This window comes from Salvia splendens, chromosome 7 (genome assembly GCF_004379255.2).
Source record: "Salvia splendens isolate huo1 chromosome 7, SspV2, whole genome shotgun sequence".
NCBI lineage: Eukaryota > Viridiplantae > Streptophyta > Magnoliopsida > Lamiales > Lamiaceae > Salvia > Salvia splendens.
The window spans coordinates 11,850,714-11,994,130 of NC_056038.1; the positions used below are offsets into that span (position 1 = coordinate 11,850,714).

The 143,417-nt window shown below is 37.9% G+C and overlaps 12 protein-coding genes and 4 pseudogenes across 24 annotated transcripts in view; 8 read left to right on the plus strand and 8 right to left on the minus strand.

Moving 5' to 3' along the window:
• Positions 1-10,598: 10,598 nt before the first annotated feature.
• Positions 10,599-15,414, plus strand: LOC121741192 (respiratory burst oxidase homolog protein C-like). The gene is made up of 12 exons (XM_042133888.1): positions 10,599-11,430; positions 11,497-11,665; positions 11,755-11,803; positions 11,912-12,025; positions 12,121-12,546; positions 12,626-13,009; positions 13,106-13,201; positions 13,284-13,399; positions 13,489-13,591; positions 14,120-14,193; positions 14,301-14,857; positions 14,993-15,414. The coding sequence occupies exons 1-12, from the start codon at positions 10,830-10,832 to the stop codon at positions 15,100-15,102; spliced, it is 2,799 nt and encodes a 932-aa protein (XP_041989822.1). The 5' UTR covers positions 10,599-10,829; the 3' UTR covers positions 15,103-15,414.
• Positions 15,415-18,931: 3,517 nt separating this feature from the next.
• On the minus strand, positions 18,932-22,793 carry LOC121741193 (inositol polyphosphate multikinase alpha-like). Of its 3 annotated transcripts, XM_042133891.1 has the most exons (4): positions 22,240-22,793; positions 22,038-22,163; positions 20,402-21,644; positions 18,932-19,917 (listed from the first exon to the last, which is right to left on the minus strand). In XM_042133891.1, the coding sequence occupies exons 3-4, from the start codon at positions 20,402-20,404 to the stop codon at positions 19,006-19,008; spliced, it is 915 nt and encodes a 304-aa protein (XP_041989825.1). In that variant the 5' UTR covers positions 20,405-21,644; positions 22,038-22,163; positions 22,240-22,793; the 3' UTR covers positions 18,932-19,005. The 3 variants fall into 3 exon arrangements, with proteins under 3 accessions (XP_041989825.1, XP_041989823.1, XP_041989824.1); XM_042133889.1 differs by lacking the exons at positions 20,402-21,644; positions 22,038-22,163; positions 22,240-22,793 and adding an exon at positions 20,205-20,395; XM_042133890.1 differs by lacking the exons at positions 20,402-21,644; positions 22,038-22,163; positions 22,240-22,793 and having other exon boundaries at positions 18,932-20,395.
• A 4,854-nt stretch (positions 22,794-27,647) lies between these two features.
• On the minus strand, positions 27,648-30,403 carry LOC121741083 (pentatricopeptide repeat-containing protein At5g61800-like). The gene has a single exon (XM_042133778.1). The coding sequence runs from the start codon at positions 29,693-29,695 to the stop codon at positions 28,094-28,096; it is 1,602 nt and encodes a 533-aa protein (XP_041989712.1). The 5' UTR covers positions 29,696-30,403; the 3' UTR covers positions 27,648-28,093.
• Positions 30,404-36,836: 6,433 nt separating this feature from the next.
• On the plus strand, positions 36,837-42,460 carry LOC121740804 ((+)-neomenthol dehydrogenase-like). The gene is made up of 5 exons (XM_042133432.1): positions 36,837-37,111; positions 40,288-40,556; positions 40,737-40,995; positions 41,139-41,333; positions 41,587-42,460. The coding sequence occupies exons 2-5, from the start codon at positions 40,465-40,467 to the stop codon at positions 41,980-41,982; spliced, it is 942 nt and encodes a 313-aa protein (XP_041989366.1). The 5' UTR covers positions 36,837-37,111; positions 40,288-40,464; the 3' UTR covers positions 41,983-42,460.
• A 2,689-nt stretch (positions 42,461-45,149) lies between these two features.
• Positions 45,150-55,558, plus strand: LOC121742627 (succinate dehydrogenase assembly factor 2, mitochondrial-like). The gene is made up of 5 exons (XM_042135824.1): positions 45,150-45,409; positions 45,507-45,608; positions 45,723-45,849; positions 54,972-55,040; positions 55,142-55,558. Exons 1-5 carry the CDS (start codon positions 45,321-45,323, stop codon positions 55,286-55,288), a joined length of 534 nt encoding a protein of 177 aa, XP_041991758.1. The 5' UTR covers positions 45,150-45,320; the 3' UTR covers positions 55,289-55,558.
• Positions 55,559-60,169: 4,611 nt separating this feature from the next.
• LOC121742568 (chromophore lyase CRL, chloroplastic-like) lies at positions 60,170-64,642 on the plus strand. Its single transcript, XM_042135744.1, has 9 exons — positions 60,170-60,460; positions 60,540-60,589; positions 60,900-60,960; positions 61,049-61,084; positions 61,290-61,340; positions 61,443-61,535; positions 63,974-64,078; positions 64,185-64,281; positions 64,367-64,642. The coding sequence occupies exons 1-9, from the start codon at positions 60,230-60,232 to the stop codon at positions 64,501-64,503; spliced, it is 861 nt and encodes a 286-aa protein (XP_041991678.1). The 5' UTR covers positions 60,170-60,229; the 3' UTR covers positions 64,504-64,642.
• A 195-nt stretch (positions 64,643-64,837) lies between these two features.
• Positions 64,838-65,693, minus strand: LOC121742567 (annotated as a pseudogene).
• Positions 65,694-66,099: 406 nt separating this feature from the next.
• LOC121742611 lies at positions 66,100-68,175 on the minus strand (annotated as a pseudogene).
• Positions 68,176-69,336: 1,161 nt separating this feature from the next.
• On the plus strand, positions 69,337-73,802 carry LOC121741328 (annotated as a pseudogene).
• LOC121741327 lies at positions 71,356-74,958 on the minus strand. Of its 3 annotated transcripts, none has more exons than XM_042134045.1 (4): positions 74,609-74,958; positions 74,461-74,519; positions 74,222-74,339; positions 71,356-71,616 (listed from the first exon to the last, which is right to left on the minus strand). In XM_042134045.1, the coding sequence occupies exons 1-4, from the start codon at positions 74,815-74,817 to the stop codon at positions 71,574-71,576; spliced, it is 429 nt and encodes a 142-aa protein (XP_041989979.1). In that variant the 5' UTR covers positions 74,818-74,958; the 3' UTR covers positions 71,356-71,573. The 3 variants fall into 3 exon arrangements, with proteins under 3 accessions (XP_041989979.1, XP_041989978.1, XP_041989977.1); XM_042134044.1 differs by lacking the exon at positions 71,356-71,616 and adding an exon at positions 73,977-74,162; XM_042134043.1 differs by lacking the exon at positions 71,356-71,616 and having other exon boundaries at positions 73,977-74,339; positions 74,609-74,955.
• A 295-nt stretch (positions 74,959-75,253) lies between these two features.
• LOC121741326 (probable beta-1,4-xylosyltransferase IRX10L) lies at positions 75,254-79,047 on the minus strand. The gene is made up of 4 exons (XM_042134042.1): positions 78,757-79,047; positions 76,790-77,178; positions 76,402-76,643; positions 75,254-76,042 (listed from the first exon to the last, which is right to left on the minus strand). Exons 1-4 carry the CDS (start codon positions 78,860-78,862, stop codon positions 75,529-75,531), a joined length of 1,251 nt encoding a protein of 416 aa, XP_041989976.1. The 5' UTR covers positions 78,863-79,047; the 3' UTR covers positions 75,254-75,528.
• Positions 79,048-81,207: 2,160 nt separating this feature from the next.
• On the plus strand, positions 81,208-84,358 carry LOC121810405 (annotated as a pseudogene).
• Positions 83,158-87,904, minus strand: LOC121811463 (pentatricopeptide repeat-containing protein At5g50990-like). Of its 8 annotated transcripts, XM_042212330.1 has the most exons (5): positions 87,710-87,904; positions 84,594-86,909; positions 84,428-84,455; positions 84,159-84,345; positions 83,158-83,925 (listed from the first exon to the last, which is right to left on the minus strand). In XM_042212330.1, the coding sequence occupies exons 1-2, from the start codon at positions 87,828-87,830 to the stop codon at positions 85,393-85,395; spliced, it is 1,638 nt and encodes a 545-aa protein (XP_042068264.1). In that variant the 5' UTR covers positions 87,831-87,904; the 3' UTR covers positions 83,158-83,925; positions 84,159-84,345; positions 84,428-84,455; positions 84,594-85,392. The 8 variants fall into 8 exon arrangements, with proteins under 8 accessions (XP_042068264.1, XP_042068258.1, XP_042068261.1 ...); XM_042212324.1 differs by having other exon boundaries at positions 84,159-84,455; XM_042212327.1 differs by having other exon boundaries at positions 84,428-86,909.
• A 4,510-nt stretch (positions 87,905-92,414) lies between these two features.
• LOC121740868 (floricaula protein-like) lies at positions 92,415-94,479 on the plus strand. Its single transcript, XM_042133512.1, has 3 exons — positions 92,415-92,843; positions 93,087-93,382; positions 93,985-94,479. Exons 1-3 carry the CDS (start codon positions 92,501-92,503, stop codon positions 94,348-94,350), a joined length of 1,005 nt encoding a protein of 334 aa, XP_041989446.1. The 5' UTR covers positions 92,415-92,500; the 3' UTR covers positions 94,351-94,479.
• A 40,481-nt stretch (positions 94,480-134,960) lies between these two features.
• LOC121741828 lies at positions 134,961-141,208 on the plus strand. 2 transcript variants are annotated; one of them, XM_042134752.1, is made up of 7 exons: positions 134,961-135,094; positions 136,130-137,508; positions 137,742-137,831; positions 138,452-138,628; positions 139,740-139,805; positions 139,893-140,129; positions 140,569-141,208. In XM_042134752.1, the coding sequence occupies exons 2-7, from the start codon at positions 136,134-136,136 to the stop codon at positions 140,787-140,789; spliced, it is 2,166 nt and encodes a 721-aa protein (XP_041990686.1). In that variant the 5' UTR covers positions 134,961-135,094; positions 136,130-136,133; the 3' UTR covers positions 140,790-141,208. The 2 variants fall into 2 exon arrangements, with proteins under 2 accessions (XP_041990686.1, XP_041990687.1); XM_042134753.1 differs by lacking the exon at positions 137,742-137,831.
• Positions 141,209-141,338: 130 nt separating this feature from the next.
• The window catches only part of LOC121741827 (putative leucine-rich repeat receptor-like serine/threonine-protein kinase At2g24130), a 3,319-nt gene continuing 1,240 nt past the window's right edge, over positions 141,339-143,417 (minus strand). The window contains exons 1-2 of the mRNA XM_042134751.1: positions 141,885-143,417; positions 141,339-141,815 (exon numbers count right to left, since the gene is read on the minus strand). The exon at positions 141,885-143,417 is cut by the window's right edge and continues 1,240 nt beyond it. Coding sequence (XP_041990685.1) covers positions 141,412-141,815; positions 141,885-143,417 — 1,937 coding nt within the window. The 3' untranslated portion in view covers positions 141,339-141,411. The remainder of the gene's footprint in view (positions 141,816-141,884) is intronic.

Genomic DNA, 143,417 nt, shown 5'->3' on the forward strand with positions numbered 1-143,417 from the left:
CATAGTACGACAATGCGGGAAATGCTAGGTTCATTGAAAATGTTGAAAACTAGTGGGAGTGGTGAAACCAGAAAGGTGGATATTCAAAAGTCCATAACAAGTTTCATCCACAAGTTATTGCACCTAAGGTTGTTGTTTTTATTGTATCACAGTCAATAGCCACAATAGAACAACATGATGATGTGTAAAACCCACTAACCAAAAATGAAGTAAATGAACTTGTCACGATTCAAGAAAAGAATAGTGATCCACAATAAATATTGAGGCGATTAGTAAGGAAAATATATCGTTTCAAATGATTATGGTTTACACTTTTAAAAGTGAATGTGACATAAGGCGTGGTAAATATTCACTCATTCTAACAAGCCATGAAAAGTGACAATTCTTTAAGAATTAATTTGGCTAGGTAAGCTCATCATGATCTCGAGCTTAATCAAAATGGATGAGAAAATCACCTTTATGAATGGAGGAAATTATAGAGAAAATAGATACGAACCAACCTGAAGGATTCTTGATCACTTGAAAAGGAAAATTAGTGTGTAAGCTGAGTAAGTCAATATATGGACTAAAAATAAGCTTCCTGGAAATGGTATTTGAAAGTTTAATTATACCATTGCGTCATATGATTTGTAGAGACCATTATTGATCGATGTATCTATGTAAAAATCAGTGGGAGCAAGTTTATAAGTAAGTCTTTTATGTTGATAATATTTTGCTTGTTGCAAGTGACATGGGTATGTTACATGATCTTAACAAATAATATCTCTCTATAAGGATTGCTCCAATTCAGAAGGGAGACAAGTTCGGTAAAATGAAATGTCTTAAAAGTGAATTGGAGCATAAGGATTTTGAAATGAAGATATGAGTGAGACATCTTATGTGATCGAAATAGAAATATTTTAAGTTAGATCGCAAGGATTGTTGAATTTGTCTCATAAATGATATATCAATAAAATTTGGAGAGATATAGAATGAAAAATTGCTCTATAAAGAAAACTCAAATTCAGAAAGGAGACAATGTCTTAAAATAGAATTGGAGCGTAAAGAAATGGAAAGAATTCCATATGCATCAGTGGTTGGGAGTTTGAACTATGTTCAAACATGTAGGCGACCGAATATTACATTATTGTTGGTATGTTGGGTCGATATCAAAGTAATCCCGAAAGGATCACTGGAAAGCTGCAATGAAAGTCCTCAGGTACTTGCAAGGCACCAAAGAGAACATGCTTTTGAAAAGGGGATCCGATGACATAAAAGTCATTGGATATTCAGATTCAGACTGTGCCGAATGCGTCAATGGTAGAAAATTGATGTTTGGCTATTTGTTCCTTTAAGTCGTGGGAGCAATATTATGGAAAAGTGGAAAATAGTTTGTCATTGCTATTTCCACTATGAAAGTTGAATTTTGACATGCTTTGAGGTCAAGGTTCGTGAAAAGTTATTGCGAAATTTAATCTTGGGACTTGGGATTGTTAACATTATAGCCAAGCTGCTGAGAATGTATGGGATAATTTCGCAAATATCTTCTTCACAAAGGAAGATAAGTACATGAAAGGTGATTAACATATAAAGTTGAAGTACTTGTCTGTAAAGGAAGAAGTACAGAAACATAAAGTGCCTGTTGAGCATATAAGGACAAATATAATTAGAGCGGATCCGTTAAATAAAGGATTATCACCCAAATGTTTATTGGCCATGAAAAACATATGGGTATTATAGAGAAAGCCTTGCTACGTGAATTATATTGTGCTCATAAGGTGTAAGACACTTGGAATTCAATTAAAGTTGTGTTTCTGTTTATTAAATATGTTATCATTATAGTATGTATACATTATGGTTTTGGATAACATATGATACATTGAGAATAAAGGATCATCTCAATGAAAGGACAATATAAAGTTAGAATTAGTTTGTGATACATGGAAGGGATCATGTCGCTTAATGATGTGTGACCGCCATGATTCGACTGATTCTAATTTTATCACGGTATTTAAAGTATATGTTGAACTTGATATAAAAGTGCGCATTATGGTTATTAAACTGTCAAGACGACACAAAGGTCAAGTGGGAGAATGTAAGAATATTTATATTCTTATATGACCTATGTGTCTATCGGTTTAATTATAAGGATCAAGTTCATATTAAATGTTATAGATTCTAATATAATAGACGATACCTTGATGGATCGGTTTCGATTAAAGAATTAGAATCGGGTGTATTGATAACCCTCCGCTCTTACCTCTGAAATAAGTATATTATGATATTATATATCATAATTATATATAAGTATATATGAATGGTTCATTAATATATATATATGTACGAAAGATCTTATTATATGTATATATATAATAAAGTAATGATTGTACATATATACTATATGTGTGACGTGAATTCAAATTATATGGTGCAAATAAAGTTGGTTAAGTGGCAGTTAATTAGGATTATGGAAGTGGTTAATTCCTTTAGTAACTTCCATAATTGAAAAGGTGTGTCTATTCATTTGTTTAGCAAATTAAAGAGACACGTCCTTTTGAGGAATTCCGTGGTGATGTCTATATATACACACACGATTTTCAATATTTCATGATATATGAAAAACACATGCATGATGGTAAAATACATGCACTAAAGTTTGTTTTGCATACATATAGAAAAGGAATACACGAATACGCAAAAATAGTTGTATTGCGTATTCACATATATATTTTCGGTCTTGATTCTTTATCCATCAAAAGAATCATTAAAGGCTTGAGGTCAAAGAGGGGATAACATCAATTAGAGATTTCAGTCGAAAGACATAATAAACATCAAATGGTGGATTCAACCTCTACATCAAATGAAGAAAGCATGGATGGAGGTTGGTGATTTTATCTCCACTTTATAGTATAAATGTTATGGTTGAATTAATTCAAATCTAGAATTAGATTTCAGAAATCATTAAAGCATAGAAATATGGCTTACATTTTATTCTTATTGGATTCTATAAATATTCAATTTCAAAAGAACACTAATTTATCGTTTATTTCGTTATTATACCATTCAGTAACCGATTTTTGGTCGGTTTTGATGATTATTCTACAAAGTGGATTTTATATATGGTGGGTTCTACTTTCTGCTTGCAATAATTACTTCATTTTTTTTAATGAACAAAAAAATAAGTTTATCGTTTATTTCATGATTATACCAAAAGGCAAAACCCATTTTTAATTCTTGTCGCGTGAAATTAAATGTCAAAAGAAGACTAATTTATCGTTTATTTCATGATTTATACCATTCAGCTGACCAATTTCGGTATGCTTCGAATTATCCTTCTACAAAGTGGATTTTATATATGGTGGTTTCTACTTGCGAAGAATTACCTCATTTTTTTTTATTTTTAATGAGCAAAATAACTTTAAATATTTTGTTAATTTTGGATTCAAACGTGAGTATCTTTTTCTATTCATCACTAACTAATCGGATAGTGGCTATCTATTCCCTCAATCTTTGAATAAAAGTTATAACTTTTTAATATCACAAATTTGAAGAATTTGTTACTCCACAATATAGGTGTATGATGACTGGAAAAGGGTAGTGAGCAGAGAAATGGTTCAATATTAGTATTTGGTTTCATAGCGTACTTATAATTTTTGACATTTTTTATTTTTTTATTTTTGTTTTCATTTATTTATAATTTTGTGAACCTTGAGAAATAGTAAGACGCATATATTACGATTGCATCAGACAATAATATAATAATCATTTCACAAAGAGTGTTCTTGGAACAAAATCTAATTGTCATGTGGAGATTTCTAGGTAGCTTTTTAGAGTATAAGTGTGAAAGTTTTGGGTAGCTTTTTATTTACCCGAAGCTGCTTCGCTTTGAGTATAAATGAAAAACTATTTGAGTATAAATGAAAAATTATCATGGTATATACGTAAAATCATGTTTTAGGCTACTTGCATATGTTAAACTTTATTTTTCATAAATAATTAAAAGAAATTTATTTACAACATAGTTTGTCATGTATTATTTATTAATTAAATTCATGAAAAATAATAGTAGAACGAACAAGTAATCATGATTACAAAAAATCTACTTTGTAGAAGTAAGTAGTTCATATTCTCAACCTAGATAAATGTAGACAATCTATGGCAAATAGTTTTTAGTGTGGATCTGACGTCTCTTCCTATCTTCGACGGCATATGACATTGAAGTGGGGTATTTCACTGAATGGAATACAATGAGATAAGTACTTCTTGCTGGTTAAGCCACGTATAAGGTTTCATTAATTATTTATTTCTTAATCTACACAAGTAATATTTAGTTTACAATGTTGGTCATACTCTACTTTGACTTGTCAATATGTACATATTTTTTGCAAATCAATACCATGACATCGTAGATGATGATGATCAACATGAGAAAAGTTATTTTATAGAATTGTATCTCAGCTTATACCAGGAGTTGATATTATTCCAGAGATATGTTCTGATAAAATTTTTATTATACATAAACCTAGGTAGACATAAATGCAGATCACACATATTGGGTGTTACATATCCAAATATAACACAAATTGCGCACATTGAGCCCCCGGTCTACCGAATAATAGACGCAATCTCCAACTACTATAGTCTATAGCATAATATCAAACAGAACGCTTATCACATAGACAACAAATAATGCTCAACGTATACAATCGAATTTTGTTCTCTTGGAATTAATGAATTACATTAATTCCATATTAATATGATAAAAACATTTGTATTATCATTCAAAATAATAACATTAAATAAAACTTAATAATCTACTAATAAATTAATTTTCAATTTGGATTTATATTACTAATTCAAAACTAATTATCAATTTGTTTACATAGTATAGTCTACAACGGACTCCAAAACAATAAAACCAATCTAACAATTGGCGGCCAAGCTATTTAAAATCTATTATCCAGTTAATTTAGGCCCACTGGATAGAATAACAGCCCTATGCATTTAAATTGGTAATCGGCCCAATTTAACAAATCAAAGGCTTTCAGCCCACTAAATCGCCGTCTGGTTTCACTGCAATCTCTCCTCCGTCATGGACTTACCATATGACTTTCTTTTTTTTAATGTATTTGGGTATTTCTATAAGCAATGCAGATTAATTAGATACACTATCCTATAATTTTTTTTGTCACACGATGTCCATTGATAATTTCACTATCTTAATAACATTTGTTATAAATACTAATTTATTATCACATAATACGTCATGATCAACCAAAATATAAATGGATAAAAATTACTCATTTCGTCCCAAGTTACTTGAGTCGTATTCCATTTTGGGTTTTCCCGAGTCATTTCTCTTTTTGACTAAAAACAAAGCATCTAATTACACCTACTTTATTCTTTCTTTTACTTTACCCTCTTTCCCCACTCTTACTTTATTCTCTTTTCTACTTTATTTTACTTTATTAACTCACTAAACACAACTTTCTTAAATCTCGTACAGAAAAGAAACTCCTCAAGTAATGTGGGACGGAGGGAGTATATTTTTATAATAAATATGGTTAAAATACATAAATTATCACATAAGGACGTGAAACCTAGAAAATTATGGATTCAATACTTATATGATCCCACTTTTGTGAATACACGTTGCGGGTTGACCAAACGACCCACCAAAATTGGTTTTTGCTAGTCTTCCATAAAAAATCAAAGTCAAAGTCAAACGTCATTTAATATATAACCCTCATGCAATATATTTCGTCAACAATTGTACACATTTCTAATCTTACTTTGATAAATTGTGGAAAAAACAAAGCGACGTCAATTTCCACAATGTCTTTGATCCGACCCTAGCTTCCTATACTTTTTTTGCTTTCCATTCAAGAGATTCGGAACAAAAGTTCATACATCATTAATTACATAGGCCAGTTTTAATTCCGTCATTAATTTGTTTTCCTGTTTAGATTTATTGATGGAATCAATTAAATGATTGATCGATGTGAAAGTTAGAATTAAGCATTTCCTTTTTAGATGTAATGAATAATTAAGGGGGTGGTTCGAAGAAAGTGACAAAATACAGAAAAGTCAGCATCATGGTTTGAAGCTTAACATAATTAATCATATCTATTTCAACACGTTGATAATGATATTTATGATTTTTGGTCCATGCACAGTGTGTAACGGCTGCAACTTAGGTGTTGACTGTGATATATCATAGAGTACATATGGTTGTACACATTTATCATTTGTATTTTTTGTTTTGTTTAGTTACGGAACTGATCAACTATCATCTTTCTGTCTTTCTTTTTTTGTGATGAGAGGATAAATTTATATTTTTATAAATATCAAATTATTGAAGGGATAAACAAAAATCTAATGACACTTTGTAATCTCGGAGGGTCTTAATTTTCTTTTACTTCTACGGAGCTTAATCACATAGCTCATATTTTATGTAAGGACAATTGGTCGCTATCGCTAATATCACGAATTTTGGTCGAATTATGGATTATACCATATAGTATTTAAAATTAGCTTGATATGCATACAATGATTGTTGACAAAAGTCGATTGATGTGATGTTGAAAGAACCAACATCGTCAACAAGTAGCAATGATCATGAGATAAATACACACGTTGAAATATATATAGTTAGATAAAGTGACACAACAACAAAAACGACGATGACAACAAAGGTATTATCAAACAGAGCTAGAGGGGTGTGGGAAAAACATATGGATTCAAAATCATCAAAATACCCCTCACCTTTTCTAAAATTGTTGGGCTCTCTCTCAATAATATCTGTAAGTTTTTTAATCCTTCAATTCAATCATCGCTAAGTAATCACCTAGACAAACATGTGGTCAATTGCAACTATTACTTTTTTCTTATGAAGATTTTAATTTTTCTTGAGTTTTAAATAATGATTGTATTTGAATATAAATACATCTAATATGCCTATGAAGTATGATACTACGAATCAACGCCCTAATTGGATTTGTGTTAGTTGGAAAATAATTGATACATAAACTATTAAAATACGACATGTATAAGTTGGTATGGAGTTTATGAAAATGACAAATACATTTTTTTCAGAAGGGATATGTACACAACAATGTCATATTTTAGTTCTTTGATTTTAGTTGTAAGATACCATTAAAATAGGGTGGCACTTCTCAAACTGTAAACAATAGATTTTGTGTATATCTAACTAGAATAATTTATTGAAAGTTCACTGCATTTTCGTGACAACTAACTGGACTGCTTAATTTATTATTTAATCACGTTCCGATGCTCTCTATCTACAGTCACAAATTTGGTCATTGTTTACAACTCGTTCCACTTGCACATTTTCGATAAATTATTAATCTTATTCTTAACAATAATGAGAATGAGATGATGAAATTTCGAGTTTTTTATCCATAAAATTTTATGCGAGCAGTCAAAATCAACGAGACAAACAAAAGTGGGAGGTTAGGGACATTTTGCGTAATTGATTAGTCACCAAAGTCTAATTTGAATTCAAGAAAATGTAGACACCATTGTAGTTAAAAGTTAAAAAAATAGTAATAAATATATTATCCTGCCTAGCAATAATTGTTCCTTAGGAATACTGTTATCTTAAACATGATCAATAGTAATCTAAATGGAGGATTTATAACGGCGTTTCCTGATTAAATTCAAAGGGCAATTATTTTTTTAATCCAAATTAACAATCATTATTAGTCACTTGTCATATTAACTACGGATTAGGATTAGAAAGTCCAGTGGATAGCATTTTATAGTCGACTTGGGTTCTTTTCTGAGTTCACACGAATCGATACGTCACTGGTGCAATTTATTTATACAATATCTATTACTCCATCGAATTCATACTAGATTTTAATTTTCATCATTTATAACTAACTATTCCTACACTGTAATACATGGCCCTTTATTAGTTATTACTCCACATTTCACGTGGATTATAAATTATTTTGATAAACAAGGCATTCAACTAATTAACGTCTCAAATTAAGTTTTGGAGATAGAAGGTCTATGTTCCACCATTTATCTCGATTTTATTTTATGAAAAGATATTATCCATATAATTAAAACAATTATTGGTATTAAATAACACATCATAATTATCAATCTTTAGAAATTGATATTTCAACAAACTGACATTCTCATATTACCTTTATCCAGTGGCGAAGCTAGGATTTTTACGATGAAGAGCCCAAATCACTTTTAATAGTTATAATTTTTTTTTATATTTGCGACATCGAAAGTTTGAAACATTTAATATTTTAAATTTTACGTCAGTATAATATATGAAAATGAATTTTTTATAATATTTAAATGTCTACCATAGGAAAAAAGTATAAGTAAAAATATACTACTGTAATTTACAACAAATATAATAAAATAATTATTTTTAAAAATTTTATTATAAGTATAATAATGGAACATTATAATTCATCTGCATAAATACAAAATAAAAAGAGAAAAAGTCGCCAAAGGGATTCAAACTCGGGACAACTAGGTCACGAAACGACGTCTCCAATCAACTGAGCCACTTAAATCACATATACTAAATCTCTATTTGGGGGACCAAGAGCCCCCTGCTCCTAACGTGGCTTCACCATTGCCCTTACCCCTATGTAACTTATAATATGATATAGGATTATTTAACTTAGTTTATTCAAATTTTGGGTCCTTTTTATTTTTTGACTTTTCAATCTTATTGAAACAATTTTTAATGTATGGTCCTTAAATACAAAAATTTCAATTTTGGCCTAGGAATGTGTATAGCCATGTGACAGTTTTAAATTGTGGGAAATGTCGATTGTGAGAGAAAATAGAAATTGCGGATATCATCTTTTGATTCACGTGTTAAGTCGCAAAAAGAGTCGTTCTTCTTGAACTCCTGTTTGGCTTAATGGTTCTCCACTATTGAGGAGGCACATAGTTAGATTTTTAGGTAGACACATGAACATATTCCAACATTTACAACAATAAGTCCACAGACTGCTAATGAACCTACAATAAAAGATTAATGCGTTCCATGATCGATCGATGATTCCTCCTTGCACAGATCACATCTAAATCCGAAGAGTCTATCTTTGGTATTGAGTTTTCTTTGCACGAGCGACATTTCTCCAAGCAAGACTACCTTTATTTGCCGTGGGGGTTCGCATTGTATGATCATTTTCTATCCCGCCTTTTAAGTTGGATGATGCGACACACGACCTTAATTTACTGCTTTGATCACTCATGCCTTAAAAATTACGTTACATAACTTTGTTTTCATGTGTTGGTAAAACTCAGATTTGCTTTCATCTACATGAAGTTGCACATATTTGGACAAACATGCACATAAATGGCCTTAATAGTTTTACAGAAAAACAAGTGAGTATAAATTCATAGCCTCACAAATTCACAATAATTTTCACACAATAGCAATAGACTTGTACCTAAAGTGGATATAACTAATTATTTTCAGAAACTATTTCTGTCCTTGAAATTTAAATCCATCATATATTACTGACTGTTTCTGGATTTAATAAAAGCGCGTGGAACTATATATGACGACGGCAATATAGACAAGAAAAAACAGCAAAAGTGGAATATGTGTGAAATAAAATTCATTACATCCATCTCTGCGGCTTATTAGAGTGTCCACTATAAGGCGGACACGCCCAATAGCCTCACCCCAGTTTTTGTCCATAGCCCCAGTTTTGTTATCCATAGCCCCAAAATTTTGTGTCCGCCACTATAGTGGACACCTCCAATAGCCCCCAAATTTTATGATCAACTTTCATTTTATAATGTTTCAAGTAATTATGAACAAATTTATCGGGCTATACGTAATTAGAAGAACACGACTATACGAAGTAGAATTAAAATTAAAATTAAAATTAAAATTACACACTACATTTAATCTAGTACAAATCACTAACATGTTTACACTGCGCCACCACCTCTCCTACGTGCCCACACTTCTTCAATCAAATCGGCCTGCAGTGTGTTATGTGATGTGGTCCTGCGCACCGACGGGGGTTATCCACAAAGTAATCATCCATTAGACGATGGTGCGCACCGACGTGGTCACGTGGGATTGTCCGCCGATGAGTAATGGCACGAGGGATCACATCCTCCGCCTCCTCCGCCAAACGGGCCGCTTCCTCCTGGGTGGCCTGGTGTTGCACCTGTTGAATCAGAGCATTCCAGCTGTCTCTCCACAAATTGTTCATTTTTTACCCCAAATTGTAGTGAGAGAAATTTTTATAGATGTAGAGTTGGAATGGTGTGAAAATAATGAATGGAGTGAGGTGTATTTATAGGTGAATTGAAATGTAAAAAAAAAAATTTAAAAATCGGCTATAGCCGCGGCTGTCGGTGCCGCCACTATAGGCGCCGCGCCTATAGTCGCGTCCGCCCCTATTTCGGTGTCCGCCCGCGCTCTCCACTATAGCCGCTCGCCCTCCGCCCCAACCCGCGGCTATAGCCGCGGACGCCTTATAGTGGACACCCTTAGCAAGACCCAAAATCACAAAATTAGCCGGTCAAACCAACCCACTCCCTGTGTTGACCATCTTTTTTTCCTACTTATATATAGCTAAGGCCTATAGTTTCCTCATTCTCATTTTTTTCTTGCACGCACAATTTCAAAAGTGGTTAGAAGACTTAGTCATAAGGGAGATTTTTTATAGTTGGAAGAATCTCTCCTTTTTCTTCATATATTATACTCCTACTTTCATATCCATTTTCCCAATTTATATAGCACAAAAAGCTCTAATTTTGCACTACAAGAACTAGTTGTTCATATTCATTCATAACCCATTTTACAACTTATTGTATAGTTTGACATGTACAAATCCCAAATGCAAAATTTGGAAAATAATCAAAACCACCACCATCACCACCACCACCACTCCGACACTGAAATTGTAGACAAAGCCTCTTTCAGCGGTCCACTTAGTGGGCCGCTGAAGAGGCCGGGCGGGGGGAGGAAAAGCGCCCGATTCAACATCCCGGGAGACTCCCCTGCCTCGGCCAACTCCGGCGATGACTACGTGGAGATCACCCTCGACGTCCGGGAGGACTCGGTGGCGGTGCACAGCGTGAAGGCGGCGGGCGGCGGCGAGGTGGAGGATCCGGAGCTGGCTCTGCTGGCCCGGGGCCTGGAGAAGCGGTCCTCATTCGGATCCTCCGTCGTCCGAAACGCCTCGTCGAGAATCCGGCAGGTCTCGCACGAGCTCAAGCGCCTCGCCTCCCTCACGCGCCGCCCCCAGCCGCCGGGGAGGTTCGATCGGACCAAGTCCGCCGCCGCGCATGCTCTTAAAGGCCTCAAGTTCATCAGCAAGACCGACGGCGCCGCCGCCTGGGCAGGCGTCGAGAAGCGCTTCGACGATATCACCAAAGACACCAACGGCTTGCTCCCTCGCGCCCGCTTTGGCGAATGCATCGGTAATTAATTCATTTCCTTTATTATTATTATTAAAAAAACATAGCAAAATTGTTGGTTTTGATTAGGCATGAACAAGGAGAAGGAGTCCAGCGATTTCGCCGGCGAGCTCTTCGACGCGCTAGCGCGGCGGAGGAACATCACCGGCGGGTGTATTAACAAGGGGCAGCTGAGGGAATTCTGGGACCAAGTTGCTGATCAAAGCTTCGATACGCGCCTTCAAACCTTCTTCGACATGTAACGAATCTTGATACGTCACGATCGGAAAATCATTCATTGCACATGATATTTTATTTTATTTATATTAATTTTTTTTTCCCGCGCAGGGTTGATAAAGATGCTGATGGCAGAATCACAGAGGAGGAAGTCAGAGAGGTAAGAAGCAATAATAATCCACTATACTATTGTTATTATTATGCTAGATTTATTAATTTATATACATTGACTTTCGATCATCATAATTCACAATATAATTAAATGCAGATTATTGCAATAAGTGCCTCCGCGAACAAGCTGTCGAATATTCAGAAGCAAGCGGATGAATATGCAAGATTGATTATGGAAGAATTGGACCCTAATGAGATGGGATATATCATGGTAAATTAATAAATGCACTCATAAAAAGATGTAGCTAGTTAATTTTCAAAAAATTAAACAAAAAAAATCGAATAATGTATTTTGTTTGAAAATAGATTGAGAATTTGGAGATGCTGCTGCTGCAAGGGCCGAGCCAATCGGTTCGAGGCGAGCGCGAGAGCCGGAATCTGAGCAAGATGTTGAGTGAGAAATTGAGGGCAAATGAAGAGCATGGCATAAAGAGGTGGTACAGAGATGGTCGTTACTTTTTGCTTGATAATTGGCAGAGAGTTTGGGTGATGGCTTTGTGGATTGGAGTTATGGCTCTTCTCTTCACTTGGAAATACATCCAATACAAGGATAGAGAGGCCTTCGAGGTGATGGGCCACTGCGTCTGCATGGCCAAAGGCGCCGCCGAGACCCTAAAGCTCAACATGGCTCTCATTCTCCTCCCCGTCTGTCGGAACACCATCACCTGGCTCCGGAACAAGACCAGGCTCGGGGCCGCCGTCCCCTTTGACGACAATCTCAACTTCCACAAGGTAAGTAAGTAACACTAATAAAAATAAATACATTATAAATGTCACATCAAACATGATTCTGGTAATAATTAATTAATAGGTTATTGCGATCGCGATTGCAATGGGAGTTGGAATACATGGGATAAGCCATCTAGCGTGTGATTTTCCCCGTCTCATGAGGGCGACGGCAGATGAGTACGAGGACATGGTGCCTTTCTTCGGGGAGCAGCCGAGGAGCTATTGGGTGTTCGTCAAAGGGTGGGAAGGTGTGAGCGGAATTGTGATGGTAGTGCTAATGGCAATAGCCTTCACACTAGCTTCACCGTGGTTTAGGAGAGGAAAAATTAATGTACCAAAGCCTTTGAATAAGCTCACCGGATTCAATGCATTTTGGTATTCGCATCATCTATTTGTGATTGTATACGCTTCCCTCATTATTCACGGCATCAAGCTCTACTTGACCAAAGAATGGTACAAGAAAACGGTAAGTCCTTAATTAGCATCATCATTAACCTTCCTACTTGATACTCAACTTGTACTTGGTATTCATAATTATGTACTGTATCTTTTTTTACTTCAGACGTGGATGTATTTGGCCCTTCCGCTTACTCTCTATGCCTCCGAAAGATTGATTAGGGCATTTAGGTCGAGCATCAAGGCAGTCAAGATCCTGAAGGTACGAATTGTTTCTCATTTTGGGTCATCCACGATTTATAATCTTATTCGATTATTTTTATTAATATATATGTATGATGAAGGTGGCTGTGTACCCCGGGAATGTGCTAACGCTTCACATGTCTAAGCCGCAAGGATTTAAATACAAAAGTGGGCAATACATTTTCGTCAATTGTGCTGCTGTTTCCCCATTCGAGTGGTACTTGCCTCATTACTACTATTATTTAAATATTACTACTATATATAAATTTTGTAAAATTGATTGGTCTATATTTGACGTGATTGCAGGCACCCATTTTCCATTACTTCAGCACCCAGAGACGATTATGTTAGTGTTCACATCAGAACACTTGGTGATTGGACCAGGCAATTGAAACAAGTATTTTCTAAGGTACCCCAATTTCCTATATATATTCACTTTATATTCATTCATCATCCATCTGTTACAACTTATAAAGAACTCTATTTATTTGCCATTTAAATAAATGTTGCACAACTGCATTATTTGCCTAGATCAAGCTACCTATGTCCTATTAATGTTAAGATATATATGTCCTATTTTTTAGCTTCCCATATGGTGGCGTTCAGTTGTCATGACTAATATCATGAGACTATCTATCTAGGATTAAGTTGTGTGATTATTTTAGTTGGAGGGGGAGGCTATAACTAATTATCATGAGACTATCCATCTAGGATTAAGTTGAAGGGTTCAATCTTATGAACCAAACATGATACATATTTAATCATGAGATTTAATCTTGCCAACCGAATATATACAAATCATATCCTTAATAATTTTTATTTTTTAGCAATGTATTACCGAAAAAAGAATTATAGCAATGGCCATCGCCTTCTTTTTTTGGTGACTAACCAAAAGATAAGGATTTTTCTAATAAAGTGTGATTTTGATCTTTGTTAGGCTTGTCAGCCTCCACCTACAGGAAAAAGTGGACTACTTCGTGCTGACTATTTGCGAGGAGAGAGTAATTCCAAGTGAGTAATCAATAAAATTGTCCCACCTTACATTCTTTCACCAACATAAAATTAATAGGGTTATATGCAATATAAATCAATAAATAATATTTGTTGAAATGTTGCAGCTTTCCTATAAAAGTGTTGATCGACGGTCCATATGGTGCACCGACCCAAGACTACAAGAGCTACGACGTCGTGTTGCTGGTTGGGTTGGGCATAGGCGCGACACCCATGATCAGCGTGGTCAAAGACATTGTCAACAACATGAAAGAAATGGATTTCGAGGAAAATGCATTGGAGGAAGGAAGTGCGGGGCCCAACCCTCTTGCCACGCCCAAGCAAAGCACGGGCTCAAGTAGCGGACAACACAACTTCAAGACCCAAAGGGCCTACTTCTATTGGGTGACACGTGAGCAGGGCTCGTTCGATTGGTTCAAGGGCGTAATGAATGAGGTGAGCGAGATGGACCACAAGGGAGTGATCGAGATGCACAACTACTGCACAAGCGTATATGAGGAGGGCGACGCACGCTCCGCCCTCATCACCATGCTGCAGTCCCTCAACCACGCCAAGAATGGAGTCGACGTTGTGTCAGGCACGCGCGTCAAGTCCCACTTCGCCAAGCCTAACTGGCGCACGGTCTACAAGCGCATCGCGCTCAATCATCCTAATAGTAGAGTCGGTGAGCTTCTAATTTTGCTTAAATTAATTAACTCCCTATCTATAAGGCTGGTGCAACTTTTGTATCGTGTGAGATTTGAACTGTTCAAGTTGGTGTTATGAAATTCTAATAATTGTGGTGGTTGATATTTTGCAGGAGTGTTTTACTGTGGGGCACCACCACCAGTGAAAGAGCTAAGACAACTGGCTTCTGATTTCTCTCACAAGACCAACACCAAATTTGAATTTCACAAAGAGAACTTTTAAATAAAGACAAACTCATAGATTTTTATTTTTATTATTTTTTAAAATTTCTTTAACTGATTGAAGAGATAAGTCTAATCCCTCACAAAATATCATGGAGATGGACCACCACCCACCCAACATCAGATATTTTAGTTTATAATAAACCGTTATTTATTTATTTTTATTTGGTGTAGAATGTTTAGATTGTTAGAAGTGACGTCATCAAGAGTCATGCTTGCATTAGCATAGTTGAATCTGTTTAGACATGTACTTGTACATTCTGTTTTCGAGCCACCAACCCCTTAATTGTTATCATAATTATTTTTATTTCTATTTCTGTGCTTTTCTTTTTTCAAGATTTTTCGTCAAAAACTGTTAGCTCAAGTCAACTGAGAATTGTATATTACACGGTATGATTGTGGTGGTTGCAATTATACCATTTAAGACTATAATAATTTATCAACTTTAATTGAAAATAGCCTACCCCATTATAACTTCCAATTATGCATAAATTGATGGTTCCAACATTATTTTGTGGTTACAAATTACAATCATCTAATGGTTGAAATTAAGTAGAGTATTCGGCCCCCTATGAAACTGGCGGTTCACTTCATATGCGTAATTTGGATTGGCCAATCAATTTTCTTTTTAATTTTTCTAAATGCAAATTGAATGTATGTGAATTAGGTGAAATTGCTATTCCATATTATACGACGGATAATTAGCTTCTTTTTTTTGAGAAAACTTATGTGCGCACAAGAGTAATTATGGAGTATTAGTTAAAGGCGATTATATCATAATTAGGATTGTTAATTTAAATGTTGTACAAAAAATTGACTCTCTTTAAATTTGGGAGACGGTAGGTGAAAACGAGTCCAATAAATATCGTCATTTTCTTGAAGTTCCTAACAAACTATACAAAAGAAGAGAAGGCATAACAATTCACATTTATTTGAGCACCGTACAAGTGTGAAATATATTGGAGTTATCTTTAAAGATAGGCATAAACTTTTAAGAAATTTTGTATATGAGCTATTGTTCTCAATTAAAATAACTTCTATATACTCCCTCCGTCCCCCATTAAGTATCATAGTTTTTTTTTTTTTTTTGGTTTGCCCCATATTAATTGTCCCATTTCATTTTTATCATTTTTTGGTAGCGGATCCTATATTCCACTAATTCATTTTTACTCACATTTTACTATGAAATTAATATATAAAGTATGACTCACATTTTACTAATTTTTTTTAATCCACTTTCTATTACATTTTTTAAAACCTGTATCAAGTCAACGTGATACACATATTGGGGGACGAAGAGAAGTGTTTTAAGGTGTTAGGTTTCTAAGTGACTATTTTGAGATGTAGAGGGTTTGTGCATTTCACCTAGAATTTGATTGAGTACTTTTATTTTTCCATGATTTATGATTTTTCATAGATATATCCATACAACACTTTTGACCGACTAATTTCTTTTTTGCTAAAAAAAATGAACTTTGAGTTTTAATTAGATTTTGTGATATAGTTTAATTATTAACTACTATAATCAAGTATGATATCCGCATTTTTAATTAAAATATCAATAGCTTTAATATTTAATTGTAATAAAAATAAGAAAAATTAAAGGAAAAAAAAGAACAAGAAAGTAGAAAATTGAAGGAAACCAAAATAAAAAAATTGCCCAATGAATGATTTAATATCGTTATATAGACGACTAAATAGTGCATGCTAGTGGAAAATTTCAATTGACAAAAATACCCTTGAGGAAAAATTTTCAATAAGGATAAAAATGTCACGAAAAATGCAAAAAAAGGACCTTAAATGTGATTAACTATGACAAGGTGTACCATGCTAATAGAATTCACTGGAAGACTTGCCTAGTGCCCAACTTTTGGTTCGGTTTATCCAACTAGGTAAATTCAATATCAATGATAGACTATTTAGATTTGGAGTTCTCTGGAAAATTGCAAGCGATCTGTGCGTGTTTTGCAAGAAGGAGCGAGAAACTATCAATCACATCATGTTCGGGTGTAAGGTATTTTGTGATATTTCTATTGCGCTTTCTCACTTGGATGGATGCATATTTCTTCAGGTTTGGTAAGAATATGTGGACATCCCTATTTTATGTGATTTCGTGGTCCATATGGTGGCTTAGAAACAAAGTGACCTTCCAAAAAATTGAACCAAATTGGGATGTTGAAAGAAGACTCATTCTTTGGAGGCCCGACTCATGAATTAAAGGGTGGTGCCCGAACTTTCCTTTTCTACATAGAGAATTGTATGACGACTTGTTCAAAGTTAGGAGGTGGTTTAGAAGTTATGAAAGAATCAATACTACTTGCCGAGTGACACACAGGTGTACTTGCCGAGTGACACAAAGGTGAACTTCACCTCGCTTCTCTAACTTCTTTTTTTGCCCTCTTTGCATGTGGTTGGGATAGCTCTTGGCTTTTGGTGGTTGTGTTGTTACTTGCCCCTTTTGTTGCTTTTTATTGGCTGGAAGTGTGTTGGTCATGATTTGTTGTGCGCTTTGCTTATTCCTTAGTTTTTTTGGCTTGATGTCGGTCTTATTTTGATTTCGTTATGGTAATGATTTTGTTGTTTGTTTTGATTGGGTTGAACTTTGTGTTTTTAATGATCACTACATTTTGTGGTTTTAGCTTTTAATTAATAAAAAAAATGAAACCTCTTAAGTCTGTAAACAAAAATGAAACCAATCAATCTCTAGCTTTTAAGATAAACAAAATGTAGTGAGGTCTTAAACAACACAACACAAAACAACCAAGCAAACAAAATCACATACACTATTTTTAAGATAAAGCCATATGAAATGCTTGATGGCAATAGATGGAAACGGAAACGGAAACATACATAACAAAATAACGCAGAATACTTACAACCAGATTCTTCTGGTGAAACCAATATTCATTAGTGTAGAAACTGCTGATCACAAAGCTGCTGCTTGGCGACAAGAGTCAAACACAGGAGGCCATCGATCAACAACTCGAGCTCAAATATGCGACACAAGAGCAAGCGATGGAGACTCAATCTCATACTTACTGGTCCAGAATACACGAAGCAGCCTCCAAATTAAATTAGGCACCAGCTCCAAAAACGAAGCCAGTTTTTCTCATGCCTCATTGCTCCCTCACACCAGGATTGGTTTAAGGAGTTTCTTTTTCTTTCAGTGAAATAGAAAAATATGCAGGCCTTCTCAGACTCTCCCACTCTTCACATGAAACTTTCATGTTTATTGTGCTTTGGTAGTATCAACTAGAAGATGCAGATTTTAATGGCTGTTGGACATGGTCACACAGCCATTCATAATTAAAAAAAAAAAAACTGCAATCCCAATCTATCACAAATACCGTTCAAGTTACAAGCAACCATCTACAACGAGAAACGTTCAGTACAAAAAATCACACCGTGCTTCGATTTTTTTTTGAGAAAGAGAGAATCATGAATCTTGAAAAGGGTTCTGAAAGTCTTCAGCTAACCAGCATTCGGCCTGAATTAAAATTATGACATTCCACCAAAAGTTCAAGCAATCAATATCTGAAGTATTGTAAAGAGTATTGGGATCAAATCATTCTCTGCATTCAAACTAAACACTAGTAAACAAAGAAATATATAAAGGCATATGTTGTCAGTTGGGGAAGAAGTTTAGCATGAAAATCATTAGACAAACAAGAAACCATCCAAAGATTTTCTTTCAAAATAAGAATAGAAATATTTGGTAGGCATAATATCATCACAGCTTCCAGAAGATATAAAATAATTGTGGATATGCAGAGAATAAATCACCAGGGCAGAAGATATAAGAATCCAAACGGCTTAGTGCTTCAGAACAATTGAATTTATACCTATTTTGGAAATAATTGAAGAGCAAAAGTATCATGAACCTTGAGGTGAAATGCAACATTATTTAATTGAGGCTGACATCATAGACTGAACCATTTTCAGAATGGATGTGGTTTCTTTGAGCATCTTCTACTAAGGAATCAGCAGAAGAGTCTTCTGGAGTTGTGAGGATCTCAGAGATGAATTTGATAAAAGAGCAAAGCCCACCGAGGAAGTTATGATCAATAACCCCATTGCCTTTATGAACGTGGGCGAAATCCACAAGCTTGATTTCTGCTCGGGGGCTCTTCCCGCTCGATGCAAGATCCTTTTCAAACATCATAAGTACTGAGGAAGAATAGAAATGATAGATGGTTTGATCCTCAAACCATGCCTTCAATTCCACCAACTGTGATAAAATACCATTGGAGCCACCATAAACAGTTGATGCAAATGCACAATCTGGTTTCATATGCGGCTCTTCTGATGTGTTAGAAGAAACAAAGCTTTTCAGAAGCAACTTAACTTCATCAGCTGAAAGAGTCTGGATCGACAATCTGTTCTCCGGCTCCCAGTATCCTGATTCCGTGCTTTTAAAGATTCGTGCGCCCGACACTCTAAATCCTAGCGGAAGGCTGGAAGTTCCCCTATCCTTCTTTAAACACCTGTGAACGTAGCCATCTGGAGCTTGTGGATGCCAAGTCCTTGAACCAATTTTGATGTCCATTATAGATGGATTTACATGACCAAAAGTAAGATCTTGTAAGACTAGATGAGTTTGCATACCCGATCCATCAGATGCTTCCACGAGCCGAGTACCATCAAACTCGGGGAAGAAGCTTTTGATATGGTCAGGAATTTTAGTGTTTGAAGAGAATGATGCATAGAAAGAGACCTCGTTAGCTCCACGCTCATCACCCTGAAGTGGCTTGTAGAAACGCCCTGCATCGTCAATAAGTGGTCCAAGCCGCCCATCACGAGCTCTGTGTCCAGCAACCTGATGATCTGGGACTTTAAGCATGCTGCTTAGCAGAATTTGATTTTTTTCTACAGAAGTTTGACTTATTTAAAAATCAAAACCCTTCAAACCCTGGCCACACTCAAACATACATAAACAGTAAAAAAGCAGAGCATGAAAATTAAATAAAAGACTTAAGAATCCTGAAAGCAATATGGGGCATGAGATTTATCCAAATATTCCAATTTTCCAGCAGGAAGAATAAGAGGGTTTCATTAAAGTCGGATGCAAAGTAAAACACATGTGGTCCAAATCAAACTAGTTACCTGTTCTTGGAAGATGCTATTCCAACCAAAGGCTATCATCAATTACTTAAATTTGCAGTTTCACAAAAATTCTAGTCATCTAGTTATGGGTAAAATACTCAGATCCAACAGAAAAAGGAGCTAAATTTTCCACAATTTTTCCATATTCCGCATTTTGGTTTGCCATTGAGATTAAGCTATCAACAATGCACTATTACCATGTACTCTCCTTTTCTCTATCTTGATGATGAGCAGAATGTCAACACTATACTACACTAGCTGGAGATGGTGAATCACCTATACATACATGTATGTCTTCACTAATATACATATATGAGGAATGTCAACAATATAATGCCCACACATATGCAGTGATATCATAGATATAAATCAAGTACTCCGTATGTAACTTTATTTACCAATTCAAAAGATTAAAGTTGAATTAGGCACTTTATCCTCCACACAAGAATCATGGTCAAAAGTATAGCAACAACACATGCAAAACCACATAATTTCAGTCAGTATAGTTGAAAGCAGATCAAGATCACTTGTTTATCCTAATTACAAAGAATCGTATCGTATCCAATGAAAAGATACCTCCTCAAATTGACAATTCGGGAAACCAATCATATACATAAACCAAGCACAAATTCACTTTGAATAAGATCCCTTTCCATCCACTCAAAAGAGAATCTATACTTCCCAAATGCATAAAAAAATACTTATAAAAAAGCTTGTACCTTTTTCCTGGATTGTGAAAGAAGATTTGCTGGGTTAAAAAAACCTCGAAAATGACGAGGTTAAAGGGGTTTGCCTTTCTGGGTTTTTGCCACCCGAGTCGATAATCCAAATAGTTTTGGCATTACGCCAAACGTGAGAAGAAAATAATACATACATACTACTACACTATTTTTCACAATTTGTGCATGGAAGAAGACTATTTTATATTGCTACTTAAACCCAAGAATTGGATACAATGTGCATTTCAGGAGCGATTGTCAAGTTATTGTATAATTCTTGAATAGCTAAATTTGTACTACCAATATTTTTGGTACTTTTAATAGCTAAATTTTTACTATTAACTTTTTATGTAATGATGAATCTTGATACTGTGAGTATTTACGTAGGAGCAACAACATAATTTATTTAGTTTTTAAATACTTTGATAATGGGAGCAGCATAAAATACAAGTAAAATAAAAAATCTCAATTTATAATAAAATTTTCCCACATCGTTATTCTTGTATAATTGTCCCACGTCGTTGACACATATGCTCTCTTTTCTAAACCCTAAACAACTTGACGAAGTCAGATTTCAATCAACATCTTATTAGAACGATGTTGCAAACCTCACAGTATATACAACTCCATTTTTATGTCTCAAATACAAAAAAAGGTAAGGGGATTTTATTTGGCGGCGGGATCCACCCCAACATCCCTCAATGTCTCCACCTTTACTGCCCTGCAACCACCACCATGTATTCAACATATGCACATACATTAATTTAGCTTTCAAACAAGACAATAGTTTTCAGCTTTCAACCAAAATAATAGCGACTCACAATAAAAAATAAGCTACAATAGAATTTCTCTAAGATTAAATTAGAGATAGGAATGGGTAATTTGTCTAGGATGAAATAGTTCATCACCATGATATTCGCATTATAGAAGAGAACCAAGGTTTGTACGTAGTTTTTGAGAATAAAGCAGCAACTGAACAAGAGATAAAAATAGTTATAGTCATTATGCACAAATAATCACGACAACTAAACAAACTCCTAAAATTGTAAAGATAAGTGAGATAAATATATGATGAGACACCAATAAAATAATACTCCTAAATGAGAAAGCTTACTTTGATTTAGTTTCAGGGGGAATATGGCCGGCGGCAGGCTTTCAATTTGGGCACCGTTGATGTCGTGAAACTCAAACTCTGGCTGGAGCCTCCGCCAAGCGCTTTTGCCATTGATTTCCAGAGACTCTGCAAATTAACAAGATCGCCGATGTAAACGAATCGTCTCAGGTAACAAATTGAATCCAAGCGCAAATAAACATACCGCTGCGCGAAATGCCATTGTTGTGATTTGGAGTGTGCTGAGATATTGGATAGTGTGATTTAGTATTGATAATTGTGGTTGAGTTAGAAATTGGATAAGGATTAGTGAAGCAATTTATAGAGTGTTGGATGTAGACCAAAGTGGAAGTTTGAAGGGAGTAGTGAGCATGCAGAGAGGGCCACTTGTCAACCTCACACAGTCGCTGTGGATGCACCTCCGACCAACACCTCACTTTTACATCTCCCTGTAATTAATTCATTTCCACAGAGAATCTACTGGATAACTCGTGATTTTATATTTCAATTAATATGAGTATGTGTTATTGTCAACATGCCGAATGCCCCAAAATACGTATACTATCCTTTCTAAACATAAAATTTCTAAAAATAGTACTCCCTCCGTTTCATAGTAGTAGAGTAATTTTACCATTTTGATACATTCCATAGTAATAGAGTGATCTCCCTTTTCAACAAAAGTCAACACAATTTTCTACCCCTACTTTACTCTCTTTTACTTTATTCTCTTTTCATCTCTCTACCTTTTTCATTTTCCAATTTACTCTCCATTTACTTAACTCACCAAACACAATTTTTCTTAATCTTCGTGCAAAAAAAAACGCCTCAATTACTATGTAACGGAGGGAGTAAAAATTTTAGTATTCGAGGTCCGCTAAAAATAGAAAGAATTTCCGCTGAAAATAAATAAAATGGCAAATAACACGAATCTTGTGTAATAGATAAAGTAAGAATGAGAAAAAAAAAGCGATAAAGGAAGAAAATAGTGAAAATATGTATACTCTCCTTCTAAAAATGAAAATTCTAAAAATAGTAGTAAGAATTTTAGTATTCGCTGTCCGCTAAAAATAAATAAAGTTACAGATAACACGAGTCTTAATGTGTAATTGATAAATTAAGAGTGAGAAAACAAAAAGATAGAGTAAAAAAATAGTGAAAATAGTGTTAACGTATTATGGGATCCGCATTATTAATGTGTATAATTGGTTAAAAACTTTCCATATTTAGACTTGGTCTAATATTGGGGATGGCAAAAAATGGTATTCCCTCTATCCCGCTCAAAATGTTACTTTTTCTTTTTAGTTTGTCCCACTCAAAATGTCCACTTTCCATAAAATTTCTCTCTTCTTGTTATAATATTCAATTACTTCTTTTAGTCTACTTTATCACCTTTTTAGCTCTCTTATCATTATAGTACAATCACTTTTTTTACTCCACTTAAAATCTCATGTCATTTAAGAATTGTGTATATCTTGAATGGGATGAATAGGATAAGAGCATCCACAGTGGTGCGGATGTCCCAGCGGACATCCCCGCGGACATCCCAAAAACACCTCCTGCCACGTCATAAAGAATTCCCACTGCACTGCCACGCCATAAGGACATCCCACTGCACAGTGGCGGACATCCCCAAGGACATCCCGACGGACTTCCCACAATAATAAAAATTCACAAATTCAACAATTTACGGAATTAAATAATTTACGGAATTAAAATTTCGACACAAATACGGAGAAATTGCAACCACTTTACTTAAAAAAAACATACATAGTACAGAAAAAACATACATAATTATTAAAAAAAATTGTCGTCTCACTCATCCGATTCCCCGCCACCAGTACCCTCATCATCCCCGCCGGTAGCCCCCTTGTCGCCACTCTCCGCCATGTCTCCCAACCCCAAATCGCGCCGCATACTGTTGATGATATTCTTCAGCGACGACCTGTAATGACGATCGGTCGATGTCCGTCATTCAACCATTGCACGTAACAGGGTTTCATGTTGCGCGACGCGGGCGAGTGAGGGGAGCTCGAGATCGTTTTGGGTAGGAGCTGTCGATTGGGCCTCGGCGGACCCGCTGGCGCTTCCACTCGCCATCCGCGCCGCGGACTTTTGCCCCAGCGGGCGACGGCGGTGGGCCGACGATGAAGGTGTCGGGAACTCTGCCTTGGCGGGGGGAGTTCGTGGGAACCAGCACTGCTACTGTCCGCTTCGGCCAGTCAGATTCAACACCCGCAGTAAACTTGGCCGAAGTCTGCACCACAAGATACACATCTCAATATTTGAATTCCCCGAAGCCCGCTGCAGCGTCTTTGAACTGATGGTGAGACAGAAGCTTCACATCCTCAGCAGACATGCCGCTGGTTGCCGAGCGGAGGTTGTTTGTGTAAATGCCGGCGAATCAGCTGAGCTGCCTCTTCAGCCGCTCCCACTGTTTCCGGCATTGCTCTCCGTTGTGAGGCTTCCCCCCTGGCGGTTTGAATTGGAGGTAGCTTTGGCTAATGCACCACCACATCCTGTCGATATGCTGGTTAGCCCTGATATATGGATCCTCCACTATACTGATCCACGCCTTCGCAAGCGCGATGCACTCCTCTGTGCTCCAGAAGGTCCTCTTTTTCCGGCTGGATCCCTCCCCCTTCACCATCGTACCCCGCCGCAGGCAAGGTAGTGCCCCGTCCCCTGCCCCTCCCTCTCCCTGCCCTCCCCCTCCTCCCTGTCGCCGTTGGTGCGTCTGTGGGAGAATCCCGGATCGGAGATAGCCCCAACTCCTCCATCGAGAACCTCTCGATGCCAGTGAGCTGAGTCTCGAGAGAAGTACTCGGGGGGTTGTCCGTCTATAGTAAATCCATATAGGGGCGATAGACATTGTCCACCGGTGATTGGGGGACCCCCTGCCTACTCCCCCCGCAGCGACAGGCGAGCCCTGCATCATCCCCGGCATCATCATCCCGGGCATCTGGGGCAGCATCATCCCCAGCATTTCGTGCATCATCCCCGGCATTGGGTCATTCCGGCACTCACACCGGGCATTTGGGGCATCATCTCACACCAAGGCGTGTACATGTTGTAGTACCCGAGCATCATTCCCGCCGTCATTTGGGGTTAGGGCATCATCCCCGCCATTCCGGACATCGTGGCGGACATTGGGGTACTTCTGCCAACGGGAAAGATCGGTCCCTGTGACTTGCTCGTGGCGGGGGAATCACTATCGTGGTGCTCCATTTATCTTCGAAAGAAAAGTATTTAGAGAGAGAGATACTCATTAATACAAGTGGTGCGAATGAAATGAAGTTCAACGAGCCGTATTTATAGAATTTTCAAAAAAAATAATAAAATAATCGGGTCGTCCGCGCCGACGTCCGTGGAGTCAACGCAATGGCGGACGTCCGCAAGGACGTCGCAACGGACGTCCCGGGAACGCCTCGGAACTCCGGTGTCCGTAGCGGACGTCCGTATCCGCGTCACCGCTGTACAATGGCGGACGTCCCGCGCGGAACTCCGGCACGCTGGCCGGACGTCCGCCGGGACGGGCGCCATTGTGGATGCTCTAAAACTATTCGGAGTATCTTTGTGGGACGGAGGGAGTACAAAATTGGAAAATGTGTTAGTGGAAAATGAGGCGATTACTGATAGTGGGAGTAGTAATGTTGCTGCCTGTGGCTTTTTTCACAAACTGTGTACGCATTATAACCTACCAAAAACTTCCTTCCCCTGTGTTAAGGACCTAAATCCTTAACATCGATTTCCACACAAAATCAAGAAACGAGATGTCGTCGTTGTCGAGCGCCCAACGTTGGGTCGTGACTTGGACGGCAAAAAGGGGCAGCTAAGCGCGAGATTTACTCGTCGGTAGCCTTAGGAGATGTTTCTTATTTGCTACTCAATTGAGCCAAAAGAATAATAATTTCATATATTGATTGAATGAATAAAGTGATAACAATAACTCCTATTTATAATGCTACTGACTTAATGAACCAGAAAACAAAGATATAGAAAAAGATATGCAAATCCCTAATATATCTAAACTAAATAATAATAGTATAAGACTCGTATCAACTCCCCCACGGTTAAAATCCACCTTGTCCTCAAGGTGGGAACCACGAACCAAGGACGAGAGTTGAAAGTAAAAGCTTTAGCTAGACGTCTCCTCCTGGATCAAACACATATCGAACAGCCGAATGTCTCCCTTTATCACCTCCAAGAATGCTCAAATATGGCGTGTCATTGCACGGAGGGATGAATCGTGTATCGACGTCGAGTGATGTCGAACGATGAACAATACTTGGGACATTGCCATCAAAGAAATCCACGTAGAAATAGGCAGTTATCCTTACACCAGTGCAAACACTTCCTCTCTTAAACCAACAATTCGTAACCTCCGTCGATGACATTTGAGCAACATTGAACGATGCGATTATCTTCTCCACTTCACCAATAGAATCATCCTCCTCTTTATCTTCTAGCAATGTCTCATCCTTTTCACCAATCTTCTCATCATATACCCCAACGAGCACTTGCGGTGACTCATTGTCGTTCTTGACAATCCCTTTGTTCTTGATGAACTCTCCAGGGGACTCGTTGTTTGGAACATCAAGAGGAGTGCCATCATTGTGAACATCGGTAACATCATCGGGAACATCATCACCAAATACTATCGTGGGAGTATTATCAGTTTTCTCTTCGGCTAAATTCTCATCTTGAATGTTCTCCTCAAACTCCTCCCCATCATCCGCATAACATAGAATGCGTTGTTTACACACATGTCCCCTAAGCCATTTCTCGGGACAGTGCCAGCAGAGACCCAACCTGGATCGTTCTGACTTCTTCGCTTGGGAGACCCGTATTAGCGGTAGGCGTGGCTGCTCTGGAGTTTGACTGGTCACACGCGCGGGCTGACTGTACAGGTCCCGCGTTGGCTTTTCGGTGAAGTAGCGGGGCTGGTGGGAGGCGGGCTGGACTCGCGCTCTTACCTCCTCCCGAGGGCAAGGTCGGTCCCAGCAAGTCTCCGAGCGTCGGGCCCGGTCAACGGTCGGGTAGCCGCGGTCCTGCTGTTGCGCTGGTGGGTCCCAGCACGTTGGGCGGTGCCGCTGCGTTGCGGTTGTCGGGTAGCGATCAAACCCTAATTGGGTCTGATGATCTCCGCGATCAGATAGGTGGCCACCCCCCTCGACGTAGCCACCGCGGTGTCGGGGCCAAGCGTCTTGCGCGCGATCGCGGTACCCGATGGCCTGGTATCTCGGCCGTGGGCGACGATCAGGTGGATCCAAGTGGTGTGAGACGTAGAGTGATTCTGGATCAGGCCACGACGGCGGGGGGAGTACTTCCACTCGGCTGCTCGGTGGGTCCCAACTGGTTACACGGCGAGGTTGGGCCGGCTGGTAGGGACGGAATGGCTGTGTGGCCTGAGGGAAGTCGTATTGACGACGGCGATAGCCGGCGTAGTCGTATGACATGTTGACGGACTGAATCGTGGTTGCGGTAGAAATGGTGGTGATTTATTTGGGGATATGGATGAACGCAGACGGAGGATGCTGAGCTTTGGATGAAAGCACCAGTTGTTAAGGACCTAAATCCTTAACATCGATTTCCACACAAAATCAAGAAACGAGATGTCGTCGTTGTCGAGCGCCCAACGTTGGGTCGTGACTTGGACGGCAAAAAAGGGCAGCTGAGCGCGAGATTTACTCATCGGCAGCCTTAGGAGATGTTTCTTGTTTGCTACTCAATTGAGCCAAAAGAATGATAATTTCATATATTGATTGAATGAATAAAGTGATAACAATAACTCCTATTTATAATGCTACTGACTTAATGAACAAGAAAACAAAAATATAGAAAAAGATATGCAAATCCCTAATATATCTAAACTAAATAATAATAGTATAAGACTCGTATCACCCTGTCAGAGCATGCCTTTGATTTATGTAATTATGTAAATGCTTTCTATCTCCATTTGGCAATGCAATAGTTACCTCGTTAACGAAAACATGGGAGTTATCAACATTTGTCCTGAGTCCTGACACAAAATCATCAATCACACCAACTAAATGTTTCTCTTAGAGTTGTTCGTAGTGATGCAGCTGCAAACCATTCAAAACCAAGTATATCTCCTCGGTGCAGGGATGCAAGCAATCCCCAGAAACAAATTCATGCTCCATCCCATCCAGCTCGATCAAGCTCCACCCAGCGCTCTTCCTGATCCCCCATCTCCTCTCTCTTAACCTCCGCACGTTCACCACGTCGTCCCAACGCCCCGAATTCGCGTACATGTGCGCCAAAACAGAGTACACCGAGCCATCTTCCGGCTTCACCCTCATCACATGCTTCGCAGCCTCCTCAGCCACCTCCACGTCTCCGTGTATCTTGCACCCTCCCAGCAGCCCTCCCCACACGAACACGTCCCCTCCCATCGGCATCCCCCTTATCATCTCCACAGCCTCTCTTATCATCCCTGCGCGCGCCAGAAGATCCGCCATGCATCCGTAGTGCTTCAGCTCTCTTGGAACGCCATACGCGCTCTCCATCTTTGCGAAAATACTCTTAGCCTCGCTGATCATCCCCGAGTGGCTGCATCCAACCAGAACGCCCAGAATCGTCACCCCATCCGGCTTCATCCCGTCTTCTACCATTCTTGTAAAATAACGGAGAAGTGATGAGCCATCGCCATGAATGGCGAATCCCATGAGCATCGCATTCCACAGAGCAACATTCTGCTCGCGACACGAAGCGAAAACCTCCTTAGCCGTTTCAACCAGCCCGCATTTTGCGTAGAGATCAACCAACGCGGTTCCTATATAGGCGTCCAGCTCAATCCCATTTCTCTCTATGTATTTGTGTATCTCTTTACCTTTCTCCATCTTTCCGAGCTGGGAGCAGGCAGAGAGCACCGAAACCAGAGCAACGTTGTCGAATCGCACCTGCAAATCAATCATACTGTCAAACAATTCAATAGCCTCAGCGGGCAGGTCCAGCTTCGCATAGCCAGCCAAAAGGGTACCCCAAGAAACGGCATTTCGTTCAGGCATTTCGTCGAACAGTTCCCGAGCAAGAGCAATATCACCAGCCTTAACAAACCCATCAATCATCACATTGTAACTCACGACATCCCTCAACAAGCTTCCTTCAAAAACCCCTTTCGCCCCATCAACATCGCCAAACCTGCAGTATGCGGAAGATATCGAATTGCGCACGAACACATCAATCAAAAACCCTAATTTCACGATTTGAGCGTGGAGAGCCCTCGCAAGCGGAAGCGAGTTTTGCAGAGCCCCGCAAGCTTTGAGTACGAAGGGGAAAGTGTGGAAATCGGGCGCGACGGGTGTCCGGCGCATTTGGAGGAAGAAATTTAAGGCGGCGCGGGAAGAGCGGAGGGCGGTGTGTGCTCGGATGATGGTGTTGTAGTTGAAAGCTGAGGGGTTTGGGATGAGAGTGAAAATCCTGGTGAAGTAAATGGTGTGGTCATGATTGGTGGTAGTGGAGTGTTGTCGGAGTGAAGAGGTGAAGGAATGGAGGATGTGAGAGAGAAGAAGAGAGGGGTGGAGAGAGAAGAGGCCTCTGGTGATGGCCTGAGCGTGGACTTGGTGGATGTGAGCGATGGATTTGCAGCTACGGTTGAGAGTGGATATGAGATGAGATGTTTGCATGCATATTATTTGCATTTGGATTTCTGCTCTATGCTTTCAGTTTCCATTTCTGTTGGGATTAGATGAATGAGGCGTTGAGGATTAAGAACTTGGAGATTTCGAATCTTGAAGAGAATTTTCTTCTTGGAATATTGGAATGGAATTGTGTAAAAGCTACTGTACAAAGCTAACTAAAAGATTAGCTATTTAACAAACTAACGGCTATTTTTAATCCTACGGCTAGGATTAAATCTTGACTACCAACCAGATCTAATGGCTGTTAAAACGAGTTGTCATAGCAGCCGAGCTCTTCTTCATGTTTTGATCTTTCTCTCCAGATCACGGAGCTGCCGAGCTTGTTGCCGAACTGCCGAACTACCGAACTGCCGAACTTGCGAACTGCCGAACTTGCGAACTGGCGAACTTGCCGAACTTGCCGAACTCGGTGCGCGAACTGCCGAGCTATCACAATCTACCAACAAATTGCAACTGAGCAATTAATGTCTTCACAAATCTCCACCTTCATTGACCAGTTGGAATTGTGGCTCTCTGCAAGCCAACCAACTCCAAACAAAACTCAAATTTCTCTCTTGTCAACGGCTTTGTCAGCATATCCGCAGGGTTCTCCTTTGTATCCACCTTGAACAATCTGACCCTACCTTTCTCCACCTCTTCTCTCACAAAATGTAGCCGCACATCTATGTGCTTGCTACGTTCGTGGAATACCTGGTGCCTCGCTAAACACAATGCACTGTTGTTATCACACCCTATGGGAATGACTTGCTGCTTTACCCCAAAATCTGCAGCTATCCCTCTCAACCAAAAACTTTCTTTAACCGCAGACGTAAGGGCAATATACTCGGCCTCGGTTGTGGACAATGCCACCACATCTTGCAACATTGACTTCCAACTCACAGCCGAACCATACAAGGTGAAAATGTATCCGGACTGAGACCTCCTTGTATCAACATTGCCTGCGAAATCACTATCACAGAACCCCATCAACACCTCAGTCTCTTTTCCAGCATCAGCTTTGAACAAGATCCCAATATCTCCAGCTCCCTTGAGATATCTGAGTATCCATCTTAAAGCCAGCCAATGCTCCTTTCCATGGTTGCTCATGAATCTGCTTGTGCAGCTTATTGCTTGAGCCACATCTGGCCTGGTTCCAATCATTGCATACATAACACTCCCTACAATGTTTGCATACGGGATAGCTTCCATTTCCTGCCTTTCTTCCTCTGTCTTCGGTGATTGCTCCATTGATAGCCTGAAATGCTGTGCTAATGGAGTCTTTGTCAGTTTAGTATCCTCCATCCTAAACCTCTTGACGACTCTGGAAATATAGTCAGTTTGATTCAACCACAACTCTCCTTTCTGCCTGTTTCTGACTATATTCATACCCAGAATTCGTTTGGCTCCACCTAGGTCCTTCATATCAAATGCAGACCCCAGATCATCCTTCACCTTCTGTACTTCTTGCTGCGAGGCTCCTGCCACCAACATATCATCCACGTACAGAAGTAAATAAGCAACAGTAACACCTTTCCTCTTCTTTATGTACACACACTCATCATACTTGGACCTCACAAACCCATTCTTGAGTACATGGTCATCAAATTTTTTATGCCATTGCCTACTAGCTTGCTTGAGACCATATATGCTCTTCTTGAGCAGACACACCTTGTCTTCCATCCCTGGCTTAATGAACCCCTCAGGCTGAGACATGTAGATAGTTTCCTCCAAGTCTCCATGCAAGAATGCTGTTCTTACATCCAATTGCTCGAGTTCCCAGTTCATTCTTGTCACCACAGCCAAGAGAATCCTAATTGATGTGTGCTTGACTACGGGTGAGAACACCTCATTGTAGTCCACCCCATATTCCTGAGTGAATCCTCTGGCTACCAACCTAGCCTTGAACCTTATTTGTTCATTATCAGCGGACTCAATCTTTTTCTTGAAGAGCCATTTGCAGCTGACTAATTTTCTGCCCTCCACCTTATCTACTAGGATCCAAGTCCCATTCTTGATGAGGGATTCTATCTCCTCAATCATAGCCTTTAACCATCTGTCTTTTTCTTTGCAATTCATGGCCTCTGCATAAGAGCCAGGCTCTGCAAAGTCTAATTCTTCAGCCACACAGAGAGCAAAGTACAACATCTCTGCATCTGCAAATCTGCTTGGTGGCCTTACATTCTGCCTTCTTGTCCTGTCTCTTGCTAGTTGATAATCTCTCAGGTTAGTTTCTCCAGCTACAGTTACTGGAGTATCTCCATCAGAGCCTTCAGATTCTGATGAGTCATCCATTCCCCCAACCTCAACACTAGCACCAGGCACAGAAGTTTCAGCATTCCCAGATGGCTTTCGGTTTTCTTGAAGGGCAGCTCAGTCTCAGTGAACACCACATCTCTGCTCACAACTACCTTCTGCATTCCAGGCTCCAAGCACCAGAGTCTATAGCCTTTTACCCCAGATTGATAGCCCAACATCACACATCTTAAAGCTCTTGCATCTAACTTTGTTTGCTTCATATAGGCATATGCTTTACACCCAAAAATCTTGAGTTGTGAGTAGTCTCCATAACTTCCATACCATCTCAAGTCCGGAGTGTCACTTTTAATGCTAGAGGAAGGGCATTTATTTATTAATTTGACAGCAGTGGACACAGCCTCTGCCCAAAACCTTTTCTCCATACCCGAGGTGAACAACATGCACCTTACCCTCTCCATAATAGTTCTATTAGCCCGCTCCGCTACACCATTCTGCTGGGGATTTAAGGGGACGGTTCTATGCCTCTTAATGCCCCTAGACTGACAAAAGGTCTCAAACTCTTTAGATAGGAACTCCAAACCATTGTCAGTCCTTAAGCACTTGACTGCACAGCCTTTCTCTTTCTCCACAATTAGGCACCACTCCCTAAACTTGGAGAAAGCCTCTGACTTCTCCTTTAGTATGTAAACCCACATCTTTCTAGAGTAGTCATCTATTACTGTCATGTAATATCTCCCTCCCCCAACAGATAGAACCGGAGAAGGCCCCCACAAGTCGCTGTGCACATAATCAAGTGGGGCAGTGGAGGTGTGTTTACCTTTCTGATATAAAAGCTTCTTGGCTTTGCTCAGGATGCATTCTTCACATGGTTTGCCGGATCTTTCTTCAGATCCTTCAATCACATCCCTTTTCATCAGTTCTTTAATGCTCCTATCAGCTGGATGCCCAAGCCTTAAATGCCAAAGCTCCATAGACCCTGACTTCACTGCATTTGCCTGAGCAGCATCTCTGACAGCAGATCCACATAGATAATACAAGCTGCCATTTCTTTTGCCTCTAAGCACCAAACTTCCACTTCTCCTGACTTCCATTGCCCCATTAACAGAACCAAAAGAGCAGCCCTTCTTTTCAAGGGACCCCAAAGATATCAGATTACGTTTTACTTCAGGTATGTATCTGACATTACTCAAGATCATAGTGGAGTTATCTTCAAGCTTGAATCGAACACTCCCAATTCCTTTAACCTGGCACACTTGGTTGTTGCCCAACACCACAGTCCCTTGTGCCCCTGAAATCTCTTCAAATAGCTCAACACTGGGACACATGTGAAAACTACATCCGGAATCAAGAATCCATGATCCTACTCCCGGCCATTCCATCACATTCAAGGCATGAGTGGTCTCTTGCTCCTCAACACAATCGGAGCTGGGCTTGGGGTTGTCACCTTCTTGGGCTTGCTTCCGCTTCCAAGCGAAGCAATCTTTCTTGAGATGCCCCGGCTTCTTGCACCAATGGCAAGAGCGTGTCTCTTTCTGGCCGCTCCCATTAAACTTGGGGGCTTCCTTGTCCTTCTTGAATCCCCTTTTTCCCTTGAACTTTTTGATAGTCAAGCTCTCGGGGACTACCTGAGTTCCTTGGTCCCCATTCTTCTGCAATTCCTTTGATCTGAGGGCCGACTGAACCTGTAGCAAAGTCACAGTCCCCTCCCTTCCAAACAGAATTGCATCCCGCATCTGATCGTATGTTTTAGGCAGGGCATTCAATAGGAGTATGGCCTTATCCTCTTCCCCGATGGTGACGTCGATGTTCTCAAGATCATCGATTGCCTTTCCGAAATCTTCCAATTGCTCCAAAATATTATTCTCCTCACTAAAGCGGTATGAATACAGCCGCTGCTTCATAAAAAGTCGATTGGCAAGTGATTTTGTCATGTACAACTCCTCGCACTTCTCAAGAATTCCGATCGCCGTAGTCTCCTTTGAAACTTCTCGCAAGACCTTGTCTCCGAGAGATAACACTACCACGCTATGCGCTTTAGCAAGTACCTCAGCTCGCTTCTGTTTTGATCTCTCATCGAGAACTACTTCCGGATCATCTTTGTTGAGTGCATCCGCCAACCCTTGCTGGATTAGCAACGCCTTGATCTTCATTCTCCACAAACCGAAATCATTTTTTCCGGTAAACTTTTCTGCTTCAAATCGCGAAGCCATTGAAATCGATTTTAGGGCTTGATCGATTCACCACTGGAGCTTTCCTTCTGGACGCCTCTCCGATTCCCACAGGCGGCGCCACTTGTTGGGATTAGATGAATGAGGCGTTGAGGATTAAGAACTTGGAGATTTCGAATCTTGAAGAGAATTTTCTTCTTGGAATATTGGAATGGAATTGTGTAAAAGCTACTGTACAAAGCTAACTAAAAGATTAGCTATTTAACAAACTAACGGCTATTTTTAATCCTACGGCTAGGATTAAATCTTGACTACCAACCAGATCTAATGGCTGTTAAAACGAGTTGTCATAGCAGCCGAGCTCTTCTTCATGTTTTGATCTTTCTCTCCAGATCACGGAGCTGCCGAGCTTGTTGCCGAACTGCCGAACTACCGAACTGCCGAACTTGCGAACTGCCGAACTTGCGAACTGGCGAACTTGCCGAACTTGCCGAACTCGGTGCGCGAACTGCCGAGCTATCACAATCTACCAACAAATTGCAACTGAGCAATTAATGTCTTCACAATTTCTTAATCCCCATTCCCTTTTCATTTTCTGATTTGAGATATTGCTAGCCATTTTGAAAGATACTTAATTCAGTTTATCCTGATTGTTATAAAGATAAGTTCTTTTAAACATAGGTTGAGTAAATATCCGTACGTTAAAATTATTCTTAGAGTTATTTCCCTATAAATTCTTAAACTTTCGTCAAACTGTGGTTTGCACACCAACTTTAAAATCTGTTTATAAATTACAAAACGATTGATTTGTTCTAAATTTGCAATCAAACTAATTATTTTTTCGGATTTTGCAATTAATTAAGATTTCTGCACTAACATAATTTGATGACCACTTATATGGCACTATCAAATATCATCAAAACGACGTTATATTTTAGGTGGCAAATCAACATTGTATTGTACTAGATTAAATCATTTTATTTGTTGAATTATGATTTATATTAAGTGATATTAGTGATGAAATTTTGAACAGAAAAAAAAATCAATAGTTTGATATTTTATAATTGGATTTTAAAACTGATATACAAAATCGAAATTTGACAAAAGTTTAAAGAATTGATTTAGAAGATCTAGCGAATCTAATCTTGAGTCCTGCGTGCCAAAAGATAAGTGGAGAAAACAAATCCATCTTTTATCTTACCACATATGCTAATATAAAGTCAATGATAGTCTAAACAAGTAAACAAGCATCTTCAAACAATAAATCTAAAAATATATATAGAAATCCACATGCTAGATAACTAGATTTGTCATCTATTTGTGGTAATTTATTTGAGAGTTAGGTCCATGAAGAGGGGGATAGGATAAATATAAATCTAATGCCCCCACTCCACACAATCTCATCTTTATACTTGATTTGGATTCTCATAATAAGTTGAGAATGAGGTGTCCACAAAGTTGCGGTGCTTTGCGAATGTACAATGTCCCAAAAGGATAAAGAGAGTCGAGATGCTCAAGAATATAAACTAATAACCACTTTATTACAGACTTTCGACCCTACTTTTCCAACTCACTAACAAATTTGAATCCATGTGAGATGGTTGTCACCATACTTGCTTTCGAGTCATTCATTTGGCTCCACTCAAAACTCATCGGATCAATCAAAACAGACATATCCAAAAAATCCTACTCATCATCATTTGTTTGATCGAATCTTGTTCTCAAATTTTCATACTTACACGTACTAACACCTCCAACCATTTGTTTAAATCACTAAAGTTACTTATTGGTCTCTCATGGTGCTTATAAATAACATTTAATGAAACCAATGATTAATCTCCGTAACTTAGACAATAAAAAATTTCTATTTATCTTAAAAAAACAATGTTTCACAAAGTATTCAAGTAAATGAGAAAAAATGTATTTTTTTTTTCTAAAAAAATGACTCAGCTATAGTGAAACAACCTGAAAAGGAATACGACTCAGCTAAAGAGGGACGGAGGGAGTATTTCACAAGACTCAAATTATGTCTCGATGACAAGAGGCTCTATAGGAAAAGACTTATGGATCGAAAATATTCATGTGCTAAACATAAAATGATGACAATCAACCACGAGATAGAATGATTAACAAATTCTAGTTTCTAGAAATCTTATATATAAGTAATTTTTTCAATATCTAGCCTGACTTCAAAACAACTATTGCCACTATTTATAAGGGATAGAAAACCCTATAAACATGAAAGGAAACAATTGGAATAATAATTTTAAAAATAAAATAAAAATAGTATATTGACAATTTCTCCCTTCAAACAATAGTTTAAAAACTAAAGTAAGGACAAATATATGATTTTTGAAATGAACGTAAGAACAATTTTGATGGTGGAATAAAGATGTATTCTCCTATTTATCATACTAGTATATGATTACCAAATTATCCAGAATAATGCATTCCATAGAGTAGTATACAAGACAATTTTAAGACGTGTTATCTATCCCTTTATTCCCTCGATAGTCGATAAATCAAAATAGCTTTTCTTAACTTTATTCCACATGAAGGAATGAGACCCATCTCTTAAATCAATGAACAAAAAAGTATTGGTGTAGTAGTGGATAAGTGCGACGTGGTATATATTAATATTGACTAACCAGAGAAAGGGGATAGGGGTAGGGGACCATGACACCATTAACCAATTAATCAAACTAAAAATAATCATTGTGCATTATTTAAGTGCTGAGATGTGGATTAACATATAATTGATAGAAATAAGAAAGGATCTAATATGATTCTTGTGATTACAACCACAAAGTTATTTATATATATCCACACACAGACTAGGATTTCCCACAACAACAAAACCATATCAAGAAACACAACATGAGGAGGAAGAAGAAGAAGAAGAAGAAATTAGATGGTGACAATTGAGAGTGATGAGTGTATATGTGTTATGAATCTCACACAATTACACTCTTCTTTCTCTTTCTGAAGGCAAGTCAATAGAGGCAAAGGGAAGGTGATGCCTTTCTTCCAGGCTTTTTCTATTTTGCTCTTAGTTTGTTTCCCTACTTTGTTTAGTTTGTGCTATCCCAATTTATTGGGATATGTTTGTTGAATTAATGTATGTTTGAGTTGGATTAATTACCCTCATTTTATCTTTTCCTGCACTTGCACAGTGACTTATCATCTCCTTCTATTGGATATATAATTATCAATCGAGACTCCGTATCTTTATTTTGCCAATTATTACATGATGGTTCAAATTTAAGAAATTTAATAAATTCATAATTTTTGTGTAGGGATGGGTGACTCCAATTATTGGAATTATTTATTCCAATTCCACAAATTGAAAATCTATCCCATTTATTTACAAATCTTGATTATATTAATCACATTTTCACTAGTGAAAATGTTAGAAATATGGGATAAAGTTCCTATGTAATGTTCATTATATATCTAAAATAGTACTCCATCTGTCTCAAAACAAGAGTCATATTTTGATATTTTGGTTCGTCTCATAATAGGAGTCACATTTCACTTTTACGTAAGTTTCATATAGGCATGCACAACGGTTCCGAACTGGCGGTTCACAGTTCATCATATGCATGAACCGGAACCGGCCCGCCAAAGGTCCCGGCGGTTCCGGTTCAAAAAACCGCTGGTTTGAACCTGCGGTTCAACCGAAAATTTAAAAAAAAATACTTTTTATTTATAAAAATTGATTTTTATACTTAAAAACAATTTTTACAAATAAATGAATACAAGAAATTCATAATAGCCCATAGATATTTGATGGGCTTGTGAATTTATAAAACCATTCTTGGTTGTTTCTCTTTAATAGAGACATCCTTGAATGTTTTATGTTTCACTTTCGATGTGAGACAAAATCATTCTTGGTTGTTTCTCTTTTATAGAGACATCCTTGATTGTTTTATGTTTCACTTTCGATGTGGGACAAAATCATTCTTGGTTGTTTCTCTTTTATAGAGACATCATTGAATGTTTTATGTTTTACTTTCGACGTGGGACAAAATTATTCTTGGTTATAGAGACATCTTTGAATGTTTTATGTTTCACTTTCGATGTGGGAAAAAATATGTTGAAGTATTTTCTTTTATAACTACATGTTTAGAGCATTCATTCATCTTTTTCCAATGTAGGATACAAAACTTTCTTTTATCTTCTACTCTTCTTCATGTTTTGTATAATATATATAAACAAAATTATTATTCAAATATATTCTTGATTGATAAAAATAAAGAATTATTGAGAAATATGATTTGTATATAGAAAATATTTATTTGTATAATAATTATTGTTAGGTTTATACAATTTGTATATGAATTATTCTTTCAATGTGTATAATATTATTTATTAGTTAACATATACATAAATTTATAAACCTAAGCAAATCATTAATGATAAAGAACTAATGAATAATAGTTTATGTAATAATATTTGTTGTTAAATTATAATAATAGAAGATAGAGTATTAATATAGACGAAGAATGATGGATGATCTATAATATACTTATAAATAAAGACTTTTATCCCACATTGAAATAAAGAGTAACACATCCAAAATGTGTAACTATAAAAGAGAATAATTCAATATACTATCTTCTTAATTGAATAAAATCCAATATACTCTCATCCAAGTATTGGCGTTTTAAAAATCAAATCCAACTTTAAGTATGGAGTATTTTTTTTTGTCTTTTTAGTCTTTATTATGTATAAAATGTGCTTAAACAAATTTCAAACAATAAGGTGAAAATTACAATTTTATTGATAATAAATTTGAATAAGACTAAAAATTACAACTTATAATGAATATATTTTATTTACAAAAATTAATAAACACTACTTAAAGTTAAACCTTTTGATTTTTAAAATATCAATACTTAATATTGGACTTGACCATTTAAATTGGAAGAGAGTGTATTGAATTATAGGGAAAACACTACTTGAATTATAGTGTATTGAATTATAGAGAGTGTATTTCAACTTATAATGAATATATTTTCTTTACAAAAATTAATAAACACTACTTAATATTTTATTTATCATTAATGATTTGATTATGTTTATAAATTTATGTATATGTTAACTAATAAATAATATTATACACATTGAAAGAATAATTCTTATACAAATTGTATAAACCTAACAATAATTATTATACAAATAAATATTTTCTATATACAAATCATATTTCTCAATAATTCTTTATTTTTATCAATCAAGAATATATTTGAATAATAATTTTGTTTATATATATCATACAAAACATAAATAAAAGTAGAGACAAAAGAAAGTTTTGTATCCCACATTGGAAAAAGATAAATGAATGCTCTAAACATGTAGTTATAAAAGAAAATACTTCAACATATTTTGTCCCACATCGAAAGTGGAACATAAAACATTCAAGGATGTCTCTATAAAAAAGAAACAACCAAGAATGGTTTCATAAATTCGCAAACCCATCAAATATATATGGGCTATTACGAATATCTTGTATTCATTTGTTTGTAAAAATTGATTTTAAATATAAAAATCAAATTTTATAAATAATATTTTTAAAAAAAAATCGGTTGAACCGGCGGTTCAAACCGACGAACCGCCGGTTCACGGTTCACGATTTCGCCGACCCTGAACCGGCGGTTTGAACCGTTGAACCGCCGGTTCAAACCGGTAAACCGCCGGTTCACGGTTCACGCATCCTTCGACCCTGAACCGGCCCGTTGGAACCGGCAACCCGCCGGACGGTTCAAACCGCCGGTTCCGGTCCCTGTTCCGGTTCATGAACTGGCCCGAACCGGTGGTTAACCGTCGGGCCGGTTCGTTTTGTACACGCCTAGTTTCATATTCCACTATCTCACTTTACTCACGTTCTATTATAAAAATAATATAAAAAAATAGTGATAATATTTGACTAACTTTTCCAACTCACTTCTTTATATTTTTTAAAACAAGTGCCCACATCAAATGTGATTCGTATTGCATTGCTGGACAGAGAGAGTACCTATCTGAGAAAATTATAAAATAGATAGAAGATGAAATATAAGATAAATATCATAGGATCTATGGACAGTGAATAGAAAGATAATGAAATTAAAAACATTTGAACAGTTCATATAAAAAGAAGATTATAATCCAATAATCAGTTTATAAATTTAGTGTTTATTATATTAGAAATGGGTTGCCACGTGGCATGGAGTGTTCAAACATGATGAGACCCGAGTTTGGCTCCTCCCTCCATTTTTCCCGGAAAACAACACAAATACCATATTTTTCTCCATTTCTCTCTCTACACACATAACTCAAAGAAGAAAAAAATCAGAAAACGAGAATCGATCTCCAGTAGTTATTATGGATAAGAAAGAAAAGGCAAAAGAGAAAAAGGAAAAGAGGCGCCAAGAGATCTCTCTCCTCCGTACCATCCCTTACTCCGACCATCAAAGGTATTCCAAATTCACACTCATCACATTCCCAATTTTTTGTTCAATTTAATGCCACATGAACTCACATCCCCAATTAGGGCCTGAATCAGATACTTTTGTTGCTTTCCCTTTCAATTCTCTATAATTACATCTATGTAGAGAAGTATTGATCAAAATTTGTGTGTTGCATTGTTTCTGCAGATGGTGGACCTCCGAAACTATAGCTGTGGTGACGGGTGCGAATAGGGGGATCGGGTTTGAGATCGCGCACCAGCTCGCGTTGCACGGGATCACAGTCATTCTCACATCACGCGAGACGGGTGTTGGACAAGAAGCAGCAAAGGTGTTGCAGGAAGGAGGTTTGAATGTGGTGTTTCACCAACTGGACATCATAGACCCTCCATCAATTGAATCCTTTGTTCAATGGATCAAGGAAGAATATGGCGGTGTAGATGTATTGGTATTGTGCCTCTCTCCCTTAACTGTCTACCATTGTTAGATTGGGATGTTTAGATGATGAAATGATATCAAGCACTGAAATGTCAAAGAGCATTATTGTTTCTGATTAATTTTTTTTTTCATTGATGGTGTGAGAATTCGTAGATAAACAATGCTGGAGTGAATTACAATGCTGGATCAGATAACTATGTGGAAAATGCTGAACAAGTTATTCAGACCAACTATTATGGGACCAAAAATATGATTAAAGCAATGGTTCCTCTTATGAGGCCTTCGGAACCTGGTGCTCGGATTGTTAATGTCAGTTCCAAATTGGGAAGATTGAGTGGCCGGAGAAATGTAAGCGGCATCCTAAGCTTCTGAGCCTCTATACACATATTCATGCTTGTTACTAATTTTCATGGTGTTGAATATTATCCCTACGTTTATAGAAAGTATTCGAATTTTCGACCAACAGAAACACCAAAGTACTTGTGCATTCTTCAGGGGTCGAACGAAGACATTGTGTGATTCTGAATTTCTGAAATGGCCTTCCTTCTTTTGAATGTGTCCTCCCCTTTTGATATTAATGGACTTTGTTTGTATTGTGCAGAGAATTGAAAATGCTGAAATAAGAAAAAAGCTAGAAAATGATGAGTTGCTATCTGAGGAATTGATTGATGAAGTGATGAGTACCTTCTTGAAACAAGCAGAGGATGGGACTTGGAAAGAAGGTGGCTGGCCTCAAGTATTCACAGACTATTCCTTGTCCAAACTGGCGGTTAACACTTACACGAGGCTGATGGCGAGGGAGTTTGCTAGTCGTCCAGAAGGCAAAAAGATATACATCAATTGCTACTGCCCCGGGTGGGTGAGGACCGCTATGACCAGTTGGGCCGGACACATTAGCATTGAGGAAGGGGCTGACACTGCAGTGTGGCTCGCCTTGCTTCCCGATCAGTTTGTGACTGGCAAGTTCTTCTCCGAGAGGCGTGAGATCAATTTCTGAGGCACAAGATGGTGTTCTGTGGACCACATTTCTGTTGCACCAGTTTCCAAGTTTAGTATTCAGGGAAACAGGCAACATAGGAGTGGAATTTTGCTGGCTGGTTTGATTATGGTAAGAGTTGGGAGAAGAAGCAAGAGCAACATCGTTTATCTGCTTCTTTTCTGCTCCTCTTACTATTGAAATCAAGATTCCTTTGCATCAGTAGACTTAGAACTGGTAGCTTTTGTTTTCTGATTTTGATGCAGGAACAACAGTCAATTACAACAAGGGAAGCAGGTCATTTTTTGTTTTGTTTTTGATACTAATATTTTGTTTTGCATTTTGATAGGCTCAAATTTGAAATTTGTCAAAACAAATTTATTGAGGTTTTATTTTGGTGAGTTGGGCCTATACTGCTTGCTTCAGTAACTTCAGCAGATGTGTTCCACATGACAAGATGATTATGATTTGCTTTTACAACAGCTTATCTATTCATTTACACAATATTCTAATACATATTACATCTACTGTATGTAATAACTCGGATAATCCATGTTGCGTGAGATTTACCTTCGTTTCGTCACCATAATCCAAAGTCGTTCTTCCCTCTGAATCCCTTTATCCCATACTTTGTCATATCTTTTAAAGAACAATCGTTCATCCTTTCTCGTTTCTCCGTAGACAACGGTAAATGTTGACATGTGACCCTGAATATTTATGCAACAACGACAAAGACAATTGCACAACAAAATTCCAATCAATTGTATACTTCAAAACGGTACTTGGAACTTTGCATGTTGCACAAAAATGTTCTCATATTTTTTTATATCATTTCTGGTACCTAAAAATCACATTTTTTTATATGTGGTGATAATTTTCATTCCAAAAATGCCTCTTCTAGGTAATTTTAGCAGTTGAGGGCAATTCTGGAAATGAACTAAGTAGTAAGTATACTTTTGTAGAGCTGCAGGTTGTGTCAGGTATGAATAGTTGATGTTAGGTTTTTTTTTATTGTACTTATTTATTTTGTTCTGCTGAGCGATTAGTGTGAGCGCCTCTCTCCACGTTATCTCTCCTTTTGTTTTCTTAATTTTCTGTAAAATCAATTTAACGCATCTCTCCTTCAAAACTATCAAAATCGATTTCGATAGGGATGCAGAAATTCACCGCTCCTCCTCTAAATCTGCAAAATTCGCTCCTCTTTCCATGCTTTCTTCTTCCCCAATCCTTAATTTTATCACAATTAAAAGCTGCGCCACAATCAAAAGAATAAATTCACCACAATTTTCTGGCCTGCTTCGATGAAGAGGATGGTGTTGACGGTTTTCTTCATCTCTTACCGATTTATTTCGATACCTTACCTATTTATTTCAGTAAGGTAACGGTATGAATTTCATATACCGAGGTATGTCAGGGTATACCGAAAATACGGTATATACTGTAATTTTCGGTATATACCGATATCAATATATGCAAAATTATATCAAGTAAATTCATACTTTTACCAAACAAATAAATATTTACACGTAGAAATCAAATCTTGCCTCATTATAGTTGTCGGGTAATCATGTAAATATAAAATCAAATATACTCAATTAGGAAAACTTGATATCGTTGAATCAATTAGTTTCAAACAAATATAAGATTTTAGTTAAATTAGTTCCAAACAAATATCGTTGAACGTTATGTGATTGCGTGGAGTTTAATTGTTGCAGTTTTTTATTGAATATGTTTGAGTTTGATAAAATTTCATGTTTTCTAAGTATTTTTGAAATTTTATTTTCATTTGTGTTTGTATTTAGAATTATTTACAAAATAATGATATTTTGGTATGTCGTATTGTAGTCCGATATACCGTAAAACTCTGGTATACTGCAAAAGTACGATATACCGAATTTAGATATGACATACTGAAAATAAGGTATGATATCGATATTGAAATTTGTCATACCGAAAATAAGGTATACCGAAGTTCGATATACCGAAAATTTTGGTAAGGTAAAGGTATGATTTTTTCTCATATCGAATTTTCGGTAAAGTATACGGCATGATGGTTTCGGTAAGGTATACTATACCTACACACCCCTAGATATTACAATAATGCAATATTCAAGACAATGTACTAAATTTGGTATTTGCACATATGGGTATCGAAAATGATATTTATAGTAAGTATCTGTATAAGATATTTGTTCTTTTGCATTACAAATGATATTATAATAGAGTGTAGGTATGTCCATTCGATATTTTTTGTATGACATAATTCAATTCAATTCTAACTTCTAACAACCATTCAAGTCATTGAATCCAACTAACAACCATCCAATTCATCCACGAATTACATTATATTAGTAATATAATTAACTAATTAAGTAATGAACATATTAATGAAGTCAAGCCATATTTTATAAATTATTAGACGAATTACATTTGGAGCAGATAGTTATAATCATAATTAAGTTATAATATTAAATAATTATTAATTATCGACCATAATTAAATAATTTTATTAACAAGTACAATTTCAAAATTGAAGACCTTAACCCACTGTCTCAAAATTGACATAAAAATAAAAATAAATAAACTCGACAATTCTTAATCTAAACCATAGCCTCTAATCTTCGCGCAAATTGCAAAATCAATTGATTGAGGAGTTACCGTGGCCGTGGAAGCCACTCCCATCACCGGAATCCATTGCACGAGATGGAATGGTGAACGGAGTGTAGAGGTGAGAGACGAACACCGATGCAACATGCCATGGTCATTTCTCCGGCCTTTAACTTGTAGATCAAGCATCTAAAATTACACTGTTGGCACATGATGCAAAACTCTATCTTGCAAATCTAGAATATATTGCTAAGAAAGAAGGAAGGGGCGGGAGTACAATTTAGGATCGAGAAATAGAGAGAGAAAGTGCTAATTTGACTTGGTGCTAAAATCCAATATATAGAAAAGAGACATCTCTGCACCAACAATAATACTTCCAAAATTACTCTCATGGGACTTGGAGGTCATTCAGAAATTCATCAAGGGATATTTTAGTGACGAGATACCAAAAACGATATAAAAAAAATCAGAGACCATTTTTATGCAAAACGCAAAGATTAGGTACTATTTTTTTTTTCAGCTTCATCAGTTACCATATTTTAAGTTCACTCATAATCAAAATTATGATAGAAGTATCAATCAAAAAATAGTTATGGTGGTTAAATGACAAATAATCAATGGCTAATTCATCGGACCAGCCCATCAATTCTATATGAGCCCAATCGATTAGAGGGCAGCAAGCCTCATACGTCGAAGAGTTTTAATTTTGCATAAAGAGAGTAGAGAAGCTTCATAGATTTCAGTGACCGATAATGGGGAGTTTGAGAAGAGCCCTGTCCTCCACCATCCCTCGCATCCTCACCTCCAATTCGCGGCTCCCCAACCCCCAAACTCTTCACAGGTAACTGCAATTTCCTTTCATCTTCTTCTTATTATTCAACTCTTTTCTTTGATTTTTTATATTTTTTTTAATTATTTCACTTTTGGAATGCTTTTAGGCCTATTTTGGGTTCCTTCGCCCGTTTCTACTCAGATGGAAGCGCCAATTCCCTTAATATCGATCTTTCCGATGAAGAAAGCAAAAGGCGCTTGTTTAACAGGTTTCTTCATTTTTGTTTTTCGCTTGCGATCATATTCCAACTTCTCTTCTTTTCTTCAACTTTAGTTTTTTTTGTCTTTTTCTTTGTGAAGTAATTTTCTGCATATATGTTTAGGTTGCTGTATAGGAGTAAACAAAGGGGGTACCTTGAGCTGGACTTGATTCTGGGGAAATGGGTGGAAGCTCACATTCATTCTCTTGATGAAAATGGAATTAAATCCCTAGTTCATCTCCTTGACCTGGTTAACCAGTTGATTCTCTACTTTACTTACTTTCTTGATTTGTTGCAGCTCTGATCATAAAGGAAAATGTTAGCCTGCTATATTCTGAGATTTCCCCTAATGTGATTGATGAGTCGGCGAATTTTCGATGATGATAAATGCTCGTAAAAATAAATTACGACACAGAGAATTTTACGTGGTTCGATTTACTGAGGTAAATCTACGTCCACGGGGAGAAATGGGGGCAGGTTTGTATTGCTTGATCTGCGAATTACAGCTTACAACACAGACTTGCTATATGATTATTTCTCTAGAGAGATTCTCCCCTTTTCTATCAGATCTAAGTTCTATTTATACATTGAACTAAGATCGTGGCTTACATCATCACTCTAGGTCGTGGAGGTCGTGTAGGTCATGGCCTAAGATCGTGGCCTGAGTTGACGCCACGTGGTAGTGGGTGTGTTGGAAGTTGTGGAAATCCTGCATGGGTCCACTAACTCCTTGTTCGGTCGAATACTGAGACCGAACTGCTTTGGTTGCCGATCTGAGAGTAGAGCTTGATGCCGACCTGAGAGCAGAGCTTGATTGGTTGGCTTTTACCGAGCTGTAGGCTGAGGCCGAACTCTTTGGTAATGCCGAACTCCTCCGAACTCTTTGGTAATGCCGAACTCATACTCTTCCTTGGGCTTTGGGCTGATGGGCCGTCACTGCTGTTGGGCTTGTTTAGTTCGTACCCCATCACTACCCCCCCCCGAAAGACGAAGTGAATCACTTCGGCGAAGCGAGTCACTTCGGCATTCTGGATAAAGGTACGGGGGAGGCTGACGTCAGGGGACGTGCCTTGCATGTGACTGCATTAAATGCGACAGTAAAATCCGGCCGTTGAATCCTGAAAAGGTGGGATTCGAAACGGTGCGACGATTTTGAAATCTTCGCCGAATCTGATAAATATGCTCTTTCTTCCTCATTTGAACACCTTTGCTGTTGCGTCTTCTATACTCTCTCTTTCTCGAGAAATTTTCTTCCGCTTTCAAGAGCTTCTTCAGACTTTCTTCACTTTCAAAAAGTAAGAAAAATGTCTTCTTCTTCTTCTTCGGTGTCGGGTAGCGGTAGGAAAGGGGATAAGGGGTCTTCTAGCCGGAAAGAATCCGGGGAGAAGACCGTAGAGTATTTTCACAGTATCTTGAGTAAGGATACTGTGATATCCCTTCACGAGAAATATTTTTTACCTGGGGGGAAGGCGGTGGTTCCCGACGATGATCATAGGGCTAACGACCCGCCGGAGGGTTATGCCACCGTTTACGAAGCCTGCTTAGAATGCGGGCTTCGTTTTCCTCTTCCCCCACCTTTTGTAGAGCTTCTTGATTTTTTTCAACTCCCTTTAGGTCAGGTGACTCCGAACTCTTGGAGGCACTTATCGGCTTTTGCTGCCGAACTGCGTAGGCTAGATAAGGATCTGTCTCTGAGGGCAATCCTTAATTTTTTCCAGTTTAAAAGGAAGGGATCTTGGTTCTACTTGATCCCCTTACAGCCTTTTAGGGCCTTCTGCCGAACCAAGTGGCCGAAATGGCAAAACCGTTTCTTTTTTTATAATAGGACTTCGGCTCCGGGCTTTCCTTGGAGAAGGCCGAAGTCCGTGATTCCCCATCCTCGGTTAGAACCGTTGGCCGAGCTCGAGGGCGAGCTCAATAAGATTCCTATGATTAGGAAACAGTATTCGGAAACTGAGCTCGTCAAGGGCGACCTCGTGTTCAATATCTCGTCTTCGGACGAAGAGGCCGAGGGTGAGGATTTCTCTTTATCTTTATGCTCTACTGCTTTAACGAAGAAAACTAACCTTGTTTTCTTGCTTTTTGGCAGTGTTCATGCTGAATAAGGCTATCCGAAAGTCCTCCGAGCTTGAGGAGCCGGAGAAAGAGAAGGCTACCAGCTCGGCGCCTGATGCCGAGAAGAATCCGAAGAGGCAAAAGACCTCTTCGGGTCCAAAGAAGCCGGAGTCGACTTCGGCAAGTAGGAAGGGGAGGACCCAGAAGCCCCCGAGAGCGCCAGAGAAAGATGTGGTCTTGGCGCCTCCTTCGGAGCATATCTGTGAGCCATTTTTATGGCCCACGGACTTCGCCGAGGTGAATTGTCTTCTTGATTCTTTGGCTTGGCTTCTGTCCTGTATTTTTGGTGCCCTCTGTTGACTTTTTTCCTTGTCCATTTTCAGAGGAACGATATGCTCTCCAAGCTCGTCGCCGTCGAACTCTCCAAAGCGTCCAACGACTATGCTGAGATGCAGAGGAAATTGGCGGCTGCTTGTCACCGGGCCGAGCAGGCCGAGGCAAACTTTGAGAAAGCCAGAGCTGCTAGGATTTCGGCCCAGGATGAAGCTCAGTTTGCCAAAAACCAGCTCGTCATCCAGCGAGAGCAGACGAAACGGAGTGATGCTGCCGCCGTGGTTGCCCAGGGGGAGGCTCTCCGTGTTTACACGGAGAAACTCTTTTGAGTAGCCAGTTCTCGGCTTTTGTCGGTAGTCTGGTAAGGCTAATTGCCGATAAGGGCGAGCAGGGGGCCGATGTCGTACTGCCTCTGTACAGCCGAGAGATAGCAGCTCGGCTTCAGAATCTGCCGCTCCTTGAGGAGCTCGCTTCATCTTCGGTCCTGCTTTCTGCAGACCGAGTCCGGAGTTGTCGAGCTGATCGGGACGAGAACCTGGAGGCTATCTTTGCCTCCGTGGGACCCGTTTCACCCGCTTCGACTTACAACGGAGAGGGTGAGGCCGAGCCGCTGGAGCGGGAGGCCGAAGTCGAGCGAGCCGGGCATCCGGAGAAGGAAGCCGATCAGGAGGCGCAGCAGATCGGCTACGGTGGCGCCGAGCAGGCTGGGGAGAGCAAGGAGGCAGAGGCTGAAGCTGAAGCAGATAAGGAGAAGGAAGCTGAACCTCACCGAGAAGGCGGAGACGAAGCTAGCGAAGTATGATTTCGTCTCCCTTCTCTTAGTTTAGTTTCTTCCTTTATGTAAAATGGCCTTGAAGCCCTCCTTGTATAGAAAAATTTTTTTTTTCTTATGAATGAAAAAATTCTTCTTTCTGCTCTTGTGTCTTCGTTTAGCCTTTCGTACTCTCTTACTCCTGTTGTGGTTTACTACCTGCTCGGTAAGCTGAAATGCCGAACTGACGTAGCTGCTTTGTATTCTTAACTCTCAAGGAGCTGGAGATACTTCACTGGAAACGGCTGTACTCTTCGGCTTTAGACGAAGCTGAGAAAAGAGCTATAGCCGATCAGACGAAGAATGACGAGCTTCTGGCTCGTTTAGTGAAGCTGGAGGCCGATAATAAGGACTTAGAGTCCGATAAGAATGATCTGGAGGCCGAGCTGAATACGACCATTGCTGAGAGGACTGCGTACGAGGATTACATCCGTGTGCGCGGGGGAATGACCATATCAGATGCTCAGAGTCGAGTTGACGAACTGTGGGAGGAATATAATGTACTCCGGAGGAACAATGCGCTGGAGAGCTCGGCTTGCCAACAAGTCGTGACATCATTGCGGCGCTGGGCTTCTCGGTACAACATTGTTCTTTCTCGGCGCCCCTCCATAGAAAGATTCCTTCGGCATATCGCGCCAACAGATGCTCGCACTCCAGATCAAACCTCTGGTTCCCTTGTTCAAAATCCTACTCCCAGCCAACAACGAACTCCGGAACAGCCGGAAACGTCAAGACGAGAACGGGCTCAGGAGCAACCGGAATCGTCAAGACAGGGACGGACTGAAATTCGCCGAGGAGTTGTGACTATGAGCGAGCAAGATCAGCAGATGCTTATTGCAGAGACTCTTCATCGCCGAGGTGTTAGGACTTCTCGAGCTCGGGGAAGAGGCGTTGGGTCGAGGATAGCATCTCGTCGACCTGCTTATTCTTCATCTGCTCGGAACAACCGAAATCGGCTTCCAGAGGATTTTGCAGATAGGTGGCTTAACTTCAGCAACCCTGGACAGTAGAATAGTCCTTTGTAATAGCGTAACGCCATTTTGTAGGGTAGCGGAGTTGTGTGCCGAACAAGATTTGAAAATGAAATTTTGTTTTTGTTTTCGCTTCTAACACTGTGTATTTACAGCTTAGCGAAAAAATTTCATCGTACTTGTCCTCGGTCTTATGAAGTAAACTTCTTTGACCGGACTTGTCTTTGGTCTGATGAAATAAACATCTTTGACCGGACTCGTCTTTGGTCTGATGAAATAAACATCTTTGACCGGACTCGTCTTTGGTCTGATGAAATAAACATCTTTGACCGGACTCGTCTTTGGTCTGATGAAATAAACATCTTTGACCGGACTCGTCTTTGGTCTGATGAAATAAACATCTTTGACCGGACTCGTCTTTGGTCTGATGAAATAAACATCTTTGACCGGACTCGTCTTTGGTCTGATGAAATAAACATCTTTGACCGGACTCGTCTTTGGTCTGATGAAATAAACATCTTTGACCGGACTCGTCTTTGGTCTGATGAAATAAACATCTTTGACCGGACTCGTCTTTGGTCTGATGAAATAAACATCTTTGACCGGACTCGTCTTTGGTCTGATGAAATAAACATCTTTGACCGGACTCGTCTTTGGTCTGTGTTCTAATTTGGCGATTTTTGTCGCCGGGATCGAACTTTCCCTTGTCCTAATTCGGCGAGTTTTATCGCGTGGATCGGACTTTCCCAGTTAACCGAAGTGGTCTTATGCAGTAAACCTCTTTGACTAGACATGGTCGTCCTCGGTCTTATGAGGTAAACTGCTTTGACCGAACTTGGTCGTCCTAATTCGGCGAGTTTTATCGCGTGGATTGGACTTTCCCTTGTCCTAATTCAGGCAAGTTTTATCGCGAGAATCGGACTTTTGTTGCAGTTCGTTTCAGACGAAGTGCTTGATTCTTAAGCAGAATTGTGGTCTTGTATCCTCTTTAGAAGCTTTGACGCACAATCGTTGGCTTGTTGCAGCTCGTTTCGGACGAACTGCTTGTTTAAGCTGAATTGTGGTCTTGTATCTTCTGTAGAAGCTTTGACTCACAATCGTGGGCTTGTTGCAGCTCGTTTCAGACGAACTGCTTGTTTAAGCTGAATTGTGGTCTTGTATCCTCTTTAGAAGCTTTGACGCACAATCGTTGGCTTGTTGCAGCTCGTTTCGGACGAACTGCTTGTTTAAGCTGAATTGTGGTCTTGTATCTTCTGTAGAAGCTTTGACTCACAATCGTTTAGCTTGTATATGTTCTAAGAAGGGGATCAGCCTTCGAAGAACAAGATACCTCAGTAACATTTGTAAGAGACGACACGCACATAGACAAGGCATATAGACAAATAAAAAGCACATAGAGACGAACAAAAACCAAGCAAACCAAAGAAAGCACATTGACCGGACTCTCTTACAAATGGAACTTTTTGAGGTTGGAAACGTACCATGTTCGGGGTACTTGTGCTCTTGACACGTGAGTCAATTTGTAAGACCCTTTGCCGAGGACTTCTGACACCCGATATGGAACTTCCCATGTGGGTTCGAGTTCGCCCAGCTTTTCTGCTCGGCTTACTTCGTTGTTTCTCAAGATGAGATCTCCCACTTGAAATTGCAGCTTTTTCACCCTTTGGTTATAATACCGGGCTACTTGCTCCTTGTACTTGGCTGCTTTTATGCAGGCCAATTCTCTTCTTTCTTCGGCCAGATGTAGTTCGGCTCTTAGTCCGTCACCATTCATTTCTGAGGAGAAATTGAGTTCGGGGACTGGATATGCCGATCTCAACCGGAATCACGGCTTCAGTGCCGTACACCATCGAGTTCGGCTCCGGTGTGACTTCGGTCATTTCGCCGGCCTCTGATTCCGGCTGCTGTGATTGCTATGCTTGATGGTGCCGAACTGATTGCTCGGCACTTTTAAGCGCAATCTGCGAACACACTTGCTCTTTTTCGATCACCTCGGATGACCGCTATCTCTCCTTTAGTGGAGAAGGTGTTCGGCGAGGATGCCTCTGATCGCTATGACCGGGCTTCTTTTTGTCTTCTCTAGATGAGCTGTCTAAAGACCGTTTTCGACGGTCTGCCTCATCGGCACGAGAAAACTTGTCCGCAAGGTCCCACATCTCTTGAGCTGTTTGCGGACCGCACTCCACGAGCTTTCTGTAGAGAGCTCCGGGCAGGATTCCATTTTGGAATGCCGAAATGACAAGTAGATCATTGAGATTATCTACCTGTAGGCATTCCTTATGGAATCTCGTCAGAAAGTCGCTGATCTTTTCGTCGCGACCTTGACGTATAGAAAGCAGCTGAGCCGAAGTATTTCGGGCTTCCGCTTTCTGAAAGAACCTCCTGTGGAAAGCATCCATCAGATCTCGGTAGGATCTAATGCTGCCTTGAGGAAGGCTGTCGAACCACCTTCTGGCGTTCCCGATGAGCAGCTCGGGGAACAGCTTGCACATATGGACCTCATTGAGACCTTGGTTCGCCATATTATACTGATAGCGTCCCAGGAAGTCATGAGGATCCACGAGTCCGTCATAGGTTATCGACGGAGTTCGGTAGTTCTGTGGAAGGGGAGTTCGGGTAATATCGTCCGAGAACGGAGTCCTCAATACTCCGTACATGGCGAACCCGACATTTCTTCGGTATGGAGGAGATGGAGTTCTCCTGTGATTCCGGTACCGAGGATTCTTTCTTCTGGAAGACATGACACTACTGCGGTAGTGACTGTCTCGTATGGAGGGAGAGGGAGAATCCGCCGTTTTTGTCCCCGGCTGCTTTTGGCTTTTTTGCAGGAAGGTTAAGAATTCCTCCTGCTTTTCCGCCAAAAACAGCTTGACAGCCTCGTTCAAATCGGGCTGCTGGGAAGACTCGGTGTGACGGCTTTTGGAGCGGCTTGTTCCTCCACCATGAGAACTGGTGGTGGATTTATCCCTAGGCTGTTTTCCCGACCTATGGGATGGATTGGCTTCCTCCTGGTTCTCACGGGCAGGAATACGGGTACTCTGCGATCTGGTATGCATTTTTTGGGTTGAAAAAATGGTCAAAAATTCGCTTTATCACAAATTTGGTTCTCTGTTTCCCACAGACGGCGCCAGTGATGAGTCGGCGAATTTTCGATGATGATAAATGCTCGTAAAAATAAATTACGACACAGAGAATTTTACGTGGTTCGATTTACTGAGGTAAATCTACGTCCACGGGGAGAAATGGGGGCAGGTTTGTATTGCTTGATCTGCGAATTACAGCTTACAACACAGACTTGCTATATGATTATTTCTCTAGAGAGATTCTCCCCTTTTCTATCAGATCTAAGTTCTATTTATACATTGAACTAAGATCGTGGCTTACATCATCACTCTAGGTCGTGGAGGTCGTGTAGGTCATGGCCTAAGATCGTGGCCTGAGTTGACGCCACGTGGTAGTGGGTGTGTTGGAAGTTGTGGAAATCCTGCATGGGTCCACTAACTCCTTGTTCGGTCGAATACTGAGACCGAACTGCTTTGGTTGCCGATCTGAGAGTAGAGCTTGATGCCGACCTGAGAGCAGAGCTTGATTGGTTGGCTTTTACCGAGCTGTAGGCTGAGGCCGAACTCTTTGGTAATGCCGAACTCCTCCGAACTCTTTGGTAATGCCGAACTCATACTCTTCCTTGGGCTTTGGGCTGATGGGCCGTCACTGCTGTTGGGCTTGTTTAGTTCGTACCCCATCAGTGATTTACTTGAGTATCATGTTCCAAAATTTCTTTCAGTTACACTTTTCATTATGGATTATGAATTTATGATATGATACAATACGATACTCTCGCTATCACTCTTTCACACAAAATCAGCAGCAAAAAATAGGACCTAAATTGATAGAACTTAATAACAACGATAATTGAAAACAATAGGAACGATAACCCTCAATACATTCAATGGATAATCTCCAGACTTTCACAATGATCTAAGCTCACAAAATAAACATGAAAATGAATGCCGTTCTGCAGCCCATCTCTTGGCTTATATAAGCAGCTGCCAAGGTTACAAATTGACTTCTTAGCCCAAAAGCTTATTATCCCTCATTAGTTGTGAGAAAATTTTGAGGTGTTGAATATTCTCGCCTTGCTACCACTATATATTATAGAAAGTCATCAAAGAAGAATTTCCTCAAAAATGATCTGAATATGGAGTTCATCAAATTCTGGAAGGTTGCAGGGGCATTTGTAAGTACAAAGGGAATCACCATGAATTCATAATGACTTTTATGAGATTTAAAAGTGGTTTTGGGTTTATCTTCAGGGGCCATCCTCACCTGCCAATACCCAGATCTAAGACCTATCTTTGAAAACCTTGTAGCACCCCCCACCTCTTCCAGTAGATCTTCTATAACAGAAATAGGATATTTTATCCTGAACAATGAGTAATAGGGCTCTGTAATCCACACACACATCCTCTAGGTCAGATTCATCATCTTAACTAGCACAGTAGGACATTCATAATGGCTATAGCTATGCCTGATCACTCCAGCTTCTAGCATCTCTTTGATCATTCCTTCAATTGCATTTTTTTGTGGGGCAGCATACGTATATGGCCGTATATATACTGGCTCAGATCCTTCATTCTATCAAGGTGATCCTATGGTCATGTAGTCTCTGAGGTAGAAAAGATTTTGGCTCTTCAAAGATATCAGCAAAGTTTCTCAATAACTGCTCTAACTCTAGCCAAAGCTTCTCTTGCTGCACGTTATGACATGAGAAGAAGACTCCTTCAATGGTAGTCAGAAGTCACAGTGATGCTCGCTTGAACCTCATCCTCCTTTCTACCTTCTTCCCATCTGACTTGCTGAGAATATAAGAATAGACAATTGATTTGCTTGTCATTCGAAGACCATGTCTCCCCTTTTAACATCTGCTAACAACCCCATCAACTGAATGCCATCTGTAATTTGTTAAGTTCCAAGAAATGTCTCCCAAGGCTGAAAGCCACTATAGATTTCATTTCAGGGGTGTAGATTTATCTGTCCATGTTTGTAACTGTTTGGTCTTATGAAAGGTACAAAAATGTGTTTCATGTTTTAGAAAACTTGCCCCAACTTGCTCAAAAGTGCGCATTTGGCCTTGTGAAGATTACTTGTGGTAGCTAGCACTTCTCTTTGTGCTTAATCATATCTGTTCTTTATCCTCTACAGGAAAATCCCGATCTGTGGAAGTGGCTGACCAGCCAGGAGGAACCCCCTGAGGCAGTGAAAGTAAATCCTGTAAGATGAGGAAGTTTAGGCCGAGCTAACTGTTTTTCTTTTTTTTTTTCTTCATGCTTTCCAATAGATAGTTCATTTACCAAATTCGTTATCTGTGTTAGATATTCATTGCTGTGTGGCAAAAGGTGACTAGCAATCTTGAAAATCATGCTGCACCAGGAACTCGTGCTACGCCTGGTCAGTCTTGGGTGAGAGGCTGGGATGACTTCAAGAAGGGTCGAGACGGCCCTATTTCTGGAAACCAGTAGCTTCACAAGCTCAAGGTGTCTTGAGCAGCAGATAGAAACTCTATATATATTGTGTGAGGAAATCTCATTACATAAAATTTCATTTGAGAAGAATAAGGAAAAAAAATTGAATTGAACTATTAGACTTAGCAGCTACTTGAGTCTTTCTTCTTATATACTCCTATAAATAAAATAGGGAATGAAAAAAAATTAAATAATCGAAGGGTGGGATTATCCCGCCGCACCATCCTTTCTGTCAATATAATGATTGAAGAGTGTATGATTTAAGTATATCGGTTTATTTCTATTCTGTGATTAATGTATTCTAAATATGTATTCAATATTAAACTAATTTTAAAGACCGAACTTGAGACTAAATTCTAGTCATCCATTTTCCTAATATAGTGGATAAAACAAATCAAGCAAATGATTTATTTCATTTTTAGATTATTTTACTTTATTTTATATGAACTTCATTATTTGATCGTTTTACTTCATGGTAGAAAGACTGAACTAAAATGATCTTAAAATGAACTATGCTTTGTCTAATAACGAACTACTCCATTTTAGTTTGTAATCTATAGTTTGAAATCTATAGTGACTTTGCTCGTTCGCTTCTTCCTATTTGAAAAAGTAAGAAATGAATGTTGACTTAATTAAAACAGGCTAGTCCCACCAAGCAGGAAATAGTTTTAGGTGTTTGGTGATTCATATTTGGTTGACAACACGCAAGCAAAGTCAACGGCGTTTGACGAATATGTCTATCACTTCTTCGTAATTCCCTCTGGTACCTCTCCCGTCAATTTAAGTGGTAAACAGTAGTGACATTTGTAACATATTTATCAACGCTACAGAGGGGAAATGTGTGATAAACGAGTTACAATGACATACCTCACAAAAAAAAGTCACCTACCCAAGATGTTGTCCTCGTTGGAGTATGGCCCCTCCACTTAGCAAACGGATCTGAAACTGCACACAAAACTCATTTAGATCTAACAAAATAGATTTGACGAACGTTGGAAGGGGTATACGTTAGACACAACGATACCGATCAACTTTTGAACGCGTTGACGGTTTGGAAGTGCCGGAAATATGTGGATCTTCGCCACCGGGTCTTCAACAGCTTCCAAGGAGTGCAATGTAGTGAGAGAAAGTATCCCCAAATGCACAACTCAAAAATGCAGACGCATGTGCTAATGGGGGGAAACCCAAAAATTTGAGGGACACTTTGGCAATCTCCACACCAATTCTTGTAGGTTGTAGCGGACGAGTTTTCCAATATCAAGTGGGCAGCATGATTCATCTCTTCCGAAAGTCAAACGTAACAGTGCGGGCCGGAGTGGAAATTGAGGGCCATGCAGATTCATCTATGGAACACTGAACCAGCTTTTTTGCCATGATTTAACTCCATTTGTGGTCATTTAATGAACACTGAACATGTCCTTAGATTAAGAATTAATTATGTATATATCTTGTTAGTGATAATCAAATTTCTGGTATTTGGCTTCACAAAAACTAGAGATGTCCAAGGTTTTCGGTTCCGGCGGTTAACCGCGGAACCGTAACCGCCGGTTCCGATTCCAAACCGGAACCGTGACTTTTTTCTTGAACCGAAACAACAATATTTTGAACCGCAGGCCAGTTCCGGTTCCAAATTTTACGAACCGAAACTGCCGGTTCTGGACGGTTCCAAACCGGAACAGTGAAAAAACCGTCGGAAAAACCGTGAAATCTAGCCGGAACAGCGAAAAATCGCCGGAAACGGGTGGTTCGGAACCGTGAAAAACCATAAAAAATTGCTGATAAACCGGCGGTTTGGAACCGGAACCGTGAAATAGCCTCACGGTTCGATTCCGGTTCCACATTTCTCAACGGAACCGCTGGTTTACGAATCATGGGCATGTCTAACAAAACGCCAAATACTAGGTCGTCCAAGGGACTAAATCTATTTGCCCACTACACTCATTTTGTAAGAAGGTTAATACTCCCTCAGTTCACCATTTAACTATTTTGAGTTTATGGAGTAGAAATTATTAAAATATTAATAAAATATAGGAGTAGAATAGCACTGTGAAAAAAGTGTGGGGACTGCAATAACGAATATTTATTCGGTCACCGTGAAATCTCACACCCACAGTCGAAAATGGCTGAGAAAATCCGCATTTATCCCAATCTCTCACTCTTTCTCTCCCTCTCCCTTCTCTCTCTCTCTTGTCAACTCGTGCTGCCGCGTCGCCGCCACAATCACCATCGCCATCGCCATCGCCATGGCCGCTCCAATTCCACTCAATCCTGTTTATCGACAGCCAGCAGCGGGCTGCAAGTGACAGACCTCTGGTACGACTGGCCTAACGGCCGCAACTTCAACATCATCCAACACCAGCTCGAGAAGAAGATCTACGATTTGGAGTGGAACAACGGCACGTCCTTCTACTACACACTGGACGGCAACAAGGAGTGCAAAATCATGCATTTTCAGGTGGGGAAACGGAAAAATTCTTTTTTTGGTAATGCATGTTAATGGAATTTCATTTTAATGAAGAGGTTTAGTTGTATTCCAACTCAGGGAGTGACGCACAACCGTTATGCGTCGTTCTAGGAGAGACGACCCATCATGCGTCGTTGTTTAGTGACGCATAACCATCATGCATCGTTGTTTAGTGCCGCATAAGCATTATGCGTCTTTAAATAGTGACGCATAAGCATTATGCGTCTTTCGGTGGGTTTTAAAACAGGCAGAGAAGGCAGAACGCATCACAGACAGAAAGCCGCGACCCAAGCGACGATTCCCAGCAAATTCCGATGGTTCCCAGCAATTTCCGGCGAATTTCCACCATTTTGCAACCATATTCCGGTAATTGTTCTTATATTTGGCTAAATACATCATTTATGGCTTAATTTGTGCAGGTTTTCCGTAATTTAGCAAAATTTGGGTTTATGATGAAATTGATGAATTTTTGGTCGATTTTTGTTGTTTTGTTGCCTATACTTAGGGATTATGATGAAATTAGGGGTTATGATGAAATTGATGGAAATTTTGGTCGATTTTCCATAATTTGTGTATTTCATATGCATATTATTTAGCAAAATTAGGGTTTATGATGAAATTGATGGATTTTTTGGTCGATTTTCCGTAATTTGTGTATTTCATATGCATATAATTAAATGGGTAGAAGTAATTGATTCAGTTTTTGTAATTGCGCCCCTTTTGTTGCCTAATTTGAATCTTGACGATGTCTCCAAATTGGAATATAGATTGCCGTTGTCAATTGAAGTTGCAATTTAGTTAGATTATTGAGTTTTTATGAAAAAATTGAATATTAGGTGAATGTTTTGAAGTAGATGGCATCTGCAAGTTCCGAACAACAGTTATGTTATGGAGCTGAGGATCCATCATTACTATTTCATCAAAACGAACACATTTCAGCCTTATTGTTGGCAAATGACACAACAAATGTGTTGAGAGTTCGTAGGACGGAGAGTAAGGTTTGGGCAGTGCCAATACATGAAAATGTGATGTATTGGCTTGATGTATGAGGGTTCAGAGGCGTGGTTGAATGTGGAAGGCCGATGAGGATGGACAATGAGCTTATAACTGCCTTGATCGAGCGCTGGAGGCCTAAGACGCACTGTTTCTACCTTCCAGTTGGTGAAGTTACCGTAACCTTACAGGATGTGCAAAGCCTGTGGGGTTTGAGAGCAGACGGTCGTGTTTTCACTGGCCGTGACTACCCTGTTGGATATGAAGATTGGCCCAGCAAGTGTAGATTCACAAACTTTGCTTGGGCCTTAGGGCATCAATAACGCTAGGGGCCGGGCCGCAAAAAGTGAATCCCGGCCCGGGCATTGCGTTGGACGAGCGGAAGTTGCGGCTGGGCCGGTCCCGGGGTCCGGTTCGGGCTAGCGTTGGACGGGCAGCAAACCACCAAAATTTATTTATTTTTCTTTTTTTATTATTTTTTTGTCCATTTATACTCATTTCTTCAACATTCTTTCACCAATTTCTCAATTTCTATCCTCTAAATTATTTCAATATGTTTTCTAGGACTTGTAATTTTTATTTTTTAGGGCTTAATAATTTTTTTTTCTAGGATTTGTAATTTTTTTTCCGCATTTACGAGTAAAATAAGTTGAAGTTGTGAATACTGTCATTTATTAGTTGCGGCCCAGGTTGAGGCCTGTAGGGTTAGAGCTGTTGGGGTATGGGCCGCAACTATAGGGAAATGATGACGTGGAGGGGACTTGGGGCCTGAAATGGGGATGGGTTAATGATGCTCTTAGTCCCATTTGAAGGGCCATTGTAAAAAGGTTAATGGCAAACCAAACATCAATAATTTCCAGATATATGTCACTATCTTGTGCTATCTAGAAAACCAAACATACCCTTGACATTGTTTTCTTACAGCTAAGTTCTTGCAACTTAACATTTTAATTACACTTGATTACTCAATATACATTAATAGTACTATTTTATAAGCTCAAATTACACATCAACAATTTAATTTAGTAGCAAATGAAAGTTTATATAATAAAAAAATCATGAAAATTATGAATTTTATTATCACGGAGATCCAATTGATATGGCATAACGGTGAATGTATTTGTGTTAATGAATACTAACAAACTATTCCTCATTTTGATATTTATGATCCTAGATATATAATGAAACTAGAGACATTTTAACAGGGACAACATATAATCATACATACCAGATTAAAGGAGGTTTTAGTTATGGTAACAGATGACTTGTAATATTTCAAAATTTGCTCAAGCTTCTTATTCATCAATTTTATTTTAGGATCTAATCAAAACCCAACAAAAAAAAAATGGATGACAGTATGTTTTATAAGCCCCAAAATAATTTTATCTAATTATATATTGAAAAAATAAATAGTTATGATAAGCAACGCCAGCCACAACATGTAGCAAAATCAATTAAAAAATCCCCCAAAAGAAAAATCAATGATTGATTCAGATAGTGCAGAGCGAGCGACACCCAGCATGTGCACCAGCTCGGACTCGGGCTCCGGCTCGGGCTCGGGCTCGGGCTCCAACGGATGGACCAAAGCCCGCGGAGTAGTGCTCAAGACTCTGGTCTTAATGGGCGGAGCACTGTTGCTGAAGCGCCTCACTAAGTCCACCACCCGTTGGGACCATGCGCGCATCGTCGCCGACTCACTCGCCGGGGAGAAGGTTACTTTCCTATTCAATTTGCCGAATTCAACTTGTGTGTTTCGATTTTTTATTTTTTATTTTATTTTGGATTTGCTAGTTTTCGAGGGAGCAGGCTTCGAGGGACCCGGACAACTATTTTAATTTGAGGTGATTTTCTGTTGCTCCGTCTTCCGTTATCTGCTTTGGAATGTGATTGATTGCACGAGGTGATGATTAGTGTATGGAATATAATGTCTTAGGATTGTTGGTGTAAGAAATTAGGGTAAATTATAGAGTCTAATTTCGAGCTGCGGAGGAGTGTATGTCAGTATCGCGTGTTTCTGAGGATGCTTTGCCTGTACTGAATTATTGGTTTGTTGATTATACAGAGCATAAGTGTTCCTTTATTTGTTGTTTAAATAGATGAATTTGTGTCTATTGTAGAATGATTTTACACTTTTTTCTGTGTTATTTCTAGATGGCTCTCATGTCCAGCAGCAGAAATGGTTGATGGTTCAAGAGTTTTGTACTTTGAACAGGTAGATATGTCAAAATATTGTCTTGGATGTGTTTAACTTTGCAAGGTTTCTTTATCTTCAAGATTTTCAATAGATTACTTCGTGACAGGCATTCTGGAGAACTCCTCACAAACCTTTTCGACAGGTACTTGATCGAACTACTTCGAGAGTTTGAACCTTAGATATTGTTGATGTCTATGTTTTGGCAGCATTTTGTTTGGCGATCATACTGGGAAGTCATCCCATATAGAAATGAACATTCTCACTGATGAAAATATGAATGTCTTGTCAGTTGGATATGTTGCATATGTTTCTACTAATTAATTATTCTAACAGAAATCTCGATGCAGAGATTTTTCATGGTAAAGCCTTGCTCAAAGGAGATGAAATGTGATGTTGAGGTTAGGCCTAGTGCGTAATTTTATTTTCATCTATCTGCTTTTATAAGCTGCTACAGAGTATTACTTATGATGTTCATTAAATTACCCCTTCCCTTTGGATAGATGAGTACTTACGCTATCCGGGACTCAGAGGAGTACAAGAATTTTTGTGATCGGTCGAGGGATCAAAGGCCACAGCCTGAAGAAGTAATTGGTGTAAGTGCGATTACATATTAGATTGATTGAACCTATATCTAGATCTGACAAATTGTACCATATTCATATGAATTTTTATAGTGCCCCTCTGTTAGTCTTAGTGACCATCTTTGCTGGCTTGTGTGTTATGTTCAATAGTGTAAAATCATTGTACAATCTACACAAATTCATATATTTACTTGTTTCTTTGATGTAAAATCATTCTTCACAATTAGGTGGATCTAATTTTAGCTCATCAGGTTCGAAAGGTCTCATATGGAATAACTTGTATAATGAGAGAGAAAAGCAGTCTTATTATATTTTCGTCATTTAATAAGAATATGCCGGACATAAATCTTCCTTTCCGCCAGAGGAGATAGAGATGCTTTTAATTGAATAAACAGAGTTGCAAATTTATTGAAGGACCAAGTACAACTTAGTGCTATCCTGCAATTAGAGAATGGCATTTTATAGCTGAAATGGCACTGTAGGGTAGTTAAATCACCACGTACTGATAGATGGGTTTGACTTTTGTCTCAATAGTTGCTAGTTGCAAATTGTGGTAACTGCTACTTTGTTAGAGGAAACTATAACTTTTGGGACACATGCAGTTTAGAGAGAAAATTGTAGGTGGCGTCAAAGATTGCAAAATATTATTGTATGTACCTCTCAATATCTGTCTTTGTTAGGAGAATATAACCAGTTTCCTTTTTTGGTGGACAAGGAGTATATACAATCAAACATAAGATAACAACATACTAGGTACACCCTATGGAAAACCATACTCCAATATTCCTACAACTTCAGTCATCTGCTGCAATATTCTCGGTTCATATTTGATTCCCTTTGGTCCATCCAAGAGCTGCCTCATTGTGTTGTGGGAAAGAGCAAGTATTGTGTTAGGTAGCATGCATGCCGTTTTGGATAAGCAACACAAGCTTCCTAGTCAAGTAAAACAACACAAGCTTCAGAGTTCTAGAACTAGTGGTTAAGCAACACAAGCTCATGAGTTCTTGATATAGTGGATGAAGTTATGCAGTCACTTATCCTCCTAATGTGCAGGTTAGATATCTGGAGCAAAGGCTTGAAAATAATAATAAGAATTGAAGTAACACTTTCTTTAAAAACACCCTATTGGAAAAGTGTAATGAGGACCTTCTTATTTTCAACATGTGAACATCTTTTGCTTCAAGACCCTGAGGCTTAGGCTCTTTTAATTGTAAGACTCTTGTTGTAGTTTTCATGCTGCATTGGAATAACTCCTTAGGGCGTATTTACTATTCAAGATTGATATACTTGATTGAGTATTTTTATCCTCTTCACAAGGATTTCTCTAATCCTACCCCTAAAGTGTGTTTACTTTGAGTGATTGGAAAGATTGATAAAGCATAAAACTGACTAGTTGAACGATAAGATGGTCAAACAAATGCAAAATTAATAAATCCTTCAAACCAAACAATGGATTAGCTTGGACTATTTTCATTTATCAATCCTAGCTTTCAAGGTAAACGTGGGTTAAGATATCAAGGCTAAGTGAAGAACTTTAATCTATTGTCATTAAGTAAGTGAGTGCATACTCAAGCTTAAAGAAGCTGAAATTTTGATTTTTTTTCTTGCATTCAACAGTTTTGAGTATTTTCAAATTTTAGATTAGCTTGTATAGACCAGATCAGAAGAAAGGTAAAAATCTAAAGGCAGCAAGGGGATGTTCTTTTCTGCTTTTCTTTTTTGGGAAATTAATACAACTTCATTACAACACTTTCAAGCTCCACTTTTAAGCATATTTTGTTTTAGCACTTTGAATCTTCCCTTTCACAGAGTAGAATTGTAAAGCCTAAATTGTCCTTTTACATGTAAAAATTATTATGTCTCATACACTCTTATTATCTGTATTTTTCTGCTTTTAACTGCTCTTGAAGGTCATTCATATATATCTAATTATGTGTGCATATAAATTCATGTGTTTGTGTGTGTGACTGTGTGTGCGTGTCAGTGTAATGTTAGCCTACAGATGCAGTGTGGGAAGCCTGTGAGCTCTTAGTGCATTGATGACATTTTAATCACTACTCTACACTATGTGCACATGGTGGTGCCTGTCCCGGTGTGTCTAGGGCAGCATTCTTTTATGGGCGTGTTCGGTTTGCAAGATTGTATCCCGGGATTAAATATGTAGTGTGCTTGGTTCATGAGATTCAATCCCACAACTCAATCCTAGATGGATAATCATGGGATGATTAGTCATAGCTAACCCCTGTGACTAAAATAATCTCACAACTCAATCCTAGAATGCTGGTGTCTGGTGAGCTTTAGTAGTTAGAACTAGAAGGTACTGTTTGTGCATCAGTTATGTTATTTTATTTTTCTGGTTTCTCAGTTACTGATTCAGGCATTAGACATTTGGTCATCTGTGCTATGGATTGACGAGCCTTAAAGCATCAAATATTCAAACTTCAATGCAGGATATTGCAGAGCATTTGACTACCATATATCTCAAGCGCTGTGATAGAGGGAAGCGTTGTTTATACGAAGGCTCAACTCCTTCAGATGGGTTTCCTAATACATGGGTATGCCCACCTTTTCATTCTTCACTGCCTCACATCAACCTCACCCTCCATTTCCTGAAAGTTAATTTAGTAATTCCTTTCTGAGCATGTGTTTTATATACTGCAGAATGGAGCATCATATTGTACCTCAGAACTTACAGTATTGAAAAACAGTGAAATACACACGTCCGACATAGGCTATGATTATGAGGGAAATCAGGTGAGTTTCAGCTATATCGTTTCTTCGAAATTATCGACATATATTACACATTTGTTTCACCTGGATCCCCTCTTTCATTTCATTTCCAGGTTTGGGGCGTAAGGGTAGTCCATACGAGTTTAAACCTGCTCCGGCATCAAGTTTTAGTGACCCATTCTCCTCTTTAACTATCCCTCCCCAATTCACAGAGAAACGGATCGAGGGCTCATTTGTCCTCCAAAATTGACACCTTTTGTCATAGAACCACACAATGTACCCTAGTATACATATTCTTTTCTTCCACCTTTTATTTGTTTTCAATATATGTACAGAAATGTTCGACTCCATCTAGCTTATAGAAGATCCATCTAAAATTTTACAATTAACAACAGACTCTTCTTATCATTTGTGAACTATGTTGCATAATGTCTCTGGGCGTTGCGCAGATATGAACATACATTAGTAGATTAATTTTGTAGTACAGTACATATGTTATTGTGTGCAGCCTGGACTTGAGGACCTTTTTTCCATTGGGAATTTTGTGGGATAGTAAACTTTAGTAGTATTACTACCTATTTTCATTGAAAAAGAAATTGAAAGATGAATTGAAATAGAGGAATGTACAAGTGTAACAAAAATGTAGTACAATGAGTTATCCTATTAATCTTAGATGGTGGTGTTGAGGTAGAAATATAGGGCAATCAATGCTGCCGCTCCAAGTGCTATTGCGAAGGGCAATGCCTGCCTGCAAAATGCAAATATATTTGGATCCTTACGTTAGAAAAAACAGAGACACATACATACCCGATAGCTTCGTCTCTCTTAATCTGTTCTTTCCTGGCTTTTCGAACATCTGTGCTGTTTGCATTTTTAGAAACATCTGGCGCATATGGCCTGAATCTCCTTTTTGGGGCACCACATACTGCAACCAACACATCCATGCTTATATAAATGCTCCTACATAATAATAATAATAATCATAATCGGGAAATTGACTCTTCCAATAATTTCATCAAGGCAATCTAAGACAAGTAAAAGTATACCAGGGCAGAAATAGTTATCAGCCAGTTTCTCAAAAGGTGTTCTGTCATTGTAGATATACCTGCATTAAGATAAGTCCCAAGTCTAATCATACTATATCCAAGAACATTTATACAATAAATGACAAAAAGGGAAATAAAAGAAAGATGACCCGCAATCGCGGCAGATGTAGGCTTGCTTGGAAGCAACACGCATCGAGAATTTAGGCGCAGTAGTTGGGAGAGTTGAGAGTTGAGATGGCATGAATGAATAGGTGAACAGATGGAGAGAAGAAGGGTGATTTCAGCGCAAAGCGGCCGGTGGTAGCTCCCGGCGGCAGAGATAGTGGCGCCATGGACTTGGCTCCATGAAGACTTGTGGCCATTTCTAACTGATGTCTGTGTGTGAATAATGAATAGAGAGAGTGTGATGGATATTGATGATGATATGAGGTGATAAGAAAAGTCAGTTATGTGGAGTAATATTGTGTGGAAGCATGGCTGTCATACTCCCCCACAAAACTGCCCACATAACTCCAATTTAGGACCCTTTTTTTTCTTTTCTTTCAAGAACTTTCTTAAGCCCACTTTATTTGTTTTTATTGCTCTTTTTTCATTTGTTTTCTCATACCCAAATGCCCTTCCTAAATTCAACTTGTGTTTACAAACATGTGGCTGTTATTATTTAGTACAAAAGCCATTAAAGAATTGGATTCTGCACCTGAGAAGGTATCATAGCTTGTTAGGAAAGTTGTATAACATTTAGTAATTTTGATTAGATCCCAGAATTCTACTGAAAATTAATCTCATGATGTAATAGATCATAGCTCAAACAGTTAAAAGTTGAAGAAAAGTCAAACAGCTTACAAGTTACAACTGATGAATGCCAGCTGCCTCCATACCAGATGAAAATCTTCAGTGCCCTAACACCAGTTTGAAGTAAAAACTAATTGTACATCAAAAGCTGCATTGTCTCTAAAACAAACCAACAACAGCTACATCAAGATTTGAACTTGAATGGGAAATTTACATTAATCAATACATTTGATGGGAAATGGATTTGATACAGGTGAGTTTGAACATACGACAAGAAGACTAGCTACCAAGGTTTAAGGTCACCCACAGGTCCTGCAGTCCAGTTTAATATGCTCTCACCACTTCTCAAGTAAATACTCCTGTCATGAGGCAACTTACGAGCGAGCCCGTTCAATATCTGATGGAAGGCATCCCGTGCCTGAGCAGGATGTGGAAACAACATCGCCTGTTTCATAGATGGATTGGCTAGTACTCTTTGCTTCCTTAGTATCTCTTCAATTGGAATCGAGGTTAGTATTGTATCCAGCTTAGGGACATCCTTCTCTGCTACAAAAATACCAATATCTTCCCATGGAATTGCATCAGCAAAAGGTAAGACAATGTCATCAGCTATGATAACAGGGATGCAGCCAAACACAACTGCTTCAACCAGTCTAGGACTCCATGGGGCCCATCCGAGCGGGCAAAGACAGAAGATAGCTCTCTGCATGTCTTCGTAATATGTAGTTGGGTGTTCCGTGGAGATATCAAAGAGGGGATTGTCCTTAAAGTTCTCCCACACTGATGCTCGCGCACCTCTGCAATATCCAAAGCAAATTTAGTTTACATGTCAGTTTTTGGGCTATCCATTATTTCCGAAATTGGGAATGTGAGATAGTGTAGATGTGTGGCATCACTCAAACGGACTAGATACTCGACTATGTAAAAGAGACTTCAGTAATCAGATATTGTGTGTCTCTACTCTGCTTCAGGGTTTATTTATGGTGCTCATTGGGCTATAATAATCTACTAAATAAGATCTTTCCTCTTTCGTAAAGTACATTATATAAATCAAACAACAAGTGAGTTTTTTAAGCATCGAGTACAAGAACAGTAGCAGTATAATATGAGAACGAACAGCATATTACATCAACTATGCAGGTTAATGAAACATACCTTGCATAATAACCACCTTCTGGGTCATTCCCAACATCATAAAACAAACCTCGGAAGTAAACAAAGATGGATCTAGGAGTGCTAGGAGAAATTAGATGAGCCTGCATTTTCTGTGGAGGGGCATATGGGGGGATTATGATTGATCCATCCTTTAAGCAAACATGGTTACGCTGTCCAAACGTCTGAACCAAGGTAGCACGTTGGAGCAACGGAAGGATTCCTCTCTCAATAGCTTCTCTTCCTACAGAACATATAGTACATTCAATCAGAAAATATCTGAATTCCAAAGAGCGTTATCTGTAAAAGATTTTGTATCATCCATGCATGTAAATTGACAATGAGTGAGAACTCTGTGATTTTAATTGATCCAGAGACCATGCGACTTACTAGATAGTGAAAGCACGCCGCAAAATCATGAGGCACAATAAAGAAGTGATCGGCTCCTTCAGTTGCGTTCCAATATGGCCAGTTAGAAGAGATCAGCTGTATAGCACTTCTCATCATACGAGGTGATTTGAATGGTAGTGGGAGGCCATTTGGTGTCAGGTCACAAGTGCATACACAGGAGTGTAGAACCAGTCTGCTTCTTCAGGATTAAGAGTACGAACTGGACTCGACAAGAGAAAACGGTGCATAAAAATCTCTGCTGCAAACATATGGGTGAGGCATCTTGGGTCTTTCTGTAAAATCTTTTGTTGTATTTGCTAGGAAGCTCATAAACAAAAACTTTTAATCTTCCAACAGGATCATCTTCCAGTACATCACCGGCACTCCCTAAAATATGAAAATGCAACAAAAAATGCATGAGTTGGATAATTTAAATCTTGCAGCAAAACCAGATTGCTTGACATTCCTACATCATCCTTATATTCTAACCTATCTGCTGAAACAAGATAATGATTGGATTTTCCACCTAGTTTGCCTTTTCCAAGGAATAGTAAGTAGTAGTAGAAAACTTAGTGAAAGTTATATAAAAACAAGTGCTTAAAAGTTAAAATCTTCCTTGACGCCTATGGTTGCCAAGCAATAAGCACTTTGACTGTTTTGCACCAGATGAAGCCAAGGGCATGAGGTGTAGAGACATTACGATATTAGCATTTCTTTAACTTCATGTTTCATCGATCTAAATTATTAGCCCTGTGAGATTCAACTAACAAACCACGCACAAGGAAGTAGTTAGTGTGAACAGAACAAGGAAAAAGTTTTATTTTGTTTTGTAACTTTGTTTTTCTTTTTGTCTTTCCAGGGAAAATTAAACAGACTGAGAGTAAGCATCTAGATAGATGATGAAACTCCAGCAGGCAAACAAAGCCAAAAGTCTAGAGGTTCACACAGACATCAAAAGATTAAGAGTGATGGAAGGAAATCATAGATATGCACTTATAAAGGTAAACCCCCCAACGGCGGATGTATAGCATATAAAAGATGGATAAAATTTAGATTTAAGGCTCCATAATAGCTATTAGAGCAAATTTGAGGAGAAGATCATGTTATAAACATATAGTCCAGTAAGTAGGACAACCAAAGTAATTAATTACAGTTACTCCTGAAACCATGCTTTTGTCAAAGTTAAATACATTTAAATTTCCGCTAAGCGAAGCGGTCGCAAGTGTCGAGTTCCCCTAAAAAAATCTTTATTGACCACGTTTGAAGAGGATTTATTAATGTTATTTTTATGACTATAGTGAGTCAATATCACTCTCATTAAACTTTATAAGTAAATCATGAAAATTATGAATTTTATTATCACGGAGATCCAATTGATATGGCATAACGGTGAATGTATTTGTGTTAATGAATACTAACAAACTATTCCTCATTTTGATATTTATGATCCTAGATATATAATGAAACTAGAGACATTTAACAGGGACAACATATAATCATACATACCAGATTAAAAGGAGGTTTTAGTTATGTAACAGATGACTTGTAATATTTCAAAATTTGCTCAAGCTTCTTATTCATCAATTTTATTTTAGGATCTAATCAAAACCCAACAAAAAAAAATGGATGACAGTATGTTTTATAAGCCCCAAAATAATTTTATCTAATATATATTGAAAAAATAAATAGTTATGATAAGCAACGCCAGCCACAACATGTAGCAAAATCAATTAAAAAATCCCCCAAAAGAAAAATCAATGATTGATTCAGATAGTGCAGAGCGAGCGACACCCAGCATGTGCACCAGCTCGGACTCGGGCTCCGGCTCGGGCTCGGGCTCGGGCTCCAACGGATGGACCAAAGCCCGCGGAGTAGTGCTCAAGACTCTGGTCTTAATGGGCGGAGCACTGTTGCTGAAGCGCCTCACTAAGTCCACCACCCGTTGGGACCATGCGCGCATCGTCGCCGACTCACTCGCCGGGGAGAAGGTTACTTTCCTATTCAATTGCCGATTCAACTTGTGTGTTTCGATTTATTTTTTTTATTTTGGATTTGCTAGTTTTCGAGGGAGCAGGCTTCGAGGGACCCGGACAACTATTTTAATTTGAGGTGATTTTCTGTGCTGCCGTCTTCCGTTATCTGCTTTGGAATGTGATTGATTGCACGAGGTGATGATTAGTGTATGGAATATAATGTCTTAGGATTGTTGTGTAAGAAATTAGGGTAAATTATAGAGTCTAATTTCGAGCTGCGGAGGAGTGTATGTCAGTATCGCGTGTGTTTCTGAGGATGCTTTGCCTGTACTGAATTATTGGTTTGTTGATTATACAGAGCATAAGTGTTCCTTTATTTTGTTGTTTAAATAGATGAATTTGTGTCTATTGTAGAATGATTTTACACTTTTTCTGTGTTATTTCTAGATGGCTCTCATGTCCAGCAGCAGAAATGGTTGATGGTTCAAGAGTTTTGTACTTTGAACAGGTAGAATATGTCAAAATATTGTCTTGGATGTGTTTAACTTTGCAAGGTTTCTTTATCTTCAAGATTTTCAATAGATTACTTCGTGACAGGCATTCTGGAGAACTCCTCACAAACCTTTTCGACAGGTACTTGATCGAACTACTTCGAGAGTTTGAACCTTAGATATTGTTGATGTCTATGTTTTGGCAGCATTTTGTTTGGCGATCATACTGGGAAGTCATCCCATATAGAAATGAACATTCTCACTGATGAAAATATGAATGTCTTGTCAGTTGGATATGTTGCATATGTTTCTACTAATTAATTATTCTAACAGAAATCTCGATGCAGAGATTTTTCATGGTAAAGCCTTGCTCAAAGAGATGAAATGTGATGTTGAGGTTAGGCCTTAGTGCGTAATTTTATTTTCATCTATCTGCTTTATAAGCTGCTACAGAGTATTACTTATGATGTTCATTAAATTACCCTTCTCCTTTGGATAGATGATGTTACTTACGCTATCTTCGGGACTCAAGAGGGTAGTACAAGAATTTTTGTGATCGGCGAGGGATCAAGGCCACAGCCTGAAGAAGTAATTGGGTGTAAGTGCGATTACATATTAGATGATTGAACCTATATCTAGATCTGACAAATTGTACCATATTCATATGAATTTTTATAGTGCCCCTCTGTTAGTCTAGTGACCATCTTTGCTCTGGCTTGTGTGTTATGTTCAATAGTGTAAAATCATTGTACAATCTACACAAATCTTAATAATTTACTTGTTTCTTTTGATGTAAAATTCATTCTCACAATTAGGTGGATCTAATTTTAGCTCATCAGGTTCGAAAGGTCTCATATGGAATAACTTGTATAATGAGAGGAGAAAAGCAGTCTTATTATATTTTCGTCATTTAATAAGACTATGCCGGACATAAATCTTCCTTCCGCCAGAGGAGATAGAGATGCTTTTAATTGAATAAACAGAGTTGCAAATTATTGAAGGACCAAGTACAACTTAGTGCTATCCTGCAATTAGAGAATGGCATTTTATAGCTGAAATGGCACTGTAGGGTAGTAAATCACCACGTACTGATAGATGGGTTTGACTTTGTCTCAATAGTTGCTAGTTGCAAATTGTGGTAACTGCTACTTTGTTAGAGGGAACTATAACTTTTTGGGACACATGCAGTTTAGAGAGAAAATTGTAGGTGGCGTCAAAGATTGCAAAATATTATTGTATGTACCTCCTAATATCTGTCTTTGTTAGGAGAATATAACCAGTTTCCTTTTTTGGTGGACAAGGAGTATATACAATCAAACATAAGATAACAACATACTAGGTACACCCTATGGAAAACCATACTCCAATATTCCTACAACTTCAGTCATCTGCTGCAATATTCTCGGTTCATATTTGATTCCCTTTGGTCCATCCAAGAGCTGCCTCATTGTGTTGTGGGAAAGAGCAAGTATTGTGTTAGGTAGCATGCATGCCGTTTTGGATAAGCAACACAAGCTTCCTAGTCAAGTAAAACAACACAAGCTTCAGAGTTCTAGAACTAGTGGTTAAGCAACACAAGCTCATGAGTTCTTGATATAGTGGATGAAGTTATGCAGTCACTTATCCTCCTAATGTGCAGGTTAGATATCTGGAGCAAAGGCTTGAAAATAATAATAAGAATTGAAGTAACACTTTCTTTAAAAACACCCTATTGGAAAAGTGTAATGAGGACCTTCTTATTTTCAACATGTGAACATCTTTTGCTTCAAGACCCTGAGGCTTAGGCTCTTTTAATTGTAAGACTCTTGTTGTAGTTTTCATGCTGCATTGGAATAACTCCTTAGGGCGTATTTACTATTCAAGATTGATATACTTGATTGAGTATTTTTATCCTCTTCACAAGGATTTCTCTAATCCTACCCCTAAAGTGTGTTTACTTTGAGTGATTGGAAAGATTGATAAAGCATAAAACTGACTAGTTGAACGATAAGATGGTCAAACAAATGCAAAATTAATAAATCCTTCAAACCAAACAATGGATTAGCTTGGACTATTTTCATTTATCAATCCTAGCTTTCAAGGTAAACGTGGGTTAAGATATCAAGGCTAAGTGAAGAACTTTAATCTATTGTCATTAAGTAAGTGAGTGCATACTCAAGCTTAAAGAAGCTGAAATTTTGATTTTTTTTCTTGCATTCAACAGTTTTGAGTATTTTCAAATTTTAGATTAGCTTGTATAGACCAGATCAGAAGAAAGGTAAAAATCTAAAGGCAGCAAGGGGATGTTCTTTTCTGCTTTTCTTTTTTGGGAAATTAATACAACTTCATTACAACACTTTCAAGCTCCACTTTTAAGCATATTTTGTTTTAGCACTTTGAATCTTCCCTTTCACAGAGTAGAATTGTAAAGCCTAAATTGTCCTTTTACATGTAAAAATTATTATGTCTCATACACTCTTATTATCTGTATTTTTCTGCTTTAACTGCTCTTGAAGGTCATTCATATATATCTAATTATGTGTGCATATAAATTCATGTGTTTGTGTGTGTGACTGTGTGTGCGTGTCAGTGTAATGTTAGCCTACAGATGCAGTGTGGGAAGCCTGTGAGCTCTTAGTGCATTGATGACATTTTAATCACTACTCTACACTATGTGCACATGGTGGTGCCTGTCCCGGTGTGTCTAGGGCAGCATTCTTTTATGGGCGTGTTCGGTTTGCAAGATTGTATCCCGGGATTAAATATGTAGTGTGCTTGGTTCATGAGATTCAATCCCACAACTCAATCCTAGATGGATAATCATGGGATGATTAGTCATAGCTAACCCCTGTGACTAAAATAATCTCACAACTCAATCCTAGAATGCTGGTGTCTGGTGAGCTTTAGTAGTTAGAACTAGAAGGTACTGTTTGTGCATCAGTTATGTTATTTTATTTTTCTGGTTTCTCAGTTACTGATTCAGGCATTAGACATTTGGTCATCTGTGCTATGGATTGACGAGCCTTAAAGCATCAAATATTCAAACTTCAATGCAGGATATTGCAGAGCATTTGACTACCATATATCTCAAGCGCTGTGATAGAGGGAAGCGTTGTTTATACGAAGGCTCAACTCCTTCAGATGGGTTTCCTAATACATGGGTATGCCCACCTTTTCATTCTTCACTGCCTCACATCAACCTCACCCTCCATTTCCTGAAAGTTAATTTAGTAATTCCTTTCTGAGCATGTGTTTTATATACTGCAGAATGGAGCATCATATTGTACCTCAGAACTTACAGTATTGAAAAACAGTGAAATACACACGTCCGACATAGGCTATGATTATGAGGGAAATCAGGTGAGTTTCAGCTATATCGTTTCTTCGAAATTATCGACATATATTACACATTTGTTTCACCTGGATCCCCTCTTTCATTTCATTTCCAGGTTTGGGGCGTAAAGGGTAGTCCATACGAGTTTAAACCTGCTCCGGCATCAAGTTTTAGTGACCCATTCTCCTCTTTAACTATCCCTCCCCAATTCACAGAGAAACGGATCGAGGGCTCATTTGTCCTCCAAAATTGACACCTTTTGTCATAGAACCACACAATGTACCCTAGTATACATATTCTTTTCTTCCACCTTTTATTTGTTTTCAATATATGTACAGAAATGTTCGACTCCATCTAGCTTATAGAAGATCCATCTAAAATTTTACAATTAACAACAGACTCTTCTTATCATTTGTGAACTATGTTGCATAATGTCTCTGGGCGTTGCGCAGATATGAACATACATTAGTAGATTAATTTTGTAGTACAGTACATATGTTATTGTGTGCAGCCTGGACTTGAGGACCTTTTTTCCATTGGGAATTTTGTGGGATAGTAAACTTTAGTAGTATTACTACCTATTTTTCATTGAAAAAGAAATTGAAAGATGAATTGAAATAGAGGAATGTACAAGTGTAACAAAAATGTAGTACAATGAGTTATCCTATTAATCTTAGATGGTGGTGTTGAGGTAGAAATATAGGGCAATCAATGCTGCCGCTCCAAGTGCTATTGCGAAGGGCAATGCCTGCCTGCAAAATGCAAATATATTTGGATCCTTACGTTAGAAAAAACAGAGACACATACATACCCGATAGCTTCGTCTCTCTTAATCTGTTCTTTCCTGGCTTTTCGAACATCTGTGCTGTTTGCATTTTTAGAAACATCTGGCGCATATGGCCTGAATCTCCTTTTTGGGGCACCACATACTGCAACCAACACATCCATGCTTATATAAATGCTCCTACATAATAATAATAATAATCATAATCGGGAAATTGACTCTTCCAATAATTTCATCAAGGCAATCTAAGACAAGTAAAAGTATACCAGGGCAGAAATAGTTATCAGCCAGTTTCTCAAAAGGTGTTCTGTCATTGTAGATATACCTGCATTAAGATAAGTCCCAAGTCTAATCATACTATATCCAAGAACATTTATACAATAAATGACAAAAAGGGAAATAAAGAAAGATGACCCGCAATCGCGGCAGATGTAGGCTTGCTTGGAAGCAACACGCATCGAGAATTTAGGCGCAGTAGTTGGGAGAGTTGAGAGTTGAGATGGCATGAATAGGTGAACAGATGGAGAGAAGAAGGGTGATTTCAGCGCAAAGCGGCCGGTGGTAGCTCCCGGCGGCAGAGATAGTGGCGCCATGGACTTGGCTCCATGAAGACTTGTGGCCATTTCTAACTGATGTCTGTGTGTGAATAATGAATAGAGAGTGTGATGGATATTGATGATGATATGAGGTGATAAGAAAAGTCAGTTATGTGGAGTAATATTGTGTGGAAGCATGGCTGTCATACTCCCCCACAAAACTGCCCACATAACTCCAATTTAGGACCTTTTTTTTTCTTTTCTTTCAAGAACTTTCTTAAGCCCACTTTATTTGTTTTTATTGCTCTTTTTTCATTTGTTTTCTCATACCCAAATGCCCTTCCTAAATTCAACTTGTGTTTACAAACATGTGGCTGTTATTATTTAGTACAAAAGCCATTAAAGAATTGGATTCTGCACCTGAGAAGGTATCATAGCTTGTTAGGAAAGTTGTATAACATTTAGTAATTTTGATTAGATCCCAGAATTCTACTGAAAATTAATCTCATGATGTAATAGATCATAGCTCAAACAGTTAAAAGTTGAAGAAAAGTCAAACAGCTTACAAGTTACAACTGATGAATGCCAGCTGCCTCCATACCAGATGAAAATCTTCAGTGCCCTAACACCAGTTTGAAGTAAAAACTAATTGTACATCAAAAGCTGCATTGTCTCTAAAACAAACCAACAACAGCTACATCAAGATTTGAACTTGAATGGGAAATTTACATTAATCAATACATTTGATGGGAAATGGATTTGATACAGGTGAGTTTGAACATACGACAAGAAGACTAGCTACCAAGGTTTAAGGTCACCCACAGGTCCTGCAGTCCAGTTTAATATGCTCTCACCACTTCTCAAGTAAATACTCCTGTCATGAGGCAACTTACGAGCGAGCCCGTTCAATATCTGATGGAAGGCATCCCGTGCCTGAGCAGGATGTGGAAACAACATCGCCTGTTTCATAGATGGATTGGCTAGTACTCTTTGCTTCCTTAGTATCTCTTCAATTGGAATCGAGGTTAGTATTGTATCCAGCTTAGGGACATCCTTCTCTGCTACAAAAATACCAATATCTTCCCATGGAATTGCATCAGCAAAAGGTAAGACAATGTCATCAGCTATGATAACAGGGATGCAGCCAAACACAACTGCTTCAACCAGTCTAGGACTCCATGGGGCCCATCCGAGCGGGCAAAGACAGAAGATAGCTCTCTGCATGTCTTCGTAATATGTAGTTGGGTGTTCCGTGGAGATATCAAAGAGGGGATTGTCCTTAAAGTTCTCCCACACTGATGCTCGCGCACCTCTGCAATATCCAAAGCAAATTTAGTTTACATGTCAGTTTTTGGGCTATCCATTATTTCCGAAATTTGGGAATGTGAGATAGTGTAGATGTGTGGCATCACTCAAACGGACTAGATACTCGACTATGTAAAAGAGACTTCAGTAATCAGATATTGTGTGTCTCTACTCTGCTTCAGGGTTTATTTATGGTGCTCATTGGGCTATAATAATCTACTAAATAAGATCTTTCCTCTTTCGTAAAGTACATTATATAAATCAAACAACAAGTGAGTTTTTTAAGCATCGAGTACAAGAACAGTAGCAGTATAATATGAGAACGAACAGCATATTACATCAACTATGCAGGTTAATGAAACATACCTTGCATAATAACCACCTTCTGGGTCATTCCCAACATCATAAAACAAACCTCGGAAGTAAACAAAGATGGATCTAGGAGTGCTAGGAGAAATTAGATGAGCCTGCATTTTCTGTGGAGGGGCATATGGGGGGATTATGATTGATCCATCCTTTAAGCAAACATGGTTACGCTGTCCAAACGTCTGAACCAAGGTAGCACGTTGGAGCAACGGAAGGATTCCTCTCTCAATAGCTTTCTCTTCCTACAGAACATATAGTACATTCAATCAGAAAATATCTGAATTCCAAAGAGCGTTATCTGTAAAAGATTTTGTATCATCCATGCATGTAAATTGACAATGAGTGAGAACTCTGTGATTTTAATTGATCCAGAGACCATGCGACTTACTAGATAGTGAAAGCACGCCGCAAAATCATGAGGCACAATAAAGAAGTGATCGGCTCCTTCAGTTGCGTTCCAATATGGCCAGTTAGAAGAGATCAGCTGTATAGCACTTCTCATCATACGAGGTGATTTGAATGGTAGTGGGAGGCCATTTGGTGTCAGGTCACAAGTTGCATACACAGGAGTGTAGAACCAGTCTGCTTCTTCAGGATTAAGAGTACGAACTGGACTCGACAAGAGAAAACGGTGCATAAAAATCTCTGCTGCAAACATATGGGTGAGGCATCTTGGGTCTTTCTGTAAAATCTTTTTGTTGTATTTGCTAGGAAGCTCATAAACAAAAACTTTTAATCTTCCAACAGGATCATCTTCCAGTACATCACCGGCACTCCCTAAAATATGAAAATGCAACAAAAAATGCATGAGTTGGATAATTTAAATCTTGCAGCAAAACCAGATTGCTTGACATTCCTACATCATCCTTATATTCTAACCTATCTGCTGAAACAAGATAATGATTGGATTTTCCACCTAGTTTGCCTTTTCCAAGGAATAGTAATGTAGTAGTAGAAAACTTAGTGAAAGTTATATAAAAACAAGTGCTTAAAAGTTAAAATCTTCCTTGACGCCTATGGTTGCCAAGCAATAAGCACTTTGACTGTTTTGCACCAGATGAAGCCAAGGGCATGAGGTGTAGAGACATTACGATATTAGCATTTCTTTAACTTCATGTTTCATCGATCTAAATTATTAGCCCTGTGAGATTCAACTAACAAACCACGCACAAGGAAGTAGTTAGTGTGAACAGAACAAGGAAAAAGTTTTATTTTGTTTTGTAACTTTGTTTTTCTTTTTGTCTTTCCAGGGAAAATTAAACAGACTGAGAGTAAGCATCTAGATAGATGATAAACTCAAGAAGGCAAACAATGCACAATGTCTAAGAGGTTCACACATGCATCAAACTATTAAGAGTGATGGAAGGAAATCATATATATGCACTTATAAAAGGTACCACGGCCGGATATAGCATATAAAAGAGATAAAATTTAAGGCTCCATAATAGCTATTACCAAATTTGAGAGAAGATCATTTTATACATATATTTCAGTAGTAGGACAACCAAAGTAATAATTTAAGTTACTCCTGAAACATGCTTTTGTCAAAGTTTAAGATACATCTTAAATTTCAGCTTAAGCGAGCTGTCGCATGTCGAGTTCCCCTAAAAAAATCTTTATTGAACCACGTTGAAGAGGATTTATAATTTTATATGACCATATAGTGAGTCAATATCAATCTCATTAAACATTTACTAATTACAGAGTGGGAGGATAAGCTAAATCATGCTTCTACTTGAGATAGCACCATCCGTCAAGCTACCTAGGAAAACAAAAAACTTCCGCAGTAACCCTGATAGCTAAAAAAGATAAGCTTGCAACCTGATCTTGTTATCTTTCAGCACAAACCGTCATTGGAAAACAAAACTAGTGCTGTGATGGAGCATGATTTGAACTGTATCATTTTCAACTTATTGAAGAAGATGCAAAGCTTTAATTACATTACTAACTAAGTAACTTGTTGTCATTTTATTGAAGAAGATGCAACATAACTGAAACTCCACAACTAGCTAAGCCTCTAACTAAGTAGAGTAAAACACTGCAAGCTCTAATTGATTGTCCAATGCGAAAAGGAAATTACATCTTCACTAAGCAACAAACATAAAAGCTTATTGATATGAAGAATCTGCATAACTTTTTTGGTACTAGGATGTTTTATTAATTGATTTCAATCCAATCGCGTCACATCACATCACATCACATCACATAGACCACATCAGAGCGGAAACCGACCTACCATTTCAAAGGCAAACACCAGAATTAGGGTAAAGATTCAGCATCATATCTCAACACAAAATTGCAAATAGGGTTTGAGGTGAAGCGATCGATTATGGAGATACAGAGAGAGATCCTTACCGGAGATTCTCTCAGTTTTCTGGGCTCTGTGAAACTTGAAAGCTCCAATCCTCCAAAAGGTTGAAAAACAAAGAAGCAAAGCAAATACCAATCTCCGTTTCCTCATTTTTAAATCTCCCCTGTCTTGAACGAATCAATGCCCTTCTGCCTCCAAAGAAGCAGAAGACTGCGTCGATGAACAAATAAAAGAGAACTCAAAACTCCGATTTGTGGAACTCAAACATATCCGCAGCTCCACTGCTGTTACCACTCTGTAACTAATCTGTAAACACTTCAATTTATTTTGCCAATGAGCTGCTGACTGCTGTCTCATTGCACATATTTTAGATATCTCATTCAAAATAACATATTTCAAAAAAATTTAAAAAAAATTACTTTATTAATTTTATTCTGTATATTTCTTTAATTCATTGAACAACATATATTCTATTAAGATATAGCAGAATTTTATTTGTAAATGAGAGAGAATTAAAAAATGCGATTACCATTAAACTGCAAGCGGTAGATTTCGGAATCGACTGTATACTGTGGATCCAGTTAAAACTTAGCAAGTCTAGACACCATCGGTAAAAAACGATGGGCATATCGTCTAACAGAAATTAAGGAAATCGAACGTTTGTTTTTATTAAATGATGATTTTTCCATCATTAATTTTTTTTGGTTGTGTAAAACTTGTCCCAAAAGTAAAATCATGTGTTGATATCAAATTCAAAAAAAAAGACATGAAGTTGTCATAATATTGCTAGTCTACAATATTTGGATATGTAAGTTTCAAATTTCATCCTTTTTCTTTTTGAGATGTCATTCTAATTTTATCAGTTAGTGTGTCCCAATCAAATGCGTTGGTTTTTAGACGTCAATTCAAGAAAAAGAGGTTAACATTCAAATTCCGGCTATATTAATAGATTGAAGAACAAATTTGGAGGACGTGCTTTAAGAAAAACTATTCTCAAAGATTGAAAATCTTGAAAATCTCGAAGTTATTGTCGAGAAATTCCGAAAAAAATCTTTATCGTGATATTATTTGCAGTAATTTTTTCATTGGTGAGAAATAACAAACTTGGGGTAAAGTTCGTGATAATGTTTGATAATTTCAAAGTTAGTGGGAAAAACACAACCTTTTGAATGTTTCATGATATTAGACGTGAATATCCCTTAGGCCATGTTTGGTTGTCAGGATTCTGTCTAGTAAAGTAATCTGATTCCTTAAATTTTAAATTCCTATGTTTGTTTCCGTTTTTAATCAAATTGGGAAAGTAATCAAAATCCTGAAACAAAGAAAGTTAATACAACTTTCCAGGATTCTGAATCCTAACTTTTCTAAGTTATTCTTTTTCCCAGTTTTAGGATTCTTACATATTTAATGCAATATAGTATAGTTTTATTATTATTATTATTAGTATTATTATTATTATTATTATTATTTATTATAATGTTTTAAAAATAATTTAAAAGTATAAACCATACTTAATTTCAGGATAATAAATAACTATAATTCAAATTATCATAATTATAACTATATTATTAATATTATATTTATTTTTATTATCATAATAATAACAATAATTTATTAAATAATTAAATATAATTATAATTATATAATAATTTAATAATTATTACTTTATAAATTAGTATTAACAATAAAATTGTAGTAAAATTTTAAATTATAAAAATTTATTCAATTAAAATTTAGTAAATATAATAATAATAATAATAATAATAATAATCTTATTTATTATATTATTATATATTATGATGTATAATCCATATTTAAACTATCCATCGTAATAATAAATAAAATAATATAATCATTATCATTTGTAATTAATAATTTATTAAATAATATGTATTATTATTTTTTATAAATAATAAATGATAAGTATATTTTTAGTTTAGTGTTTAAATCAAATATAAACTTTAAAATCTTGATATTTTCCAAACACAGGAAAGTAAAGTTATTAGGAATCATATTCCCGGGATTCATTTTCCCATGAATCATTTTCCTTGCTAACTTTACTTTTCCGCCAACCAAACATGGCCTTAAAGATATTGTAGTGGACTACTTAATTAGCTCGAACCAGATACCGGCAGGCTGAGTAAATTGGGCCAACTAATAATTCTAGATTTTTCCATTTAATTAGTACTCCGTATTCAATTTAAGTGATCAATATTTTCTAAAATGAATACTACATTACATGCTTTGAATTAGATGAGTAGATCAGATCTTGACTGACATCCGATTGGAAAAAAGTACTAATATATATTGAATTATTATTATTATAATTATAATTATATATAATAATGACAAAGCCATTAAATTCGTCAACTGCACAATCTTCTATCCATCTATCTTGGTCTATATATTCAATAGCAACTACATTTCCACAGAGAAGTATTAGCTTTTCTTTTGGACAAGAATTTGGTTAAAAAATTAATTATATGGCATGTGCGATGGAAGAAGACAAGGATGTTTTTCATTCTCCAGAAAAACAATGGAAGATAGAGATGAAAAAGTTGATGATGAAGACGAAAAGCAGAAGCTTGAGCTTATGCGAGCAGCTCTCCAAATGAAAATTCCCTCCTTCAAGGTACATTAGATTTATGTTTGTTCATATATAAAAGAACAATATTATGTGATTTTTTAGTTGCATATGGTTTGAACTCTAAGTGGCAATTGTAAAGATAAAAGTATTGAATATATTTTCCGTATTATAAATTATTTGACAGAATTATTAATTAAAATTAAAGATACTTAATATTGATTATAGTTAGGATTTTTATATCACTGGAGAGGTGGTATGCAAAATTCATTAGTACCAAATAAGATATTGAAATGTTATAGATTTATTTTACACTCTAAACACTTGTGCAAAAGGGGATCAGATGATCGATCCATGCCTTTGGGTATGAATCAACCTTAAATCCTTTGGTCATCTGTCCCACTTATTGAGGTCCTTACAAATTAGCACGGAGAATAGTTACTAGGTCTGCTAATTAAAAATAAATTAATTGTGCAAAACGAAATATGGGTATAATATAAGACGAACAAGAGATTTACTTGTAGTAGTATTTATTTCCTAGATGTTTGGAAAGAGAAAAATATAGTATAAAAATGATCTACCAATATTAGTACAATGTATGACTAGTTGCAGCAATATCACCTTTTAGCCACTTGTGTGGAGGCCACCGAATTAATATGATAACGTTAAGAATAATTGATGTTTTTAAACTAGTATTATTTTAGTTTTTTTTGTCAATTTTCATAACTTTTAAAATTAATATAAAATTATAACTTTTAATTTCCAATTATCTCATAATAATTAAAATTGAATTAATATGACAAAATCAAATATTATATGACCACAAAAATATCATTTTAGATATATTGCCGCCTTTTAATTAACATTCAATATATATATAACGCTATTTTGTTTTCTAGCATATTTGATTTTATCATATTAGTTTCAATTTTGATTGTAGTACAATTGAAAAAACAAAAAAATTATGATTTTATTATCTAGTTTCAAAAGTTATGGAATTGATAAGAAAATAATAAAACTTTGTTATTTAAATGACAACTGTTCCTGTAAATTATGAAAAATAAAAACTAACTATATGAAATGAACTTATACATATCAGTTTCGAAGTAGCTTGTGAGGATTGGATCACCTATTTATTTTGCTCTATCGTCTTCTAAATTTCTTCATTGGTGGTTTTGCTAGCTAGCTTACCCTTTTTAGTCACTTCTAAGTAATTGTTTCAGATTCTCGAAAAATTAAGTTATCCATAAATATATGGAATACACCCAAAATTTGATTTTTATAGCCTTTTATTCATAAATACATGAATTTTTATTTTTTAGGAAATTGTTGTGAGCGAATTTCTTTGACCAATAAACCAAATTTTCTAGAAATTTGTATCATTGATCTTTTTATGATCAGCTACTATCATAAAAGAACTATTATTAGGATTTACGAAGAAGCATTATCAAAACAAAAACGTATAATTGTATACATGAAGAAACGCAATCATAAAAAAGTTTAACATTCATTCACTGTGGCGGATAGTATACGCCCTTCAAAATTGTTCATATACGCTGATATTTTATATTTGAATTTCATAGTTTTTTCCAAATGTCTTTTAATAAGTTCCACTTAAATCTTGAAAATTTCTGCACATATATTTTTGGATCTCTTAAGATGAATTATTAACTTCCCCCTTTATATACTGACATAGATATGAATGTTGGCTAACATTTTTATAATCAGACCGAGCCGGCCCAATTCGATCGATTTAATCACAAACATACATTTGGTGGTAATTTGAACGTCATATACAGATATGGGATCAACTAGAAATTAACTTCCCCCCTAAAGTAATTAAAGAAAAACAATTTGTGAATAAAAGTTAAAACAATTGATCTTGCAAAATGAATAGGTAATCATGACTTTCACATGTGATAAGCTTGTAATGACAGAATAGATGATACAAAAATGCAAATTAATTTATGATCGATAGAGCTTGTAATGCAATTAAATCATGGCAGTTGCAAGATGCAAGCAGTAAATGTGATAAGCTGCAGGATGTAGACCAGCTAACGCTGAGAAGGTTTCTCCGCGCACGCGATCTGGACGTGGAGAAAGGATCGGCAATGCTAATCAAGTGCTTATGCTGGAGACAATCCTTCGTTCCAAAGGGTTTCATTTCAGAATCGGAGGTGCCAAATGAGTTTGCTCAGAACAAGATGTTTCTGCAGGGAACAGATAAGAAAGGCCGCCCGATTTCCCTGGTCTTTGGTTCTAGACATCTTCCCAGGAAAGGAGGCCTTGAGAAATTCAAGCGTGGGTCTTGCTTCTTCTTACTCTTCAACTATTCGTTTCTGACATGCCGTGGTTCAATTTCTAGGTTTCTTGGTGTTTTCCCTTGATAAGCTGTGTCAAAGGTGCTGCATTTTTCCATCACACAATGAGTTAGATTGACTGATGGTGCAAGTTTCAAAATCACACATAGGCATATGAATTCTTTTGTAGTGGAAAAATAATCAACACCGCAAGTGCTAAAGTCTGTTTCTTGAAAGCAGGATTCCTGATGGAGTGGAGAAGTTCACGATCATCGGAGACCTGCATGGATATGGATTCTGTAACAGCGACTTGCGTGCAAACCTTGCAGCTATTACCATTTTACAGGTTAGAGAGTTTACCAGTTAACATGTCAAACCGATATACATAGCCGTTGATAAAACAGAAGAATAATTCTTCCTAATACTGATCTTTCAACACAGGAATACTACCCGGAAAGGCTAGGGAAACTCTTCATTGTTCACGCACCATATATATTTATGACGATGTGGAAGCTTGTCTACCCATTTATCGACAAAAAAACAAGGAAGAAGGTGAGAGTACCTGTTTTTACTGAAAGCTTCTTCTACTGCATAGTGCATAGTGCGGTCATTTGATTTGGTGTCCCATTGTACAAGGTCGTGTTTGTTGATGATAAGAGACTGCATGAGACTCTGCTGGAGGAAATAGACGAAAACCAGCTGCCGGAGATCTATGGAGGCAAACTGCAGCTAGTTCCAATTCAAAATGCCTAGTTGATCACGATGCATCCCAGATCACAAATTATGTAATTCATACTTGGTACATGGCTGTATCGACTATCGATAGAGTACCTTTGATGTTGTTTTCCAGCTTCCTTTGCTACTCCAAAAACAAAAAAAGTAGCAAGTATATGTCAGAATGGTATTGTAAACTGAGTAATTGGCATTGTATGCACAACTACATATCTACTTGGACATCCGGACACTGACTTAAATAAGACCAGGAATCTGACTTTACCTTGTAGTAAATGCTAAGTATGATGTTGTATGGATTAATACAGGTGAGACAAAAGCTAATTGCTTTTTTAAACAATGAAGAAGGCTGTCCGGAAGTCTTACATGGAACATAAAACCACAAAGAGCAATCTAGATCGATACTAAACAAATGCAGATTGCATCTTCAGCGACATTTAAGATTCCTATTAAACAATTAAGATCCGCCAGACACAAAAATAGTATGGCATTTGGTAAGAGATCTCTTCTTGTTCTGTCAGAAATAAGACTATTCCATAAGGTTACAAGTGCCAGGGTGGCAGAAAAGTCTTCACTCATAAACTTCAAACTACACAAGAAGGAGAGTTTCGGACAGAAGTATGTTGTTCATGGCAGACCCTGTATCCTGCATTAGCAGGATGGGTCTGGGGATAAACAAATTTATTGTAACCATTCATTTATTCATCAGTCTTGTTGGTCACAGTATGAAGTACTACAGTTTGCAATTACTGTAAATTTATTTTCTTCAGTGACGACCACATTTCCTACTTATGAGAAGTTCATTCCGCTCTTTCTGATATATGCTCAAGACCTACAAACATTTCATTGAGCTCCAACAGTGACATGCTTATCATAGATTCTCCAACTGTTGCCATGGTTGGTGGTCCTAGTTGCAGCAGCCATCACATAACCAACGAATGGTCCTTAACTACATAGTTTACAAATTATACTAGAGTACCACATCTGATGACCACTGTGGTCTCCGTTTTCCCTCATATGCATAATTGGAAACAGCAGGGCTGACTTACAACATTAAATATTAGCTACCAATAGTCTCCACAGGAACAGGAGCCCATTTCAAACCGATGAAATCGAATTCTATCCCTCACTGTGATTACTCTATGCAGTACCTTCGATACAATTTTAATCCAACAGTGGCAATCGAGACAGGTACGCAGGTTTTTAGAAATTGAGATTTCAGTTCCAGGACTGGATTTTAGGATAGAAAAGGCCAAAGCTAGTTTTTCACTGTGATAGTTCAAGTTTTCTTCTTTCTCTTCCTCTGATATATCCATCAAAACTAAGTCTGGTGCAGGGACATATCCTTCCATTCTAGAGCGATGGGATAAAGCTTCTAATACTCTGTATATTGGTTCAGTGTCTGGGTGTGACCTATCACCTGCCTTGAAGTAGTGAATGGCACCATGCAATTCAACCCAACTTTTTCCGACACTCTTATGAACTCTCTTCTTATTCATGGAGTACCTTACAGTTTCCGCATTATCCCATTCCTTAGCCGAGCAATAAATATTCGACAACAGAACATAATCTCCACTAGAGAGATGCTTCATTTTGCCAACAGCAAATTCACCCCACGCAGAGTTCTTGTGAGTTCTACAAGCACTAAGCAGAGTCCTCCATATAACCACATCAGGCTCCATTGGCATTTCACTAATAATAGTATTAGCTTCTTCTAGAAGTCCAGCCCGTCCAAACAGGTCAACCATTGCTCCATAATGCTCAAGTTGTGGTTGAATTGAGAAATCCTTCTTCATCATATCAAAATACTTGCGACCTTGTTGAACAAGACCACAGTGGCTGCATGCTGTGATGATTCCAATGAATGTTACAGGATCAGGTGTAATATTATCCCCTTTCATGGCCGAGAACACTGAAATTGCATCTGCAGCAAGACCATGCATTGCTAATCCATTTATCATTGAATTCCAAATCGAAACATCAGTTTTATCAGCAGTGTCGAATATAGATTTTGCGGTTTCAATTCTTCCACATCTTGAATACAAGTCCACCAGGGCAGATGACAATATGTAATTAAGTTCAATCCTTCTCTCCCTCATTAGACCATGCACATACTTTCCATGGTTAAGAGCGCCAAGCTTTGAGCATGCAGTTAACACAGAAGCAAAAGTATATCCATCCGGGTCAATATTTGCTACAAGCATCTCTTCGAACATACCTATTGCTTCCACAAACAATCCGCTTCTTATGTAACCTCCAATTATTAAGTTCCATGTCACCACATCTCGAATGGGTAACACGTCAAACACTTTCTTGGCAGTATCAATTTCCCCATTCTTCACAAAACTGTCAATCAACAGATTGGCAGCGTTCACATTAGAACTCCTTGAACATATTTCAGTGATCAGTTGGTGAGCATATTTGGGTTTGTCACAAGCTGCATATGCCTTAATCAAACTGGACAAAAGTGAGGGGCACATTTCATATCCTTGTTTTAAGATTTTACCGTGCACAGTAGTTGCAGTTCTGATACTGGATGTAAGCTTGCATGATTCAAGAATGCAGAAAAGGGTTTGATCATCTGAAGAAATTGTAAGAAAAAAGTAAAATAATCACTTTCAGAGCTTAGACAAGCTGCAAGGTATTGTGCTCTTTCAAGTTGAGCAAATGGAATTATAGATAACTAGTATACATGAAACAAGTTACAATAAGTAACGAAAATCACTATATATATTATTATCATACCAAAGAATGTTATACTGAGCTCTCAACCCAAATGGGACACACATGTAATGAAATACTATACTCTTGTGAATTAAAGTAGGCAAATACTAACAGGGGCTGCAGTTCACATCTTACAAAATCCATGCCACTACCAAAACACAAAATATCAAACCGGATTTCCAAATTTCAAGTTTTTAAAAAATTTCAGCATAAACCACAACAAGATTGCATAGGTAACTTCTCGAAATTTCCTGGTGGGTATATAAGTCAGATCAGCATATCCACTTCAACATAGCTAGATCATCTCAAATCAGGATGATTACTAGTATTCAAGTCCATAGCTTTAATTACTTTGATAAAAGGAGAAATGAACAAAAAAGAGAGAGGCTATCTGCCAATAATTCTAATTACTACAAAATAAAATAAAGGTCTCGTTCAAGTATCTTTGTTCTACTAGGAAATTAGCCAATTCAAATAGGCTCACTACTGATAAATCCGGAATAGGCTCACCCAACCGACTAGTATATGCAACTTATGAAATTTGAATAATATATCCACCATTTTCACATAATCAGAATAAGCAAAAGTAGTATGTATAATTCAAAATAAAATAAAATAAAATCAAAAGGCGAAATACAAAAGTAGGAAGAGAACAACCTGTGGATGGATAAAGGGTTTGAGGAGAAGCGGAAATGGAGTAAGAATTAGGGCTGAAAATGGCGGCATATCCCCGACGGAATGGGCGCATTAGAGAATGTGATCTCCTCACAACTTCCATTCTACCGAATTATTTAATTCATAATCGTGATTGCCGCTTCCCGCCGAAAATCGGAGAAAGAAAAGAACGCTCAAACTTAGATTTGGAGGAGAGAGAATTACGAATAGACGAAGAGACAGCTTTTATTCTTTACTGGATCGAAATAGTTGGATCCCAAAATATGTAAACAAAGCCCAGCCCACATCTAATATAAGCATGCTATTTTCTTTTTCTACAATCAAATTTTATTTTTAACAAAAAACATAAACTTTAGAAATTTCTACTTCTTTTTCCTAAATGAGAAATCAAAAAATAAGTATATTATAGCAATCAAAATTTATTGGACTGAATTATTATTATCAGATTCACCGATAACAACCCAATTCGTATGATTTGTCACCACTAGTTGCTCTTCTTCCCAAGCTCCCACTTCTCTTGTCTCAAACTCATTCAATCACTCAAAATGAATTAGATCTAATCTAATAAACTCATCTGATTGTAATGTTGTAATTTCAGGAAACTCGTGTGCTGGCAGCCTGTAGCTTGATGTTCAACAAAAAAAATGAACTAGTCGTATTCGTTTTTTTGATATTCCAACTAAGTTGAGTCATTTTCCTTTTTGACTAAAAACAAAATATTTAATTACTCTTACTTCTAACACCTACTTTACTCTCTCTTTATCTTTCATAGAGTACTTTATTTATCTCTCCTACTTTTAATATAATTTTTTAATTTTTGTGCCCAAAAATTATGTCTCAACTTAATTGGAACGAATGAAGTACGGTAAATAATAGAACGGCATTTATTATGCAAAGAGGAACAAAGTCACCCCACGGCATATATGATTGAATACCATAATTTTATTCGTTCATATATCCAACTTTAATAACAAAATGACGGAAGCATGATTTTAATAGTGGGGTCCAAATTAGAGACTGGGAAAAATACTAAAATACCGCCCTTATCATACTGAAAAAATACCGAATTTTCGGTACAGTATAATATTTTATCGAAAGATTTAGGTAAGGTAATGGTACGAATTTTCATATACTGCGGTATATCGCGACATACCGATATTCGATATATACTCTAAATTAAGGTATATACGGTAAAATATAAATATAATTATATATAAAATATATTTTATATATTTTTAAATTATAAAATCTATTGTGAAATATAAATATAATTATAAATAAATTATGTTTGATATATTTATTAAATTATAAAATATAAATAATATTCTAAAAGTCAAATATTCTATTTTCATTGATTTTGAAAGTTAGGTATACCGCAAAAGTACGGTATACCGAATTTCGGTACGGTATTACTGAAAATGAGGTAAGGTATCGGTAGACTTGTCCAAGGTTTACCGAACCGTCGGTTAAAACCGTAACCGCCGGTTACGGTTTCGAACCGAAACCGTGAGAATTTACCCAAACTGAAACCGTCCCAAGGAAGATGACCCCTTCCTTGGGAGGCACGAGATTTTATACAGCTTTATTTTGTGTGTTAAGTGGAGAGAGTAAAGTAAGAAAGATGGAATAAAGTAGAGAGAAAGAGTATTTCCATTTTTAGTAATGAGTCATCTTGGTTGGGACAAACCAAAAAGAAAAGTGGGTCATCTTCAATGGGACGGAGGGAGTATATGCATATTTATGGGGCTAAGAATTACTCAATTTTTTATTATTAGCTTATAAAAAACATTCCTTTGTAATCTAGAAAAAACAATATTTACCTAAATAGGAAAATAAACATGAAAATCAGAAAAAAAAATTGATTTGATTAATAAACAAATGAATTAACTAAGCATCTAACTAGTGATGGAAAATCATAAATGGAAATCTAAGAAAAGAAATATTTACCTAAATAGGAAAATAAACATGAAAATCAGAAAAAATTGTTTAATAAACAAATGAATTGATCTAGGCATCTAACTAGTTATGGAAAAACATAGTAAATGGAAATCCAAGTAATAAAATAAATAGCTATGGTAGAAAAAGAAGGCGCCGAGTGTGGGTTGCATGTCATATTACAAACCGTTTGCGCTAAATAGTCATTTGAAAACTTTAGTTAGTACTCTTTTATCTTACAAGAATATGCACTCTTTTCTTTTTAGCACGTCCCACAATATGTATTTTCTAATTTTATAAATTTCTTTCATTTTATTAAGGTGAGACCAATTCTCCAAAAATGAATAGTACTCCTCATTACAAATTTATACTCCGTAAGTAGTGATTCGTAGGATCTATGTATTTTGATGGCAACAATTCAATAGTTAAAATAAGTGATAAAATAGAAAATTGAATTAGATACTACTATATCAGATCGTTTGTTAAGTCCGAGGTGGAAGAAAATAGATATCAGCAATTGAATACAGAGGATGCAATAGACCGTTATCATAACTATGTTACCTAGCTTGACCCATCTTGTTTAAGGATAATCTCCCCTGCAAAAGCTGGATTCAAATTTGCTGCCTAGACTTATGTAAAAGTTAAATCTATTTTGGCGTTTTATATACGTATATTCATATCGTGCATGTACAAGCTTTAAAGATATACTCCATCCCTACACAAAAAATAGTTCAATTTATGGATGACCTGAGCTTTAATGAAAAATTTGTAAAGTGAAAGACAAACAGAAGAAAAATTAGATAAGATAGGAGAGGGATGAGAAAAAGTAAGAGAGAAGGAGCAAAGCATTGGGTAAATTATGAGAGAAAGTTTTCATTGTTGAAAAATAAGACTATTTTTCATGGACACTTCAAAATGGCAAACGAAGACTATTTTTTTGTGGACGGACGGAGGAGTATATGTTTTACCTATGAATTGGCTGCAAAGGAAAACTAAATATAGATATATGTAGGTTCTCATGAAAACTAAATAAAACTAAATACTACAAATATAACTTTCATTTTTTGTAATAGTAGTAGTGTAGAATGAGTAATAAGAGCACCCGCAACGCGTCAAGCGGGTGTCTCGTATCTCGTCCATCCGAGACGAGACGGCAGTATATGAAGTAGGAATATGTGATAGAAAGAAATAAAGAATGGTAAGATGCATGGGTTGTAGGGAGGAATAAGAAGAAGGGGGGCCAGTTGTTGGCTTCTTCACTGTCTTGTTGGCTGATAACAATTCTGACTTTCTTTGTACTCTGTCTGCTATCACGTTGCCAAGGAATAGTAATTCTTAAATGTCCCTTTTGTATTTAACATCCCTCCTCTTTCAATATGCCACAATCTCACTGTTTTTCATTTTTATTCACATTTGAAATATGGGTGTGAAAACGGTGCTTGTGAGAAAACTGAAAACTTACCTAGTGTAGTGCATGAACTAACTACTCTGGTAACTATTAATTCAAATCGAAAACTGGAGTAGTAATTAAGTTTTTCAAACATCTATGTAAATTTGCCGAAATATTTTGATTACTTTTCTTATTTATATATCAAGCCTTCTAATTTGCGGAAATATTTTGATGAGTCTATTTTACCAATGATTTGTGTTTTGCTACGTACAGATTTACACCACTAACAAAGAATCATGTACTTGGCTATACATGTTAGGGTTTAGGTTTCACTGCTTATGACATACTCCTACTATATTCAACCTTTGTGCATGAGCACACACACCACTATCAAGTGCTATCAACATATTTTTTCTCTAGGATATGGCCTCCTAAACTACTAATTAACAAGATCATTAAATTTACAAATTACTATTAAGTTAAAGGAATATAATTATGTAATGAATCTTTATTTTCATTTTTAAGTACTTAGTAATTAATTGGTAAAATTTAATGGTCTTGATAACAATTTATGACTAGAACAAAAGAAATGCGGGGGTGGATTAAATGTGAAGGGGTCATATATTGCTGATTTATATTATGCAACTTTATAGTACATTGGTAAAATTTAGAAATGTTGAGACCATCCTCAATAGCAAAACAACTTGTTACATGTATATTTCAATCAATTACACGTGCATATAAGATTTAAATTTAAAGGAAGCATCCAAGAAAAAAAGCGATGAGGATTAGTAGAGACTAGAGAGAGAGAGATAAATGACAACACAAAAGATGCATGGAGTGATCAAGTACATTATGTGTGAAGAGAATAATTACAGCAAGGACAATTTCACTTATAGTATGCAGTAGGCTATGCACATTGAATCACACCTTTCAACCAGCCAATACAACAGTGCTCACTGCTACAGTACAGTGTTTCATCAGATCATGCAAACCCCAGAAATAAAGCACTTTCCTATTCACTTATTCCTACTACTACCACAAACAATAAAACTCAAATGCTCCCAAACTATAATGCATGCTTGCAAATTTAACTCAGATTTTTCCAATAATGTTACAAGTCCAATTATATTCAATTTTAATTATAAATTGTTTAGCTCAATATTGAACAGTTGTTTAGTTCTTTGCTTTTTTGTTATAATAAATTAACAGAAATTTTAAGACCGCGCGCGCGTCAGTAAAACACACTCAAATTTGCTCTCTAATATTTTAATATAGTTTTTTTTTAAAAATCCCATTCGTTAGCACTTTAAATGAAGTAGTACTAAGATTTTCAAGGGAAAGTAAAGAAGAGAAGTTTAAAAGGGGTGTCCTCTCCCTACACCCCAACCACAAACCTCCAACTCCAACTCCAACTCCAACTATAGCTATCACCATATCATCAAGAAATGGACCCTGATGGTTTCTCGGCGAGTATGTTCAAGTGGGGCAGTCTCACCCCTCCTCCTCCTCCTCCGCGGGAGCTGGGCGGGTTGGAGGAGCTTTTCCAAGCGTACGGGATACGCTATTTCACAGCTGCTAAGATAGCCGAGCTTGGTTTCACCGTCAACACTCTCTTGGATATGCGAGACGAGGAGCTTGACGACATGATGAACAGCCTCTGCCAAATTTTCCGCTGGGACCTCCTCGTCGGCGAGAGATACGGCATCCGTGCTGCCGTCAGGGCCGAGCGCCGCCGCCACCTCCTCTCCGCCGACGCGTCCCACGTTCTCGACGCGCTTTCCCAAGAAGGTCGGGTCCTTTTTTTTTTTTTTGAACACTAGCATTAGAAATGGGTCACTTGCCACTTAAAAGGCCTTATAAGGGGAAGGTTATCCATAGTTATATAGATGAGCTAGGATCATTATCAATGGGAAAATATTTAGGAGTTTTAACAAAAACCCTCAATTTTGTCTTAACTTGATAATGATCTGTTTTATGACTATGGTTGCATGTGCATGAAGAAAATAATGTGTGGCTTTGGGTGGGGTGTAGGTTTATCGGAGGAGAAGGAGGCGGCAGGGAGCGGAGTGTGGGAGATGGTGGTGGCGAAGCAGAGGCGGAGGTCGAGGATGGCGTCGATGGACGAGGACGACGCGGATGAGACCGGGGACGATGGAGGGAATGAGCGGCAGAGGGAGCACCCTTTTATCGTGACGGAGCCGGGGGAGGTGGCGCGTGGGAAAAAGAACGGCCTCGATTACTTATTCCATCTGTATGAGCAATGCCGCGATTTCTTGATCCAAGTCCAAAACATAGCCAAGGACGGAGGAGAAAAGTGTCCCACCAAGGTAACTCATGAATAACTTTTCAATCAATTCATGCTCCAATTAATTATCATTGTTGTTGCTATTTTATTAAGCCTGGTTTTTGATTAAAAATGTTGGTATGTAGGTAGAATGGAGTCGTATTTTAAATTTGAGAAAAAGAATTAGTAGTACAAGGTTGGGAGTAATAAAAAATTGATAATATTGTGGAAGTGAGAAATAAGTTTAGGATTGGGCTTAGGGAAAAAGGGCCTGATTAAGTCAGGTTGCAGAAGCAGGTGTCCACATGAGAACTCGACAGGTTGCGTACGGAACTGCTGGGCCTCTCTGCAACAAAAATAAAAGGGCCCAAACAAGAATCAATTCAATGCACATCAATCCATAAAACGCAGATTACTGACACCTGTTTCTCTGTCTGTCATTGAAAATCATAACCCTTCCCATTCCCCCCTAGGGTTATACAGTCATAATAATTGAAAACATAGAAAATGTAATCTGATTAAACATAAAAAAAAATTCATAAAAATAAAAATATAATGTGTGGTGAAAAACGTTTCATAAATAAAAGTGGACTAATTTCGAGAAACGAACTAAAATGACAAAAATAAACGGTTTATGACTGGCAGGTGACAAATCAAGTGTTCCGGTATGCGAAGAAGGCGGGAGCCAACTACATCAACAAGCCGAAGATGCGGCACTACGTCCACTGCTACGCGCTGCACTGCCTGGACGAGGAGACGTCGAATGCGCTGCGTCGCGCATTCAAGGAGCGCGGGGAGAATGTGGGGGCGTGGAGGCAAGCTTGTTACAAGCCGTTGGTTGCGGTTGCAGCGAGGCAGGGATGGGACATCGACGCAATCTTCAATGCTCATCCTCGCCTCTCCATTTGGTATGTCCCCACCAAGCTCCGCCAGCTCTGCCACGCCGAGAGAAGCAGCGCCGCCGCATCCAGCTCCATCACCGCCGCTGGAGTCGATCATCTCCCCTTCTAGCTAGTAGTGTATTTATTACTACTACATTTTCTGCCTGAGGTTTGCTTGCTTCATATTTTCGAAATTGCAGATTATTAGTAATGCAATCCACTTAAATTAGTTAATCAGTTATTCCCAATCCCAAACTCCCATTCCAGTTATATGTATGCAATTGGTGATGCCTATAATGCCGCACTTAATTATTCAACTTACAAATATCCCAAAGAGCATCTACAGTGGGATGGATGTTTCGGCGGACATCCCGATGGACTTCCCAAAAACACCCCATGCCACGTCATAAGGACATCCCACTGCATAATGACGGACATTTCCAAGGATATCTCGACGGACATCAATAATAATAAAAATGCACAAATTCACCAAATTAAACAATTTACGGAATTAAACAATTTACGGAATTAAAATTCGACACGAATACGGATGTAGAAAGTGCAATGATAATTTCATTAAATAAAAAAAATAAAAAAAGTACATTTCAACAAAAAAAGTCTAAACAAATTACATTATAAATATCAACGACGACCCCTCCGCGTCCATAGCTCTTCAATTATATCGTTCTGGAGTCGAATATGAGCTTGTCGTTGGCGCATGTTGGCAAATGCACGGACTCGATCGGCCTCTTCATGGGGTATTCTCATACTACATTGGCGGTGGCCACGCCGTGGCTTGGACCGGCAGCATCAACATCATTATTGGCCCAATCAGTCAGTGTTGGACCTTCATCTTCGACAATCATGTTGTGCATGATAATACATGGGTACATGATATCAGCGATGTTGTCAATATACCACAGCCGTGATGGACCCTTCACTACCGCCCATCAAGCCTGGAGCACACCAAATGCCCGCTCCACATCCTTGCGCGCTGCTTCCTGACGACCCGCAAAATAGATCTTCTTTTCTTCTGTTGGGCATCTGATCGTCTTCACAAAGACGGGCCACATAGGGTATGTCTAATCCGCCAAATAATAGCCCATATTGTGCTGGTTGTCGTTGGCGACGAAACTGACGGTCGGACCAACACCCATGCACTGGCCCTTGAAAAGGGCGATGACTGGAGGACATTGATGTCGTTGTTCGACCCGGCTACTCCAAAATACGCATGTCAAATCCACAGCCGGTAGTCAGCTACCGCTTCAAGGATCATCGTGGGATTCTTGCCCTTGAAACAGGTAGTGTACAGCCCTTTCCAGGCGGCAGGGCAGTTCTTCCACTCCCAATGCATACAATCTATGCTGCCCAACATTATCTGAAACCCGTGCTGACTCCCGTGCATATCCATCAGAGCCTGACAATCTTCGGGGGTAGGCTTCTGAAGATACCTATCCCCGAATATCTCCCTAACGCCCTCACAAAAATACTTCAGACAATCGCTGGCAGTCGTCTCGCCGATGTGGAGGTACTCATCGAACATGTCGGCCGTACCTCCGTTTGCTGCCTGATTGCGGCAGTGCACTTCTGTATGGGCGTGTGGCCGGGTTTACCAACCGCATCCTCCCTCATCCTGAAATGCTAGTATTGGCGCTCTAAAGCGCCCACGATACAGAGATTTAGCGGACGATGCATCCTAAAACGTCGCCGGAACATGTTCTCCCCAAACTGCGGCTCCGGCGTGAAGTAGTCCTCATACAGCCGACAGTGTGCAGCGATGTGGTCTCGGGGTACTATAGTTCAACGATGGATGGGTGAGGTACCTCCGGCTACTGCTGCTGCAAGGCTTGTATCGCGCGATTTATCTCCCTAGACGTAACGGCCCGTAACTATTCTCTAATTTGCTGACGTACGTCATCAGAAATTCTACCACTACCACCCACACCACTACCACTAGCCATTCTGGATATATAAAAGAAACGTAGAGAGAGAGAGAAACTTGTTAAAACAAGTGGTGTGAATGAAATGAAGTTCAACGAGCCGTATATATAGAGTTTTTTTTAATGAAAAATCAGGACGTTCGCCGAGACATCCGTCGTGTCACCGCAATGGCGGACGTCACGACGGACGACTCCGGAATGCCACGGAACTCCGGTGTCCGCAACGCATGTCCGCGTCCGCCTCCCAGCTGCCTAATGGCGGACGTCCGCCGGGACGACCGCCGTTGTGGATGCTCTAAATGACTGGAAAGCTGAATACTTGTCACAAAAATATACCCTCTTTATCCCTTGAATATAGTCCACTAACACTACAATAAATACTCCTTCCTTCTGTTTATTAAAAGAGTACATGATAAATTAACAAAATTTGTATATACAAAATTGAATATTTTAGGTATTTTATATTTGAGTAGTGATAAATTAACAAAATTTGTATATACAAAATATGATATTTTTTAGATATTTTACATTGTAATAAATTTAGAATGATTTATGAATTTGATATATTACATATTTATCCTTACATGACCATTTAAGAAAGTACTGTATAAGTTTCCAAACTGAATATGTAGTGATTTAGGAAAAGATTAATATGTCTTCCTCATTGTATCTAGAGATTAATATAATTGCTTAATTTACATGAAGGGTGTAGGCAACGAAATTAAATCTCTGCTTCAATTTTTCAGTATATATGGTGTTATCTATCTATACATATATAAAAGGGGAGTTTTGGGAATATTTACAAAACTGCAATTTAGATTTAAAAATTATAATCTATAATTAAAACTATTTTTTAATTACATTTGCCTTAACTATGGCAGTTTCAAAAGTGAAGGTTACGGAATATTTATTTCCCTCTTTTATATCATTAGAATATTTATTTCCCTCTTTTATATCATTAGAATAATAAAGTAAAATAAACTAGACAACAATAATAGAAAAAATATTGTTTGATCGATCCATCTTCATTCTGCCGTTAATTTTATCTTTATTCTACAATCAATACTCATAACATATAAATTAATATAGGAATAAGAAGGTGAAAGAGTCATTGAATCAAAAAGACTCTTGGTATACAATAAAATGTTTATAAATACTCTTTACGAGACAATTTTTTCAATCAAAATTCTGAAATTCGTCGACCCATGCTCGGTGTTGTTTCAATGGGGGATCAAAAGCCGGGCACGCCAAAATCAATGCTGAGCAGGAGATAATGATCTCGATTTTGCGTTTGACTGTCAGTCAAGATAATTGAGAAACGACGTCTCTCTCCGTGGAGGAGCTCTTCGACGCTGGCATGATCGCTGCAGATCCCTAACGTGGTGAGGAGGTTGTGGTCTCAAGTGAGGAGGATAATCCAGGGCTTTTTCTCGCCACTCCATAAGAAAAACAAGAAGACGACCTCACCGGCGAAAAGAGGAAGAGAAAGAAGGCCGATACCGCGGAAACTCTAAGTTATGTTATTTTATTGAATAGTTTAGACAATCACCTTTTAATTTTGTTAATAAATAAAATTGATAATAAATAAATTATTTTTTAATTTATTAAATTGTGTTATTTAATTAAATTATCTTACTTATTCTATGGACCAATTGATTTAAACATCTTTAACTTAAAATAAATTACATACTATATTATGAAATTTAATAAATACACTAATTGAAATAATTTAAATCATAAAAATGATACACATAATACATACTTAAATCCTAAAAATAAAAAATCATACGCCAAATCGTATGTTTAATGGAGTAGTATATTTTAGTATATAAAAGTCATGTAATTTAATGAAATAATTATATATTTAATATAAAGTTAATTAGTACTTATATTTCTGTACATCTTTTTCATTTTGAAAGTTGTTTGATTTTATATTTCTATAATACATTTTTTATTTTTATACATTTATGATTTTAGATTTCATACGATAACATTTTTTTTATCATTGCTTAAAATTATTTTACAGTATAAAAACAATGACAAAGATGATTATTTAAATTAATTAATTTTTGGTTTAATATTATTAATAACAACTATACTAATGTTAAAAAATATATATATAACTCAAAGTAATAAAACATCTAATAATAGGTTAATTGAAGATATATCATGCAAAAATACAGTAAAATGATTAATTATTTATATGAAAAATAATTGTGCATCAAATAATAAATGAATTGAATATATACATTTCAAATTTATCTTATCACATTTAAAATATTCAGATCCTAAGAGAACTCATCTTATCTTATCTCATCCTTTATATTTTGTACTAATAGTAGTATTAGTAAACAAGTATAAAATTAATTAAAACACATATTCAGAATGTGATCAAATAATATACTTATATAATTAACAAATATATAAGGAAAATATTCCAAAATTTAGTAGATTGAGAGTGTAATTAATGTTTTTAAATTTATGGCTATATTAATTAGTTTTGTAATGTCAGTATACGCGTATGTCGTGTATATATATAAAGTATATTATTCAACATTTAATTTTTCATCATAAGTTTTTAATTGTATTTTTTTATTTATTGGTGATAGTGTTATATTATTGAATTATATATTTTTTAATTATATGTTCTTGATGTGTGTTCACAATTTTTATATTAGATATGTAAAAGATTTTCATTATTATTTATGGATTAATTATGATAACTTATTTTTCATTTAATATTTATGCTACATAATTATTTGGTATTATATATATTCTGGAAAAAAATATAATGTGCCGTGCATATCACGGGAGAGATACTAGTTATTCATTATACAGCAGTTTCCTCATTATCTATATATTTTATGAAACAAAATTAAATACATGTTACATAATACTAGTAAAAAATTAATTATTTTATTATTAAATAATTATTATGATTATAATTACTATAAAATTGACTACATGCATATATATTTTTCTCAGTGCTATCCCCAACTAACTAATTATGATTATTAATCGATTTACTTGTATGCGCTATATCTTCAATAAAAAATTATGATACAAAACTAAATAGAGAGTATATAATAGTTAAAAATAACTTAAAATGAGTAATAATTATTCATGTCCAGTTATTTTATTTTAAATAAACCTTAAGATTGTAAATTATAAAAATGAATACATGTATATATACTACTAATTAATTTCTCATTATTAGTGTCATCTAATTAGTTGATGATCATTAAGTCGATTTCATTGCATATAATCTTCACATAAAAATTATGAAACAAAATTAAATATTAAATATAATAGTGAAAAAAGTGATAATAGTCATTTGCGTCCAATTATTTTATTTTTCATTAAATCTTAAGATTGTAAATTATAAAAATGACTACATGCGTATATATTTAATTTCTCAGTGATCATACAACTAATTGATGATCATTAATTCGATTTAATTGTATACTCTACATCTTCTTCACGCAAAAACCATGAAACGAACTTAAACATGATATACTCCATGATAGTGAAAAAAAATTGATAATAGTCATTCGTGTCGAATTATTTTATTTTTAAATAAATCTTAAGAATGTAAATTATAAAAATGATTAAATGTATATATTCTTAATTTCCCATTGCTAATACCATCCAACTAATTGATGATTATTAAGAGCATCTCCAGTAAGACTGGACGTCAAATAGCCCTCACATAGCCTTCACACTGCCACATCATCAGCACTACAATTCTCCTGCCACATCAGCTTGCCACATCAACTGGACATCAAATAGCCCTCACATAGCCTTCACACTACCTATCCACATCACTAATAACAATTATATAATTTAATTTACACTCGTATCAACATACGGAATTTAATTTACGAGACAAATACGGAAAATTCGAATAATAATATTAAAACTTAAAAAGTACATTAATTTTTTAAAAAAAGTACAATAATTTTAAAAAAAAGTTCAAAAATTAAAAAGTAGTTGTTCTCCATTGCTCGTTATTGATCTTGAACAGAAAGTAAGGTAGAGAGAGTACTCGTTAAAACAAGTGGTGCGAATGAAAATGACGTTCAAAGCGCGTATATATAGTGTTTTCAAAAGAAAAAAAAATAAAAAATAAAATCTGACGCCGGTTTGACGCCGATCCTGGACCCACAATGGCGCCGTGAGGATCGGCGTCGGAACCGGCGTCATCGCGCGAATCGGCATGGCCATGCCGATTTTGACGCCGATTTCGCCGACGCCGGTTCCAATGGTTCGGCGTCAGAACCGGCGTCGGCGAAAAATCGGCGTCGCGATTTTGACGGCGTTACTGGAGAGGCTCTAAGTCGCTTTTATTGTATACTCTACATCTTCACGCAAAAATCGTGAAACGAAATTAGATATGATATGTAATACAATAAAATAAGTTGATAATAATTATTGTGTCTAATTATTTTTTATTTTTGAAAAATCTTATGATTGTAAATTATAAGAAAGACTACATGTATTATTTAGTAGTACCTAATTTCTCAGTGCCAATTCGATTAAGTCGATCGATGATAACCCAAAACTAATAATCATTAAGTTGATTTTACTTTATACTCTACATCCTCATTCCAAAATCATGAAATAAAATTAGATATGATATATAATAGTGAAAAATAAAATAAATTGATAATAGTCATCTATGTCTAATTATTTTATTCTTAATTAATTCTTAAGATTGTTAATTATAAAATTAACTGCATGTATATATACGAGTACTTTATTTGTTAGTACTATCACTCAAATAATTGATGCTTATTAAGCCGATTTCATTGTATACTCTACATCTTCACACAAAATCTAAAAATAAATTAAATACAATATATAGTACAAATAAAAAATAAATTAAAATTTAAAATTTTCATTCGCTTGCAATTACTTTTTTTAATAAATTATTGATTATAAATTATAAAAATGACTACATGAATTGTATACTTACTCACTTAATATTATCATTTAACTAAATAACTATCATTAAGTCAATATCCTAGTATACTATACATCTCCATGTAAAAATCTTGAAACGAAATTAGATATGACATATAATAATATTAAAAATTAAATTAAATTAAATTGATAATACTCATTCTCATTCAAATATTTATTATTAAATAATTTTTAAAATGTAACACTGATAGGGCTCGTTCCAAGCATGATTTTATGGTGGTTATTATACTAATCAGGGTGTTAATGTTCGAAAAAGTGGATATTTAAGTGTGCAAGAACTAAGAAGCAACGAAGCGGCTAAATGATGAGTCGACCTAATCAAGTGGGGACAAAAACGGAGAAATTACCCATAACAGGAGCAAACTGATCAGGCGAGGGTAGAGGGAGCGACTGGACCTGGTAGCTGTGCGAGTGATCGAAAGAAGTCGAAATCAGGAGGCATCGAAGGATGAGTCATAGGAGAGAGAAAGAAGAATGCATTCCTACGTAAGGGCATTAATGCCAAATCATGAGGGTCTTACCCTAGGGATTGGTGCCCTAAGCCGTCCTATAAATAGAAGAAGAAATGTGGAAGAAATTATCACTTACAGTCCGCCATCCGTCATCAATCACTTCATATCACCTTCAGCATTAGGAGTTAGCATGGAGCAGCAGCAGGAGTTAAAGTTCTACCGCAGCATCACTCGCTTTTTCCTCGTCCGGGAATAAGAGAGTTTAGTTTAAGAAGAAACTCGTTTGTTCATGTTTTGTATAATATCCGAGGGGTTAATACATTTGTTTACTCTGTTTTTCTTCCGGTTATTTTGAGATATTTTGTTGAATCCACTGCTACGTTTAAGTTTCCTCTTAGTTTGATCGTATATTTCAAGTTTGTTTGTGGTTTACCTTTCGCATCTGAAGTTTGATTGCTGTTTGAGTTGGATTGTTGGAGCTTTTGTGGTTTAAATGGAGTTTGTTGTGAATGCTGGGTTGGATTAGGGTTTAGGGTTGGATCTGAAGTTTCTAGAATTGGACACTGTTCTGATCATGTTTGGTTGCGTTTAATTGTCGTCAATTTCTTAGATCTAGTGTCATAATGTTCTAATCGTTGTTTAACTTTCCAAATTTAGTAGTTTTTAGTTAGATTTAAGTTGATATAAGTTTTACGTACATCAGTTGCATAAAATTGGAATAGATACTTTTGTTCTGCTGTAATTTCCGTTCAGTTCGCATGGATCTAGCTCAGATTTATTTTGTGTCCTGTTTTACGTAGATGCTTTGTTTAGATCTGTCGCAGGTGCTTAGCTAGTTTATTTTGGTTGTTTGGAGAAGAAGAAGGTCGTGGTTTTTTAGAGTAGCAGTCTATGTCAACCTTTTCATGCTTTTCAACTTTATTTAGTGTAACGCTCTGAGTCAGTGGTCCCGATTTACTTTATGCAGAGTACTGCTAAGATGTCGAGTTTAGCTGATCAGTCTAAGTCTAGTTTAGTTTAAGTTGATCAGTTCAACAAAATTTAAGTTGAGTCGTCCAGTTTAGATCGAGTAACTTAACCCACTGTGAAGCGTGGCAGCAGCCCACAAATGTCTCAAACCCAGTCAAACACCTTCATCTCTATGGGATCGACCCTTACTTCCCTTTGCTAGTTCATAGTATTGTGGGTTAAGGGCTTGAAAAGAGAAGCGAGTTATGTGTTGTCTGCGCATCCAACGACAAGTTAGATTGGCTAGGAGTTGTCTTGATCCGTTGATCAGCGTTTCTTGATCAGTGTGTGCTATTCTCTTTGTTTCTAAAATTTGCGTAAACACAATACACTTGACATACACTCTTGCTCAAATAGCTTTTCAAACACTCATATTTTATACTCCACCCGTCCCACTTAAATAAAGTGATAACCTCTACATATATGTTAACAATTTCCTAATCTAGAAGTGTCGAGAAATGTGGAGAGTCCAATAGATATATTTTATCTCCAACAAATATACTTATAATGTGTAGAATAATCCAGGGATACGTTTCACATGTAGTATTTTTGATAGGATGCCATTTGTCACAATATTTAGCCATATATTGAATATTAAATAAAACATGAGAGTGTTACATAAAATTATAAATAATAAACTATATGTATATATACTTAATTTCTCAATATTGAATATTAAATAAAACATGAGAGTGTTACATGAAATTATAAATAATAAACTACATATATATATACTTAATTTCTCAATGTTATCACCTAACTAATTATTGTTCATTAAGTCGATTTCCTTGTATACTTTACAACTTCACACAAAATTCATAAAACGAACTGATTAATAGTTATTTGAGTCTAATTATTTAATTATAAATAATTATAACAATTAAATTGATAATAGTTATTCTAATTTAAATTATAAAAATGACTATACGTACATAAACTTAAATTTTCTTAGTGATACCACCCAATTAATTAATGATCATTAAGTTGATCTTTTTATATTCTACATCTTCATGCAAAAAATATGAAACAAAATTAGATACGATTTTTAATAAGTAGTAACAATAAAATGATTATAGTATGCGTACATTTATTTAATTTTCAAATAATTCTGGAATTGTAAATTAGAAAATGCATTTATATATAATACTTATTTTTTAGCATTATCACCTAACTAACTGATGATAATTAAGTCGATTTTCTTGTATTTCTATATCTTCACCCAAAACCTTTAAACGAAATTAGTATTACAGTATATAATAGCAAAAACATAATTTAAAATAATAATAGTTATTTGTTCAGTTATTTGTTATTATCATCATCGTCATTATTAATTTCTCTTTACTATAGAATAACTTATTGATGTATAATCACTTTTTGATTCTCTATATTTTCTCTAAAAAATTATGAAATAAAATTAGATACGATATAGTATAAGAAATTTGATAGTATGATATTGTAAATTAAAATCATAATAGTTAGATATATATTTAAGAAATTTAACGGTATTACTTCCAAATTTCAAATGATAATATTAGTTAGATAAAAATTTTACAAAGTGAAGAAATTCTATTTATGAATGCCTAAATAATGGAACGTTTTAATTGCCATGATTGTTTATAATTTCATACCATATAAGTCTTGTAATTTAATTGTGATTTGACTTTACAAAATTGATAAAAGGGTAATTTAGTATTGAAATAATAGTTTATGGGATAACCGGTTGAAATAAAAACCGGTTTAAAATTTGAGGGCATTTTGTATATACAATTTTTGTTAATTTATCTTTACTCTTTATATTTATAATAAATTTATGATTATTACTTAATTTAATGTATTATATAATTAGCCTTCTTTGCTCATTTAGGAAAATTAAGCTTACCATAATCAATATTTACACAATTTGGAAACGATTTAGCAATCAATTCCATATATAACATACATTAATTGCGTAAATTTTCTACTTAAAAAAAATGACTGCATCATATATATACAAATTTTTATAGTTTAATTTTTAGTATAATCAATTATCATCCAAAGGAATAATATTAGTATTTTGTAAACGACTACATGCATATATACTTAAAAATAGAACTTTCTAGTTAGAAAATTTCTCTCTCTACGAGGTAGGATTCATTTTTCATTAACATACTTTTTCTTTGTGTCTTTCTCTTACTTTCATTTTACATTAACATACTTTTTCTTTGCGTCTTTCTCTTACTTTACTAATTTTATAATAATATAAAATCTATGTTGTTTCAAAAGTTTATATTTTTAAAAAATGGGTGAACGTATATTTTATAAGGACACAACCACTTGCATTGGAAATTGTTTAAAACTAACCAACATTGAAGATGCGGAGATAAACATCCTTAAATTAAAGATGCATTAATTAATTGAATCTCTTAGTGTTTAAATTTAGGACGCTTTAAGAGCATCCGCAATGGCGCCCGTCCCGGCGGACGTCCGCCATTGTTCAAAGGTGACGCGGATACGGACGTCCGCTGCGGACACCGGAGTTCCGCGGCATTCCCGGGACGTCCGAGGCGACGTCCTTGCGGACGTCCACCATTGCGTTGACCCCACGGACGCCCCGATTATTTTATTATTTTTTTTTGAAAATTCTATAAATACGGCTCGTTGAATTTCATTTCATTCGCCTCACTTGTATTAACGAGTATCTCTCTCTCTCTAAATACTTTTCTTTCGAAGATAAATGGAGCACCACGATAGTGATTCCCCCGCCACGAGCGAGTCACAAGGACCGATCTTTCCCGTTGGCGGAAGTACCCCAATGTCCGGAATAGCGGGGATGATGCCCCAACCCCAAATGACGGCATGGATGATGCCCGGGTACTACAGCATGTACCCGTCTTGGTATGGGATGATGCCCCAAATGCCCGGGGTGAGTGTCGGAATGATGCCGGGAATGCCGGGGATGATGCCACCCCAGATGCCCGGGATGATGATACCGGGGAGTATGCAGGGGGTCCCCCAATCATCGGTGGACAATGTCTATCGCCCCTATATGGATTTACTGTCGACAGACAACCCCCCGAGTACTCCTCTCGAGACACAGTTCACTGGCATCGAGACGTTCTCGATGGAGGAGTTGGGGCTATCTCCGATCCGGGATTCTCTCACAGACGCACCAACGGCGACAGGGATGAGGAGGAGGACAGGGAGAGGGAGGGGCATGGGACGGGGCACTACCTCGCCTGCGGCGGGGTACGATGGTGAGGCGGGGGCCGCTGAGGGGGGGGATCCAGCGGGAAAAAGAGGACCGTCTGGAGCATAGAGGAGTGCATCGCGCTAGCGAAGGCGTGGATCAGTATAGTGGAGGATCCATATATCGGGGCTAACCAGTATATCGACAGGATGTGGTGGTGCATTAGCCAAAGCTACCTCCAATTCAAACAACCAGAGGGGAAGCCTCACAACGGAGAGCAATGCCGGAAACAGTGGGAGCGACTGAAGAGGCAGCTCAACCGATTCGCCGGCATTTACACAAACAACCTCCGCTCGGCAACCAGCGGCATGTCTGCCGAGGATGTGAAGCTTCTGTCTCACCATCAGTTCAAAGACGTTGCGGCGGGCTTAGGGGAATTCAAATATTGGGATGCGTATCTTGTGGTGCATACTTCGGCCAAGTTTACTGCGGGTGTTGAATCTGGCTGGCCGAAGCGGACGAAGATCAGCGCCTCCGGGGAGTACAGTAGCATGCTGGTTCCCACGAACTCTCCCCCGCCGAGGCAGAGTTCCCGACACCTTCATCGTCGGGCCACCGCCGTCACGCGGTGGGGCAAAAGTCCGCGGCGCGGATGGCGAGTGGAAGCGCCAGCGGGTCCGCCGAGGCCCAATCGGCAGCTCCTACCCAAAACGATCCCGAGCTCCCCTCACTCGCCCGCGTCGCGCAACATGAAACCCTGTTACGTGCAATGGTTGAATGGCGGACATCGACCGATCGCTATTACAGGTCGTCGCGGAAGGATATCATCAACAGTATGCGGCGCGATTTGGGGTTGGGAGACATGGCGGAGAGTGGCGACGAGGGGACTACCGGCGGGGACGACGAGGGTACTGGCAGCGGGGAATCCGAGGAGTGAGAAGACGGTTTTTTTTAACTATGTAATTTTTTTTTAATAATTATGTATGTTTTTTTGTACTATGTATGTTTTTTTAAAATAAAGTGGTTGCAATTTCTCCGTATTTGTGTCGATATTTTAATTCCTTAAATTGTTTAATTTAGTGAATTTGTGAATTTTTATTATTATGGGAAGTCCGTCGGGATGTCCTTGGGGATGTCCGCCACTGTGCAGTTGGATGTCCTTATGACGTGACAGTACAATGGGAAGTCCTTATGACATGGCAGGAGGTGTTTTTGGGATGTCCGCGGGGATGTCCGCCGGGACATCCACACCACTGTGGATGCCCTAAATAGACGGTATATCTAAATGTATATTTGCATCGCATATGCTGTGTCATAGACACTTAATCAAATAAGTTTTCAAATTAATGCCTTTATACATTGTAGGTACTAGACGAAAAAATTTACTACTATTATCATAGCTATATTGAATATTTTAGATGATAGTAATACTCGAAAAGAAATATGACTCAATTTAGTTGGGATGAAGGGAGTATGTTTTATGAATAATCAACAATTTATTGGAGATTAGTAGATAACTAAAATAGAAATAAACTTTGCAATTGGCTTAAGTTTTACATAAATATAATCGCGTCCAAACTTAGTGTAGGAGTATTTGTTTAAACAAATATGGTAGGAGTAGTATACTAGTATTAGACAAAAATGATGTTTGACGTTTAAACAAATCATTTAAATTGGAGACCCAAAACGTATTAATGGCTGCGTTTCTAATTATAAAGACACCATTAATTAAAAAAACTTCTAAAATATTATCCCTAACTAGTATCACACCCGTGCTATGCACGGCCAAATTTATTTATATCAAATTATGAACTGCCAAATTTATTTGTATCAAATTATGAAATACTTACTTGAAATAAAAATTATGTTATATAAGTCTGAAATTGTAAATGTATTTAATAATAAACATATACAATATATATTACATTTGATAAAAATGTTTTAATTTTAATTTTATTAAAACAAAGTTGTTATATAGTACGAATATGTGAGTTTAATATAAGTTGGGTAAAAAATTGATACTATAAGAATAATATAATCATGTAATGATATTATTGATAAATGTGCATAAATATAGAAAAAGTTTATATTAAAGCTTTATCACGATTTAAATTAAAAAATAAAAATAAAATTATATTATATCTCCCTAAACCCTAAACCATAACTCTAAACTCTAAACCATAGGAAAAAAACCTAAACTCAAACCATAACCCAACCCGGAAGCTAACGCATTAGCTTTGTGGGTGTTCGTGTCATGTCAAAAATTTTCAACCCTTCACTTACCATAAGTACCTTATGACTCAATTTAGTTTGACATGACACAATAACGACATGAACATGATATTACACAATTAAAACCTAATATTACACAACCTTGGTTCGTCATTGATCTGCAATAAGAATAGAGCGAAGAAAAATATCAAAGGTTAAACAACTAAAATATAAAATATTCTTCCAGGCAAGTGGAATATTGCTTGTTTATTCTAGAAAATAGGACTAGAGACAGAGATATCGTCCGTTGACAACAGATTATGAAGCTTTTTGACTCCATCTTGGTCCGTCATTGATCTACAATAAGAATAGTGAGAAGACAAGTCAAATGTTAAACAATTGAACTATAAAATATTCTTTCAGGCAACTGGAATATTGTCTTGATGATGTTTATTCTAGAAAATTGGATGATCAACTTGGATGTACAATTCCAATGCGAAAGTAGTATTTATACGTAAAAAAAGTATTAAGATTATTCATAATATTTTCAGATTCTTCTTCCTATATCTTTTCATTTTCCACTACCTAATTATTTTCATCTCTAATGCAATATTTATTTCAACGTAACCTAAGAATTAATACATATGGTTAATTAGAATTAAATAGTGTTAATTATGCTATGTCAACTAACGCACAGTACTATTTCCTCTAAATTAGTTATTGGATATATAATGGTTATTATATGATAATTAATATAATGCATTAAATATTACAATTCTAAGAGTTACAAATATAATTATATTTACATCTCTGGCATAAAATAATTATTCAAAAGCGCCCAAAACTCGCCTTTTATATATGTATAGAAACCTTTTATGTGCATTTAACTCATAATTAAGAATAACCAATTTGAAACTGATACACAATAACGAATTTGAAACTGATATATTTAATTCTGTGAAAATATGAATTAACCGTTTGCATTTAAAATTGAAAAATGAATCATTTAAATTCTCTATATATATTACTCCATTTTTCAACAAAAATTGTTGTTTTTAGTTTAAGTTTTAATATGGCCCGCTTAGTAAAAACAAACGAAGGAAGTTAGAATTCAACTATAATATAAATACGTGGAAAATAATACTATACATTAATTTTGCAAAATGGAAAAATGACTCTGACCGTGAGACTAAAAAATAAAGCAAATTTACATCACACAAAACAAAAAAACCTAAAGAATGTATAATTACCACTTCTCCTAATGAGATTTAAGATATTGTTTATCAAAAGCTACTATAATTTAAGATTGCACTAGTGAGACACTTCCTAGTCGAGCTTCATTTCATTGCAATATATTGACCCTATACACTAAAAACTCAAACCTTGAAACCTAAATCCTAAACCCTTAACTTTAAAATATACTCATCACGACCAACAAATGAGCCAAACATCAATAAAATTCGCCATCCGTCTCAGTTCAATTTTACTTTGTTGATCATTTATTCTACTTGGAGGTAAAAATAATTTAATAAAATTGTGAAGAACCTAAAAACTTAAATGAATCAAATACATTAAGTTAATAAATCATTAAATGAGTTAACTATTCGATAAATCCAATAACTTTAAACAAATAAATAATTAAAATAATCAATTAAAATGAAATGAACTAAGCAATTGAAACTAATGTACGATGGCTTATTTATCATAGAAAAATTAGTTTAGTAAAAGAAAATATACGATGGCCTATTAATCATAAAACATACGGGGTAGATTGTAAAAGAAAATATACATATTCATTATGCCCTAAAATAATGCGCCGCTTTATTCTTTCTCTTCTTTCTTCCCTGCGCAAAGAGTTCTTCGCGTTTGTTCAAAGGTAAATATTTCTTATCTTTCCCTTTTCTCTAAAGACGAAACTTGATAGCAATATGGCGACGAACCGACGGCTGGCCTAGTACTTCTCGAAAGCCATCTCGTGGATTTATCTCGTCGAAGCACATCAATTAGGAGGAGTCTTTGCGAACTGTCGGATGATTGGCCGTGCAAGTAAATGGATGACAACCTTTTTAGTTGAGACCTTATAAAAGTGGACAAAGATCTGTTTTGCAAATTCATTCAGACCAGCTTCACGGAAAGCTTCTGAACTTCAAGTAAGACTATTTCTTGGTTCGGATGTGCCTCCACTTGGATTATGGTATTGGTACCCATATGTCATATATTTATAGTTCAACCAAAAATGTCATGACCATCATTAGAACCTCTTCATTTCCTCTGTTTTATAACCTTTGACTCTCTCTAATAAATCATTCATTGCATTGCTTAACCGTAATTTAATGTGATTTAACGTGATTAATTGTAATAATTCACAGTTAATCTCTATTGTGAGTCTCCCTGTTTTGCAACATTTATAACATTCAATGTGAGATGGGATATGATGAAATGTAGTGGAAGCAGTTAACGTTATAGGAAAAGTCCATAGATCCACCGATTCAGAGGCCAGACAAACAACTGATTACTATTTACGATAATTTAGCCAACAAAAAAATAGTTTTATGTAAATAATAATATCTGATTTAAAATGGCATTTCCATAAATACCCCAAAAACTCTGCCTGGACTAAGATATTTTCCAAAGATGAATCATCCACAATGACCTATAATAGGGAAAATATCTGATTTAAAATGGCATGGCCACGCCTTGAACACATCTCACGGATCCCAATAATGTACCGTCACTGTTTTCTCCAAAAAAAGAAGTTCTAACTTGTTAGAAGAAACACTATCTGAAAATAATGGAGGATAACATACCTCTAAAATAAATATATATAGGTGAAGAGATTGATTAATGCATAAGCGAAACATTGGCCTTGTCTATGTATGTCGAAGCACATAGCCAAAAATTTGAATTTTTTTCACTATTTTTGAGTAAAAGGGAATTTGTACATTATTTTCGATTTAGTGAGTGAGTGAGTGAGTTCACGTCAATTGCTATTTATAGAGTTTTGTTGAGATGAGTAATTAATTTGGCTTACAAAACCTTTTCATTTCCAAAACTTTTTCACTTCTATTTTTTAAATTATCTTGAATTTAAAAAAGTATATATTTAGTTTTCACCTCATGAGTTACGATCCACGATGCAAATGTGTATGAAAGGTTTGTAAGATAATTAGATGCCATTAATAATCTTTTAAACAATTTAGTAGCCCAACGTTTTGAGTGCTTTTAGAATTCAAGAATTATACTCCTCGTGAGAGTAACGGCAGCATAGCCTTTAAAGTATGATGGTGATGATAATCACTCACATATTGCATATATCAACCACAATTTTATTTAAATAGCTTTGCACGTCTACGTTCATATTACATTAATAGTTATTACATTCATCTCAAATATATAAAGATGTGTATTAGCAATTAGCATTAGTTTTCTAAAACTTTTCCTCTTCCATACTCCCTTCAATTATCATAAAATCGATAAAATGAACTGTTCAATTTATAATATTATTAAATTATTCATAATAGCATTTTTGTTAATATCTCCAAAACTCCCCTTTTATATATGTATAGATTAAGAATTTTTAATTACAAAATTAATAAAAATACAATTACACAATTGGTTCTTTCTCCATTCCATCTAACCCTTATGCTGCCGCCCTAGCCCTGGCGTCGCATCTCAACCGCGCAACAATGTCGTTCCGTCACCGCGGCTAAAAATCACTCAATTTACGCGAGTTTATCTCTTTTAGTTAGTTTTCTACTCCATCCGTCCCATAATAATTGTCACTCTTATTGTGGGCACGCATTTTAAGAAATGTAAAGAAAAGTTAGTGGAATATGAAACCCATTTTTTTATATTGCTTTTACAATAAAATGTGAGTGAAGTGAGTTAGTTGAATGTGGGACCTATTTACCATTTATGGTAAAAAATGAAGTGTGACAATTATTGTGGGACGGACCGAAATGGAAAAGAGAGACAATTATTGTGGGACAGTGGGGTATTATTTTGAGTGGAAATATGGTGGACTTTGTTGATTTACGATTTTTTTTATAAAACAGCAGGCACCCCTGCTGTGCACCCCTGCTGTGCATCCCTTCTGTGCCTGCAGAAGGGATGCACAGCAGGGGATCCCAGCCCTTGAACTTTAGAGTTTGTTTAATTGTTGTCAAAGTTTTAAATGGGCAACCTCCTGCCATTAGGGTGTCCACTATAAGGCGGACAAGCCCAATAGCCCCGCCCCAGTTTTTGTCCATAGCCCCAATTTTGTTGTCCACAGCCCCAAAATTCTATTTCCATCACTATAGTGGACACCTTCAATAGCCCCCAAATTTTATAATCAATTTTTATTTTAAAATATTTTTAGTTTCAATTAAATGTAATTTAAATAATCGCAGTGTAAATAACTAGAAAACGAGGTAATTAGGGTCGAATATTCGTTGTATTGCAAACCGGTAAAATTATACACCGAATAATTAAAATAAAATACAACTACAAAACTCCGCCACCGTCTACTCGGTGTCGGAGTCGGCTTCCTCGTCTCCCTCTTCTTCTTCTTCTCCTACTCTCTCGCTGCTGCCGGTCGCGGTATCCCCAGGCGCATTATCAACCAACCCCAGTCGACTCTCAATCCGAGTGATGAGTCAGTTTCCCCTGCATATGACCTGCATACGTCATGCAGTTGTTGCATCAACTGCACGTCTATGGTATTGGCCAATACCTCGTGGGGTTGCACCGTGGACTGTGGGATTGGGGCGGGCTGGTGGATGCGCGATCCAGACGCGCAGGCCGATAGGCGGGAGGCACTTCTACCCCCTCTGGCGCTGCGGATAAAGGCCTGTTGTCCCATGGCCGTCGTCGCCTAGTGTGAGTATCGGCTGGCTCTTCGACTTGTTTGTCGGACTGCTCGAACTCTTGCGAGCCGCTTCCACTGCTGTAGTCGCCGGCAAGGTTGTGCCTTGTGCGCTTTGGCCCAAAAGCTGTTCCCACCTCGTGCGCCACGATCGACCTGAATTTCGGACAATCCGCGAGGACAAGATACTCTTCCCACAAGGTGAACTTCGGCCAGCCCTCCGTGTGGTATTGGCCCTCAGACAGGTTCTTAACATCTGCTGCGCTGAGGCCACTCTCAGCGTGGCGAAGGTTGTTCTCGTATATGGACGCGAACCTCTTGGTCGCATGGAGAATCCTACCCCACTTTTTCCGGAGCTGTTCTGGGTCGCGCCTCTCGGTGCCGTCGGGTTTGAACTCCTCGTATGCAAACATGAAGCGCCTCCAAAAACTCCACTCGGTCTGATCTGTGCCCACCACGGGGTCCGAAGTGATAGCATCCCAAGCATTCGCCACGGCAATGCTCTCGTCTTTGGTGTATGGCTTGCCCCGGTTGGACCCAGAACCAGAGCCACCGCTACCGCCAGTGCCACTGCCCTCGCCACTCGGAATGTCGGCCCCGCTGCCAGTGCGCCCACCGACGTGGCCGGTGCCACGACTGCCGCCTCTGCCCCGACTGCCGCTACCTCCTCGGGTCGGAATTGGCGTTTCCACCCGTGCTGCCGGCGTATCTGGGATGCCAGTACTGAGCAGACCCATCATAGTATCAAATGCGTCTTGATCTGCTTCGGTGAACAGAGATTGGCTGGCTTGGAAAGGGGAACCCGGACGCGGCTGGTGAAGCGCGTCTAGGTTGGGTCTGTAATCTCCAAATGCGGAACGACTCAGATTCCGTTGTAAAGGTGGCGGAGTTGGAGAAGACCTCCACGACTGAGATGGAGGAAGGGGTGGACTCGATGCCCACGGTAGGGGAGATTGATTCCAACTCCAATGCTGGGACGGAGGCGCATATCCGCCAAAGCCCGACGGCTGAGAAGCATATCCGCCAAAACCCGATGGCTGCGAAGGATATGCCGAGGGGTTTGATGGATTGCTGCCATATCCCGATTCCTGAGAGTCGGGTGATTCGTCGTCTCCTCGGTGCATTTTTTAGAGAGTGATTGTGTATATAGTGAGTGGATGAATTTTGTGAAAATGGTGAAAAATAGGTGGTGGAGAGTGGTATTTATAAAGGAAAAAAACAAAAAAAATTAAAATCGCGCCGCATGCGCCGCGGCGGATGTCCGCACTATAGTCGCCGGGCCTATAGGCGCGGCTATGTCCCCCCCGCCGCGTCCTCGCCCCGCACCCGGCGATCGCCCGTCCGCCCCCGGGGCGGAAAACCTCGCCACTATAGTCTGCCCGCCGACCGCTCACCCTCGCGGCTATAGCCGCGTCCACTCCATAGTGGAGACTCTTAGGCGCATTGTTCATGAAATGCCTATTATTACCTTGTTGCTACATTTTTACTCCTCCAAATTAGATATTTTTAGATTTTATTTGTCTATATTGAGATTGTGATTTACCCGTATGGTTGGACTTATTGAGATTGTATGTATGCATTTTTACTCCTATAATTGTTGATTTTTAAATGTAAAATGATTTCTTTTGCATTTGAAATTATTCTTTTGTGGAGTAGTTAAATTGATTGTACATCAATTCTTCAATGGTATGTAGATATTTTTAGGTTTTATTTTTCTAGATTGAGATTGTGATTTACCCGTATGGTTGGACTGATTGAGAGTGTATATATGCATTTTTACTCCTATAATGGGTGACTTTTAAATGGAAAATGATTTCTTTTGCATTTGAAATTATTCTTTTGTGGAGTAGTTAAATTGATTGTACATCAATTGTTTATCTACATGAACGACCTAAAATGCTTATGTTGTACTATATTGGATTGTTATGTTCTTTCAATGAACTGCAAAATAAATTTGACATGTATGTATCAAATCCGCATCTTCCTTTTTCTTTCTCTATTGGCAAGGTAACATTTCATATCATAGTTGATGATATGTTTTGTAGTTATTGCCTATTGATACACTTTTAATTGGACTAAAACTGCAAGTGTACAATGTAGAGATAATATAGCTAAAGGTTAGTACCGGATATCGAACACGGAAAATAGTTTCATAGACTGACTACCAAGTACTTAGGTTCAAATACTATTTGGACAATCTGAGTTTGGTTTGAAAACACAATTAAAACAAGAAAAGTAATTAAATAAACAAAATAATTTAAAGTAGAGAATGAATTGATTTTAAAAAACAGATAAAACAAGGGAATTTCGGGGATAGGATTTCATTACTTCAGTTTATTCAAAACACAAGTATGATATCCAAACAACAACTTCAGAGTTACTAAGGCGAGTCGTCTAATAATTTGCAGTTGACCGAACAACGTGGATTACTAGGATTAAGGTTGTTAATCTTAATTAATAAATCCTAAAAGCACATATTATTATGTGGTATTTTCATTTGCCAAGTGGCACTATTTTATGTGACACATTTGTCTTGATTTCACTAGAACTTTCTACATAATAAGTAAACATTTTCCTTTCATCTATAGGACATAATTCATTACAACTTTGAAATAACTTGCCACAATGTCATATCGATAACTTACAATTCAAACAATAATTTTTTATTCATTCTAATTCATATATACACTTTAATTCAAGCTGCTCACAAGACATATGAAAATTATCATTCACATTTATTAATTATCACTATTTTAGATATTATCATTACAAACATATGAAAATTATCATTCATATTTATTAATTATCACTATTTTAGATATTGTATCATTCACCGCAACCCCCGATTCTTCAATCACTTATTTAGAATAACAAATTTCTTCTAGGAACATTTTTGGGGCGTTACAGTAATATTTCTGGCTCAGAATGATAAGTCTTAGAATAACAAATTTCTCTCAAAATGCCCGGCCGAGCGACACAAACGCTCAACCCGGGCAAATTCTTTGTGTCTTTGAAGTGATGCTACCAAAACGCCTGACCCGGACAAATTCTTTGTATCTTCAAAAATTTTTCCGCCAGAATGCCCGGTCGGGCATTTTTGCCATGTTGAAAAATCCCAACCCGGACAAACTCTCTAGACTTCTGTCGTTTCCGTCACATCTTCAGTTTTTCACCCTAACGGACTGAAAGTTACGTGATCTCTGATGCGCGTGCTAAAATAATATCGCAGACTGATCAAGTAGACCGGCCAGACCAATCCACGTCCATTAATGTGCATGGAAAATACGTGAATTGACTAGGCAGACTCTCTAGACCTATTCACGTGTCGTCGGACATGCAATCCGAGGCTACTTTCAATACTTTAACCCACAAGATACTAAATTAGCACAGAGAAGTAAGTATCGAATCTCACAATGATGTAGGTGTTAAAGCATGTGCGAGGGACGTTCTGGGAGGGTTGGTTGCTGCCACGCAACTAAATTGGGTTAAGAGTTATCTACTTGACTTGAAAGATGAACATGAGATTCTAACTAGATTGATCAGTTAGACTGGAAATGTACGGAAACATGAATAAATGACTAAGTATGAAAAAGGGTGTGAAAATTTAAATCTAAACTAAAGTAGCTAAGAGCACCTGCAGCTAACAAATCATAATGTAAATTTCCTAAAATAGGCAGACAAGGTGAAAAAGTAAATGAAGAACATATTTTCTAAACTGGCTAAGTGGACAAAAAAAACTGAAAAAGCAAAAGCATAAAGTAACTCTCTCATCCGATTCTCTAACTAATTTCCTATTTCATCTTCTTCAAGTAACTAAGAAAACAAAGCATTTGAGACACCATTGATGAACGAACTTTAAGAAAACAGAGCATGCTCCGTACCAAATGTAAACTCGAAATTAAAGCTGGAAACTACTGGATCTAAACTAATTGACTAACTAGACAACGAATAAAATAGGAAATGGGCCCTAATATTCCAACATAGAGTAAACCAGATCTACTAAATCAAACGCTGATATACTAGATTTACGAAATCAAGCAACTAACAATTGCACTAAACATCCCACAAAACAGAAACGAAACCAAACATCACAAAATCCAACAAAATCTTTCGTAATCTCAAAATAGAACAAGATCCAACTTCGGAACAACGAGTTCTTAACTAGAACAACAAATACGGAAGAGTTCCTTAAACTAGGATGTTCAAACCACCAAAACACTTGGAAAAATAAAACGAAGGTGATTCAAAACAGAAATTAAACGATTGTATCTTCACTCCGTAGAGCGGTGGAACAACAACTGAGATGTTAAATCAATAGGAACTACGGTGCCCCCCCTCCGAGCTAGGAGGCAGAGAGCATATCTGCAATATAGAGTGAGGAAAAAGGTTTTCCGGTGTAAAGAAGAACTCAGCTCTCTGTGTACCCACTTCTCTTCTTTAATGTTGATTCCTTTATATAGGACGGCTCCAAGCTCCAATCCCTATGGTATACCTTTCATGATTTGACATTTGTACCTTTACAACAAAAGGGTATCTTTGAATTCTCTCTCTCCTCACATACTCCCTGCAATGTCCGCTCCTTATAATAACTCATCTTGATCAGTTGAACGACTTTTCTGCATTTTCACTCCATTTTGCCTCATATGCATCTGCTTGGCTAGTTTGCACTGTCTAACTGATCCAACAGCCATCCTGCACACTTAAACTCACAATTTGTGCATTATCTCACCCAAAAGCGTGTAAAACCACCCAAAAGCCAATGCATTAAATGAGCCTTATCACGGACCTATTTTCCCGTTTCAACAACCATAAAATAAAACATACCCAACTCAAAAGCGGTTGGGCATAACAAACAAGTGCCAAACGAAATGAACACAATTAACACTAACAAAACTAAAAAAATTGAGGAAAAACACATTCTAACTCACACTAAATATGAAATAACACAAGTATCTATTAGGGATTGCTTCCCCCAAAGCGCAAATGTTTAATGTCGTTTGTCCGACGTTCCTCAAGCTTCAGTTTACTCGGTTAAGGCCACAGCAAAGACCTCGTCTTGTTGATCCTTGGTGAAGAACCTCTTGATGTTGTTCCCATCAACCGTAAACGTGCTTCCATCGGGTCCTATGAGCTTCATTTTTCCAATGCTCATCTCATTCTTTATTGTGAAAGGACCCGACCATTTGGATTGGAGTATTCCTGCAAAAAACCTCAACTTTTGATTGAAGAGCAATATTGCATCATCCAGAAGAATTCCTTTTTTTCAATCCTCTTATCATGGTAAGTCTTCATCCTAGCCTTGTATATAGAGGAATTAGCATAAGCTTCATTCCTAAATTCTATAAATTGAAGTGAAGCATCCCCTCATTCCCGACCTTTATAAAATTCATGTTCATTTGTCTCACCGCCCAATAAGATTAGTTTGTAGCTCAACCGGGAGGTTACATGATTTGCCAAAATCCAATTAATAGGGTAACATTTTGGCCAAAATGTTAATCCCGATACCCGTCCCGCACTAAGTCGGGTATAACCCGATACCCGAGTCGGGTATCCCGCACCCGACACCGCGGGTACCCGACCCGCTACATGTTTTTTTTTAAAAATCTTCTTTTTTATTATTTATATATTTTATATGATTTGCCCACTCCTAAAATTCCAAAATTCATATGAGGATCAGTACAACTAATATGTTGCATCTGTGCGGCTGCATCACACCTTTGAGTTTAGTCATAAACGTCATTAACAATATATTAGAATCTAAAATGCTCCAAGACAATGAATCATAAGACACACAAATTACTTATATGAGCCGCTTAAGAAATGCTCCAAAAACTAAAATGTTCCCAAGTTCCAAGACAATAGTATATCATAAAAACACGCTTAGAACCAAATTATTAATAAAAATAATTATATTCTAACTGGAGGTATTAACATTAAAAATAAAAAAAATTATAAAATACTTTGTTAGTTTCTGGAGTACAAGAGATAACGGTAGGACGTAATACAACCCAAAAGAAGGAATACAAATGGAAAACTGAAAAATTGAAACAACTAAACCGTGAAGTTTGATAGCCGAGTCGAGGAGGCCTCTTCCCGCAAGACAAGATACGCCCCGGTAGTGCTCTCGGTTTGGCGTGTCGTCCCCAAAGGTAAAACGGCTACGTCTCTGGTGAAGCAGCACCGCTATCAGCAGAGCTCCGGCGAACAGGATGGAGGAGAAGGCAGAGCTTCGACAGAAAGACAATGCAGAGAGGGAGAGAGCTTATGAAGCAAATGCTTGTGTATGTTCTTTTGAGATGCATGGAATGGCTAGCCTATTTATAGGCTTAGTCCACTGCTGGGGGGTCAACAGCCATGATGGCCGTCATCATTGCGAGAGTGTAACTGCCGACCGTTACGACCGTTACGAGAGCTTGTGGCAGGCGTGTGCCTTTCGCGTGTGGATTTCTCACGTGGTAGCCGTGTAGGCTTTGACTGTGCCACGCTTGACAATGTGTCAAGCCACTTGGATTGCTGACTCGACGGTGGTCTAAAAAGAATAGTAATGGTCCAGACCCAAGCCCAAAGACCACCCAAAGACCAATTGTCAAGATCATGATCGAGATCAAGATCGAGATCGGGACCGGGCCCGTGGCCACGACCACGGGCACGGGCTCGGGCTCGGGCTCGGGCTTGGGAGAGCGGGCGGGCGGCGGCGGCGGCGCGCGCGTGTGCGCGCGTGTGGGCTCTTTCACCCATCTTGATCTACTATAATTATCAAGTAACATAAAGTCACTTAATTTAAACACATTAAAAGATGTGCTACTTCTCCAATGTGGGATAATTAACACTAGTTAATTATTCCCTAAGCTCTAACTTAAAGCTTTATTTAAAAGCTAATTATGCCCAACTTTAATCCACTATTTCTCACTCACCGGAAATCGGATTAGAGAACGTGAATATACTACATTTATCTACGTAAAATGTAGATCGACGCTATATAATTTAATTTCATAAAATTAAATGTCCCGTCACATTTATTGTTTGGTCAAAATCTATTGACCGGGCATATTTAATCCATGATTTTTACAATCCCCCACATGAGTGAAAATATTCAAATGCATATACATGCAGACACAAGCTCAACCCTCGAGAGGTATGTAAGCATAAGGATAGGTAGTTGTTGGCTTTGAACCCTCCATAGTCGACACCATCGGATACACAGGCGGCTTAGTAGCGCGATGCTTTGAACTAATCCCCCACGGCGTGCACCGAGACAATGGTGTTAACGCTTAAACACCTCAACCTCATCCGTTCTCATGTTTTGTGTCCATTGCGGTCTTGGACACCACTTTGAATTCATAAGTGCATTTTATGAAGCGACCACACTTCGCACTTACATAGGTGATTCTTAGTCAAGTACCTTGCCATACTTGGTCTCTTTGAGAACTCCATCTCTTTGAGATCCTTAAGAACCATTAAAAGCCATAGACTTAGCCTTTACCACTAGGCAAGTTCTCCAACACTCTATTGCTCTTCTAGGGAATAGATATAGTTGAGTGTTTCTCATGAACTCTCATAGCTTAATTGTCCCTTTGAACCAAGTTCTTGGGATCTACAGTCATCATGGTTGGGTTACCACTATGATAATTCTTTAGTTTGTGGATTTCAAACTCATTCCCTCTAGCAACTTATTCATTTGACCACGGTTTAACCCTTTGGTTAGCGAATCCTCTAGATTATCTATTGACTTCACGTAGTCAATTGTAATCACTCCTGTTGTGATCAAATGTCTCACGGTGTTATGTTGTCGACGTATATGTCGAGACTTACCATTATAGAAACCATTGTTTGCCCTTCCAATAGCTGCTTGGCTATCGCAGTGGATCAGCACTGGTGGCACTGGCTTAGACTAACATGGAATATCTTCAAGGAAGTTCTTAAGCCACTCGGCTTCCTTACCCGCCTTGTCTAAGGCGATGAACTCCGATTACATGGTTGATCAGGCTATACATGTCTGTTTTGTGGATTTCCATGATACAGCACCACCCCCAATAGTAAAGACGTATCCACTTGTTGAAAGTGAGTCTCTATTGTCGGATATCTAATTTGCATCACAGTACCCTTCAAGTACCGGGGGGTATCTCGAGAAGTGTGGCCCAAGATTTTGAGTATGTTTTAAATATCTCAAAACTCTAACAAGAGCTCTCCAATGCTCTTTGCTTGGATTGCTCGTGTAACGACTCAACTTGTTCACGGCACAAGCAATGTCAGGTCGAGTGCAATTAGTTAAGTACATAATGCATCCGATGACACGTGCATACTCTTCTTGTGCAACGGGCTCGCCTTTGTTCTTGCTCAAGTGAACGTCGAGTTCAATTGGAGTCTTAACCGGCCAGCCATAATAGGCTTTGAATTTATTCAATATCTTCTCAACATAATGCGATTGTGTTAAGATGATTCCATCAGACGTACTTAGAATCTTCATTCCAAGAATTACATCGGCTAGACCCATGTCTTTCATGTCAAAGTTTCTCTTTAACATGGCCTTTGTATCGTTAATTACTTGCGTGTTGCTACCCAAGATTAACATATCATCTACGTATAGACACACTATAACATGACCGTTATTAGTGCTCTTGATGTAGACACATTTGTCGCACTCGTTGATCTTGAACCCATTTGATAACATCACATTATCAAATTTCAAGTGCCATTGCAATGGCACTTGTTTCAATCCATATAGAGACTTTACGAGCTTGCATACCTTTTTCTCTTGTCCAGGTACTACAAACCCTTCGGGTTGTTCCATATAGATTTCATCTTCTAGTTCACCATTTAGAAACGCGGTCTTTACATCCATTTGATGAATCTCAAGATTGTGCAATGCAGCAATAGCGAGAAGCACTTGGATAGATGTAATCCTTGTTACAGGTGAATAGGTATCGAAGAAGTCATGTCCTTACTTTTGTTTAAAACCCTTTACTACTAATCGGGCTTTATATTTATCCACTGTTCCATCGGCCTTAAATTTCCTTTTAAGTACCCATTTGCAACCTAGAGGTTTCGCACCTTCAGGTAGATCTACCAACACCCAAGTGTGGTTTAGAAAAATTGAATCAATTTCGCTTTGAACAGCTTCTCTCCAATGTAACCCGTCTGGGCCATCGAAGGCTACTTTTATAGATGTCGATTCTTCATCTAACATAAAAGCAATGTAGTTAGGACCAAATGTTTTTGGTGTTCTGACTCTATTACCAGTCTTAGTACTGTATCTTTTGGATCAGGCCTTGCACGATTGCGCGATTCAGGTTCCTCATCCGCTGATTTAGAACTGGTGGCTTCAATCTCCACTGGTTTAGAACTAGTGGCTTCTTCTTCAATTATTGTCTCAGAATTGGTTACGACTTTTTCTTTGTCTTTGTAAGGAAATGTATTTTCGAGAAATACGGCATTCCTTGACTCAATTGTTGTCCCTACTATTATAGTCGATATTTCAGGCTTGTGAACAACAAAACGATATGCACTACTGTTAAGTGCATATCCGATGAAGATGCAATCAACAGTTTTAGGTCCGATTGTAACTTCTTTGGGTGGAGGAACCATCATCTTTGCCAAACACCCCCACACTTTGAGGTATTTGTAGGATGACTTCCTTCCCTTCCACAACTCATAAGGAGTAACATCTTTTCCTTTGAGAGGGATCTTATTCAAGATATAGTTGGCTGTCAAAACAGCTTCCCCCCACATGTTATGTGGTAATCCTGAAGTCATAAGCAGTGCATTCATCATCTCTTTTAGAGATTGATTTTTGCGTTCTGCAACACCGTTAGATTGTGGTGAATATGGTGCAGTCGTTTGATGGATTATACCACTTGCGTTGCATAACTCCTCAAACGGGGTTACATATTCGCCTCCTCTATCGCTTTGAATCGTTTTGATTTTACAACCAAGTTGATTCTCAACTTCGTTCTTATAATTTTTGAACGCTTCTATTGCTTCGTCTTTACTTCTTAAAAGATAAATATAGCAATACCTTGTGCAATCATCTATGAAAGTGATAAAGTACTTTTTACCACCTCTAGTTTGCACCATCTTTAAATCACATACATCCGTGTGAATTAATTCAAGGGGTTTTGTGCTTCGTTCCACCGAGTGAAACGGAAACATAGTCATTTTTGCTTCAAGACAAATTTCACATTTATCTTGAGTATCCACTTCATTATCCTTTAGTAAATCTAAATTTACCAATCTTTTGATGACTTTTGAATTTACATGTCCCAATCTACAATGCCATAAATTTGAACACTCAGTCAAATAAGAGGAAGTAGATGCTTTATTATTATTAGCCAATGGCTTTGCAACACTACGAGTTACTACACTAAGCTTGAAAAGCCCATCGGTTACATAACCTTTTCCGAGGGATTTTCCAAACTTGTACAATGCAAACCTATCAGACTCAAATACAAGTTTAAACCCCTTATTAACTAGTATTGATCCTGACACTAAGTTCTTGCGGATGTCCGGGACATGCAGCACATCCTTCAAAGTGATGGTGACGCCAGACGTCATCATGAGAATCACGTTGCCAACGCCGAGGATTTCGGACGATGCTTGATTCCCCATGTTGATCTTCCTCCCTTCAACGGCAGTGTAGGAGGCAAACTTGCTCCTATCTGAGCAGACATGAGCAGTAGCGCCGGTGTCGATGTACCAGCCACCCTTGTTATCAACAAGGTTAACCTCTTCGGTGACCACAACAATGAGGTCGTTTTCATCCCAGTCCTTGAACTCCTTCTCAACGACGTGGGCAGCTGGCTCCTTCTTCTTGCTGCGGCAGTCCTTAGCAAAGTGGCCCGATTTGCCACATTTGTAGCAATCGCCTTCTTAGTAGGCTGCTTTCCTTTCCCTTTGTCGCTTGGATTATTTGGGCGAGGGCGTTTGTTGGAGGGACCACCCCGCTCCAACAGATTGGCTTTGGCTTCAAGTGGGGTGAAGCCCTTAGCCTTTTGGTCGCTTTTGCGCACATCAGCCTCAATGCGCAATTTCACGATCAAGTCTTCAAGGGTCATCTGCTTTCGCTTGTGCTTGAGATAGCTCTTGAAGTCCTTCCAACTAGGAGGAAGCTTGTCAATGATCGTGCACCTTAGGAATTTGTCGGGCAAGGTCATCCCTTCAGCCACTAATGCGTGGATAATCATTTGAAGCTCTTGGACTTGCTCCATGATAGGTCGAGAGTCGACCATCTTGTAGTCCATAAACTTGGATGCTACAACTTGTTCAGTACCTGCAGCATTATCTATGCTATACTTCTTTTCTAGGCTTTCCCACATTTGTTTAGATGTGGTTACATTGGAGTATACATTGTAGAGGCTAATACACTTAAAATAAAATTTTTATATAGATAATCCCCTTTTCTCCAAGCTTCATAGTCCGCCATTACTTCGAGCCTAGTCTCTTGGTCGCTTGGCGCGGGCGGCTCGTTTTCCGTGAGGAAATTGGCGACGCCCAATGTGGTCAAGTAGAACAACATCTTTTGGTACCACCGCTTGAAGCCAGATCCTCCAAACTTTGGTGGCTTCTCGGCAGGTGGCATCATTCTTGGTGCCAAGGGTGCCGCACTTGGTCCATGGAAGGAACCAATTCCGTTGCCCCCGAAGGAGCCAACAACATGGTTGGATTGCTCACGTGGTAGCCGTGTAGGCTTTGACTGTGCCACGCTTGACAATGTGTCAAGCCACTTGGATTGTTGACTCGGCGGTGGTCTAAAAATAATAGTAATGGTCCAGACCCAAGCCCAAAGACCACCCAAAGACCAATTTCCAAGTCCAAGTCCAAGATCGAGATTGGGCTCGGGCCCGGGCTCGGGCGGGCGGGCGGCAGCGGCGGCGGCGCGCGCGTGTGCGCGCGTGTGGGCTCTTTCACCCATCTTGATCCACTATAATTATCAAGTAACATAAAGTCACTTAATTTAAACACATTAAAAGATGTGTTACTTCTCCAATGTGGGATAATTAACACTAGTTAATTATTCCCTAAGCTCTAACTTAAAGCTTTAATTAAAAGCTAATTATGCTAAACTTTAATCCACTATTTCTCACTCACCGGAAATCGGATTAGAGAAAGTGAATATACTACATTTATCTATGTAAAATGTAGATCGACGCTATATCATTTAATTTCATAAAATTAAATGTCTCGTCACATTTATTGTTTGGTCAAAATCCATTGACCGGGCATATTTAATCCATGATTTTTACATACTTATATAAATATCAGGTATTTCGGGACCCGATCCCATCCCGTTTCCCGATTCCGTCCGGTAGCGGGTACCCGATACCCGCCAGGTATCGGGTCGGGTTAGGAATTATCTGTTACCCGTTTCGACACCCCTAGGCACCTTGTAGGCCGTTCTATATGCCCACAAGGAATCATCAAGCTTGATTGCACAATCCTTTCGGTTTGCTTGCGCCTTCTCCACATGATGATATTTAGAACTCGACCACAGATCTTCTGACTGTATCCCTTACTTTAATTTTGACCTTTGGGAGGGCTAAGCTTATCAAAATTGTCTAGGTCTTGAATAGAGAAGAGAGGGAATTCCTACAGAAGTAGGAAAGTTCCAATCGCCCATCACAGAGAGAATGGACGAAACTGTAGTGAGTTATTCTCTATCTCTCATGTATTCACCTATTTATAAAGTTTGTGTGGGAAATCAAGAAATAAATTCTAACCGGCCGAGTTTCTTGTATAATATTCCCTATGTCCCACTTTAGGAGTCCCAGTTTACCATTTTTTGGTGTCACACTTTAGGAGTCCCGGTTGGAATATTCCATAAATGGTAATATGCCCCACATTCCACTAACCTTTTTCCACTCACATTTTATTATAATACCAATATACAAAAGTAGGACCACATTCCACTATCTTTTTCACCAACTTTCCTTTACATTTCTTAAAACCCGTGCCGAACTCAATGAAGGGGTTGGCAGCGGAAGCGTGCATCAAATAAATCACATACTAATCAGATCTATTTAGCAGATTATTTAGACAAATTCTATTCGCGTAATTATCACATGTATCATGCTCATAACTTGAATTAAGCATGTTTTAAGTATAATTGAAACCTAAAACATGCTTTCCTATGGAGTAGGAATAATACCTTGTTGATTCTCCAAAGAATCGACGATGGCTCGCGACTTCTCCACATGAGTCGTCGAGTACTAGACCACGGATCTTCTGGCTGGTTCCCGAACTGTATTCCGATATCAGTGTGGGCTGATCTCACCGGGATACTAGGACTCGAATAAATAGGACAGAAAAATCGATCTCACGGAGGAGAGCTGAAGGAGAAATTTTCGTCCTCTACAGTGCAGAAGAGAGGACGAAATTTTTGTGGAAAAATAAGTATATTTTCTGTCTCATTTATTCTCCTATTTATATTAAGTTCCTTTTGGGCCCAGACATAGATCTATGGAAGGTTTTGGATATGGGCTCCTCCAATTTGCTTTTTACTAATTAAATTGAACCCACAATTTAATACAAGCTTTAATTGGAATATTACGAGCAGCCACTACAGAAGTAATATTGAACTCTCCCCATCCAAATCCAAAATTACAAGTAATCCAGGTTTCCGTTTTAACTTTCATTTCCCGCGCTTAAGATATAAATGTCCATTAATTAATTAATGTCTACTATGGACTTAATTAATTAACTTCTTATTAATTCCAAGAGTGGACTTAGCATGAAACACTTATTTATTATTCATAGAGTAATCAAACTCCAACTAGCTAGGTTCCGAATAATAAAACCTTGTTTTGCGCTCCTCTTGAGGACATTATCAAACAAGACTCACTTCGCGCACGTTTCAACATAATAGCAATCCTAGCACCGCTAGATATTAATCACCACTGCCCAATATATCAGGATTATTGGGTTGCAAAAAACCTGCACCATTTGATAAGTCAAAACAGTGCATAATCAATACCGTACGTTCAATGCTAACATACATTGATTAAGAAATAAACATTTATCAAGACATCGTCTTTCAGTAGATAGCATAAAGACTCGTATTGCTGTTAGATCCGTTTAATGCTTTACCATACCAATGCCATCTTATTTCAGTAAGGCTTAGAAATATGCGGACTAACATTGCAACCTTTCACGATAGGTAGTCTAATTCCATCTAGGTTGTGAAATTCTCCTTTTTATTTGTTCAGAACTGATCGTGTTACCTTAAAGTGGAAGCCGTCCACAACCGATCTACTAAAACAAAGACTTAGACTTTGTTAAGTTACTTATACATTTAAACATGCAATAAACATCCATTAAATGTAAAACATAACAACATTATGACAAAAATAATCTGTTTTATTCCTTGGAAAATAAAATAAGAGTTTTGCAGTATTCAATCACTCGAAAGGTGATTTCTAGTATACAAACTCTAACACTCAAATGGGACTCCTAAAGTGGGACGGAGGGAGTAAATCTTTATTTTGAACATCTCTTGAGGATATTATCAAACTAGACTCACCTAGCACATGGTTCATTGCATTAACAATACTAGCACATCTAAATATTGATTACCACTAATATCAGGACTCTTGGGTTACTAAAAACTGCACATTTTGATAAGTCAATAGTGCATAACCAATATCGTATGACCAATATTATGTCAACAATGATTAAAAATTAACAATCACTGAGACTTATCTCATTGCTAGATCCGTTTAGTGCTACACCACACCAATATCAATTGTCACATGCCAACCTCTAACGTAAACATTTATAATAAATCTAACATTTATCAGGTACATATATTTCATCTTTAATTCCATGTCACACAAATATCGACAATATTCTTTAACCAAGAATAACCAACATCTAATCAGAAATGATATACAACATATATCATAACCACTTTTATATCCATATGCATATGCCTCTCTATGTTACTTTTTATTATTATGTGACGATCAAGCCTGGTATCTGCCCGAGATTTCCATTGTATACGAGCCGAAGGTCCCTTTTATTTATTTGACCTTTCCACGAAGATCCCTCTTTGATTTGACCTTTCCACGAAGGCCCCTCTTTGCATTTTGACCTTTCCATGAAGGCCCCTCTTTGATTTGACATTTCCACGATGGTCCCTCTTTGCATATTTTCTTTGACCTGTAGGTCTATTTTCATTGTATATGACCCCTAGGTCTATTTCCATTGCAATTGATATCAGACCCAGGCAAGACTGTCACATATCCATTGCACAACTCACATATCTATTACACCAATCACATATCCATGTCATATTCCACACAATAATTTCAAATAACACATAATTATATTAGGTTCACATCATATAATTGAAATATTCACTCCAAGTCAACACATAGCAATCAACCACATCAGATATGTAAAATTAAAAGTGTGATTTATACGCCTGTAAAGACATGTAATTAAATCGAACGCCCAAATTCCCTTCTCAATTTACACCTCTTAATTCTTATTTGAGAGGTTTCGAACCCATTTGCCGTCACGATCAAAGACCCCTTCTCGGTCCCATTTTCCCTTCTCTCGGCCCCTTTTTCCTTTTTTTTCTAGCTATCCTCCTTCCCTTCTCAAAACAACTATATCCATATATATATTTGGTTTATATATAAATTAAACAAATGACACAGATATATGCATGCTACGTTGTTTCTTTGTTAGCGGATTAGTGGCACTGCTAAATGGTGAACATGTGTGCTAGTATTGTATTTACATTTTGTTTATATAAAAATATTCAGCTTTGTAACTACTAGATGGCATAACTAATAATTAAATTTAAAATTACGTTAAATAAACATATATATTTGGTTAGGGATGTTACATCAACAATGTTATGTCATTGTTGACAATCTCATTGTTATGTCAACAATGTTAACATTGTTAGATCTGTTTCCGTAAATAGCAAGAAAGACTTATCTTATTGTTAGATCCGTTTAGTATTATATAACACTAGTGTCGTTTATTTCCTAAAGACGATTGAAATTGCAGACTAACACTTCAATTTTTCACGATAGGCAGCCAAAGCTTTACCTAGGTTGTGAAATTCTATTTATCTTTTGTAAAGCATTGCATGGAACCGATTGTGTTACCATCTATGAACGGCGCGCACAATCAGTCTACAAAGCAAAAGAATTAGACTTGTTTGCATCTTATAGTGTGTAACCCCCGTGGGTTACTAGCCGTTACAGGAACTGGAGGCTGACCTTGGACGCGACGTATCTGAACACACCTTGCGTCAAGGTTCGTTCACGACATGTGGACTTCATTACGTGCCAGCAACGTATGCTTCACTGCGTCATTCTGACTAGGTGGATTAACCACTTAGAGTGCTTAGAGCACTTGGTCCGCATAACTAGTTAGCACTTGCCTGCTTGACCAGTTAGCGCATTAGGTCATCTAAAAGATTAGGCTGGGCTCGGGACAAGGACATGCCCAAACGCCTAGCCCAACAACCATGCCCAAAGAAGAGCCCAAAGACCACCCAATGACCAATGACCAAGTCCAAGGCCAAAACACTCGGCACACGGGGCACAGCTCGCGGCTGCAACGAGGCGAGGCGGCGGCACGTGTGGGCTCATTCGCACCACTTGGTCCACTAGAATCGTTACATATAGTAACTCATCTTATTAAATACATCTTTAATTGTGTTCTCTCTTCCAATGTGGGATAGTTAATAAACTACCACCCACGTCCCTTAAAAATAGAAACTATTTCAATTTTGGTTTATCCCTTAAAAATAAAAACTTTCTAAACTTTTTATTCTAGAATGTTGACCCCACAATCCTCTAACACTACTTTTGACTACTTTTTTTTCTTCCTCTCTCTTTTACTTTACTCATTTTTCTCTTCATCTCTATTACTTTACCAACTGTGCATTAAAACACGTATCGTTTTAAAAGTTCTTAATTTTCGAGGACGAAGAGTTAATTGATTCCTTGTACTTCTCATAGCTCCTTTATAGCTTGCAAATGTGGTCAACTTTAATCTCTTATTTCTCATTTACCGGGAACCAGTTTAGAGGAAATGAATACTCCCTCCATCCCACTTTAAGTGGAACATTTCTTTTTCGACACAAGATTTTATATAGTGTTATTTTGTGAGTTAAGTGGAGAGAGTAAAGTAAGAGAGAGAAAAAAAGTAGAAAGAGTAATGTTTCCATTTTTAGAAATGTGTCATTTAGAATGGGACATCCCAAAAAGGAAAATGTGTCGGTTAGAGTGGGACGAATGGAGTATATCATAGTCATCTACTCCAGGAGTAGATCGACACTAAATCATTTAATTTCACAAAACTAAATGTTTCGTCGCATTTATTCTTGGTCAAATCCTTTTGACCGAGCACGATTCCAATAATATAGAAAAAACTCAACAACCCGCCGCAGCCGCCCCTCCACAATAAACTCCATGTTACTGCCAGCGACAGCCTACTCTCATTCCCTCACCCTGACGGCGACAACGGATTCATCGTAACCACTTGTCCCACTCTATTACTGGCCCGTGCCGCCACATCGACCCGCCTTATCCCGCTGCACTGAAGCAACCAATCATGTTTCCATCTCAACTTGTAGACCGAAGTGAGACGGAAGAATGAGGATGTAAGCAGTGTTGGGGTTACCGCAACGGAAGACACGGAAAACAAACAGTTCCTTACGGATCTATTTAGGTGATTATGTATTCATTTCCAATTTCATGCAATTAATCTAGATCTATAGAAAAATCACATCAAAAACATATAAACATGCTATTTGATGTAGATTTGATAGTTACCTCTTTATCCGTTGTAGGATTGACGTTGCTAGTTTCATCTCCCGCTAATCCTTGGTTTCTTGATAACGAATCTTCCATTCTATTCTCACGTCCTTCATTATTTATCCGGGTGGGTGGATCTTGAAAAATAAATAATAGTTTGATGAGATCTAGGAAGAACAATACACAAAACAATTTATCTTGATTCAATTATATGGATTAGAATGAACAAGACAAGACCGAACCAAAACCCTAGATCTCCCTTTTGGGATGGATCAAAAATCGAGGCAAAGGAGGAGAGAGGCCAATTTCTCGGCGGCTAGGGTTAGGGTTCTTGGAGTTGTGAATTGTGTTGTAATGCTTTTCCATCTCTTCTCATTATTTATAGGTTAGACTTGGTTTGGGCTAGAATGGGGATCATGGAGTGAATTAGATGTTGGGTTCACCCATTAGATAAAATTCTAATTAAATCAATTAACTCATGCTTTAATATATTATCCAATGGAATATTATTTTCTTCCACTAAAGAATAATATTAAATTCTCATCTAAAATAACCAAATTACGAAGAACTTGAGTTCAATTTTATTTTAATATTTTCCGCCTTTAAGATTATCTTAATCCATTAATTTAATTCTTTGTCTACTATGTGACTTGAATTAAATTAATTCTCCAAAGAGTTTTTCTAGTTTGAAACTTTATTTATTATTCATGGAATAAAATTCCAACTGCACAGTTTTCTGAATAATAAATTCATTTTTCAAACACTTATTGAGGATAAATCATACCACTATGGGCACGCGAATTCTATGAAATAATATTCTAATATTTTCATGTTATTCAATTACTGCTACCCAAGATACCATGATTGAGTTGCGAAAAACTCTCACATATTCATAAGTCAAAGTGGCGTCTGATTAAATAAACAATATCAATATTATTTGCATAGACTAAGAAATACTAAATTTTCTTATATATTCTTTCAGTAGATATCAATAAAGAATATATTTTGTGTCGATCCTTCCAGTGCTTTACCACACCAGTGTTACTAATATCTTCTTAGGTAAGAGAGAATTATCACAAACACGGCAACCATACCAATAGGTAGCCAATGCCTATCTAGGTTGTGAACTCGTTTTTCTTCTTACTAAATCCGGTCAAGTCCCCTACTAGAGAATCCATGAGAATTGATCAGATTTCCTACTTTAACCTTCTTAGTAACAAACCTTAGGCTTGTTTATTTATATTTCAATAAATAAACCATTATATTATATTATTTATTCTCATAATTAGGTAAATAAATAGACGTGACGTTTCTCGTATACATTCACAAGCTGACTGTACAAAGACATGTATGCTCGAAATATCTTTTAGTATACAAACAGCCATGAAAGGACACTCTAGAGAAGATTTTGATTGAGGTTGTTAGAGCATCTGCAACGGTGGACGAACGTCGTCCGTCCATCAGTGCCAGCGGCACGAAGGAGGTCGTCCGCTGCTGCGCTCGCGCCACTGGCACGGCGCTGCTCGATGCATCGAGCACGTCCATGCCAGCGAGCAGGTGACGTGGCGGCACGCGATTGGGCAACGGCATAGCCGTTGCCTTTGAATATTTTTATTTTTATTTTTTTAATTCGGTATTTAATTTTAAAAATCGATAAAAAAAAAAAAATATTTTCCAAATCCCAAAAATATGGCCATTTTTTTGCCCGTTTTTCTAAAATTTTTTGATTTTTTTTATTTTTTTCCCCCAAAATCATCTATAAATACACACATTCATCATCCATTTATCACATCAAATCATCTCTCATTCATCTCTCATTCATAATTCTCATACATACTATCTACACATTGATCTCTCAGTCAAAACCTCAAATGGATTTCACCCATCTTATGGCGGAAGCGGAGCGCGAAGAACAAGAATACTACGAACAACATCGTGCCGCATACGAAGCATATGTCGCAGCGAATACCCCCGCTCCTCCTCCTCCTCAACGAACTAGATCAACTCGCCGCTACATCCATCGTGACCGGGAGGGAGCCCACGAAAGGCTCGTTGCCAACTAATTTGCCGACCAGCCGCGGTTTCTGGCAGATTACTTCAGGCGCCGTTTTCGCATGTCAAAGCGCTTGTTTATGCGAATTGTCAACACATTGTCCGCACGTGTTGAATTCTTCCAAACAGGTCCAGATGCAGCCGGTCGGCAAAGTATCACGCCGTTGCAGAAGTGTACGTGTGCCATCCGACAACTCGTTACTGGGCAAACGGCCGACCTCTTCGACAAGTATTTGCATATCGGTGAGTCCACTGGAATCCTTTGTCTAAAATTTTTTTGCGAGGGCGTTCGTTCAGCTTTCGGTGATGAATTCCTTCGGGTACCCACCACCGATGATTGCCAACGGTTGCTTCGTCTTCACGAATCAGTCCATGGCTTTTCCGGAATGCTTGGCAGCATTGACTGCATGCATTGGAGGTGGAAGAATTGCCCGACTGCTTGGAGGGGGCAACACCTAAGCTGTCACAAAGGCGGCGACCCAACACTTATCCTTGAGGCGGTCGCCGACTACCGCCTATGGATTTGGCATGCATATTTCGGCGTTGTCGGATCCAACAACGACTTGAACGTGCTCTATTCTTCACCACTCTTCAATGATGTGATGAATGGTGTAGCACCGGCGATCGACTTCACCATTAACGGAAATACATACCACATGGGTTACTATCTCGCCGATGGTATCTACCCAAGGTGGTCGACTTTCGTGAAGACGCTCAGCAACCCGCACGACCCGAGACGGGTTCTTTTTGCGCAGCGTCAAGAGTCCTCGCGGAAAGACGTCGAAAGAGCCTTTGGGGTCCTTCAAGCCCGATTCAACATTGTGAAGGCCCCGGCTCGGCTCTGGTACGTGAATAATATCGCCGACATCATGTACACGTGTATTATCTTACACAACATGATCATAGCCGACGAAAGACCGAGGGCGGCTAGCTTTTACGACGAGGATGAAGTCGGAAGCTCAACCGCGAGGTCTCCCCCACGCCGAGGTGTGCATACGACGGTGGGCCAGAGGATCGAGACAAGGCACACAATGCGCGATACCCGAACCCACATTGAGCTACAAGAAGACCTAATCAAACACATGTGGGCGAAATTCGGCAACGAGTAGTGGTTTTTTTATTTTTAGTATTTTAATTATGTAATTTTAATTTTTAGGATTTTAATTATGTCGTTTTATTTTATTTGTCATTAGTAATATTATTTAGGTTTCTTTAATGAATTTTAATATTATGGAAATGTTTTTGTTTAATTGAATTTTAAATTGGGTTGTGCCCGTCCTTGCGGAAGAGCACAGTTGTGGGTGTTGTGCTCTTGCCAGAGAGCAAGCAAAAAAAGAGGGATCGGGCTCACAACCGTGCTCGCTGGCAAGAGCACGGTTGTGGGTGCTCTTAGGTGGAAATTTTGGTGTTTCTTGTTTCATCTTTTTCCCGCATATTTCATCTTCTTCCCGCATTTCAATCGAACAACCATTTAAGGAGTGAGAAAGATACATGTGGAAATTAGGAAATGTAAAGAATGAAATGTGAGTGTTAGGGTGATGATGCGGTGTAATTAATTAATAATTATATACTTCTTACATTGTAATTGAGTCATTTTGACATTTCGGTATGTTGTATAGTAGTAGAGTCATTTCTCATTTTAGTATAAGTCAACACATGTATTCTCACTTATTTTACTCTTTTTTACTTTTTTTTTCTCTTCGTGTTTCTATTTTTTTTCCATTTCTTACTTTATTCTTCATTTTACTTATCTCACTTAAAACAATTTTTATTAAATTTCGTGTAAAAAAGAAATGTCTCCACTATTATTGAGCGGATGGAGTATAAAGTTTTAAGTTTAGTGTTCATTTTGAAATAAATCAAACTTTAGTGACTAAAACTTGAGAAATAGTGTTTGAAAAGAAAAAAAACAAAATTAAAAATAAAATCATAATCTTATACTAAGAATGGTTTAATTACAGCTTTGAATAGAGAAGATCTCCTTTCATATTCTTATATTCATATTGTAACTCTTACCATATGCACATACAATTAATACTACATTTTTGTTCTTATTTTCCCTATTTTCTTATACCATGGCATGGCATACTCCGGCTCTAATATTACACCAATATCCGGCTCTAATAGCAAATACAGTATATGCCTCGAATAATGGAAATACGCGTTGATACAACGCCACGTTTGTTGCTAAACAGAAAAACATTTGTTAGGAGCCCTCCATTGGACAGTCACAGAACGCACCATCACAGCTGGCTATTTTAGTTACAAACAAAGCCAAAGGGAGTCGTCGTGCGCATCCCACCGACCGAACCCTTTAAATCTCTTTCTCCTCAAAGCGCCAAAAACATGATCTCTCTCACTACACTTTTCTCTCTCTATACACTCATTCACCACTCTCATATGTCATCACTTTGAAGTTTTTCTTCACCGATCAAAAATTAATCTGGTATGAAATTTTGAAAATCCTCCTTCATTCTCGTCAAGCCCGGATTTATTTGTTATTTCTAGATTCACGAGGGTTATTGATCAACTGATTTTGTTCCTTTTTTAAAAAAAAAATCGCTAATGGTTCATATTTCTGCGGATTTCTTGTGAGAGAATCAACCGTGTTTTATGGTGCATCCTTACTGGTATTTGTGTCTCTGAGATTCTTATATGGTGGATGTGTGATAGTTTTTACTAGTGTTATTCACCCCCTCTGTATCTGTATCTTTGGGAGAATAGAACCGACCTCTATCTGGTAAATGTTGGTGTGCTTTGTATGTTGTGATCGTTGATGTTCTCTTTCGTTTTTAGTTGTTCCAGTCAATAGAAGGTGTTTGGCATTTTAACTGATGATGATGATTATGAAGACCTGATTTTAATTCTAATTCTTACCTTTTAAATTGCGAGTTTTTTTAGAAATGATTCTTTATTTTGTTGGATTAGCCCATATTTGGCAGGGGAATAAAGCATCTGTGCTGGGACCTTTTTCAAATGTTTGTGAATTTTTCATACGATGTTTGATACTTGAACATCAAACTATTAAAACCATCATACAATTTCATTTCCTTCTAGGTGTGAGACATAGTATATTTTCTAGTATCTATTATGCATGATTTTGTAGCTCTTCTCTGTGCATAGAGTATATGGAGTGATGTGAGTGATTGGATTGATGTTTTGGTTCAAGAGAAATGGTATCAGTGTTCATTGGTTGGAAACTGAAGATAGGTGAATTTCATAACTCACCTTTTGTTTTCATTTGGCATGCCTTTCCTCGGACAATTTTTGACCCTCCCTAGTCAGTGTCAGTGGACAGTGAAGAATTGATTTAGTGTCCTAGTCCGAAAGTGGATGGTATATTATTACTGTGAAGACATTAACTGATTGAGTATTTTACCGCTATATATATCTATGTATCTGTTATGCATTTGGTGAAACTATCCTGCAATCAGCTGGAGAAAATGATTCTTTTTCTCATACTTCTGTTTAATATGTTTAGATAAATGGGAAATGCCATTCAACCTGTATCTGCTACTTTGGAGGAAGGGCAAGATGAACATAATCTAACTAACAACCCAAGTGGAGCTGATGATGGGAGCTGGACTCATGGTGCTTGTACTTATGAAGAGGAAAATATGTCTCTCCCCTTTAATTCACTAGGCTATGATCAGTTTTGTGGACGTGATATACAAGAAGATTGTTACTCTTACAATCCTAATCTGAATTGCGCATCAGATCCTAAGGTAGATAAAAACTGGACTGACGTGTCTGAGTCCTGCTCAAAATATGAAATGCTGCCTCCAGAACTGAGCATGAGAGGAGATGGTGCAGATTGTCTGACGACCTCAGCTGTCACTTCCATGGACTATGGTGAATTAGACATGAACCTCTCCCCACCAATGTGTGAGACTGGAACAGGTTATCCAATAAAGAATTATGGAGCAGAAGCTCAAAGTAGTAGCATTAGTAGGTTCCAGATGAGTGGACAGTTCTCTTCTTCAAGCACATCTTTGTTGCCACTTGTGGAAAATTTTGGTGCAAGAGGAAATAAAAATGATCAGGGTTTTCTTACTCTTGGAACTGGAGGTGGCAGAGAGTTCAGACCAAATAGGAATTTCAGTATCCGAGAAATTTCCAATACATTGAAGGAGGTTTCTTCGCAATGTAACAATCCTATTACCGGACCCCACCAAAAGAACCTCACTACTCAATTGGCAGGTGCGGATGCTAGGATCCTTACTCATGCTGGCGGGTTCTCAAGATCTAACAGTACTTCCTATGCCCCAAAGTTTCCAAGTGAAGATCAGGAGGTTTCTTCTCGATTTAATAATTCTAATGTTAAAAACTTCCCAAAGAATGCCTCAAGTCTTGCTCGCCTGTCAGGTGGGGATGCAGGGATCCAAACTAGTGCTGGTGAACTTGAAGGATTTGCTAAGGACCTGTTGAACATTGCTCATTTGGAAGGTGAGGCTGCAACTGTGCAAATGCAAACTAATGCTGGTCGATTATCAAGATCGGCATATAGTAGGATGCCTACAAGTATTGAAGATGGGCTTATTGGAGAAACAGGGTTCAGGCAGAACTCCGATCCATTCCCCAGTCTTCACACTCTGCAAACTACACCTACTATGGCCCCATCAAAATGCTATACATCGGTGTGTCAGCCATCTTCAATACCATTGTCATCTGGAAGCACTTTACCCTCTCAACCTAAATGTGGTTCACAGCTGCAAATAATGTCCACACATTTTGCATGTCAACCTATATCATGGCAACAGGATCACTCTAGGATGAATTCCATTAATGTGCCATCCATAGATTCCCGACATTACAATTTGGACAGGGACAAACCGAGAATCACCAGCCATGTACAACCAGGTGAGTCTTGTACTCCTACTTTGATGTTTTTTTGGATGTTATATTGGTTGCGTGTTCATATCCTGCCAACTTCCATAAACTAGAAATTGGGACAAGTTGTAGATTGAAAATTAAGATGACCATCTTGTCCAAGTGATTAGTTAGCTGGTGGGAGAGTATGTGGTAGTCTATTCATGTGACATTCAAACTACATATTTATTTTTAAGCATTTTATCTTTCCTTTTGTATGATAGGAAATCTTAGGATTCTTAGCCCCACAATAGAAGGTACAAGAACAGAAGTTGCCAAAATTGGTTCTTTCACATCAAGTGTTCAACCAGCAGGTGAGCTCATTGACATATTCAGTTATGCTGCTCACTGGGATTTTGACCAAATGTGCTACTCTTATTCAAGCCTAAACTAATTTTTCCCCAGTCACTGGACTTTTATATGAAGAGAAACTCCGTTTTCAGTTTGTGGTTCTTAAAAAGTGATTCCCTATTTTATTATTTTTAGTCTGTTCCCTATTTGATCATTCATATCATAAACACTATCTCTGGTATTTAATTATTCAACGAATGACTTGTGGACTTTAGTACTTAAATCTTTTACATTTTCTGTATAGAACTGGAGAAGACTCCTTACTGATTTTGAAGGTATCTCTGGCTCATGCGAGATTACAGTTTTGCTTTATAGTTCTCTGGAATTCTTTTACTCCTGGGAAATTATCCATTGAGTAAGTATTGCAAATAATTAAAATGAGACAAGTTTAAGATAGCAAGCATCTGGTTGAGCTTATATAGTCAAATATAGTTGAAATGATTTGGCACAATTTACCGCTGGTCCATGTATAATATTGTCATATTGATGACAAAGTTCTTTATCTTGTAGTCTGGTATATGAATACATACTTATATTCAGCCTAGATGTTTCAGTTTTACATGTCATGATTTTGTTTCCTCAGGACAGTTTCATGCTTTTCATAGTATCAGTCCTATTGAAGCACCTAGGACCTATATTTCCCCTGAGAGAATCGGGCTTCAGTTTTCAAAAGGTAGCAGTTACCAGTCTGATGTGGCTGCTTGTTTTCCTGAGAGATTGGGGTTTCAACCTGATTTTGCTACTGCTCGACACACAAGAGGTTAGTTACATGTTAGAACTTAGAATGTTATAATACTAAGTTATCTGATACTTCTTATATTTTTGTTAAATTTTTGGTTCTGAATGAGGATGTCAGTTAACTCTGGTTTCTCATTAAATGCTAACTAAATCTATTTTCTGTGTCAAGGAGAACACAAGGATAGATTTAAATAGGATAAACCGTTTTCAGTATCAACCTACTAGAACAATTAAATAGATGAATCATTCATCTGAATATAAATGCATTATAATAATGAAAATCTTATGAAGAACTTAGATGTTACTTCATATGTTGGGGGTTGCAATACATAACTTTGTTTGGCGTGCGAATAAGCATGAACAGATTCAGCCTTTAAGCAGGTGGGGTATATATATATATACTCCCTCCGTCCGTGAGAAGTATGAACATTTGATTCGACATGAGTTTTAATGTATAATTGGTAAAGTAAGAGAGAGAGATAAAGGGTAGTGTTAGTGGAGAGTGGGCTCCACACCATTAGTATTGTAGTGTTATAATATAAGTTGCAATAAACTGATGTGTAGGGGTATTGTGTTGTTTAAATATTCCAAAATTATAAAGTTCATACTTTTCATGGACGAACTAATATGAAAATAGTTCATACTTTTCAGGGACGGAGGGAGTATAAAATTATACTCCCCGTCTCATATCTATAAAAATTTCTTATATACTCCCTTTGTTCCCTAAAAATAGAATTTTTTTCCTTTTTGGTCCATCCCATAAAAATAGAAACTTTCATTTTAGGAAATTTCTTTATCTCTAATGAGGTGGGACTCATTTTCCACTAACACACTTTTCTTTCTATCACTCATTTTACCAATTTTGCATCCGTGCCATTTCATAAGTTTCTATTTTTAGGAGACGGAGGGAGCATAATTTTTGCCCCTCCTACAAATGAAATCCTGGCTACGTCCCTGTGTATATGTACTTTCTTTACTGACCCTTTCCTCCTTACCCAAAATCCATTCCTCTGTTCACTAAAGCAATTTAAATCCATGGTAACAACAAGTTCTTCCATGTTTTATTAGACAAGAATATATATCAGGCATATTAGCTTTGAAATAACTGTTCCACTGTGATATGCCTTGTTCAGGTCTGTATCAGCATGGGATGACAACCCAATCATCTGCAGTCTTTCCTGAAACCGATAATTCTGATGGTATCCAATGTTAATGTATCTCAACAGTAAAACAAATTATGGAGCCACTTCTTTTGGTAATAGTTTCAAATATCTCTCATTTTGCAGGTCAGGTTGTTCCAGTTACAAAACTAAATATTACGCCTCAGGTTGCTCCTATTATTCTTCCTCATCCACCTTTGAAAAGAAAAGCAACTGGAAATCCCATTGCACTCTCAAGTCAACGGAGGAAAAAGATTCCACAATCTGCTATTAGTGATTCTCTTCCTCAACAAAGGCAGACCACTCCAGCTATTACAGCTCCTATTCATAGTCCAACTGCACCTCTTCAAGTAAAATGGAAAGGTACATGTCCTGTTTGCAAATTTGGATGCATTAATTGCGTATTGGAACAAAAGAAATACTAAGTGTTCGATTATCCATTGTCCATTAGATCATGCATAACAACATAGGCACTTAACATTAAATCATGATCATAGGTTGGGCTTAGCTAGGTCATAATTTCCTGGATTCAAAATTGTCTCGGTCGTGAGAAAAATATTTTGAGAACTAGACGAAATATTGTTGATATCTTTCCCGTTCTTAATTTCTTATTTACTCCATGATCTGCTAGATGTGGTCTCTTTTACCATTAGCAAGAGATGTTTGATAGCTTTAAATAGATTCTTGGTTTTCTGTAACATCTATAGAATCATGTCTCAACAATTGCATTCTTAATATGCTGTATGCTGTTTGGTCCCACAATGGACACAAACAATTTAGCTAACACCATACATGCTTGTAGGTTTCGAAGAACCACTTGAACCAACTGGACAGAGGTGTCTCTTGTGCAAGAGGGATCTTTCATTTACAGCAGAAGGCTTAATGTACCAGCCCACAGCTCCGCCACCCGTTGCTGTTCTTCCGTGCGGCCATACTTTTCACGACCGTTGCTTGCAATTAATCACTCCTGAAGACCAGTTGAAAATTCCTCCTTGCATTCCTTGTGTCGTTGGTGACACTTGAATCACTTTTGCTGACCATATTCTGGGCTAATCTCTTAAAACTTGTCTGGTAAAGTGTAATTAGAAATAGGAAAAAGGAAGGGAAGAAAAATAGGAATTATTTTGTTGGTGATGGAGGTAGAGGCGTAGTTGATGGAAGTGTACATAGATAGGGTTCCCAACCCAACTCCCATAATGATGGTTAGGATACCTTTTCTTTTTGTCAACGGGTTTGTGTTGCTAACTGGGATTGCTATTGCCAGAATATATGTACATATGGTGTACGGAGGATCTCACTTTTGTCACAGCTGGATATAGATTTAATCTTTTCGAAACTTTAGGGCTCCGATTGACACCATGAATTATGTGTGTGGAAATAGAATTTGAATGTTTAATTCTAATTCATGTGTTTTGGTACTGTTAAAATATTTATATTTTCCATTCCAAATCCCCCTAAATCTACAAATTGAATTCCATATCCTTAGATTTTTTTTTTTTGTAAATTCCAGATAGTTATAGAATTTGATTTATGTATTTAGATACAAGTTATACAACATTGTGGCAGCTCATGTAGAGAAAGATTGACATTTGGTTGATTCTATGATAGTTAAAAAAATCCAGTAAGAGGGGAAGAGTGGGAAAAACTAAGAATCATTGAAGGTTGAAGAAGAGACTCCAAGGGAGGAGGAGAATGTGGCAGTGGTGTCGCCACTAAGGTAGCTCTTGAGGCGATCCAAGTCATCGGCACAATCAAGCATGGTGGGGCGCAGAGTTGGCGAGTCGTGCGTGCAGACGAGCCCTAGCTCGATCAGCTCTCCAATGGCGACCTCCCACATCCGCATCACTGGTGGCGACACATCCCTCAACGCCCCAACCAGAGTATGGTCCACCACGTTCTCCATCCGCCCACTCTTCACGTATCCGTGCAGGCTCATCCCTCCCACGAACATCTCATCCGTCGGCCTCTTCCTCGTCACCATCTCCAGCACCACCACTCCGAAGCTGTACACGTCCCCCTTGGTCGACGTCTCCGCCCCAAAACCATACTCTTCAAAACAGACAGGAGTCGGGATCATCAATTTGTCGATATAGGACAAGAAGTGGTTTCAGTACCTACCTGGTGCTATGTAACCAATGGATCCACATAGCATGTTTGCGGTGGAGTTCCCTGCATTCTCAACCATCACGCCGCCTTCAACGGTCATGACAAGCCTGGATATCCCAAAGTCGGAGACCAGGGCCGTCATGTCGTCGTTGAGGAGGACGTTGCTGGGCTTTAGATCGCAGTGTATGACCTTAACCGGAGAGTGGTGGTGCAGATAAGCCATCCCTTCTGCAATGTCGCTGCAAATGTTGACCCTCTGGAGCAGGGTGAGCCCCGCTGACCCTGCCTCGGGCGGGTAGAGGTGGGTGTCTAGGCTCCCGTTCGCCATGTAAGGCAGCACGAACGCCTTGAACTCTGGCAAGCTGCATGCGGTGATGATACGTATCAGATTCCGGTGGCGAATCCTCTTCAATATCTGGCATTCTCTGTTGAAGACCTTGGTGGAGTTGCTTGTCTGCAGCTGTAAAACCTTGACGGCGATCTGCGTCCCGTCCGGTAGGCTTCCTCTGTAAACGCGGCCGTAGCTGCCGGATCCCACCAGCCTCTCGTTGTCGAATCCCGCGGTGGCCTCCACCAGCTCTTTATATGTCATTCTTGGGAATTTCTGTGTCAGCTCAGGCGACTCTTTCCTCTCTTTTCTTGATCGTCTGCGTGAGATGTTGACCCTCACCCGCTGCCATCCTATCACGCAGCCGATCGTTGACAAGAATCCGGACACAAATATGATCACACAGAATATGATCAAGTAAGTTCTTGATCGGAAATAGTAGTGCTTGCGCTTGCAAGGTGGAATGCCAGGAACCGAGCCACAGAGCTTCAGGTTGTTTAAGAATGATGATTTCGTGATATTAGTAAAAACGCCGCCGGCGGGGATCATTCCTTCAAAGCTGTTGCCTGAAAGATTGAGGAAAGCCAGAGTCTTGCTCTTGTTCAAGCTCGCTGGAATCTTTCCGGATAGTTTGTTGTTGGAAAAATCCATGGCTACGATGCTCTTGAGATCGCCTAATGTCTGCGGCAGAGCTCCTTGAATGGAATTATTCGAGAAATTTACCAACTTGAGCGCGTAGCAGCTGGAGATGAGGCTGGAGATGGTCCCGTTGAATCTGTTGCAAGAGAGGTCGATCTCCTCGACCTTCTCCAGCTTGCTCAGCTCGACTGGCAACGGCCCGTTGAGCTGGTTGTGCGAGAGGTTGAGGAACCACCGCATTTCCTGAAAATTGGTTATATTCGGAGGCACTCTTCCTGTCAAGAAGTTGTGGGAGAGGTCCAGCCTTTGCAGGGCGAGGCATCCTCCTATGGTGGAAGGTATCTCCCCCGAGAGAAGGTTGTTGTTCAGGAACAGGAAGTTTAAGCTAGCAAGATTCCCTAGATCATCTGGGATCGGACCCGTGAGATTGTTGTGTGACACATCGATCAGCCCGAGGGAGGATAGCCGGCCTAATGCAGCTGGGATTTCGGTGAAGAAGTTGTTGGAGAGAGAGAGTTGTTCCAATCTGGACAAGTTGGCTATCTCAGGTGAAATCTTGCCAACTAGAAAGTTGGATG

Excerpts from the sequence above, each read along its gene's own strand:
- LOC121741192 (XM_042133888.1), top strand. The coding sequence starts at position 10,830 with ATGTACAAATCCCAAATGCAAAATTTGGAAAATAATCAAAACCACCAC. Across the intron at positions 12,547-12,625 it reads ACAATCTCAACTTCCACAAG|GTTATTGCGATCGCGATTGC; the intron begins GTAAGTAAGTAA and ends ATTAATTAATAG. Across the intron at positions 14,858-14,992 it reads TCATCCTAATAGTAGAGTCG|GAGTGTTTTACTGTGGGGCA; the intron begins GTGAGCTTCTAA and ends GATATTTTGCAG.
- LOC121741193 (XM_042133889.1), bottom strand. The coding sequence starts at position 20,243 with ATGATAGCCTTTGGTTGGAATAGCATCTTCCAAGAACAG. Across the intron at positions 19,918-20,204 it reads ATAGCATCTTCCAAGAACAG|GTTGCTGGACACAGAGCTCG; the intron begins GTAACTAGTTTG and ends CCAGATCATCAG.
- LOC121741083 (XM_042133778.1), bottom strand. The coding sequence starts at position 29,695 with ATGCAAATAATATGCATGCAAACATCTCATCTCATATCCACTCTCAAC.
- LOC121740804 (XM_042133432.1), top strand. The coding sequence starts at position 40,465 with ATGGATAAGAAAGAAAAGGCAAAAGAGAAAAAGGAAAAGAGGCGCCAA. Across the intron at positions 40,557-40,736 it reads CCTTACTCCGACCATCAAAG|ATGGTGGACCTCCGAAACTA; the intron begins GTATTCCAAATT and ends TTGTTTCTGCAG. Across the intron at positions 41,334-41,586 it reads GATTGAGTGGCCGGAGAAAT|AGAATTGAAAATGCTGAAAT; the intron begins GTAAGCGGCATC and ends TGTATTGTGCAG.
- LOC121742627 (XM_042135824.1), top strand. The coding sequence starts at position 45,321 with ATGGGGAGTTTGAGAAGAGCCCTGTCCTCCACCATCCCTCGCATCCTC. Across the intron at positions 45,609-45,722 it reads AAAAGGCGCTTGTTTAACAG|GTTGCTGTATAGGAGTAAAC; the intron begins GTTTCTTCATTT and ends ATATATGTTTAG. Across the intron at positions 45,850-54,971 it reads TAGTTCATCTCCTTGACCTG|GAAAATCCCGATCTGTGGAA; the intron begins GTTAACCAGTTG and ends TATCCTCTACAG.
- LOC121742568 (XM_042135744.1), top strand. The coding sequence starts at position 60,230 with ATGATTGATTCAGATAGTGCAGAGCGAGCGACACCCAGCATGTGCACC. Across the intron at positions 61,341-61,442 it reads AGATGAAATGTGATGTTGAG|ATGAGTACTTACGCTATCCG; the intron begins GTTAGGCCTAGT and ends CCCTTTGGATAG. Across the intron at positions 61,536-63,973 it reads AGCCTGAAGAAGTAATTGGT|GATATTGCAGAGCATTTGAC; the intron begins GTAAGTGCGATT and ends ACTTCAATGCAG.
- LOC121741327 (XM_042134043.1), bottom strand. The coding sequence starts at position 74,817 with ATGGCCACAAGTCTTCATGGAGCCAAGTCCATGGCGCCACTATCTCTG. Across the intron at positions 74,520-74,608 it reads TACATCTGCCGCGATTGCGG|GTATATCTACAATGACAGAA; the intron begins GTCATCTTTCTT and ends ATCTTAATGCAG. Across the intron at positions 74,340-74,460 it reads TGATAACTATTTCTGCCCTG|TATGTGGTGCCCCAAAAAGG; the intron begins GTATACTTTTAC and ends TGTTGGTTGCAG.
- LOC121741326 (XM_042134042.1), bottom strand. The coding sequence starts at position 78,862 with ATGAGGAAACGGAGATTGGTATTTGCTTTGCTTCTTTGTTTTTCAACC. Across the intron at positions 77,179-78,756 it reads GAAAACTGAGAGAATCTCCG|GGAGTGCCGGTGATGTACTG; the intron begins GTAAGGATCTCT and ends TTCATATTTTAG. Across the intron at positions 76,043-76,401 it reads GAAGGTGGTTATTATGCAAG|AGGTGCGCGAGCATCAGTGT; the intron begins GTATGTTTCATT and ends TGGATATTGCAG.
- LOC121811463 (XM_042212330.1), bottom strand. The coding sequence starts at position 87,830 with ATGGAAGTTGTGAGGAGATCACATTCTCTAATGCGCCCATTCCGTCGG. Across the intron at positions 86,910-87,709 it reads AACCCTTTATCCATCCACAG|ATGATCAAACCCTTTTCTGC; the intron begins GTTGTTCTCTTC and ends CAATTTCTTCAG.
- LOC121740868 (XM_042133512.1), top strand. The coding sequence starts at position 92,501 with ATGGACCCTGATGGTTTCTCGGCGAGTATGTTCAAGTGGGGCAGTCTC. Across the intron at positions 92,844-93,086 it reads CGACGCGCTTTCCCAAGAAG|GTTTATCGGAGGAGAAGGAG; the intron begins GTCGGGTCCTTT and ends GGTGGGGTGTAG. Across the intron at positions 93,383-93,984 it reads GAGAAAAGTGTCCCACCAAG|GTGACAAATCAAGTGTTCCG; the intron begins GTAACTCATGAA and ends TATGACTGGCAG.
- LOC121741828 (XM_042134752.1), top strand. The coding sequence starts at position 136,134 with ATGGGAAATGCCATTCAACCTGTATCTGCTACTTTGGAGGAAGGGCAA. Across the intron at positions 138,629-139,739 it reads TACTGCTCGACACACAAGAG|GTCTGTATCAGCATGGGATG; the intron begins GTTAGTTACATG and ends TGCCTTGTTCAG. Across the intron at positions 139,806-139,892 it reads TGAAACCGATAATTCTGATG|GTCAGGTTGTTCCAGTTACA; the intron begins GTATCCAATGTT and ends CTCATTTTGCAG.